Below are 144,179 nucleotides of genomic sequence, written 5' to 3'. Positions count from 1 at the left end.
CGAACTACCAACTAAAACCTTGAGAAACACATCAATACATTTCTTTACGGCTACATGTTTTATATATAACGGTCTTTCTAAATTTAAATGAGATGGGGTATTACCCATTGAATTCCTTTCTGCACGGACGATTTTGGCAGTCAGTATATAAGGAAGATTTGAGGTGTGTTTGACCAATGCGACGCTCGTTATTCTTATCCCAGGCATAGATTACCTTAGCCGTATTTGGCACAACTTTTTGGAATTTTGGATCCTCAATGCTCTTCAACTTTGTACTTGTTTGGCTTTATAAATATTTTGATATGAGCGTCACTGATGAGTCTTATGTAGACGAAACGCGCGTCTGGCGTACTAAATTATAATCCTGGTACCTTTGATAACTATTATCGTTACAAGATAGTAAAGACTAGGTTAGTTTGGTATACTATTCCCAACCCTCCCATCCTTTTTATATGTTACCTTATCGTTTCTATTCGACTATTGTATGATAAATATTGATTCATTTATGTATGACTTTTGTATATATTTATGTTGAACATGTTGAATTAAAAGGCGATCTTGTAGCGAACGCACAACTCTATACTGTGTTTGGTATTTCTTCTACGATATATAGTTAAGACAAAATTAATTTTCGGAGGAGTGAAACGAGGGAGTAAATAAACTTTAAGAGGAACACAACGAATCAACAGAAACACTGAAGTGCAACAAAAAAACGGAAGTTCAACAAAAAAACGAAAGTGCAACAAAAACACTTAGACATTTACTGGCTCGTAATCATATATCTTGAGTGTTTCAAAGCACCAATATTGGGTTTTTTTTGTGTTTCTAATGAATGTTTTAGAAACTTGAGGTATTTGGCACAACTGTTTGGAAATTTGGGTCATCAATGCTCTTCATCTTTATTTATCTTTCTTTAACATTTTGACCTGAGCGTTACTGATGAGTCTTATGTAAACGAAACACGTGTCTTGTGTATTAAATTATAAGCCTGGTACCTTTAATAACTATTAGCTTGTCGTAATGTTCTATTGTATTGTTTATTTGTGTGTTTCTCTATCCTGTATGTTCTTCCTTTTATTTGTATTGTAGTCATGTAATGTTGTCATTCAGTATTATGTTTAACATTCCCATTAAAGCCATTAGAGTTTTGGCTAGCCACAAGACCAAGTTTAACCCACCATTTTTTCTTAAAATGTCCTGTTCCAGGTCAGGAAAATGGCTATTGTTATCTTTTAGTTCGTTTATGTGTTTGTTGCATTTAAGTGTTTCTGTTGTGTCGTTGTTCTCCTCTTATATTCGATGTGTTTCCCTCAGTTTTAGTTTGTAATCTAGATTTTTTTTTCTCTCTATGTTTGGTGGTAATTTTAGAAATCAAGATACAAAAATTGTAATGTATGAACTCTATTGGAAGTTCATGCATAACATAATTTACATCGAATCTTTACTACATCAATTTAAGCATTCCTTTGTTAAAAACACCTGCCATTTCTGTAGACAGTACACTGAAACACAAACACACTTTTTTTTAGAACTATAAAACGATGTATCAACTATTTACTAAAATACAAAATTATATTAGCAAAAGTAAATTAATTTTACAATCAAGAATATGAACCTGGGTGTTTACGCCTGGCCTATCATTAGCCTATAAGAATTAATTCATCAAGAACTGCCAATTTTGGGGACAGTTTTCTGTATGACACTGAAACCCTGTGCTTTTCTGATTGGTAGATAATTTTCGTACTTTACTTTGCCTTTTCAACACGTTTTGATTCGAGCGTTACTGATGAGTCTTTTGTCTGCCGTATATATAAAATTTTAATCCTTGTATCTTTGATGAGTCAATTTGCAACAACTCAGTCGATGCCACTGCTGTTTATGATTTATTTCCCCGAGGGTATCACCAGCCCAGTAGTCAGCAGTTCTGTGTTGACTTGAGTTATCATTGATATTTTCATAATTATAAACGAACTGTTAACAAAACTTTGAATTTTTGAAATACTAAGGCTTTTCTACCTCAGGAATAGATAACCTTAGCATGTTTTTGGCAAAACTTTTAAGAATTTTCGGTCATCAATGCTCTTCAGTTTCGTACTTTATTTGGCCTTTTAATTTTGTTTGATTCGAGTGTCACTGATGAGTCTTTTGGAGACGAAACGCGCGTCTGGCGTATATATAAAATTTTAATCCTGGTATCTATGATGAGTTAATTTTTAGTAATTTATTTACATATTTATTAAAAGATAGATCAAAACTAAAGAATGAAATAAGTGATGAATATTTAATGCACTTTTTTTGATTTACTTCAATATTGAACAGTAATGGGATCTACAGTGTTTGTAAGCAATGCCATTCGAAAGCCTTAAAAGTCACATGACCCTATATTTTTATTGTCGAAAAAGATATGGCTATATTTGTACTTAATGAATGATATATGAAAGCTTCAGATGTCTAAGGATGAATCAGTTAATAATTTAATTAAAGACGTAGATTTGCATTCATGTCAATGAGAGATCTATAACTGATTATATATCCCCTCAAGGAAATTATGCACTCTGTCATTGTACTAGTTCAAGGCCATACAATAATCATTAAGCTCATTTCCTGTAAATATTAATGCAATGGAATCTTTCAGGAACCAGTTTAAAATTGTGTTTTATCCAAATTTAAATGTTTAACTGTGTATGGCAAGGATTCACTGAGTCTTCTGGGGCAGTAAGCATATGGGTATATGACAAACATCAGTTTGGTTTACAGATTGAACAAAAAATAGAAATAACTGTTAAAGCTATAAAAATACATCAGTATTTTCCCTCATTTGCATCCTTTTTCGCATATTTTTTCTAATAATGTGTAAAATCATAATGAAAATCAGAATTACCTTACTTTGACAGAGTTCCCCATGTATTTTTACAGACCAAGTTGTAAAAAGCACATTTTAAGTAATTTAGCACTCGAATACCGTAAACCAACTATTTTTTGCGAATTTCGTGAGTAGAAAATTAACACGAACATAAATCGTCGTGATTATTTAAGACTGAAATTTTTCTTTATAAAACTGCATCAAGTAAATTTTAAAATCGTGAAATTGAATCGTCGCAAAGTGGACTTGAAAGCGCTGAACGCGAAAGAAAATATCCGCGAAATCTGACCGTATTCATTTTTCTTACACAGTTCATTGCGTTTCTTTAAATAAAAAAACCCATACTAAACAACGTTTCATGATTTAATGCTTGTGGTAAACGTTTTGTCGTATTTTCAAGGGAGGTGTCCGTGTTGTTATTCAGTGGTTTACATGTTGTAATTTAGTATTAAGTTATTTATTTATGTATTTCTCTGTCCTGGGTAATTTTGCATTTATTAGTAAGTATTCCTGTCACCTATTGTTGTCATATTAGAGGTATATATTAACATTGACATATCAACGGGAGGTTTCGCGAATAATAAAGCCAGGTTTAACTCCTAATTATTTTCTTAAAATGTCCTGTACATGTACCAAGTCAGATTGTTATCAAATAGTACGTTTCTATGTATGTTGACGTTTGATTTTGTTGAAGTTCAGTGTTTCAGGTATTCCGTTGTTTTCCTCTTATAGTTGATGCGTTTTCCTCGGTTTGAGTTGGTAACCCGTGTTGTTTATCGCTTAATAGATATATGACTACTGAACAACTGTATACCATACTGTTGCCTTTATTTACATACCCGTCATCTATGACACTAGAGTTGAAATGTTTGCATTTGGATAACCATGTTAAATAATTACTATAAACTATTCTAAATTGAAACTTTACTCTTCCAAATGCAAAGTTTGGTCATACCCATTCTTTTTTCTCCTATACTTGACACATTTCATGACTTCAGTTTTGGCTAAGAAACCATCCTGATGTTGGGTTAACAGGAATTTTGGCAGAATGATTGTCATTGTAATTTTTGTTTTTACTTTTGTACGTGTGACTTTTTATGTTTCTTTGGTACATATGACGTGGCTCTGTACTTTTAAAGATCCCGCCATTATGTTATATATAGTTCTATTATAATTTTGAAAATACTTTTGAACGACAAAATTATTTTACTCGCGTAGTGATATATATGAGAGTTTAATGCTATAAAAGCAGGTTCAATCCACCCTTTTATACAATTGAAAATGTCTGTACCAAGTCAGGAATATGACAGTTGTTGTCCATTCGTTTGATGTGTTTTATCATTTGATTGGATACTTTTCGTTTGGAATTTTCTCTGAGTTCAGTATTTTTGTTATTTTACCTTAAATTACAAGTAATAAAAATATTGATTTAGTAACATGCAACATAATTGTTTTTGTTTTGTTTTGTTTATTTTTTTTTAATATTTTCAGGATATATAATCGAACACTTCCATATAAAGCAACGTCTAACTAAAAGTACATACAAAATTGGTTCCTAAATATAATTTTAATACTGGGCATAGCAAACACAGACAACAATTCGTATTGATTGAGCATTTATAGTTTATATAATTCTTTTAATACTTAATATTCTAATACACATTGACCGCAGTTAGGACTGTAGTATGAATTTTAAATCTGTGAAATGCACACATTATATCTTCATTTTTCAAAGTACTTATGAGAATAAAAAAAACTTTTTCAAGCTAACACTTACTCTTATATTTATTCGGAATGTATAAATGACATACATTCTGAAATAATACAATGTTTTCTTGATTTTATGCAAGCAAATTGTGTATGCTGTAAACCATTAATTTAATCTTTTCCATAAAAATCTGTCATTTTATTTGCCGTTTTTTTTTTTTTTTTTTTTTTAAATAAATGCCATGTTGTTGTGTTCTCTATTCGTATAAATAAGGTAAGAGTACTTCCACAAATAACGCACACACCAAGTATCCAAAACCACATACTAGGATTAATGTCTACTAACTGAAGCCATATCGTATTCCATATAATGGCACCAGTGTTGCCCCCAGCACCAACAAGTCCAGCAATAACCCCTACTCGTTGTTTGTTAACATAGGGAACAAGAGAAAATGTTGTTCCTTCGGACGCTTGTACAAACACACTACACATGGTTAATGTGGCAATAGCCGACGGAATTGATGTCATCTGGCTGAAAATTATCAGCATTACTCCTTCTCCCGCTAAACATAATTGGTGGGCTATAAGACGTCCAGGAAGTTTCAGTGTTTTGAATAAGGCATCTGATAAACTCCCGCCTAAAGCGCGGGCAAAAAGATTCATGAGTCCAAACAGTGATGCAATCAAACTTGCTGTATTTTGATTTAAAACACTGCAATGAAAGTCATTTCTAGAAAAAGTTTTTATCTGGGTTGCATTACTGACTACATTGCCGACCCCATTGCTGATTTCAACTTCAGTTTCATTGCATCCTTCAATTTTAAACTTATATAGAAGATACAAGTTTAAAACTGTGTTAGTCGCGATTTCCACTCCAAAACACAGTCCATACTGTACAAATAAAATAAAAACTGTACTGACTGTCCATGCGTTACTCTGTCGCCTGTGTTCGAAATCTAAATTCTTTGATTCTTCTGACTGTAAACTTTCCTCTAAAAATAAGGCGTCATAATGATTATTTTAATTTGATAGTAGTTCTCTGTCATATCATAACAAAATTAGCTTTTACAAAGCATGATACGTGGAAAGCATGATATGTGGAACGTGATATGAAGGCGCTTTACCAATTTTAATGCTAGTGGAAAATAACTATAGACATCGAAATATTTTAGCTTGATAAATGATTTTAAAATAAGTGATAAAAATCTATGGTTTACTTTCACACGAAGACGAACAGATAACATTGTTTCTCAGAGGGTCAATTACTCGTTCAAAATTAATTTTAATTACGGTATAATTGGAAATAACGTTAACGGGGGTATATGTTTTGTTCTGATGTTACATTTATTGTAGATACTCAAAATCAAAATTTTGAAATGTTGTACAAAGGATAAAAAAAAATTATAGATTTTAACACACATGCCGTTCTTATATCTGTATAACTTGGACATCTTCTACCAGAATAGAACACCAATTTGAGTCTTTCTTATTTAAAAATGTACAATGTTTTTATTGCCATGATTTTCAACTAGTTTAATCGTTCATATACGAACATGGATTCTGAATTTATTTGTATATAATATACTTACTTGTTGAGATTCGGGTCAAGGAATACCAATCTATCAATTAATCAATCTTATTGAAATTGTTTGTATCAAAACTGCTTAGATATGTGATTTCCATTTATCAAGGAGACCTAGGGTTTTAATATGTGTATGGAACCTCTAAAATACAATTACCGTTTAATATTTGCAGGACGGGATAATATGTCAGGAAGCATATTTCCTTTTGCTTGATTTCATTTACGACAAGCATTGTGTACGCTATTTTTCTAAGTCTTATTATGCATGCACACCAAATATACCTGCGTTTTTGTACCAGTCTTTTAAACAAATACTTGTGGTCTTTTCCAAACTGGTTTTAATATACCTGATTCTGTGTTTTCCTTTTCATATCTACTCAATAACTAGTTTACATGGAGGGAATAATTCCATTGGCCAATTACTAAAATGATGAACAATAACGAGATAAAGAAACTTGTCAAAGATATCATGTTTTATTATTTACCTTCTCCAATTACAGCAGTATCTTGATTTGTTCTTTCAGGCAAAAGCCGTTTTCTCCATGGACCTTGTGGGCAGTCATCCGAGGTAAACAAAATTGTTACACCTGAAACAGATTATTTGGAGATAAAACTTTTTGAAATCTAACTGTGGCTTATATAAAGACATATTATAGCTTATTTTCCTGATGAATTATTGTCTTGCAGCCTTATACTAAAGGTTGATTTAGTAGGGAATTAAATCCGAGGTCAAATGCATTCCTCTTAATGAAGACACTTAATTCTAGTTATAATGACGTTGAATTAACTACCATTATATTGTTTTTGGTGTTGTTAGCAGATCACTAGGTAAGAACCCAACAGTGATAATAATTAATCAACAACATAGAAAAATAAATTACATATTTTATAAAACAATGTAAGTGTCAAATATGTTAATCGGTCGTCTCACCTACACATTGAAATATTCATATGTTTACAGACAAAATGTCATAAATCTTTAAGACAGATATTATTGCTCTAATTCTTAACCAATATATACATTAAAAATGTGTACTTTTCACCACCGGAAGTTTATTTATTTTCTCTCATTCTTTCTAGTTTATGTACATTTCTCTTAAATTTTCACTTCATTCATACTTTGAGAAAAGAGGCACAGTATATCAAAGGAAGATGCAAACTAGTAGTCGAAAAAAGCAAGGCAAAATAGTAAGAAAAAAAAAGTCAAGAACAGTTCACAAAACAAATCATAGAAACTAAAGAACTCCAGCCAAAACCGATGGTAGTGTGCAATGGTAAGCATATCCTGCTTCAACTGGTACTAATCGTGTTGCTTATACCAGTACAAACTCCTTGATATGTCCAATTCGGCAGGTCAAATTCGGAAGAAGAATTGGGATTGTAGCTACGACAATTGTCACACATCCGTCGTCATATGTGAAGCAGATGTTCCATAACGGTCAACATAATCGTGAAACTTCACCACTTGAAACTCTTGGTGTAAATGCTTCCTTGTTATCAGCAACTCTCTATCAAGAAAATACTGATAGCAAACGCATCAAATACAGTGTTAAACAAGAAATTCAGCAACTTGACTATATCAGTTTAAGAAAATGATTTGTATGAATTAGAGGGATTAACCATCGCTAAGACAAAATACTTGTATCCACGTTGGCCGTTCTATTTTTGAATTAATTTTTTGATTAGAATGGTGAATACACGTGTCAAATGTGGCAAAGTCAGATTTTTATACTATTGCAAGTTGAAAAGTCTTAGATTGTGTGTACTCTGAAAGATATATGAAATTTTTTAGTATCCATATCTGATTAACGTTCGGAGTATTTTTGTGATTTTACTTTTTGGAATAGGTAGTTTCACAAAAAAACTGTAATATCCGACTTTGATTGCTGATAAAATTGATGTTTTTTTTAATTTAGGAAACTTTGCTGAGCTCTTTAAAGACCCTCAATCATTTCATTGTTCGTGAGGACACTTATGTCATTTAGAATATCGGTTGAGTATTTTGTATGCATTTTTTTCCTACTTATGAGTTTGAATATCCCTCTGGTATCTTTCGCCTCTTTTACATTCAAAGTGGCGTTTAATTTAATTTTTCAATTGTCAACATTCTATTACGACGTCAATCTGTCATGCCTTATGCTGAACATGCTATTTTGGTGTCAAGAAAAAGGCAGCAATTAGTAATACAAATATTACAAAAGCGTTTTGTTTTATATTAAAACAAATATATCATTAAGAAATTTCAACGAAATTTTCAAAGGTTTAAAACAAAATAGCAAATTAGTGTAACATGTAATAAATATTAACCTCCATAAAATTTACATTATGGCCATCTCTTTTTTTAATATCATAAAGGCGTTTTATTTTCCATTTGTGCTTCAGATGTTTCTATTTGGAAACATGCTACATATACAAAGGAACAAAGATCAGAAGTAAAATACAAGTTATAAACAAACATGATCTGATTATGCCGCTTTGTCCGACGAATATTATTCTGAGAAATAACATTGACAAAGAACTTCAAGGCAAAATCGCACATTTGTTTAAGTGTTCTTCAATTAATTGGCTTCTTCACTTGTCTTAATCAAATATATATAAAAAAAATATGTTAGATCATGATACTAATTGAATCATAAAAGATGCTTTTCTTTGCGAGTAGCATGAAACCTCACAAGTCATCACATTTAAATCGATTACAAAAATTAAGATACATTTATTTTCAATGCATCTATCTATCCAAAATACATGTAGTTCTATTTACATTTGCCATTATGATATGTCCTGTATTGTGTTAAAAGGTAGTTTATTAATCGAAAATTTGATACATATTGAATCATGAATAGAGTCTAGAAATAATCAAATATATGCATTTTATCTAGTCTTACCTGCAATACAACAGATTAGAGCAGGTATTATAACTGATATTTTCCAAGCAAGAAATTCATCTGCGCCTGCCAACTTGACCAATTGAAATATCGCCGGCATAAACAGGAAAGTAAATCCTCCACCAAGATTTCCCCATCCACCAACAAGAGCGTTGGCGGTGCCAACAATTTTTGAGTTAAACATAATGCTGGTCCAAAACTGACATGGGACAAAGGCCCCTCCCAAAACACCAATAAAAAGACGTAAAACAATAAGTCCTGTCCCATTTTTTATTAGCCCTGCAAGAGCCATGGGAATAGACCCTGTTAATAGTAAAGCAGACATGATTTTTCTTGGTCCAAATTTATCACAAAGAGGTCCAACAATGATTCGTAACCCAATAGTAGCAGCTACGCTTGCTATACCGGAGTTCGCAACATCTGTTTTGGAAAGTTTTAATTCCTTCATAATTGTTGGTATAAGTGGCTGTATACCAAACCATGATGTAAAGGCTAGAAAAAAACAAAACCACGAAGTATGGAAAGCTCGCATGTACGGTCGTCTGATGCTAAAAAGTTGAAACTGTTTAGCCTTTCCATTTTCGTCTTTTTTAATTTCTTTTGCATGTAGTTTTTTCATGAATCGACAAAAGTACGACATCTTTGTCTGAAAAAAACGACCAGTAGAATTCATTAATTCAGTCATTTATACATTAGTTATTTTTCTATTATTTAACTTGTCATCATTGTACGTTAGAGCAGAGACATATATATATGTCTCTGGTTAGAGTGAAACATATATTTTTTTGATAAATATTTAACAGTGTACACACTTGAATGCACAAGACATGAACAAAAGAATGAATAATGATTGGAAAAGTATTTTTCGGGAAAAGTATCTTATACTTAATTAGATCGAATTGTACATGTTTACCACAGAACGAAAATTAGATAGTGGAAAGGATCAAGTATTTGCACATGCTTTCATGTTTATCAAATAATTTTAGTAGACTTCTTTTCTAGAAATTATTATTCCATGAGCGAAAGGAGGGATAAATGTCACTATGTAAAATAAATACGCTCCTTCTTTTGTCTGTTTTCTAATATATTGTATTAGAAACAGTCAAAAGATATGAAATCTATAAGTATACGATGTATCCATAAGTCCCTGATGTATATACATACGTACCATTTGATTTGGTTATAAATTTCAATTTCCCTCGGACTAAGTACCAGATATCAAACCTATTCAATATTACTTTTAAAAGTGATCAAAAACTTAGTAGTAAGCTTCTTTTGTTTAACATCATGTTTTATATAATTAATCTGAATGACATTTACGTCATGTTACACTAGATTCCGAGCAAGCCCGGAAATTAAATATGCATGTAAACAGACAATATCAAATAAATGTATTTCTAGGCATTTAAAACAACATCCACAAACCACAATTGTACGTATATTATGTCATAGGTATAAAAGGTCTTTCATACTATTAGAAGAACAACGTGATTGTTTTGTAGCAAAATTTGTGCAATTATCTAGTTGACCCCTAAAAATAATAACAATTAGCGGTCTTCCAACCTACTAATTCATAGTATATTCATAAATAATTAATCATAAAAACGGAAATATTATTGAAATAAATCCTTTTGTAAAAATAAAAGAGAAAAATATCTTTGTTTGAAAGTGTCGCATAGGTTGGAATACAATAAATTATTCTTGATCCGATTAAAAAGTTTTAAATTTCTGATAGCAAAACATAATTTTTTTTTTATTGTTTTCCGTTATTCTTATCGTAAGTAACAAAAAAGCACCGGTTTCACTTTGGAATATCGTAGAATTAGAAAGACTTATTTCATAATAAATGTACCTTGACTTATTCTTACAAAATATCAAAAATATATCACAAAGTAGATACTTCTGAAGACAAATGAAAAGCATGGTTTCTATATATTTTTAATAGAAATGAAGGAGTTAATTTGCTACATCCTATTTTAAAAATTTAATTCAAGTTTTGTACGAAAGCTTATTTAAAAATTGATGTTTTTTTTTGGTAAATTCATTGGGGTGTAAAAGGGTTAAACGAAGTAAATTTTGTATGAAGCGCGGAATCGTTATTGTGAAATTGCAAAAAGAAAACATTCAATTATAGCTAGCATCATGAAAACACGATTTCTATCATTTTTTTCAACTTACCTGTGCACTTTTTGGTGGAAGCTCGTTTCATCACGAATGTTAAACTCATTGTGTAATGAATGCCAATTTCGAAAGGATGCGAGTTTGCTGTGGTCCAATCAAAATAACGTATCATAATGAAATTTATATGCAATGTAATTATACAGCATTGACTTAAAAAAAATATAGTTTGTAAATAAATTTCTTTTCCCGATTTACACAATGTCGATCTTGATGTTATATTATTAATAAATGTATGCTGATTCCAAAAACAAATGGTTTCTATGAGCATTGCCATTAAATAGATGCAAAATTGCTACTACCAGTATCCAAAATAGCAATACTGATTGACCTGTTTAAGGTCATAGGTCTCTTGTCTTAGTACCACAAAATGACACAAGGGATTTGCCAAATATATATAATTGCTATTAATGTTATCGGATTCGTTTAAACTAAATGTATGACATATTTGACGTTAGGTCACAAAAATGATCTTTTTCCATTTTGTCTATATCTGAAAATTTCAATGTTAAAGCAATAGCAAACAAAGGATTGAAATCTAAAACATCAATTTTCCTTAGACATTGGGTTCAATTTAAAATTCTGAAGTCATGAACTTTAAATCAAAAGACCCCAGTGATTTCATATGTATGTAAGATGTAACCTTACCAAACAGTCTGTTTTAATATTAAAGGTAAGAAAGCTCTTAAAAAAGTAACCATTACAATTTGACTTTTTCCCCCTTTTTTAACATAGATGAATTTTGGTTTACTTTTGTCCATCCCATTAGATTACTAGTATCTAATAATTTGTTTATATGTATTCAAACTGAAGGTAAATCTCAAAAATGCGCCTCGGGAACACGAACTTTATCAAGTGTCTTTTTCATTTCAAACCTTAATATATTGTCTTAAGTTCCAATTTTGTCATGTTCAATTTCAAATTTTATTTCACAGTTAGCATAAATTTTTCACCAAATACTTAGAACTATGCTTTTCGTACATTTTGAGGACCTTAGGTGCAAGCGTACACCAAAACGTTATGTGTGTGGTAATGAATAACATATCCTACTAATATATTTAGTATTTCGAACACTTAGCTTTTGGTTTTAATAAAAAAAAATAATATCAAATTCCAACAAAATTTCATATTTTGGCTTCTTTGGTTTATTTGATAAAATTAGACGAAATCTTTCTATTCCATATCACGTGTCATCATCTAGTAAAATGAAAACTTACATAAAAAACTAGGACTCTATGGTTAAAAGATTGAAAATTTACACCAATGGATTTATTTATTTCAAACAACAAAAAGGGTAATAACTCGGTTAAGATGGTATATAACGGTTTTAGTGAAACAGTATAAACAGTGAATATGAACAGGACTGCCGTAAGGAATCGTGTTCAGTTGAGCATGGGGAATTTCTAGAGCGAATCAACTGTTAAATATCATTTACCAAATAAATTATCGACATGTTCAGAAAAAAACTTTCCTGATATAAAACTGTCATTGTTGGACCTTTGGTAGCTTGCTGTTTGGTGTGATTCAAGGATCCGTGTTGATAGCCTTTTTTTATACTAATAATGGTGTACTTTTTATACATTGTGACCAATGGAGAATGTCTGGTTGGAACTCATTGAATAATGCAATATGTAAACACTAATTGTCGGAAGACATTATAATAATGTACGTAAGATGTTCTAAGTAATGATTGTTTTCATCATTAGGACACACTTAAACATAGTTAAAATGTGACTGTTAATTAAACAGGTCTCAATTAATTCTCAATAAAAAATTATTTTAAATTGTAGTATAAACCTTAATTATTCTTAAACAAAAGCCATGTTGGATGATCGTGAATGGGATCATAAAAAAATGCAGATACGTGAATAAATCTTTGTGTACGTGACATCCTTTATTATAAATATCATGGAAATGTAAAATTGAACTCGACTACGCATTTAATAGATAACATATTGCTTTTTTGTCATAGTTCTTTTGTATGATACAGACTTAAATTGTGTTCTGATAAGTGGTTTCATGTACAATATATCCGGTCATACATTATCACAAATAAGAATTAAAAAAAGAAAAAACACATTAATACTGAAATCCGAGGAAAATTCCAAAAGGAAATCCCCTAGTCTAATGGCAAAACCAAAAGTTCCAACACATCATCGAATGAATAACAACTGCAATAATCCTCACGTGGTACAAGCATTTTCTTCTGTAGAAAATATGGTGGATTAAACCTAGTTTTAAAGCTAGCTAAACCTCTCACGTGATTGACTGTCGCTTTAAATTTCATTATATTGACAACGATGTGTGAACAAAAAGGTAAATAAGGAACATTAACTACGATTTAGACAAAAATCTGAAATACGAATCTTTTCGAATTTGAAATATCATTTCGTTATAAATAGTTAGATTGACACAAATCTGTCAAAATAAGCTCAAACCATCGCCAATGTATTAATAAGCTGAAAGCATATAATTCGGCCTCATGTGAATCCGTGTTTAGGTGAACTTGTGCCTGGAGATGTAATACCCATGTACTAGGCTTGTTCGTCTATTTAAAGAAAAACAATCCACAATAAACAATGATTGACTCTTTTTTAGCTGAAAACATGAAATAAAAAAAACCTAGATAAACCCCACTTGCACATTGTCGCTATTGGTTTATATTTATGTTTATTTCGGTTTATATGAACAGTGACCATCTTCTGAGAGCTTTTATCGATTTTAAAATCTCAGAAATAGATTAAGAAGACACATCATTGTACAAAATCCGAAACAGTGGTGACATCATACTACGCTTCTTTACAAGTAGGTCCAGTGTAATCCTCAGCAAATAACCAAAAAACACTAAAACGACCAATGTCAGGGTTTGTAGAGAAAGGGAAGTAAGACCCTAACGATAACATTGTATGGAATTTGATCGATGTAAGCACTTAAAAAAGGGAATGACATGGACTTAAAAAAATAAACACCCAATAAAAATGTCACAATTGATTAGTTTAATTACAGATGAGACATTATGCAGGTATATAAAAATCTAAGACTGAACAAAGGGTGTAAGTTAGAAACATGCAAATCTTCTGGTCAACCGATTCTTGAGTGACTACTAAAAAGTAAAATCACAAAAATACTGAACTTAGAGGAAAATGAATTCGGAAAGTCCATAATCACATGGCAAAATCAAACAACAAAACGCATCAAAAACGAATGGACAACAACTGTCATATTCCTGACTTGGTACAGGCATTTTCAAATGTAGAAAATGGTGGATTAAACCTGGTTTTATAACTCAGTCCGTATATATATATATAGTGTAAACAAAATCGAGCCAATCTTATCAATAGAGATAAGTTAATGCAATTAAATACTGAAGGTAAATAACTGCTGGGAAAGCTGACAATTGAAAATTTAAAACCATAAGGTTAGTCAAAGAAAATAGTTTTAAGTCGTCCATCTATGTCAATATCGTGGAAATATCAAGATAAGAAGGTTGCCCGTTAGTTTCGATTGTATTCTTAATCTCATTTTCACTGAAATGCTCTTCAACTGCGTACTTTATTTGGCCTTTTCAACAGTTTTTTTTAATTTGAACGTCACTGATGAGTCTTTTGTAGACAAAATGCCTGATGCATATATAAAATTTCAATCCCGGTATCTATAAGTATATTGGTATATGAGATGGAAGCTTTTACTGAAATATCAATGCATGAATTACCATTTTATAAATTGTATTCGACTGAACAAATTTCTTCATTTACCTTCATCAGAAAAGCTATGAACAAAAATATTTGAGATCAGTGATGTATAGCTACGTAGAAACGTTATAATCAAATACGGTCATAAATTCAAAGGAACCTGATCCCAAGTAGTTGTCATTGGGCGATGAGGTCATAAGTGTATCTTTTTTTTTTTCTAAATTAGACCATTGTTTTTTCCGTGTGAATGGTTTTATACTAGTAATTTTTTGGGCACTTTATTAAAGGCTGTTTTGTGTGAGTTAGGCTCCGTTTTAAAGATCGTACTAATTTGTAAAAGTAAACCATTCTAGGGAATAGTTTACTTTTACAAACTGAGACTTGGATGGAAAGTTGTCTCATTGTCACTCATACCACATCTTCTTATATCTAAAAAAGAATACCCTAATTTAAAAAATTTGCCTTGAGGAGTTTGAAACTTATTTTTCATTTTTTTATTAATTTGCTAATTCATCAATGGAGAATTTTTAAAAGATATGTTATAAATCACGTCAGTGAATTGAAAATTCAGAAATTTTTGCGTTGTTTTTATAATTGCGAAAAATGCAACTGGGTTATAATCGCAATACTTTTAATTCGCATTTTGATTTTAATTTTACAGGATTTTACTCAAATCGCAGAAAATTAAAATCGCATTTTAGAGTAAAATGACAAAATCGCAATAATAAATGCACGCCATAATTTCTGAATTTACAGTATTGGATAGTGAACTGATGATACTCTCGGGGAATAACGGTCTACCAGCAGTGGTATCGACCTGAGGTTATTAAATGAGGGTGAGAAAACCCATAGTGCTTTTCGCAGGTTTTATTTTTATTTTCTTGTTATTTACATTATATACATTCATGGCACGAAGTGTTAACTTACAGATGAGTACTCTCGAAGCAAAGATATAAACGCCATATGTGGTATTACATGTGTAGGTTGCGAAGGATTGTCTTGCTATAATAGTTCAACTAATAAATGCAATACTTGTTTTCTTATAGTTGTTTAATTTGTGCAACCTGATAATTAATTTTTTTGACAGACTTTGTAGTAAAAAATGTTGCACCTTATAAGTTCAAAAAAATAAACATCAGGTTCATGTTAGTATCACAAGAAACGTTAACATGTAAATAAAATTAGTATGCATGCATTGTTACTTAACTATGGGTGCAGTGACATTAAGTATTTTTATAGTACAAATATGTTTAGTTATAAACTTGGAAAATATGATCAAGTCACTTTGTTACCTTTTAATAAAAGCGTATAATGTAAAAAAAAACAAAAAACAAAATTTGAATGTTGATGTTACGTTTGTGGAAAGACGTTTATTTATTTTTACATTTAGAACTAACTAATAAATATACAATATTAGGTCAATGAAAGAAAAATATAAATGTTTTGTATCAGGCTAAGAAACTGGGGAAGGGCGAGGTTCTACCGATCCCTTTCACAGTTCTCCACCGAGTACAAAAGAGTTTATATTATTGACATTGACATAATATTGTTTTTATACTGCAACTTAAACTAATACCTTGATAGCTTTTTAATCGGTTATCAAAAGTACCAGGATTATAATTTTATACGCCAGACGCGCGTTTCGTCTACATAAGACTCATCAGTGACGCTCAGATCAAAATATTTCAAAAATAAATACAAAGTTGAAGAGCATTGAGTAATCTTACTTAAAGATACTTAAAGATGTTTTCCGGTACAGGATCCTCACGGCTCCTCTTCACCAGACTCATATATTAGGTCATAATTATTGCTGTTACTGCTGCTTCCAGTTATAACTGCGCGGTAATCAGAATAATATAGTTCCTCGTTTTCCAATGATTGTCAAGTCTGTTTTTAAAGGCATTAACAGACGGTGCCTTAACCACTTTTTCTGGTAGTTTGTTCCAGGTTTTTGCTATCCTCACCGTTAAACTATTTTTCCTAAGATTAGTATTAAACCTTTGATGTATGATTTTACTACTATTTGTTCTTGTACTGTACCTATTCTCTGTGCTCGACATCAGTTTTAGGAAAGTACTAGTTTCCGGGTCATATTTATTGTGTATGATCTTATAAGTTTCAATCATGTCCCCTCTTATTCTTCTGTACGCTAGCGTTGGTAATTTTAATTTCTTTAGCCTTTCTTCGTAGCTTAGGTTTTTAAGTCCCAGTATTTGTTTCGTAGCTCTCTTTTGTACACTTTCAATTTTATCGATATATTTTTTCTTAAAAGGTGCCCATACTGAACTAGCATAATCTAGATGTGTTCTTACAAGTGTTTTATATAATGGAATAAAGATTTCTGCATTTAGATTTTTGAATGATCTTCTTAATGCCGTAAAGATTGAATTTGCTTTATTTACTTTCTCACATATATGCTTTTCAAAGGATAATTCTTCATCAATGATTACCCCTATATCCTTCTCTTCTTTGCATCTGCTTATTTCTTTTCCTAGTAGATTATATTTTTCAATATCTTGTTTTGATTTTTTGGTAATATTTATATGTTTACATTTTTCTGGATGAAACTTGAGTAACCATGTATCATTCCATTTTTCTAGTTTGTCTAAATCCTTTTGTAATGTTTCATGGTCTCTGTCTTCCTTTATTATTTTAAAGATTTTTGTATCATCAGCAAATAAGTAAGCATCTGAGTTAACTCCTTCCGGTAAGTCATTATGTAGAGTACAAATAAGAGTGGTCCTAGTACTGAGCCTTGCGGTATTCCTGAGGTAACTTCCTTCCATTCTGATGCTTCACCATTTATTGAGACTCTTTGTTGTCTATTTGATAGAAAATCTCTTATCCAATCTAGTATTGGGTTTTTTATTCCATAATTTTCAATTTTCTTTAGCAGCCTTTTGTGTGGTACTGTATCAAAAGCTTTCATAAAGTCTGTATATACACAATCTACCTCATATCCATCGTCTATCGCCTCTGTCCATTTGTCAATTACCTCTAGTAATTGCAATGATGTTGATCTCCCCGAGATAAAACCATACTGCTTATTTGAGAATAACCTGTTTAGCTTCATATGCTTTATTATATGTTCTCTTATGATTTTCTCCAATATCTTACAAACAACTGATGTTAGACTCACTGGGCGGTAATTGTTTGCTTGCGATTTGTTTCCTTTTTTAAATATAGCGCTAACAAGTGCATTCTTCCATTCTTTTGGTATTGTCTTTTCATTCAATGATTGGTTAAAGATCAAGTTCAAGGGTTCAGCTATACTTTCCATTGTTTCCCGAAGCAGTCTGGGGTGTAGTTTATCAGGACCTGGTGATTTATCAATCTTTAGCTTTTTTAAGTGTTTCCTTGTCATATCTTTGTTGATTATTAATTTAGTCAATTCATTTTCAATATTTATTGGATTTGGTACAGGGATTTCGTCATCTGGTTCTTGTGTAAATACACTTGAAAAATATTCTGAAAGTATTTTTGCTTTTTCTTTATCGTCATCTGTTTTTAGAGATTTAGTATTGTCGGGATCAGTGTGTAAATCACCAATACCTTCCCTTGTCTTGTACTTTGATTTTACGTAACTCCATATTGCTTTTGGGTTTGCCTTTGCATTTTCTGATAATCCCTTTTCAAATTTCTTCTTAAGTTTATTAACTGATGATTTTGTTTTATTCCTTACTCTGTTATACTCAGCTCTTATTTCCGGTCTTGGTTGGTTACAATTTTCTTTGACAGTATATTTTTCCTCTTAATTAATTCTCTTGGTTTTTTTTTTGTCTACCGGGAAAGCGTTTTTCTTCTTTCCAATTTGTGTCATTTTTTTGTTGTTGGTACGAATCTTTGTTCTAATTCATTTAAAGGGGTTAAAAAGTATTTCCAGTTTGTGTCAACAGAAAAGTCATCTTTAATTTCTTCCTTCCAACTTATCTTATCCAATTCTAGTTTAAAATCATGGTAGTTCCCATGGTCATACAGCTTAGCTATTTTTGGTTTGTTTTTTATGTTTATATAACAGTTGTAGTCAAAGGACAATACACAGTGGTCACTTTTTCCTAGAGGGCTCATGTATTCTAGATTGTTAATCATTTCTTCTTCGTTCGTCAATATCAAATCTAAGGTATGCGGAGTATCTGTACCTCTCCATCTTGTTGGTTTGGTTGTATGTTGGAATAGAAAGTTTTCTTGTATCGATTCTAAAAATCTGTTTTCGATGCTATTTACATTATCTCCTTTTGTGTTCCATATCTCCCAATCAATTGCTGGGTAATTAAAGTCTCCCATAATAAGTATATGCGAAAAAACTTTCTGAGTTGCTTCCGATATTAATTCCGTTAGTTTATCATTATATTCCTTTGTGTTGTTCGATGGTGATCTGTATATTAGGCCTATCAATAGTTTGTCATTCTGGTTAAGTTTGATCTTAATAAATATGTTTTCTTGGAATTGGGCTTCCATATTTACTTCTGTCGATTCAAGATTTGAGTCTATATATAATAGTAGTCCTCTTCCTTCATCCGTTTCTAGATTTTTCTCATACATTTTATAGCTTCCCACCTCTGGTAATGAGTATTCTGCCTTGGATGGTTTGTACCTATTTACCTTTGGTTTAACTTCTGTTATTCCAATTATATTTGGTTTATTATCCCTTGCTCTTACTATTAATTCGGATAATTTGTTGAATAGCTGGTCTGCATTTGTATAAAACAGTTCAATTTGGGTAGAACTGCAAAACTATTTACATTTTCGCCGTTAAAAACATTTTCCCTATTTTTTACAGTTTTATTTACATCCTTTGAACTTTTTTTCACTGCTTCTTTATTCTTATCACTCTTCGGGCCCAGGGTGGCTCTTTTACCTTGTATTGGTATTCCCCCGATATGCATTGTTCTTGTAGCTTTTTTGCTTCTGCCCATAGTACTTTCTCCTGTTCTCTTTTCACTTTGTGTCAGGTCGTTACTAACGTTGACTTTCTCATATTTTGGCATACCTCTGATATAATGCATATTTTGGAATAGAGTGAGTTTTGAGGCTATGCTTTTAAGATTAACCAATAAGGGTCTACCATCTTTCTTACTATCGTACTTCCCTAGCCTTTTGGTTTTCATTATATTTCCTTCCTCCAGGTTTATTTTTGCATCATAAAAAAGTTCATTTATATTCTCTGTATCATGGTCTATTCTTTCTTGTTTAACCTCGGATTTATTTTCTGTAATGCCAAATATGATCAAGTTATTCTCTCTTGCTTTTCTTTCAGACATCTCTTCTATCACTGTTGTAACTGTTGTTTTCTTTTGCGGCCCTGTTCCCTTATTTTCAGCTTCCTCCATTTTTTTATGTACAGCATCTCCTCTTTAAGTAGCTTCATCTTTAGCTATTTCTCTGATCATATCTTTATCACAGCTATTTTTAATTATTGATTCTTCTACTATTTCCCTAACTCTTGTCTCGTCACATTTAGTGTCAACAGCTAATTCTGTAGCTTGTATTCTCTGCCCATAATTTGCCATTATCTCCTTACATCTCGCCTCTATCTTTAGATCAGTAACTATGTGTTCTTCTACTACTTTTCTACATGAGACGCAGAACCACATTGAGTCTGTTTTGCTTAAAAGGTCATATTCTGCTTTTGATTTTTTTAAGGCACTTGACACAAAAGTGATCCTTGCATCTCTGGCATTCCAGAAAGTTAGCATTTAGGTCTTTATATACTGTTAAGCAAATTTTACATTCCCATGGTTCTTCGTTCATTACGTCCACTGATGTACCTCTGTTCCGTCTCGTCATTACGTCTTCTCTTGATAGTTGGCAGAGCTTATTTATCTATTATCTAGTTGAGACAGTGATAATGTGATTCTAGGGCTTCCCTAAAAATCTAATTATACACCTATTTGCTTTCGTTGTATGATAGAGCTTCTCTATCTTACTCTTAAGATTAAAATAACTGTCCTTGTATGTGTAGTAGGGCTTCCCTAGCTATTACTGTTATCTTATGTTATCCTTTATTGATTTACCCTTGAGCTTGTAGTATAGGGCTTCCCTATCCTAAATAAAAATATTTTCCACTCTCATTTGTACTCTTTCCAGTATGGGTCACCTTTGTTTATTTTATAGGGCTTCCCTATAATTTATTTCCTTATATTCTAAATATAGACAAACAGGGCTTCCCTATTTATTCTAAATTGTTACATTTGCGATATATATCTAACTCATTTAGGGCTTCCCTATAAGAGTCATTCGGCTTATAATAAGGCTTCCTTATAATAAGTTCGTCTAACACATATCTTCTGATAGTTCTAGCGCTAGATCAATGAGTTTATAAATCCATAGCTTTGCTATAGTTCGTGTTGGATGTACACCGTCTTGTAGCAGATTATAGTTTTTCCTATATCTTACCCTTCTGTCCTTTTTTGATTTATTTGATATTATTAAATCTTGTGATAGCCTAGGTGTTGCTGTATTTCTGTTGATTAGATTTATCTGACGATTGAAGTAATCAACTTGTTTGCATACTTGATTATCAATTTCTGTAGATAACTGTACTACTCTGTTCTTTTTAAATTTATTTATCACTAGAGATGGTTTTTTATTTGGTTTAGGTCTTTCATTGCCTTCTTTTCTAATTGCATATTTATTGTTTGCTCTAGTTATAGAATAATATGGACAGTCTATAAACAATACTGTGCTGCCTGGTTTTAAATCTTGAATTTTTTTTTTTTTTACTTCTCTATATTTGGTTAGAATGAATTCTATGCTCTGGTATGGGTATTTTCTTGTTTCTATTGTTCTATTTACTTTCCTCATAATTTCACAAGTGCCTAACCATATGTAAACTATTGGGTTATCTGATGATGATGATTTTAGTTTTTGAAGTAGGTCTTCAATATGATGTTTATTTTCTATGGTTGCCCCTCTTTTGTATATCACGTTGAAATTTCTTTTAACGGAATTTGGTGTGTATTCTTGTAATCCAACGCCTTTACTATCGGTGAAAAGGTATGTTTCTCGGTCTAGCGCCGCACCTCTTATTTTTGAGTAAAACTTCTTCCTTTGTTTCAATATTTTTGTCACCGACATATATATATTATATAAACTGTATTAAGTCAACTTGTGGCAATATGGAAAAGTTTAAACAGTAATTTTTTTATTATCAACAGTAGATTTGTTCCGTATAGGGCTTCCCTTTGGCGGACAAGGAGAAAAACGTGGTGGATGACTTTTTTTCGCTACATATTTCTGATGTTATACGTTCAAAGGTCTAAATAATGTGGTATATATGGATAATATGATGGAATGATGTAATTTGATGTATAAATTGGCTTGGATGGACACAAATTTGAATGATTGACACAGATTTACCAAACAAAAATTTCACTAGAAAAATTTAAACTTGCTGTAAACCGGAACCGGAAGCAGTTAATCGTAACACAATTGTCAAACTTATTTTCATTCCTTAATGAAACCTGATAGTGGAGAAAGTGTTCCTTGATGAAATTGACATTATACAAAATATAGCTATGTTACTATATTTAGGAAATAAACACAACTAGTTGCAGTATAAATAATCATACATAACTGATTGACAACGGCAGAAATATTTTGAAAATTAAAAAGTCTTAATTCCACTTTCTCTAAATATGTAACTTCTTTTAGAACTTAAAGTATATGATCTCTTTCGTTTGCTCTAGTGCTTAATTCTTCAATTTACAACATAGAGAATGATTTCTAGACTTAAACCTCCAAATTGACTACATTAGTCAACTCAGTACTAGAATATATGACGAACGAGAGGTGACAGATACCAGTGACAGACACCAACGCATTTATCGAAATAAAACTGACAATGCCTTGGCAAATAATGACAAAAAGACAAACAACATAACACAAACAACAACATGGAAAACGAGAAAATGATCAATACAAACCCCACAAACAACTGCTACTCAGAATTATAATTCATTGTGCATGGCTTTTGTCAAAGACGGTCTCGTAATTTAAAAAAAAGCATATTAGAAATAACCAAGATCTAATAGAAAAACATTCAGTTCCTAGTAGTACTTCACAGAAAAGTCTACCGTTATAGAAGATGGACCAAAGATACCAAAGGGACAGTCAAACTCATAAATCTAAAACAAACTGACAACGCCATGGCTAAAAATGAAAAGGACAAACAACAGCACATACGACACAACATAGAAAACTAAAGAATAAACAACACGAACCCCACCAAAAAACTAGGAGTGATATCAGGTGCTCCGGAAGGGTAAGCAGATCCTGCTCCACATGTGGCACCCGTCGTGTTGCTTATGTGATAACAAATCCGGTAAATAGTCTAATTCGGTAGGTCACATTCATGAAAGGGAAGGGGATTGTAGTTACGACGTAAGGAACATATCCGATATCATTTGTGAAACGGTTATTCCATAACGGTCAACCAACTCGTGATGGCGTCCGTAAAATTTACGAAGGGATGATTTCAACTTCACCATTTGGAACTCTTGGTTTAATAGCTTCCTTATGAGCAGCAACCCTTTATCAAGAAAATCATGATAGGAAATGCAAGCACGGGAATATCGTATCAGTTGGGAGATATATACCCCGTATGCAGGTGCTGTTGGAATGTTGCTACTTAGAAATGGAAAGTTCACAATTGGAAAACTGAAATCATCTCTTTTGTCGTAAAGTTTTGTTTTCAACCGACCCTCATTGTCAATTTCTAGATGTAAGTCAAGATATGAGGCCGACTTAACTGTATCTGTAGTATCCTTTATCTCTAGGTCGATTGGATAGATGCGTTCCACATAGTCACCAAATTTGGAATTATTTAGTGAAAGAACATCATCTATGTAGCGAAAAGTAGAGTTAAAGGATATTTCGAACTTCTTATCTTTCTTCCTAAGAAGTTCCTGCATGAAGTCAGCCTCATAATAATAAAGAAACAAGTCGGCAAGTAGAGGGGCACAGTTTGTTCCCATTGGAATGCCGACAGTCTGTTAAAAAAACACGTCCCCCGAACGTAACAAATATGTTGTCAATCAAGAAATCAAGCATCTGGATAATATCAGTTTCAGATAATTTTTTGTTCGAATCAGAGTGATCCTTTACAAAGTAGGATTTATCCCTCCCTAAGACAAATTACTTGTATCTACGTTGGCCATTCTTTTTTACGAAGCAAAGCAATGCCAACTATTTCAATTTGTCTTTTAGTTTGGAATGTGGAATACTAGTGTAAAGAGTAGAAAAGTCAAATTTTTTAATACTGTTACACGATGAAAGAGAGTTAGATTGTATGTACTCTAAAAGATCTTTGGAATTTTTAAGTATCCACATCTGATTCACGCCCCCTCTAGAATAGGCAGTTTCACAATAACTTTGAAGCCCGTCTTTGAATGCTGATAAAATAGATGTTAATAATTTCGAAAGAGGTTTCGTGGAGCACTTGGAAGACCCAGCAATATACCGTTGTTTGTTAGGACACTTATGCAATTTAGGTATCCAATATAATAGTGATGGCAGATCCAGTTCTTCATCTTTGGTTGAAATTCCAAAGGAACACAGAACAGACCTATGATTATCCAGGATTTCCTCTTTGGTAAGTGACGTGGGGGTATATGTTGAGTTTCCAAGTGAATTGTCAATACTTAATTCATTTATCAAGCAGTTAATGTAATGAGTTTTACACACAAAAACGATGTTGTTTGGGGCTTTATCTGCGGGGACAACAACATATTTGTCATGGAGGTAGGATAGGTGCTTTGCAACATTTGGGTCTTTAAAGATTGACGTAGCATGGGCATTGATAGACCCATTCAGTTTCTTAATTCTGATTTGTATCAACGACCTCACTGCCTTAATCCATCCGGAAAGAGTGTCTACGTCTTCCTTCTCGCGCTTAGCCCATTGCCTGGCATAATCCTCAACTGAGTCCATCAAAATTTAAAGTTGTATTTCCAATTGGTGGATTTAGGCTCACGATATTTCGGACCTTTCGATAACACATTTCGTAGAGAAGTGTTATTAACAATGTTAAGTTCACCGGTAATAACGTGGCCAGCAGGATTATATGTGAATTGGGAACTAGAACAAGTGCAATCAGGAGGTTTAGACTTGAAGTCGTCAATATCGAGATCCTGCTAAACGTGTTTGTAATTGAAAATTTTAGTTGCAATAGGTTTGGTATAGGTATAAGAAATGATTGGTACAGACTGGTCTTTGAAATAAGGAGGTATTTTCGATTGAACTAATTTATGATGAAGGATATTGCCTAAGTTGACGCCATCGAAACCTTTGTTGGCAAAGGAAAGATTAAGGAAAGATCTTTTCTCTTTTTCATCTTTGCCAATGCGGACTGGCTTGAAAAGTCTGTGACTTGCAATATCCGAAATTATAGCTGGATTTAAAACCTTGGTCAATTTACGTCCCGATGATGTAATCGAAAAACAACGTTCAGGAATTACGGGACAAAGGTGTAAACTGAGATTAAAGTTGACCTCTAGTGATTTCTTTCCAAATTAGGAACACGATGTCAAGAGTCAAACGTTTTGAAGCCCATTCTTTAACCTATAATCGCATCCTTGTTACACATTGTTACTTGGATGAAAAGTTGTCTAATTGGCACTAATAATACATCCTCTTATTTATTTGTGCTTTCAAAGAGGTGTTACGTTATTTGCTTTCTTGAATATTACAGGTTTTGTTCCGCCAATTTGATATTGATTACTTTCTACTCGATTTGTTTTATTGTCTGAAAGCTATCGTTTCCTAATTTATTTTACAATTCTATCATTGTGTTTAGTGTCTAATCACCAAATGGTGTTTTTTCCTGTATAATCCATACAGAATGTGTCATTTTGTCACAACCTGTAAGCTTGAGAAAATGCGCGGTGACCTATCATTTTTATTACATTTTGGAACATAGATACTACGTTTTGGCAAAGTATGAACAAATTCTATCATTTTTATTTTAGACTCCTATACCACCTTAAGTAAACTTATTGATTTAAAGGAGGAGATCATTAAGAAACACAAATTTTGATGAAACGTTATAATATTTTTTTAAACATGTTTTTGTTCTGTTAGCGCGTCTATCTAATTCATTACTGGTGTTGCGAAACACACATTATAATTTTAATTTTTAACCTTACTATTCTGATTTTATCAGCATTATATCTAAACGAGTTGGTATAGCAAAGTTAGTCTTGTGTGGATTTGACATTTTTTGGGGTCCCTTTGGTCTATAGCTCTGCAACGTTTTCGATACTTATATATCCTTGACTTTCGAGTATTTCGGCTTTGAGCGTTCCCGATGAAGGTAAATAAAGAAAAGCGCTTCGGACGCATTAAAATTACACTTTTTTCACTGTCAAGTTTTGCCCCTTGAGTGCCGGTTGTTCAGAAAAAACCTCTATTCCGGTTCTATTTATTATAAACGTTGTGATTCTTTCAAGGGACACAAGCTGTGAAATTCATGTTTAATGGTTTAAATCAAAATCTCATATTTCATTTATAACAATGTAAAACATTTCTCAATATTTTAAAAAGTATAAAATAAACAATGTACAGGGCATGAGCTTGAGCATGTGTATCTTCATTTCATGTGTATGTCAGTTTAGATGCCATCTAATGAACTATCCAGTTGACCTTTCAAAGAAGCGATATGAACATAAATATAGTCAATATAATCAGTCAATTAAATGATTTACCTTTATTTCATTTTCAATGTCGATATTCTTTTCCTTTAAATAACTCAACACGCAAACTGCATGCGTTCTCCATCTCTAGCTAGAGGGTTAAATGGGAGTTCACATGAATACGGATTCACTGAGGTCGAATTATTACAAGTGAATAATTCATCTTCAAGGTTTCTTCGCTCATTGTGACAAAATTGAAGAAAACTGGCCCAGAAAAAGCGAATTATTATTTCACAATTTCACTTTCATTAATGACTGAACAAAAAAAATCATACTCTAGATTTGTTTTATATATCTCGTAGTTTATGCCCCTAAAAAATATCAACTACATCGTACAATATAAAATTGATAGAAATTTGTAGTATTTTGTTTCTGTATCTTTAAAAAAAAAATGCGTTCCTCAAACCAGTCTTTGATTTACCTTTCAACTGGTTTCATTCTAGTGTCGCGGACGGAAGGCGCATCTTGAGTAATTAATCTAAATTTTGTATATCTGGTTTATAATGATTAATTCGTTTTGATTAGTGATTATATTACCAAGTGTATAAACTATCTGTACACGTTATCTCTCCAACACAAAATCAATTACCGAAGACTTAAAATAAAACCATTTATTTTAGGGAAAACGGTAGTATTTAATTTTCCCAGCATTAGGTTGGCCTTTTGTGTACCCAAGGCAGGTGAAGGAAGTCAAATTAGGAGCGCTGTGATTGGATGTAAGGGTACAATATATTTTTTATTTATCTATGAATAACTGCAGTGTGTATATTTACAATATAAATTTTAAAACCTATTGAAATATTTTCTAGAGAATTATTCGAAAAGACTTGCAAAATTTCATAAATTTGGTGCAAAATGACGGTGGGCATGGATAACATAAACAAGCTCCGTTGGAAGTTGGTCATGATACTATTTGGCTTTAATTTTTAAAACAGAGTAATAAAGTACTAACACAACATATAACTGTTTTATCCAGGTTTTTATCTTAAAAAGTGGTAAATTTAGAAAATGTTAACATTGTCGCCTATGGCAGAATAAATAGTACCGTTTTCCCTATACTGAAGATAGCAAGGGAAATAAAAGTCACTCAAACTTCAATTCTTTTATACTATTTTGAAGCTTTTGATTAGTACATTTGATTTTTATAACAAAGAATAGAAATTTTTCACTGAGAACAATACTGTGTTGAGAAAAGTGCTGAGTCATCATGATAGGTCAAATTGATTGGTAATGATATAAAACTTTATTCTAGGATGTCAATATTAACTATATTGTGTAAAATGCACCATATTATAGTTCTTTTGTATTTGATTTCACCTTTCGCAATGATTTTTTCAATTGGAAACACCAGAATTCAAGTCGCGACAAATATTTTTTACTGAAATGTTTGCCTTTTTTGCTGCGTAATTCCCTAAATGTATAACTTGGGTATTTCTGTAAACATTATCTATTAAAATGGGAAAGTGCCTGGTTTAGTTTGTACTGTTTATGGAATTAGGCAATATTTGGTCACATTGAAAGCATTTTCAGTGTTAGAATTGTTCATCTAAGAAAAAAAGAGGCCCACTTGAGGCTAAATTTACATAGAATTTATACTCTCCTGTGTAAAGAATTGTTCACATTCTTGATAATGCATGCAGCAAATATTTCAAAAGTGCTTCATTTTGTAGTTTCTTTCTTTTATTATATCAGACATAAATAATTTATCATTTCCTACTGTTTAAAAGGACTTTTGTTGGAAATTAATACTCCAAAGGGACATAATTCAGCTTTTTACATTGATTAATACAGGCAACAAAGGCAACTTTACAGCTGAGTAGTTTGCATATTTAAAGTTTAAAGTGTCTAATATCTTTGTTTTCATCATCTCAAGACAGAATAATAGATTTTATAACAAGCTCTAATATTTTTAACCACAATATGGCATATACTAAAGCATGGAATGGAGATTAGTATGAAAAATCTTGAATTTGTGCATTTCTTGTAAATTTTTGATAAAATGAATACAAATTGAATGGAACTGTCCATTTTATCTGTTTAAATGGAACTATTTATCATTCTTTTTAAATAAGATAAGATATGATTGGATACAGGTTGTTTATTAAGGCTTTTCTGAAAGAAGTAGAGAATGAGGTAAACCAGCATGTAGGGGTGGGGACATAAAATGATCTATGTTTCTTTAAGTACTGGGGACATACAAGTATTTATTATAGCCAAGGTTTTCACAATAGCCCAGTATTGCATTAATAATGTCATAAGAATTCTTTATATCTTTATGTCACAGTATAGGGAAAACGGTAGTATTTAATTTTCCCAGCATTAGGTTGGCCTTTTGTGTACCCAAGGCAGGTGAAGGAAGTCAAATTAGGAGCGCTGTGATTGGATGTAAGGGTACAATATATTTTTTATTTATCAATGAATAACTGCAGTGTGTATATATAACAAAATATATAAAATATAAATATTAAAACCTATTGAAATATTTTCTAGAGAATTATTCGAAAAGACTTGCAAAATTTCATAAATTTGGTGCAAAATGACGGTGGGCATGGATAACATAAACAAGCTCCGTTGGAAGTTGGTCATGATACTATTTGGCTTTAATTTTTAAAACAGAGTAATAAAGTACTAACACAACATATAACTGTTTTATCCAGGTTTTTATCTTAAAAAGTGGTAAATTTAGAAAATGTTAACATTGTCGCCTATGGCAGAATAAATAGTACCGTTTTCCCTTTATAAGGACAATTGATAGAAAAGACATACACATAAAAAATAAATGCAGATAGCATTTAAAGGCATTTCTTTGGATGATTAAGTATTGGAAGATAGTTTCCATCGAACGGTTGATTGTCGTTGTTTGAAATCATATAAGAAAGGAAAGGCAAAATGATAAATTATTCATACTTTCAATATATGATACAAGATAATGACATACACTGTTCGTAAAATGAATTTTAAGTTATTGTATATGTTGAAAGTCGATATTATATTGTTGTTAAATGGTTAATTCTATATTGGCCCTGTCATAGATTGGATGTAAGCTTATTGGCTCTAAGATTCGTATATGCGAGGTCCGATAAAGATAATCGAACTTACATAACTAGCCAGATCATAACAATTTGGTCAAATGATTCTTAGTCTTCGATTAGATTAAAAATACTTATCTCAAAGCAGGTACACCAATTCATATTTGAAATTGTCTTTTCGAATTCTTGATAATATTTTGTCAATGTCGGTGCAATTTCTTATTTCTCGTTCAAGTATTTATTTAGAAAATATGAATTAATTAGACATTTAAACCTTTCAAACTCTTTAATAGTCTACATTGCGATGACTGATCGACGAAATGAAACAGTAATAATTATAGAAAATTTAACCAGGAAGGCTAAAGAATCAAATTTTTTAGTGATTAGGATTAAAACACAATGTTGATTGCTGTTTTTTTTTTTTTTTTTTTTTTTTTTTTTTTTTTACATTTTTACCTATTATATCTGTTTGTTTAGAACACGCATCGTTGTCAATATAATTGAATTTGATATGACTGTCATACAAGTGAGCGGTTTATCTAGCTATAAAACCAGGTTCAATCCACCATTTTCTACATAAGGAAATGTCTGCACCAAGTCAGAAATATGACAGTTGTTATGAATTCTTTTGATGTGTTTGAGCTTTTGATATTACCATTTGATTGGGAACTTTCCGTTATGAGTTTTCCTCGGAGTTCAGTATTTTTGAGATTTTACCTCTTAACTTACCAAACATACAAGGCTTATAGTTTAGTAAGCGAGCCGCACATTTCGTTTACATTCGACTAGTTAGTGACGCCCAAATCAAAAAAAGTAAAAGGACAAATTAAGTAAGAAGTTGGGGAGTATTAAGGAGCTAAACATGTTACATATTCTGATTATAATTGTCACAAAACACAGAACATGATTTCAACTTGTTTGTGGATTTTTTTCAGTTACAAAATATTATAGAAATGTATCTAATGCATAGAGATACGTCCAAAGTTTGGCGAACCGTAAAGAAATGCAATCGAAAGTTACTGTCCTGTACAGCATTTTTCTGTATTGTTCAGGGCCAAAAACAACTGTATATCAATAGGAGATGGAGATGCTGTTATTTTTGATATTTTGCATTATTCGCACATTTATGCATTTTATAAAGTCTGCTTGTCGGCTTACCTTTTACTAACGACATGCTTCCTGTTGATATGACGATAAACAGTGGCTTTCGATACACAATCGTTACGACTTTTTATTAACAGGATTAAATACTATTTGCAATATTCGCACATTTATGCATTTTATTATTCTGCTTGTCGTCTTACCTTTTACTAACGACATGCTTACTGTTGATACGACGATAAACTGTGGCTTTCGATACACAATCGTTACGACTTTTTATTAACAGGATTAAATACTATTTGCAATATTCGCACATTTATGCATTTTATTATTCTGCTTGTCGGCTTACCTTTTACTAACGACATGCTTACTGTTGATAAGACGATAAACAGTGGCTTTCGATACACAATCGTTACGACGTTTTATTAAAAGGATTAAATACATTTGTTTTAGAGGTACATTCAAGCAAGTATTTAAAGGGAATTCCTAGCTTTATATTACAGGGGGGTACTTTAGAATAGCCACGAAAATTTCACCATTTTATTCGTTTCAGTTTTATTTTAAAGAAGTGTATATATCCTATTAGAATTGATGTAGTTCATGCAATCTATAGATACATCTAACATTGCACAACTATATCTCGAGTTGATAAATGGCCATATATTGAAGCTTGTTGTATTAATTCAGTTAGCAAGAGTTGGTAGTTGTTATTTCTGCTGTTGCTACCACCAACGTGTAGAACGCATATCGTTTATCTAGGAAACATACATTTGTCACCACTCACTACATGAATTATTGATCTAGTAGTCTGAAGGTCTTTGATATAGAATATAACAATATTATGAATCCAAAACATATATAATGTGGTATATTATGTTGCTTATAAAATATTTTGTGAAATTCGATATCTATAAAACTGCATCCACAATAGGTTATCTAATACTAACATTTTACCACAAGTGTATTGAATATATTTTGGATTTTGAATCATTTTCATCATGACTAAACTTGACAACTTCATGAACATTTTATTGGAAAATCGAAGAAATTAATTGAGCTTATTTATTTCTTAATGGAATGGATCATGAAATTCTTACCATAAAGTGAGTTGCAATTATTTGTTTTGATATTGTTTGACATGCGTCTATGTCTTTCTTGTCATTTTGATTTATTTATATTACTTTTTATACATATTTATTTTGTACCATAATATTTCACCTGTTAATTTCAAGGAATGTAAATATATTTGTAAGCTTCTTTGTAAAGTGGATGTAAACAAAATACAAATATAAGTGTATTGCAATTAAACACATTTGAAAATATAACCCGGAGATTTCAATACCATAAATACAGAAGGTAGTCAATAAGGACTGTCATCTGCTGTTTGTCCGTTCCAGTTCTACAGTGAATTTCTTTGTTTGTCGGTTTATGGTGACACAATCAACATAAGCGAAACATACATGATCCATGTGATAAGAAATATAACATTACATTGCCAATTTCGTGTTAATAATGTCATATCGATTATTCACTATAAAAAAACAATAGAATATAATGGATTATCGTGCCGTTCCTCTTCCGGAAAAAAATTATTCTTTAATATTTTGATTATTTTGAAACCTTGAAACTTTGGAATCAATAATATGAATTATTGATCATATACTATCAAATTGCAATTTGATCTACCTAAATTGATTGGATTTTAATGTTTGAAAATAAGTTACCTACACATCTGATTTCATTGTAATCAATATTGCAATTTAAACCAAGTGTACAATTATCTTGTGAATTGGAAAAAGTAAGTGTTGGTACTTAAAACCCAATTTCCGTTGGTGACAATAAATTATGGATTATTTCGAATATAAGTCTTACAAATTTCTTTTCCCCTTTAATCATTCGCACTTAAAAGGTAAATAATGTAAATTATATAAAACATACAAACATAGAGTAAATATTTTGGCTTGAAAGAAAAAGTTTCAAATGACATAAAGGTCGACAACTAAATTTTGGGGAGCATTAACAAAATACCGTGGTTGAATTTAGAAATTTCTAAAGGTAATAAAATGTTGTATTCAATTTTTTTTTTAACTCGTTGTTTTCTCTTTCTTTATCATGTCAACTCAACATTAATACATTTATTAAAATGAAACCTGTACAAATAAAAGAACAGAGTTCCAATGTCCACCGCGTGTCATATATTGTAGGAATATGGCCGTTGTTTTCTAATATTTCGTTTCAATTGTCGTTTGTTTTAGTTGCACTTCCAGTCTTTCTGTTGTTAAGTTGTTTTCCTCTTATAGTTGATGTGGTTCACTCGGATTTAGTTTTGTAACCCGGATTTGTTTTCTCTCAATCGATTTACTTTTGAACAGCGGTATACTTCTGTTGCCTTCATTTATTTATCCAGAGGAAATAACTAAAAAAAAATAACTGATTGCTGTTGTTGTTTTTTAAAACAGTTTTCATAAATAAAAAAGCGTGCGCAGGGGACTTTTTTTTTTATTATAGACTCATATAAATATTTTGAACAGATCTTCATGGAAGTAGGCTATACGTTTTATAAAAAGAATTGAACGCTAATAAGGCCATTTTACATCAATCTAATACTTGCTTGTGCCATAACTCTTTTAAAAGAAGTCGACCGTCCGCTGCTATGGTATTTACTCCAGCCTGAAAGATAGTACATGGTTGTCCACTATATTTCTAACGCCAGATCGATACTTTGACTTGTTCAATGATAAATAAAATGGTGTTTTTTTTAAAGATAAATGTTAGATACCAAACTAATCATTTTTGCTATATACATATGTACTTTCATGGATCTGCATTTCGCTATAAAACCAGGTTTAATCTACCATTTTCTACATTTGAAAATGCCTGTACCAAGTCAGTAATGTGACAGTTCTTGTCCATTCGTTTTTTTATGTGTTTTGTCATTTGATTTTGCCATGTGAATAGGGACTTTCCGATTTGATTTTCCTATGAGTTCAGTATTTTTGTGATTTTACTTTTTTCCGTCGACTCCTGTATCTTGGCATTGCACAATGTCATGTCATAGTTTTCTCGTATGAGTTGTATTACGTTTGTTATTTCGGGTCCTTTTTACTATTTTGCTAAGCATTGCTTCGACATGGGATAGTAGAAATATGGAAACACAACTTATTTCTCTTGAACCCTGACCTCTTAAAAATATTACTTAACGCACCGCTGTTATCTGCAATCATCCTTGTTCTTCTTTTTGTGACGAATTGACCAATAAAGTAAGCCTTTGTCAAAAGGAAAATATCCTTTTTTTTTTATAATTTGTGAAAGTTATAGAAATAGGAAGATGTTGTTTGATTTCTAAGGAGAAAACTGTCCCAAGAAACCAAAGAACGAGAATTTAGATAACTATAAATCACCATAAGGTGCTAGAGATAATGTGTTAGAAATGTATATATTTCTAAGTGATTTCCAAAGAAAATTATTTATAAGTTAAATAACAAAACATAAGACGTACGGCATGGAAAAAGGAAAAACAGTAAAATAAAGAAAAAGTTGATTTGGATATTTGGTTGAAAAAAATATGCTTGATCTAAAACCCATTCTGAACGTAAAACAGGCGTTTTACAAAACGGCAAAGGTTCAATGAATTTGCTGTTTAGTGTAGGTTCTAGTGCAGAAAACACAAGTGGACAGTTGGGGTGGTTTTAATCAGACTGGTTCTAGTTGAGCTTTACGTTATATTCTTCTACATGTTTATCCCCTCATAAAAAAACTACTGCTTGGGTAAATTTTAAGTGTTAGGGATCGCCCATTTGATTTTTTTAGGGAAACGGGAGGGTGTAAGAGGATTTCGAAAATAAAGAAACTGGGCTAGTAATAGCTGGAAATTGTTATTGGATAGAAAATTATTATTATGCATCACAAAATGCAGAATATATTTGTGTACATAAATTATTTATTATAAATTAGTAAATATAGAGGAAAATTAATAGTCTATTCGTAAAAAAATATACCATGCCCTTCCTACCTCTCATTGGTTAAATATCTAGCATTAAGGATCAATTCGTGACGAATTCAATCTTAATTCAAACCCGCGTGAATTATTTCTTGAATAGTTTATGTTTCTTATAAAATATTCATCTGTATGGAAATAATTTCTTACTTTAAAATAATAAGCAGTATTTCAAGCATTTGAAATTCTTTTGTTCATATTAGTTCGGATATGACAATGTACTCATTCAATGTTTATCCTTTCCATCACACGTTGTTATAGCTTAAATAGACATTACCTTAACAAAAAAGAATCATTATTCCTGATCAGTGCGTTTCAGATGATTAATATTCTAGGAGTCTTTGAAATAACATTTTTCAGACTTCATTTTACAGATTACAGTATTGGTATTTTATCAAATAGATGGAAAAGATTTTTAAAAAGTTTAAATGAAATATATATATTAATGAAGGAGTTATATTTATATAAAATGTTATATGTGTAGTGTAGTTTTGTTTTGGAATTGTTTGCATGTTACCCAGCACTGTAAACATTGTCAATTGACTAATGATAATTAAGACATACATCCATTGATTTGCCGTTGTGCTTTGGTCAAGACATTATCTTTTGGGACACCAGGACAGCAAAATGTACGATGACATGATTATGTTTTCTATTATCTATTATAGTATTGTGTGTGAAAATAACGATAAAAGATAGAGACAGTCGATTTTAAGAAATCCAACTGTATAAATTGTTGCGGAATTCATGTTATTCATCTGAAATCACAATTCTTGATCTGGAATGCATAGTTTTATAATTAGTTTATGTTTGTTTATATCAGAGTGATGTTTTATTGAAAAGATTGAAAATAATATTGACCATTATTCATCCGAGGTAATATGGACAAAGCACCTTTAAATGCCGGAAAAAGTAAGTATCACGTGAAAACAAATATAAGAAAAAGTAAATCACTTAAAAAACAAATGTATGTATGTACTTGACAGCAATATATTGCCAATATATTAGAATGAAGTTTGTATACTCTACATACATTTAAAATTTCTAAAGATATTTGCAATGCAGCACTCCTTTTTCCGAAAATAAGAAAATAAATCATTTTGCTCTTTTAACTGATAAAACAATTTGAGTTTTAAGAACAGACTAGTATTTCTCCAATTATCATTTCAAACATTTTAACTATAAAACCAGGTTTAATCCACCATTTTCTACTGACGAAAAAAAAAATCCCAAAAATAATAAACTCTGAGGAAAATTCAAAACAGAAAGTCCCGAATCAAATAATAAGACACGTAAAACGAATGGACAAAAACTTTCTATATATAGAATATGATAGTTTTTTCCATTCGTTTGAAACTTTTGAGCTTTTGATTTGTTTTTCTTTTGATAACATACCTTCCGTTTTTGCTATTTAACTTTTAGTTAAGTTTTTGCCCAAGATGATAAGGTGATTACTTTAGTATGATCACATTTTCGACACCCTGTTTTGGAAAAGATCATAGAAGTTTTACTTACAGCTTTTATAAAAGATTAATTATTTAACATATTTAAGATCTTTACAAAACATTTGTCTGCCACTTATCCGTATTTACATTTTTCACCTTATTTTCTTGAAAGATTCACACTCTCAACTTCCTGCATGTAATAATTTTTTTTTATAAAGCATGAAAAGTAATCTTACTTCGAGATTTTATCCTTAAATTTAAGATATGAGTCACAATCTTATCAAATTGGATATTTTGCTACAAGATGTATTATATAAAATTGCTATTGGAGTGGTTCCACGATGGGTGAATTTCGCTTTTTATCATATATTAAGTTAAAATAGTTAACCAATTTCGTATGTAAATATCGTTTTGACACCGAGTGCCATAGCTAATGGTAGAACAAATTGAGTTACTAGTACATATAAAGTTAATTTAGAAGTTGTTTACGCTTTTAATTAAATAAGAGAAATGTCATAAGTGATACAATATTTGATTTACTGATGTTTGTTTGATTATTATAATAAGCTGAATTATAGTTCCAATAACCTTACACCTCTTCTCCATATGGAAGGCTTTATAAATATGTAGAAAAATTAGTTTCCTTACAGAATTATTTCGAAAAGATATTTCTACAATATATTGTCTTCGTTTATCTTTGTACTTTTACTGGACTTTTCATATTCTGATATAAATAAGAATGAAAGATGTGTTTTGTAATTAAAATGTGATGGAGATCAAGTAAAATAACAAAATACTGAACTCCGTGGGAAATTCAAAACGGAAAGTATCTAATCAAATGGCAAAATCAAAAGCCCAAACACATTAAACGATGGATAACAGTTGTCACATTTCTGGCAATCTTTAATGTAGCAAATGGTTGATTAAATCTAGTTTTATGCTTAGGTCAACCTCTCACTTGTATGACAGTCGCATAAAATTCCATTATATAGACATGGATGTGTGAACAAAACGAACAGACATAAAAGGTACATATGTCAAAATAAGGGTACGGCAGTCAAAATTGTGTTAAAATCTCCTATAAAGACAAACAAATATGTCTTCGTATTCTACAATGTAGCAGATATGCTAATTTCCGTAAAACCTACATGAAAAAAAATATAATACGTCTAACTATAAGTGCATTTCGTTCTAACACAAACGATACAAACGGCTAAGCGCGCACATGTTTTGATCATTTATTTCTAACATACGATTGCCAAGTTTACATTAACTTTGACAAACTATGCATTCGCTAAAAATGCGTCTACAGTTTGTCGTTCATCGTTTGTTAGTACAAACGCTACATTTGTTTCTAGCTTCAGCCTGATTAAACGATGTATTTGTTTCAACTTTTGTAATAAGTCTGTTTACCAACAACATGTGCATGCATTATTGAAAGTTTAGACTGGTCATTAAACACTTATTAAAACCTACATTTCTTTCTACTTTTGTAGCGTTCAGCAAACGAAAACAAACGGCAAACAACTTTTATACAAAATTTTGGTTAGAAAGAAATGCACCCATATGATTCACTTGCAAGTAAAATAGTTAGTGAGTGTTGAAAACACAAAACTAAATTGTAACCATTTTCAAATTAATCTGGATAATTGCTCATATTGTTTTACACATCATTAACGAAAATTTGTGAATGTTTTATTTTACACATCATTAACGAAAATTTGTGAATGATTTTTTATATCGATGTGTTTACTCCAACCACCTTCATCCTAATTGCAAAGTAAACGAAAGTCAGACTACAACCAACAAATATACAAATTTGCACAGCATTCAATTCAGTCAAAATATGTGTGTAACGCCACTGTCCAAGCAAGGGGAAATAAGCGATCACAAACAGTTTTAAAAATTTCATCCAATATACATGGCTTATAATTAAGTACGTCACACGCACCAAATTCATTATTGAAAGTAAAAATACGAGTCGGAAGAATAAATTACTTTTAAATGTAAAATTGAATACAATCTAGCATGTGGCTGTCGTGATAATTTAGTGACAGTAACTACTGTCTCTGTGATAAACCTCCAATAAATCAATCAGCAGAAGGTATTTCGGAAACATAATTTTTCATAGAATTCTCACGTTTCATCTTTCCGGAACACCATGATCCGGAATCTATAATCTTTTGCATTAAATCAAGACTCACTTAATGATAAGCCTACAGTCTGTTGGAAAGCTTAAATAAATGGATCAAATCTTCATTTATGAAGTTATATGGAGAAAACAACTCAAAATGCTGCAACTGCAGGTAAGAAATAAGTTTGAAGTGTATAATTTTTTATTTTTATTCTGTATTTTAACTTTTTTTGTAATTACTTTGGTAAGTGAGTAACAGTATACTGTAATTAGGTTTTCAAAACATTATCAACAGCGTGCGTCGCGCTAGTGCATGTGCATCTTGTATGCTTTTTGGTTAAAGCAGCCAAATGACCAGATGACATCTAATAATATATGTACTTGAACTCCAAATATTTCCACTGTAATGTGTCCACTATACAATATATAGTTAGATAGAAATTACATTCGCATGAAACACACACATGCAATAGTATAAAGACAATTTTTCTAGGATGGTTTGATTTCATGTCATGGATAAAACGAAGTAAAATTATGTAAATCTTCTTTTCATCCAAGTGGGGGGTCCGAATCAGTCTTCCTGGAAGCTCTCTAGTTTCAAGTTTTCAGCTGTGACATTCCATATTCAATGACTGATCGCATGCACTCAGTCTCCAACTGATGTCATACCATGGGTTGCGTGCATGCGGACACAAATATGTTCGAACTTTTATCTGAAAATATGAACAAGCTATATTTGTTTAGCTTAATTTGACAAAATAGAACCATCTGTAATAGCCAATGTGAATTTTATTCAATATACCGTTTTTGAAAATGTTTAAAACCAAATAACAAACTTTATGTGTACTAGTATTCAAATTCAAGTCTTGGTTTATGCGTTGCATTTTGAAAAAAAGCATTAAAAAAACACATATATCTACACTTAAGAAATATGAAAGATTGTCCAGGTTGATATAATATTAACCTACTGCTACAAATTATCTTGTGTTTCTTTATTATGAATGTATGCTCTAAATAATAGAAACATATCCAAACACATCAGATTCTATTGTAATTTAAACATTACTGAGCAGTCATTCAGTATGTAAATAGCTAAATTAGTTATTTTCGAGAAACGTACAAACTTAAATTTCAACTGTCTGTGTTTTTCTGGAACATCCCAATTTCCATTATGATTATGCAGCTTTTTCAAACCTTGACGGACACCAAGCGAATCGACGGGGGTGTCGAGATCTGAATTGTAAATCTATAAATTATGACACATTGTCGTCCATTCGTTTGATGTGTTTTGTCATTCGATTTTGCCATGTGATTAGGGACTTTCCGATTTAATTTTCCTCGCAGTTGTGATTTTACTTTTTAACAATTGTGAACGTTCCATTTTATATAGCAACATATAGTAGGTATTATACTGCATACCCAATAGTAAATATATACACTGAAAATATAAATAGTAAATATGGTATTTCTATTAGAATTTGATTTATCTTGATAGAAGCTTTTTTTTAATGTCAATTGATAATACGGTCTTTAATCATAAAGTAGAAAATTGAAAAATCACCTTTAGAATTATGACGTCACCGAACTACTTCATCCCAATTTTTGTTTTTAAGGTTGTACCTAACACTACAGGGAGATAACTCTGTAAAATCAGCTAAACGTTTTAATTACGTTGTGTTGTTTAGGGAATATCAAGCTTCTCGATGATCAAAATAAGTGCTTGTCAAACTGCTATATAACCAGTGTAATTTTTCTGATAAAACGGTTGATTCAAATTTTTTGAAATTTTTATATTTTTGTCAAAGGGTCAAAGTAAATACTTCGTCAAAGTTTTATGAAAATTAAACGAGCCAAATTAATTTTAGTTAAGGTGTTGGGTACCACCTTAATTTGTAATTGCATGGTTATACGAAATGTGCCACTAATTGGGAATATCTAAAGATCCCATATCACGAATTCCTTACAAGTGTTTGATTGGATATTTTTTTACAACTTAGTTTTCTTTGAACACTCGGACACATACCATGCGTGTAACAAGAGGAAAACAAGCCCTATCTTAAGTTTTAGTTTTCTATAGAGGTTTTTTTAGTCTTTCGCTGCTTGTCCCTTTGGGATTCTTTTTCCTTGCCGACTATTTTTCTATTAATATTTTATTGACACCCCACCCACCATTCAATTTCCCCCTCCCCTTGGTATATTGTTTTGAACATCATTGACATTATATCTGATATTTGGATAGATTTAACATCGTTGCATGTGTAAAGTTGGAACTTGAACATGTTTGCAGATAAACTAAGTTTCGCTATAGAGACAAGTTGGAACTTGAACATGTATGCAGACAAACTAGGTTTCGCATGAGAGACATGTATTTTTGTCGGCTGAAAGAAAAAAATCAACGCATATCAAGGGAAAGAAAAAAGGATTACGTTTTGTTTGATATAATCACAATTATCAGTTAAAGAATTATTTGAATGGTATGATAAAACGGTGTTAATTTAAGTCGTGACTTTGGCTAAGGATTCATGGTTATTTGATAATGTACGTACTGGTTTGTTATTTTTTGTGAGTTAACAGGGTGCATCTCCTTCATTTTCATATCCAATTCCACCAGTGACTAACTATCATATTAAATTGAATTAATCATTAATCCCTAAAATTTAAATAAAAATATCAAAGAAAACGTAAGGCTCAAGATATTGATTTGAATTGCAAGATATTTGTCTAGAGTGAAAGTTGTCACGCTTAAACTAAAGGTAGACACTTTATTATATGTTCTAAGTATTTAGTTTTCGCATTATAATCAATATCAACCAAGTTTATTCGCGTCTTAAAATCTCAGAGAACAAAAGACTAACAGCAATTAATTTTGAAATGCAGCTGTGTTATGATATGTAGCAATCTCTTGATTAAAGGGAAAACCATTTTAAAGTTGATTATCAAGTTTAAACATTCATTCATCTTTGACGATAAATCATTTATGGACTTGCTTTTAAAATAATCTGAGCTATTTCATGTCTAAAAACAAATGACAAAATATATTCGAAGTATGAAGCCATTAGTTTGTTTATGATACTTTATTCGTTCGAATAAAATCGCTTCATCTTACATGTCTATCTCGCTCTCAATTGTGTCATTGTACGTACCGTAACCCTTCCCCCCCCCCCCCCACACACACACACACCACCACCACCACCACCACCACACACACTGTCCCAAGTCAAGAACATGTTGTTCAGTGATTGTCGTTGGTTCATGTCTGTCATTCTTGTTTTTCATAGATTGTTTTGTAAAAAGTGGCTGTTACTTTTCTCATTTGAATTGTTTCATATTTGTCAAGTTAGGGCCTTTTATAACGAAATGACAATTTATTTGTTTGTCATTATATTTTAAGAAAGAAAACTGTAATTAACCATTCTGATTGGTTTATATGTATTACGTCTTTTTTAGTGCTCTTGCTTTCTATCTCTAACACAATGCAAAACACATGATAACAAATAAGACTTTAATTAAAACCTTATTTGCTATTATCGACTAAAAAGTCCATGCAATTACATTTAAAGATATTCAAGCAATAAATCTGAACGGAAATAGTATTGTCAATAATAATGTAAAGATAAATTGTTTTTGAAGATCTCTTGGTAAATTATCTGAGGTGGAATTGATCTAAAATATTCATTGGTATGAACAAAAGGCGATATAAAAAGACATAAAATTATTCACCAAAGACACCAGGTTTATTATTTAGTACATCGACGCGCGTATCGTTTTTAAAGTACTCATAAAGTTCTCCAGGTTCAAGATTCAATATTTTATTAAAGTCTCACCACATACAATCGCCAACTTAATATCTTTTGAAAGTCTATCCCTCTTGTTTTACTCATATTACTACGATAAGAATATAAAACATAGCACTTTGCATAATTCAATTGGAGTCAAATTAACTGTCATTAAAAGTCAATACGGAAAAAAACATGGGTCACCCTTTCAGATGAAACAAGAAGTATTCAATCAATTCTGAGGTGTTTTTTTTTTTTTTTTTTTTATCTTAAAAGTATTTTGTTTGTTTAGAAAAAAAGTGTTACAGTATTCTTTTATTGTCTTTAGGAATATGACTTTTACTGTTTAATGTATTTTTGGTGATATCCATTTGACGTGGCTCGGTACTTGTACATCCCGCTATTGTGCTATGACATGTTTTTGTATTCTTGTCTTTCATTTTTGTTTATGTGATATATCTATATGCCCTTTTGTGCTTCTTTGTTACATATTGATAGTTTGTTTTTGTAATGATTAAGATTATGACACAATGTTGACTGTTGTACTCCTTTTTACCATTTTTACCTATTATGCCTGCTTGTTTTGTTCAAACATCGTGCGACTGTCATACAAGTGAGAGGTTTAGATAGCTGTAAAACCAGGTTTAATCCATTGTTTTCTTTTTGAAAATCCCTTTACAAGTCAGGAATGAATATGGCAGGTGTTATCCATTCGTTTTATATGTTTGGGCTTTTTACATTGCCGTTTGATTTTTACTTTTTACTTTCCGTTTTGAATTTTCCTCGGACTTCGGTATATTTGTGGTTTTACTTTTCACAAACAAAATTTGAATCAGTACACATTCATAGGATAAAGTTGGTTGAAAAACAACTAAAAATTCGTTTTAATAACTGAGGATTAATACAAAGTTTTTGTAAAAAGTAAAATAACAAAAATATCGATCTCTAAGGAAAATTCAAAAGTTAGCAGAAGCTAAGAGTGGATGTCTTTCATATACAAACGATGCAAACGGCTTAGCGCGCTCATGTTTTAATCATGTATTTCTTACATACGTTTGCAAAGTTAACATTAACTTTGACAAACTATGCACTCGCTAAAAATGCGTCTACAGTTTGTCATTCATCGTTTGTGTTAGTACAAACGCTACATGTGTGTCTAACTTCAACCTTGAATTTAGTAAAAGTATAAGAAAACATTGAAACAATCTGCAAAAAGACAAACAGTGCAGTGAAATTTTCGCCCTAGTGCCTATCATATCGTATAAATGTAACAAAAAAACATAAAAGATTTACTTGCTAAATCAAGGCAATAGTTGTTAGACTTTGGAAAAAGGATCCATGCTTTAACAGTATGAGCAACAACAAAAAACACGAAACACTGTCAGTAATAATCTTAGTTAGAGGCAACACACTTTCATACATATGAAATAGAAAAAAATGGTGTAAAGTCTTGAGATGTATTTCTATGTTGGTTGAAGGAACCGAATTTAATTATAACCGTGTAATGTGCATGTATTATTGAAAATTCAAACAGGGTCAGTTTTTACTTTTGTAGCGTTTAGCAAAGTTAACGATAACAAACGCCACACAACGTTTACAAAATTTAGGTTATAGAACTGCTAGGTTGGTCCCCTCCGTAAAACATTCAGTATGCCTTCGGAATATACAAATATTAATATTGTCAAGAATTTCAAAAACGGCCGGGAAACAGACTATAGAAATGCACACGATACATGTAAAAAAATCAAACGTCTACACTATCGGGATTTTTGACGCTGCTCTCCTCTCTTAAAACTGATCAAAACTGAAAAGTTTTATCAATCTTTCCGTGAATAGATCAGACAATTGTTATCTAAACATTTTATATTCTTTTAATTTTGTTTAATTTAATGTTTAAGACAGATATATTCGATTTCAAGAACGATGGAACATCAACTTAAATAATCTTCTATAACAATTTATTGCTGAGGATAATGAATGTTCCCTTCAGATTAACATTTGATCTTTTTCCCAATCATTTGGCCAAAGCTCATTTCTTAATGAAACAGGAAAAGAACTTTAAAGAATTATGTAACCCATGAAAAATTGCATCTGTCAGATAAAATCTAACATTTAATTTTCTTTTTTATTTCCAATCATTCACTTTTTACTTAATTTCTCATTTCTTAGTAAAACAGTAAATGAACGTTCAAGAATTACGTAACCCATGAAAAATTGCCTCTATCGGATAAAACAGATAAAATCCGATAATGGTATATTTCTATTGATGTTAAAATTACTCGGTTTGTTAAGATTCGTCTCCAAGGAAGTTACCTGTTGTCTCTTTCAATTATTAGCTGTAAAAATCCAAAGTCTTATTTGTCTATTGAGAAAATTCTATGATAATCAATATCTTTATCAATTACATTGTATATAATAACTACACGAATATAGATTTCCATTTTATAAACCACACGGTTACATAAACTGATATGATTCTTACAAGCTATGCTTTATATAAGGATTTTTCATCTAGTTTTCGTAAATTGTTAGGTCATTTCTTTCTTTTCTGTCTCCCCCCCCCCCCCCCCCACACCCCACCCCCATTATTCTCTATTCTTCATAATTTAATTCCCTCACAATTCTCTATTCATTATATCCTGTATATTTTAGTACAAACTTATTCTCTATTCATTATATTTCAACACCCTTCTTTTCTCTTGTCGAGATTTTTTAAGCCACTTTTAGTCTATATTTCTAATCCTACCCGGTCCATTATTCTCCATTCTGTAAGGCCACTATAGCCAGACTATTTGCTGGGTATTAAAATTAAGATTCAAGTCGGTATAAAGTTTAAACAATTTAATAAACGATCCAACAAGAATATAAACGATGTTACAATATTGAGTCCGGTGTTGACGGTTTAAGAACCTATCCAAAAACTGAATATAAATTATTTTTTTTAAGAAGAATATAAAACAGAATAATTTAGAAATACATGTAACAACGGATTAGGCAATTATTGTCCATTTTTCAGATAATCTGCTAAAACTGTCTTTGACACGTAGATACGAAGTCCATTATCGGATTAGTAGTAACATACATTTTAAACCAAAGATAATTGTGTGGGAATATTTGAGCTAGGAATGACAATTGAAATATATAATAATTAAAGTCAGAAAGATGATAGTACAAATAATTAGCATGCTTTTCGTCCGGTCATACCACACTAAAAAATACTTTGGTTTGTCCCAACTTATCCAGAGACAGAGACAGTGGGTACGTAGGTAGGCCTTTTTTTTCTTAGCAAAGAGAAATTGAAGCGTCAGATATTTTTTTTTAGTCCTAATGCCTATCTGATTAAAAAAAAGAATCTACATCTATGATTTTGAGGAAGGAGTTATTTTCTGGGTAGGTAGTGTTAGGGCAAACATACGTTTTATTTTCTATGGACAAAACTCCATCCAGACCTTTTATACAGTTAGTCTGTGTCATGACACAATAACTAAAAAGTTTTCATTAGGAAGTAGATACTAGTAAGTTAAATGACAATCCTTTGTTTTTCATATCGATAGCCAAAACAAGACGTTTCCTTACATGAACAAATGTTGATGTCTGAGAATGAGTCGTTTTCTATTTTTGAATTCTTTTTCGTGCTTCGTTCTATATTACGAAATACTAGGTATGTTTACTCGAAAAAAATCTGTCTCAAAATGTTTTTAAACTGCCTTTTTTTTTTTGCTAATGTAATGAATAAATTCGGACGCATAGAATTTATTTAACGTGTTGTTTTTTTAACACATTTATTACCAAGACATCTAAGACAATATTCCACTACTAACCTGCTTTAATGTTTTTGGATTACATACTTAATGTCTTTCTCAATTTCTTATTAAAATATTTTATGTTTGTAATTTTTCAGGTAAGATGCACGACCTTCCGCCAGATAAGGCCCTTTTATATTGGATACCGTCCGGTTTAGTTGCCATTGGTATGCTTATCACCCTCCTTTGCTCATTCTGGAAATTCCATAAAAGAAAATTGTTCATACGACAGCTACAACAAGAGTACATGGAAGTAAACCTAGCAATTAAAAGACCTAGAATTGGTGCTATACGATGCAATACACATGGTGCAAGATGGGAAGATTTAATGGCGTCATTAAGTTCTTCCAATTTTCCAAATATTGGGCCTTATTTTAGACATATCAACCAAGTAAAAACATTAAACCCGTGTGGTATGTATTTTAATTACACACAGTTTGTTTATCTAAATTCTTATCAATTAACGATATACTACTTTGCGGCAATAAAAATCACTGCCTGTCTTTATCCAATGTATGATTTCATATACCATTCCAGTTTGTTTCTTCTGCTTTGATTTTTCTTTTTGAATTTATTGTGTTTTTATATTTATTTACTTTTTTGGTTCTATTTTAGAGGGAGGGGTTGTTTGTTTGTTTGTTTGTTTATTTGTTTATGACCGAAAAATCTTCAATTTTGTACCAGAACCGATAGATTATATTTTTTTGGTTTTCGAAATGCAGAATAGTTCTTTTTTAAAGTTCATACTAGGTTATGCGAACTCTACGCTTTAACATTTCCTTAATGTTGTACAAAATTTGACCTTCTGTTAATGATGAATTATAATTTGTGGTTTGTACCATTTTGTTTTGAGTTATGACAATGTACTTTCTACGGACATTCTAACACCTTGCCCTCGTTATGTTTCACATGCTAAACAAAGGTTGCAATTTGCCTGAGGTACAGTTGACCTTGCTAGATTGTTTTAGTTGTTGTCTGGAACCGCAAGAAATTTTAAAACGCTATTAATTATTATCATTGTAATTGTATTTTTGTTTTGTCTAGTGTACTGTTGTAGAATTTGTTTTGAATTTATCTGTATAATTATTATATTTTTTTCTATTTCCTTTGTTTTGTTCCACTGATTGACATTAACAAGATGAATGGTCGAGTTTAAGATCTACTTAAACAAAATTATAGTACATATTTATGAGCATGTCCCAGGTAGTAACCTCTTTAACGATATGGTTCTGTCCTTTGTATGCCCCACCTATGGTTCTGTCCTTTTTATTCCCAACCTATGACAGTAGAGGGGCATTATTGTCTTCCGTCTGTCCTTCCGTTCGTCCGTTCGTTCGTTCGTTCGCTTTTCCGAAAAACTAAGGATTTTCTTATCCCAGGCATAGATTAGAGGTATAGGGGGAGGGTTGATATCTCACAAACATGTTTAACCCCGCCGCATTTTTGCGCCTGTCCCAAGTCAGGAGCCTCTTGCCTTTGTTAGTCTTGTATTATTTTAATTTTAGTTTCTTGTGTACAATTTGGAAATTAGTATGGCGTTCATTATCACTGGACTAGTATATATTTGTTTAGGGGCCAGCTGAAGGACGCCTCCGGGTGCGGGAATTTCTCGCTACATTGAAGACCTGTTGGTGACCCTCTGCTGTTGTTTTTTATTTGGTCGGGTTGTTGTCTCTTTGACACATTCCCCATTTCCATTCTTAATTTTATAGATACCTTAGCCGTATTTGGCACAACTTTTTGGAATTTTGGATCCTCAATGCTCTTCAACTTTGTATTTGTTTGGCTTTATAACTTTTTTGATATGAGCGTCACTGATGAGTCTTATGTATATAGACGAAACGTGCGTCTGATGTACTAAATTATAATCCTGGTACCTTTGATAACTATTAAAGTTTTTGGTCAAGGTAGTTTTTGATGAAACACTGAAGTCCAATCAACTTGAAACTTAGTACACATGCTCCCTATGATATGATCTTTATAATTTTAATCCGAAATTAGAGTTTTTGCCCCAATTTCACGGTCCACTGAATATAGAAAATAATAGTGCGAGTGGGGCATCCGTGTACTATGGACACAATCGCGTTGGGAATTGTATTAAGGTCAGATCTTTCATAGCACATGATAAATCAGATTCACAAATTGTGCAACCTCGTGGAGATATCAAACTTGTCACAATGTATAAACTATTGACCATTGGTATTGACCTCAATTGTTTTTATTGTTTGTGTATTTTCAAATAGCAAACAACAACAAAAAACAAATTGAATAATTAAGTGCGCAAAAAATATTTCTGTTTTGAAGCACGTCATTTATCATTTTTTTTTATTTCTTTTTGCTCAATTATTGGGTTTCTTTTTTCTAAGAATCAAAACGAAATTAAGAACCCAGTTGCAAACAGCTAATAATAAATGTCTCTTAGATTAACTTTATTAATTGGGTTGCAAGCAGCTAAATGTCACTTTTTTTAACTAAGTTAATTGGATTGCTGTCTCCTGCATATACAAAAACACCCCAGCTAAATATACATATGTCTCTGCTACCAGAAACAACTGCATGTATATAGTTTTGAGTTATGTCACTTTGTCCAACGAAAATAACATTTTTTTACTTAACTGATATCAAATAGGAAATCAATAAAGATACAATATGCGTTGGCTCAACCTTTATATACATCAAGAAAACTTCTTTTTGAGAGCTACTTACAATAACTCCAAACAAACAAAAATGACACAAGACATATGGGCATCAGTCAAAATGTTCAAATCGGAAAGCATGTCTATTTCCTCACATTTCATTTTATTCTCATCACTGTTTTTCGACAAAACAAAACAGCTCTGTGTAAGTGTTCATGATTTTTCTTTTTTGCCATTATGGAAATCCTGTATCAGAGATGACCAACGGTAGCCATAGTTTCGTCTTTCCTTCTCGTTGATGACCTTAATGGTTGCATTGTACCGACGTATTCTATTATCCCGATTTAGAGTAATTTCTCGCAATTTGATTGGCTGATATTGTCCTAATAAATTTCAGTACATTTTTTTATCACGTCAATGGGAATTATCTCCCTTATTTATTACGTCAATTGAAATTATCTCCCTTATACCATTGACCTAATAAAAAAAAATGAGTTGCTTTAATCATAATATTTTTTTATTTTTCATAGTTTTAGATTAAATATCTAAAATATATTTTGTTGATGTTGTTCTAAAATTTAATTTCAATATAATAATATGTAATATAACAAAATCAGGATAAATTCGTTACACAGTGTTCAATTGTCCTAACTTACTCATTCGAAACACCTCGGATCATATAGAGTTTTAGTTCGTTTCGCAATACTCACTCTTTAGGTTTTTTGTGTAGTGTTTTATAAACTTTTGTTTGTCTGCTTTTAAATGTGATTATCATTTTTTTGTCTTTCTTTTATTGACTAATTGCTGTCACCTTGTTATATTCTTCATCGTTTGTCTTTGAATTTCGAAAAAATTAACATAATAATTTCATTTTTACTATAGCTACATTATATGAAGAGAAGGAGGACCCACCAGACAGACACTTGTCAGATAAATATAAACATGGAGTATATGAGCACGAAATTAAAACTGGTATAAACGCTTATTATGAACAAACTGGTTATATTGAAACAGAAACAAAACATAGAGAGAAAAAGAAGAAGAAAAAGCGATCAAGATTTAATGTATATGGAGCCACATATCACAACAAAGACTCTAGTAATAGCATTGAAATTGCTACCGCTTCGTCGCCAAGACGACTTCCGGTGATAGAAAATCATTTATGGACAGATTATAAGAGAAACAGTCCACCATCCAACGAACGAAATATACCGTCCATTTATTATGCTCGTAGCTTTATTCATAGTAACGATAATGAAGTATTTTCCCCTCCACATAGTAAGTTTATATTTTATTAGAGAGTTCTTAGAAAGTGACCGGTACACACTATGATACGTATATTTGATACCTATAAATGCTGTGTAGTTGGAGTCCTGGGTCTTAAGCGTATTATCCGCCTCTTATTGAAACCATTTTTGCTACCCCCTTTGAATTGTCATTTCATATCAAATCATATTTATAAATGAAGACTGTCTAGCACAGTCATGTTGATAATTTCGTATTGGTAAGGTCTTTCTTTAACTGGCTCTTGTTAAGTTGATAACATCAACTCGTCTTAAAAACTAAACGAACATATACGTTCATAAAACTTACGAAGTCGTTTTGAAAATTTTATAATCCATTGTCCTACAATAACTTCATATTTAAACTCAATTTTCATTGAAAAGTTTGTGTTTTGGAGGACCAGTTTTACAAATCTATGTTTTAAACATATTTTTGTACTTATATATAATACATAAAGTCTTTAGTTGAAGTAAAACAATAAACTCGAACCTCAGAATCAGCAATATTTGATAAAAGTTATGTGGATAACTCTTCTAGCTACTGAAAATGCAATCGTAAATATATTGTAAAGTTCTATGCACGTGCAGACACCATTCAACACAGAGGATGATCCTTTTTGTCAAAATTCAAAAGTACATCATCGCAGTGATGCATTGAGTTTTTCCATCACGTTTCTCATTTGAAATTAATAAACTATTATTAATGAAAATTACGTGAATTAAAATAATTGAGATGTTTTAATTACATAACATACTACATGTATGTGGTTAACATGTATGTAAACGTGCAACCGCACTGCACTTTTATCGCCGACTCAAAATCTGACGGATACGACTAGATCTCGGTGTTAAATAAAACAAGATTTTTTCACGAAAGCGTCATGCGCACTGAAATCGGTTCCACACGTCTTCATCAACCGCAGTGTTGTGAAGTCTGTCTTTTTATGTTCTCTATGGAAGAATCGTAACCTCATTCAATACATGTTATACATTATATTAGACGTATAATAAATTGTCTAAGTGTGTTAAAACCAAAAGCCTTCAGATAATACAAAAAAAAAAATTACACGGAAATGCAGTTTAAGACAAACAAAATTAAGGGAGACGGATTCGGTGTTAATGATACAAACATTTTTCACTAAAGCGTCATGCGCACTGAAATCGGTTACACACGTCTCCATCCACCGCAGTGTTGTCGCAGTCAATACCACTTTCCTACGGGCTGTCCATATATAACGATAATGACCAGTTTCCTATAACTATTATGTTTATTTCATTGAGAAACCATGTTTTAAAAAGATTCCATTAATTCAAATTGTTGAAAGTAACCTCGAGATAATGTACGATTTCTATAGGAAAGAGTAAAGACCGGTCATAGTTTTAAATGACTATACGTCACTGCCATTCATTTGAGCGTATTTTTTCAGTATATAAAATACAAAATAAAGTTTTCTATAATTTTATAAGTAGCAAAACGGTCTTTATTAGAGGTGTCATACCACCAATTACTCCCTCAAAGTAGGCCTACTCGGACAAAAAATAGTGCATTTGATGGCATTGTTCACCTAAACTAACCAACAAATTTGCAGAAATGAAACTTTTGTTGAAAGAGAAATATATTTAGACCATTTTGAGCCAAATTTTAGCTGTCTAGGAGTTTGCATTTAAAATTGAGGATTAATGCGCTCCATGGTATACTAATTTAAGATTTCCAGAAAACCAGGGGTTATTTTTAGTGGTACCTCCTTTCGGGAGCTCTCTTCTTTCTTATATGATTTTGAATGTATGTTGAAAATTGACATGTAGAAAGGTGACACCTGTACAATTCAGGATATACCTAGTTTCTATGAAGTTAAACTTAAGGTTTATGTACCCTTCTGTAGCCATTTTTGTACGAACTTTTCAAACTTCAATTGTATCAAAACTACAGATATTATGAATAATAGAGATAGGCCATTTTGTACATATTCCAAGGGGAAACTTGATGCAAAGCATTATTTTTTACTGTTCCATTGCATTTAATAGAAAAAGAGGACTTTGTGGCAAATAAATCAAGATTTTTATAGAAAATCCACAGCCTTTATCCTTGTACTCTCATATTTGGCAATTTGATGACTGGTAGATATAGGATTATTGCATGCAGTGCTAGCATTGATTTCCTTAAAACAAGTTTATAAATGGAGTTATTGGTTAAGACAAGTATAAATATGGCCAAAATCAAGTACACCTTTTAGGGTGCGCTCGACTTTAGTGACTCAGCACGAGGTGTTTTGGAATTTACAGGTTACTTAGAACTTTTTGTAAAAAATAAACACTAGCACATCATAGAAAATCAAGTGAGTAATTTATGTTTCAAATTTTATAACAAAAATCTCTTTATTAAAGGCTGTGGAATTTCTATTAAAATCTTGATTTATTTGCCACAAAGTCCTCTTTTTCTATCAAATGCAATGAAACAGTAAAAAATAATGCTTTGCATCAAGTTTCCCCTTGGAACATGTACTAAATGGCCTATCTCTATTATTTATTATATCTGTAGTTTTGATACAATTGAGGTTTGAAAAATTCGTACAAAAATGGCTACAAGTAGGGTACATAATCCGTAAGGTAAAATACTTAGAAAGCTGTGAAAATTGTAAAATTTGGTAGAACATATAGGGACTTTTAATTGGTGGCATGACACCTTAGAGGTGTTTACATTACCAGACGTGATTTCCATTTATCCAGGGGCGGATCCAGAATTTTGGAAAGGCGGGGCGTAGTTAATTATAAATTTGCCGAGCGGAGCGAGGCGAAATTTATTTTGGACCTTTTTTAGGCTAAAAAACATGAAAATAAGTGTACAATGAACTTTTCACACGGTTCCTAAAGTTGGGCATGTTACTTCATAGTTGCTGTAAAGTGTAAGGGTCGGACATTTTTGATGCCGTATTCTCCCCATTAAATGTCTATCATAAAATGATTGGATAGATCGAAAGCTATGTACTAATATATTTGATATGGGAGTTGTCAGTAAGAAATGGACATGGACAATTCTCGTTTGTTTAATTTGTATAACCTCACATTTTTTTTTTGGTTGTAAACAAGATATACGCCGGGCTATCGATGAAATTTACAATACGACAAACACGAGTTAAAAACAAACCATTTTTGTCCAAATGTTTGGTTGAAATGTTTCAGCCAACAAGGGAAGTGAGGGTTCCAAATTAACCAAAGTCTACGAATGAGTCTGAAAGGACAACGAATTAATGAATGACGGTCGACAAATGGAGACATAATGGTCACACCCAGCAGGCAGGTTGCAGCCGGGCCTTGAAAAAGTATTCAATATATCAGTTCGGCGAAACAAATATTCCGGTCAGATATGGGATTTACATGCAAACCCCGGCACCAAAAAATAACACCCGTTTATTATTCACCATGTTAATTTTATGCTAAATAATTATGTTTGAAATTTTTGTTTCTATAGCAAATGAATGGACAAACTTATTGTTTACAATCCAGATATATATACGACCAGAATTTTTTATTAAAGACAAAAATCTGGGTAAGATTTTTTCCCCTCAAACTTCTCAGACTCCCCGCTCAAATCAAATAGTCCGTACCTTAGACTTTAAATATATCTAGAGCTTACTGACTGGGGATCATTATTCAGCTATATGTTATCAATAGGCTGGGCGTTTGGGCTTAAACATGTTTTCGTAGATAAATAATATTGCTGTGGAACTTTCACGAGAGTGTACTAGAATATTACTTTCTGTTTGGTGGAATTGTGAAATAGAAGTCAATACGTTCTTGCTCAATCCTTTGTCGCTTTGAAGGTGTGACGTCATACTTGTCACCCTCAGCATAAGCAAGTGTTACTGTAATCTGAATTTCAAAAAGACTGAATGACGTTTTTTCGACGCACTGGTTAACTCCGCCGTTTTGAATCACATGACTTTGACATAACCAATAGTATATTACAGTAGCTACGAGCGAAAAATATCTTTATAAGTTAAGAATTGTCGCATAAAAACAAAATACACGGGAAATGGCAAATTTCACGAAGTCTTAGTCTGATTAATGATTTTTACAAATTTAAAAAAAAAAAAGTCCAAGCAAAGGGGGAGGCGTACGCCCTCTACGCCCCCCTCTGGATCCGCCACTGTTATCTAACTGTAAACTGTTAACACGCCTGAATCGCGATTGCGTTTTGTTACGGGACGTCACTCAAACAGAGAAACCACGCCCCACCGATCATTATCATGTAAAAGTCTGTTAACGACCGGTTTTCCGGTCCGTTTTGTTCTGTTAATGACCGATGGAATTTATTACTGAAGAATAAAGAATGTCATGTGGGCCATTTTTATCCATAAAGATATTAAGCTTATTTTTAACCGATATGAAATAATCGGAGATATTGTTTCGGAACAATTCATGACAAAGTCATACTTTAATTTGTTGAATTCTTCTTTATGTATGGTTTCACCCTTAAAATTTTATTTTATTTGTGTTCAAAAATAGAGAAAACCCCTGTTTTGACAATTCTCCTACACACACTTAACACAATGCTAACCAAAATAGTATTACTTTGATTGATGATCCTTATCTAAACTTCCATGTATGGCCTTCAACATGGAACAAGTAATCAAAACGCACACGGTCGTGTTACCTCCTTTTCCCATTTTATGGTCGGAATTCTTTGCAAATTTTATATTTCGATGACCTTACATTTATGCAATAATGCAAACACAAAAATAAAGTAAGTAATATCTTTTACAATGCCGACTATAAAGGGTAATAATTTAAACAGAGACCCCACCAAATAGTAAAATACGGACGCAATACATACCAAAGATACAAAGGATAACGGGAAGAACCAAATAAAATAAGACATTGCAACAGCCCACAACAACTGCTAGCAACCGATGGAAAGCAAAACATCAACTGTCAATATTTTTTCAGATAGACTAACTTGGAAGTATACGACGATCAAGAACAAAAAATGTTTTTTTTCTCGTTTTATGAAAATTAATTTGCATAAAATAATAAAAGTAGGCTTATTTCTTTTTATGATTAAAAGTTGGTGTTGCTTCTAATTAGCTTATCCGTGGTCTTTCTTCTGGAATTAAGCTAGTATGTTTGATCATATATTACTTTTATGGTTTGATCAATCTATATGGATTAAAAGTTTTTTTAGACTGAAATTTAAGAACAAATTTCTTTGTAGATAATGAACCCTTTGAACTTTTGCATTAGTCTATTTAAGTATAAGCATTTTAGATTATCAATAAAAAAAATCTTTGATATTTGCTGTACACACTATTTTTTTAAAAATCTTATTCTCTCATAGTTGTGGCCTGTTATTTTCATAGACCTATATTGTATAAGATAAAGATAAAGATAAAGATAAAGATATTTTATTTCCTAATCATAGGGCTCATAACAAGCATGTAATCACATAAAGTAAAAATAAAAAGCCTTTCTCTCCCACTCGCCTACACTCACACATACAACTATCGTTCTGATTAAGGATGATTGATTTTTAAAACAGTACAACATGTAAATGAAAAATAAAATACAGAAAAAAATACAGACACATATGTATTTTTTTTTATGAGGAGAGCATTGAGAGTCAGTTGCCTACATTATATATGTAAAACGAAGGATAACTCTTACTGCCCAGAATAGAAATAGAAAAAAAAACAATTCAAGTATAATGTGACAATGAACTGGTGAAGACTATAAATAAGTTTTATAAGTTTCAGTTAAGCAAATATTTAGTTTCTCAATGTGTAAAATGAGGATAACAATTCACATACTTTAAAGTTAAAATGAAGGCTATCGTTTGACATGAACCAAATAAGCAGATTACTATCGGATATTGTATAGCTGTTATATCTTTCTTGCAAAAAGATATATCCAATTATCACTACTTATGAAACCTACAAATTTCCCGCAAAGACCGTATTAACATGGCAGCGGTATAAATACTATTATATTTGATGCAGCATACATGATTTTGATCTTGCTCAGTAGTGGATTCAAGTATGGGGTACGTGGTGAGCGAGTGCGTATGCTCCCTTTTGATTGTCATATGTATCATTTGTTAACATAAATCGTTCAAAAATGTTTTGTTTTGGCACTTACGCCCTCTTTCCAAAATCCTGACCCATCCCTGTTACTAGCAATAAAATATTTACCGTTGATTATACACCGATTTAAAAAGGATATGTATCGAATTGTAGAGTTAGTATGATCTAGTATTAGTATATATAACTTGTAAATATTGTATTTTTCTGTGTTGTTTCAGAAGTAGAACGAACAGAGTCTAAACGTTCAGTTAAACAATCAAAACATTCAAAAAGAGAGAAGCCAAAGCAGGAAGAACGAGTTTTCTGGGTTTTGGCAGCTGATATACAACAGTCGGCCGTGTAAATGTATAGAACAGGATAGCTTAGCTTACTAGAAGTCTGGTGACATGGTTTTTTTTAAATTATATGAAGGGTATACCAACAGGCTAACAAAGTTATAAAGTAACATGTAGCTGTAAATTTTAGCATCTAATATAAAAAGTGGTATGCATGACTTCACGGACGCAAGGCATGCGGTGACGTTGTTGTCGTTTAATTTAATTTTCAGTTTTGTTTTAGTGTTGTTGGCTGCTACGTTTTATTTACATAATGTTTTCTACCCCAGTTATAGCTTCAAATACGGTATTTATTTATTTTTTACTCATCACTAAAAGCCACATGATGGTCAAACGTTGCTAATATCAACGTGATTTCGTTTTTTGTGAGTAATTGTCTCATTGAAAATCATACTACATCACCTTATTTTATATAAATGGCTTTATTACAGACTATGCCGCTTTGCTCATTGTTGGCGGCCGTACGTTGACCTATAGCTGTTAGTTTTTGTGCCATTTGTTCTCGTGTTGAGAGTTGTCTCAGTGGCAATCATACCACATCTTCTTTTTTTTATATTTAGCACACTTTCTAAATTGACCCAAGCGACGTTTTATCATCAATGTTCTTTGACTTCGCTATTGATTTTTAGCCTCACCGCTGAATAGTATTTAGACACAAGTTTCAAGTAACATGTAAAAAGCTGTCAGCTTTAAACGCTTCTTGTCCATACACAATGTTGAAAGCATTGCTCCATTTGTTGTTTACGTGTGAAATTCGGCCATTGATGTCACGGTTGAATTTAAAAGTAAAATACCTTCTTAGCATTTAATTTTCTATTTTATACCACATACATTATAGTGAAACTTCAGTTGCCTTATTTTTGCATGATTTTTTAAACTCCTTTAGAAGCCTTAATTTTAATATCTTAAGACTATGCTTAATGGACTTGTTATTCAGTAAAATATGGCCTTTATCAAACTTACTCCTTTGTGGTTTTTGAGCGTTTCGAATGAAGGTAAATCCAGAAAGTTTCTATCACTGTTTTATAATTGAGAGTTTTGGAAAAACGGGAGATAACCCGAATTATTATGAAATGCTTTTTAAACATTTACCAGAGATGTGTTGTGGGAAAATATTGAAATATCATTGTGATGAGAAAAACCGGCACCCAATTTCAAAGACCAGAATTAAGTATTAGAATATCTGCCAATTATTTCAAAATTCTAAGCACACAGTGTTTATGTTTCAAGTTTTTAATTCAAAAATTCTTTTTGCATATTTTGTTTATGAAAAACATGATTTTTGAAAATCAATTAATAGCGGATTTTATTTCGATTTTCTGAGTTGTATCAGTATTATTAGCGGCACAGCAATACTCTGTAAGCATTAAACTCATTGAGTAATTTTCATTTTGGTGCCGTGTATACAATTTCAGTATTTAGAGGAAAATGCATTTATTTTGCCTGGTATCATTTCTTTTGATGACAAGTATACTTTAAAGAAGTATTATATTTTCAAAAGAATAAAAAATATAATGATAGTATTATGACCAGAGTTGATTTATTTTCACATATTAGATAAATAAAGATATCCACCTCGGTGATCTCTTGTGAGCGTGTTCGCCTCTAGTGCGGGAGGTCGTAGGTTTGAAACCCCGACCGGATCAAAACATAGAATTTTGAAGAAAAAAAATGGTATTTGTTACTTTTACGCTGAGCACGTAGCATTAAAGAGTAAGCGCAAATACTAGCCGGCTCGGTGTTAGAATAACATCAATAATGTGTCCGGGTAAGGTGATATGTCTTTCTGTGGACAGTTACCATGTGAACTAACACGTTGAAAATCCGGCTTAGCGTGATCTCTTTCATTTTGTTTATATATAAATAAGGCCGTTAGTTTTCTCGTTTGAATTGTTTTACATTGTCATTTCGGGGCCTGTTATAGCTGACTATACGGTATGGGCTTTGCTCATTGTTGAAGATCGTACGGTGACCTATAGTTGTTAATTTCTGTGTCATTTTGTCTCTTGTGAAGAGTTGTCTCATTGGCAATCATATCACATCTTCTTTTTTATATATATCGTGTCAGTCTAGTCCAAAGAAGGTGTGTTTCATTGTGTCAATCATGACAGTTGGCGACATCTACTGAATAAATCTAATCACTATTTCGGAATCTGCGACACTTCACCCGATTGCAATATACTTGAAAAAGTGACGTCTCATTGGCACATTGATAGTTGAGAAATCACCAATTTTTTTTATGTATAGTACAGGGTAAACAAAAGCATGTGTGTCATGATTTTTATCTATACTATTAAACGAGAAGACCTCATTTTGTGTGTCGCTTCTCTTCCTTCCACAATAAATTAATCATCATGCCTCAGTGTTCTTTAGGTAACATGCATAGTCGGATTTGTCCTCCATTCTTATGATTATTCAGATTGAGTTATTTTGGGAGAAAAACAACAAAATAGGTCATGGTTTTTAGATCGCAAGAACCACATCTTTTATACCTCCTAGAGACAATAATGTTTCGCGTGTATCCACCTGTAAACTACGATTATACTACTGTAATATATAGAGACTCTGTATTCTGTCTTCCGTTTTCTGAAATATTTACTATCCAAGGGGTCATACTAGTTGCATATATATTAAAATAAGTAAATCATGTGGAAACAAGAAAGTGTCCATAGTATACGGATGCCACATCGGCACTATCATTTACTATGTTTAGTGGACCGTGAACTGGGGTGAAATCTCTTATTTGGTATAAAAATTAGACAGATCATATCATTGGGAACATATTTGCTAAGTTTCGAGTTGGTTGGACTTCAACTTCATCAAAAACTACCTCGACAAAAACTTTAACCTGAGCGGGACAGACGGACGGACGAACGAACGAACGGACGCACAGACTAGAAAATTTATGCCCATAAATGGGGCATACAAATTTATTGTTGAAAGTGAAAGTAGTAATTTGGCCAAAATGAAAGTAGTGTAGAGATTAGAGGGAGGCAGGACTTATTCGGAACGTCGGGATCGGGTGTTTTTAAGTTCGGGATTCCGGGATTGATCCTTACGGGATGCGGAATTTTTATTTTTTTTTGAATTTCGGGATATCGGGATATGAATTTCATTGTACGCACCTCGGGATTTCATGTTTTTAAGCCCGCGATTTCGGGATCAGGGCCCCTCCGACCACCCCTCAAATGAGCCTTAGTCATTTATACGAGATTCAAATCCTACCATTGGCATGTAAATAGGGCTCTCAAAAGGACGAGCACTGATGGATTGTCCTAGAAGCATATTTTATTAGAATAATAATGTTCTATAAGCAGTTTCATTTATTTCATGTTTGAAGCGCTGCAAATTTTTAATTTAATTTGACTTTTACCAAAAAATTCATTGCAGCAAAGGGAAAGAATAATTGTGGTATTAAGGCCAAAAACACAAAAATAATTGAATTTAACAGAAAGGAAACAAATAACGGACTTTGGAAAAAAAGGTAGAAGGCTTTTGATACCTTATAGGAAATTTTCCAGTCATAATATCTTTTACAAAAATTCATCCTAAAACAGTTTACAAGCTGTATATGACCGCGATTTCACTGGTTTGTTCTAGTTATTTTTAATTTTGAAGATTGTTTTTATGTAAATTATTGCTTTTCTTTAAATTTGAAGGAGTTTATTTTATATATTGTGTATTTTGTTGGTGTAGCACTGACTACATTTATAGAGCGAAAACGATCATGTTGATATGATCATGCATTCAACTACAAAAGTTTTCATTACTTGAAATAAGATGCTGAAAACAATTTTTAAAAATGTAGCGTTAACACTGGTGGTTGAGAACATTTGTATTGTGCTGTCATACCAATTACCAGTGGTTTCAAACATTCTTGTAAGATGCAATAACATCTCAGTTTCACGAACATATGATGTTGCTATATCGAATATTCAAATTTGTAAAATATAACATGTGTACGTAAGGACACTCGTTATAAAAAAAATAAGTAACAAACAGTGTTTGTGTGTGTGTGTCGTTTGAAATTTATGACGTGGAGTTGTTGTTCCATTTGCGTTGACCCGAAATATCCTTTAATGCATATAACATTGAGAATGGAAATGGGGAATGTGTCAAAGAGACAACAACCCGACTACAGAAAAAACAACAGCAGAAGGTCACCAACAGGTCTTCAATGTAGCGAGAAATTCACGCACCCGGAAGCGTCCCTAAGCTGGCCCCTAAACAAATATATATTAGTTCAGTGATAATGTAATTTCCAAATTATACACAAGAAACTAAAATTAAAACAATACAAGACTAACAAAGGCCAGAGGCTCCTGACTTGGAACAGGCGCAAAAATACGGCGGGGTTAAACATGTTTATGAGATCTCCCCCCCCCCCCCCATACCTCTAGAAAATGTAGAAAAGTAAATAGTTGTGAAGACGGTAGTCATACCGAAAGCTTTAGAAAATGTGATTATCCCAGTTTGTTCTGATGGGTATTATAGTTATAATGAAAAGAAATATATATTTTTTTTATTTTTTTTATTCTTTAAAATTTTGAAAATTGTGTGTATGCTTTAACATTTACGGTGTACATTTTTATAATTAACCTGTGTATTGTTTACTTTAATAATCTGATAGTATTAATATGTTGAGTTTGAAATCACAAAACGAATATCGTATAATGTTGAAATGAAATAATTATAAAACGTGTTATGTAAATACTGGTTGTAATAAACATTTGTATTGTGATATTAAAGTTTATTTCTTTGTGTTTTGTTTTTAATCATGAATGCTAGTTCGTTCTAAAAAAAAAAGGGAGGGATACCAAAAGGGCACTAAAAAACTGCACGTTCAGTTAGATTAGACAATAACGTGATCAAAATTAAAAGCAAAATAATTCAAAATACAATTCACATAAAAGTAAAGGTCGGACAACACTTACACCACCAAAAAGCCGAGAGTGAACATTTATAAAAAAAAATCCATGCAAATTATTTACTTTATCTAAATATTTCACCATTAAAAGCTACACATGAAACGTTTTTGAATTTCTATTTGATGGCTACATCAATAAGACAAAATGGTCAAATTGTAAAGTTTTTGGTGTTATGTCTTATGTTTACTTCTAAAAAAAAATGTTACGTTTTTATCTTACTTGAACACAACGGGTGCCATATGTGGATTAGGATCTGCTTACCCTTTTTGTGAAGTTGTCAGCTTTGTGTTTTGTAAACTTGTTTTGCGTTTGGTTATTTTTTGCATTTGGAAATGGCGTTGTCAGTTTATCTTCGACTTGTGTGTTCGAATATCTGTGTGGTATATTTCACAGAACAAGATCACCACTCTCAAATGTTTCTGAGACTATTCATGTAAACAATCTTTTTTTTTAATTTTTTGTTGCTTAAAGTTTGCATCAGATCGAGCTACGGTAGTATTTGCCGAATAAATGTTCTAAGTTCTAAGTTTCATGTAATTTTAGTGTAGACGCCATCTAATTAACTATCGAGTTGACCTCCGAAAACTTCCGATGGTCTTATAATCGGTATAAACATAGATATAGATATAAATAGAAAGTGGACTAGTGCAATTGAATTTTTCTAGGTCTGTTTAATTTCATATAACAGATTAAAAATATATGTTAATCATCGTTTTTACCTGTATAGAAAATATGTTTTGTAGATCGAATCAGTCAATCAAATGCTTTACCTTTGTTTAAAAACACTCACGGAGCTCTGATACTGCGAATTCAAGTCCAGATTTAAAGATTTCTTTTTAAAAGTTGTCGCTATTGTGAAACAGACCTGGGAAATTGACCCTAGCAATCAAATCTACATGTTATCTATGTGTGCGTTTGCAAAGAAATATTAAGACATATAAGCAGGAATCCATTTGTCATTGTATACACTGTTAGGCCTATTGGAATGTGAATTGATTAAATTTATTATCCGGCTTTCCTTGCCCTCTCTTTCAGTTGTCCATTTGATGTCAGCTCGCTGTGCCCAAGAAATATACCAAATGGATAAATTAGTTAATGTAATTATGTTATCATTCTAAAGGTAATTCGAATATTTGATACTACACATAAGAAAACAACTGCAAATGACTTCTATCAATCTGCCAGAAGATTGAGTTAGGTATGATTGTTTATTTGCCAGTCGTCAGATTTTCGTATTATCATAGATATCAGTACGTCAGTGCTTTGATTATCCCAAAATCGTCTATATCATATTAAACATAACTTATATTATACCTATATCATAAAATTGGAACAAAAAGACTGTTTTTATCATTCGTAATAATTTTAGATTCTGTTATCAATACCAATTCACATAATTATTTAAATAAATTTGTATATCTATGATGAAAAAGATTTCTTTATTGTTTCCTCTTTAGAATATATCATTATTAGATAAATCAATATAATAAGAAGAAATCAATTTCTGTGATTGATAGCGTCAATGTATGCATTAAGATATACATTAGAAAATGTCGCAAGAGATTTTAGAAAAGCAGTATCCTGAAATTTCAGAAAATTGAATTAGTTTATTCCATTTTATCAAAATTTTTTTATGAAATAGATTGGTCAGTAGCAATAACACATCAATATATATATATAAATTTGTATGGCATGTTTTAAAGATAGTTTGAATGTGTAATTATCTTCTGTTCTGACTATTTTATCGAACAGTCTACATATTTACACCTCTTAATAACAAATTGTGATATAAATGTATTTTAAGAATATTAAAGTCAAGGGTACACATATAGTATTTTTACAGATTCGAATACAGACCCATGTAGTTTAGTAAAGCCTGGAAAAGACAAGAAAACGACAATGTGAAATCAACTAAAATCTTGAAAATATCCGTTAGCAGAAACATGTAATAAAACATGAAAGGGCACAGAAGACCTTAAAGCGAAGAGATAAAAAAAAATTAAAAGTTAGGTAGAGCCAAATTGTATAAACGTAAACTGATCTGACAAATAAATTAACAAATAAGAGTGTGATTATAACTCAATCACCTTATAATGCATTTAAGATCATTTAAGAAACTGATAATAGTCCTTCGTTAATTTGTGTTGATCATTGTCATTTTGGTCAGTTTCTTCTATTACAAACTTATGCCTCGGACTTTTAAATTGCGTTTTACTGTGCTTTTGATTTGGTCTTTGATTTCTCCTCATGGTCTAGAGGTATAGGAGGAGGGTTGAGCTCTCACAAAACATGTGTTAACTCCGCCGCCTTTTTCGCAAGTTCCAAGTCAGAAACCTGCAGCCTTTTTTTAGTTTTGTGTGCGTTTTGTTTGGTTCATTTAAATGTTTCGGGGTTTGATATGTTGTCCATTTTGCTAAACTACTGAAAGTATACATTATTGTTAAGCGGACATATGAATCGCGCCGGCATCTTATGAATTTCCACAAATCGACACCACCGTTGTAGGAAAAAGTCATTTTGAACTTCAGTTCTATTAAAAATGACAACTAAGGTGGCGAAAAAACTATTTCCCAAGGAAGTTATGTACGATTTGATTTATCACAGGGAAGATAATATAATTGAGATATCATACATTTTATGTAGCTGCAAGTTATTCCTTTACAAAACGTATATAAATGTTATTGATTTATCCGACATATTTGTGTAAATCTGTGCATTAACCAAAATGTATTGCGTCAAGCATTGTCACGGACGACGAGGGACCAAAGGAGTAGGTTCGGTAAGGACCGATTTTGGCCTCAAATTTCAGGTTCATCTGTCGAAAGATTTTGACCACTTTTTAAACACTTAAGTGTCTATTTTATTTGATTCAATTAGTTTATGTGAAAGATTTTAACTGATTTTGTCTTAAAAACGATCCGATTCAAGCTCAAATATGAAAAAAGCTACCAAATATGCCAAAAATGCCATTTTTCAGATGGTTTTTGTCAAAAATGAAAGTGGCCGCATCCGTGTTTATCCTCAACCTTTATATATGTTATGTATTATCATAAAATACAATTTACATTTTAATATTAAGGATGAACACGAATGCGGCCACTTTCGTTTTACACGAAAACCGTCTAAAATTTAACTAAAATGCTAGAATTGTGAAGATTTCAGTGATTTAGCATGACTTAATGTAGCTTGTACCTGATATATGTGCATTGTATTGTCAAAAACAGCCCATATTTATGTAACAGAAGCATTCTACTGTTCAATTAATAAATAAAAGTTTTCATTTTAACAATTTTGTAAAACTGCTATATTTTGGGGCCAAAAAGGGGTCTTACCGGACCTACTCCTTTAGGCATATATTTAGTTAGTTTTAGGTAAAAACATAGATTGCAAGGATATAGACGTACTTTAAACTGTTTGTGTCTCAATTCTTTTGTCTATGTCTTTTTCTCTGAAGTAAAATTCGGTTATTATCTAAACCAAGTTGTTAATCTACATTTTCATTTCGTCAAATTAAACAGGATACAACAACATCTATATGTATATATGACATATGAAAACATCCATTAAAACAAAGACATCTTATTTATCATGTTTATCCAAACAAACTAATTAAAATGCAAGTAAAACATGCATTTCCAGAACGATATATAATATCAATATGATAAGAATATGTTACCTGTAATGTGTTGGACAGGCATGCTGGGCCGGATAAGTTACAGCAAGTCACAGTCTACATGGTGGTGTGCTTTACTCTTCTATATTGTAGCTCGCTTAGTGGATACAGAGCGTTTGCACGTATTAAAGTTTTGGTCTGAAAAGAACAGATACTTGTTTATTGCTAGATATCATAACTTGATCTCTACTGTTGTTTGGTTGCTTGTTTTTTTTCACGTATTATATTAAAAGGTTTCTCTTTACTTTAGTAATTTTCCTTTTAACCAAATGCCCTTTGTTGTTCTCAGTGGAACTTTAAGTAAAGAAAAGACACTTGACTATTGTTGAAGATTGCGTTGACCTTTATATCTTTGTTTTATTGTATTGAGTTGTTTGTTTCTGTCTCGTGTCTACATTGTTCCTGCAGTATAACGTAAGTTCAATTGGTTTAAACAAAGCAGACAACTTCTACGTCTCCCTCTTCGGGGTTGGTCAGAATGATAAACCTGCACTGAATGACATCTGCAAAAGATAGAGCGTGAATTGGGTTTACAGAATAGAGAATAATCGACAAATTATAAAGCATAAAGAAAAAAAAGGAAAATGGCTTAGAATCGAAAAAAATGTGCGCTAAAATGAATAATGGGTGACAGAATAACATGAACAGAAAAATAGCATAAAAATTTGAGAAACAGAAATCAAGCCCTTCACCCACACCTACTATAGTTAACAATATTATCTATTTCCAAAATATGACAAATCAAAGAGTGATTGAATTAATCATTTCAAAGATACTATGATATTTTTAATAATACGCTTCTCTCCAATTAAATTTTTACTTAAATCAAGAGGGTCTTGAATAACTACTACACAATGTAAGGGAACGACCGTATTTCACTTTTTAAAAAAGGGGGGGGGGGGAGGGGGTATTTTCTTAAAAACTTATTCTGATCCCAAATTTGATGGGGAAAATATTCTGGTCAAGCAAATGACAACAAAAATATTTTGAATCCAGATTTTCCCCATACTTTATAGTGTTAAATTCTGAAGAAAAAAATTTGATTAATAGTGTCTAAAAACTAAATAGATATATAAATATGTTCGCGAAAAAAAATTCTGACTCAGAAAAAAAACCACACACACACCCTTTTTCTCTTTTTGAAGTTCAATGGTTGCTCCATAACGAAAGAAGTTAGTACAAACTGATGTTTAAAAAACAATTGAATATGAGAAGTGATAAACATATAGTTTTCTAGTTTTCACAGTGATAACTACAAGATGTGCTCTTAAATAGTCTGAACTGAAACTATAGAAACCTATTAAAAATCTACGACTAAGGCTAAATGTACTTATATATAGGGTTCAATATTTGCAAAACAAGACACACATATTGATGGTCTGGTAAAGGCTCAATTTGTCACCACCAGGAACAACTACACGTCTTTTTCAAAGTGTGAAAATCTGACATGTGACATTTTTAACGGGTATATATAAGTGTTTTGGTTTCTGAACCTTGCTATATCTCCGGACATAAATCACCTAGGTAAGTTTTCAATATCCTGTAGAATTATTTGTGAGATCAGGAACAAGCGTTTTAGAGAAATGTGGTCCAATTAATACTATGTGAGAATGGTTTTTAAATACATTATTTTAAAAACTAAGTGGAAAAAAAATGATACAAAATATTAAGAAGAGGGATGTTTTTAAAGATTTTCCTCATTTTGACTATTAGTATATATAAAACAATTTTTTGCGTACATGTAGTTTGAGATCAGAAGACGTTTTTAAGAAAATAACCCTCCCCCTTTTTTAAAGTGAAATATGGTCGTTCCCTTACATTGTTTAGTATTTATTCAAGACCCTCTTGATTTAAGTTAAATATTAATTGGAGGGAAGCGTATTATTAAAAAGATCGTAGTAATCTTTGAAATGATTTTTTTCTAATCTGCCTATATTTTTTTTAATGTGATCTTACTTCAAGACAATTAAACACTTGACACAGTTTATATGTGTTGCTCTTCCTACGTGTTTTCGGACTGCTTCCCAATGCAAGGGTCATACAATTTTATTTAAAAAAAAATCACTGTTGTAAAATCAGAAGTTAATGCGTGCATTTAGTATTGCGATTTTTGAAAAATGGACAATAATGCGAGTTTAATTATTGCGATTTCATCAAAATTTGTATCCAAGTCTGGTCTCAGAAGGAACATAAAATTAGAATTACTATCGTAACCTATGTCGCATACATTTTGGAATCATATCATGATATATTTAGAATTACTATCGTAACCTATGTCGCATACATTTTGGAATCATATCATGACATATTTAGAAGTACTATCGTAACCTATGTCCGCATACATTTTGGAATCATATCATGACATATTTAGAAGTACTATCGTAACCTTTGTCGCATACATTTTGGAATCATATCATGATATATTTAGAATTACTATCGTTACCTATGTCGCATACATTTTGGAATCATATCATGACATATTTAGAAGTACTATCGTAACCTATGTCCGCATACATTTTGGAATCATATCATGACATATTTAGAATTACTATCGTAACCTATGTCGCATACATTTTGGAATCATATCATGACATATTTAGAATTACTATCGTTACCTATGTCGCATACATTTTGGAGTCATATCATGACATGTTTAGAATTACTATCGTTACCTATGTTTCATACATTTTGGAATCATATCATGACATATTTAGAATTACTATCGTTACCTATGTCGCATACATTTTGGAATCATATCATGACATATTCAGAATTACTATCGTTATCTATGTCGCATACATATGGAATCATATCATGACATATTTAGAATTACTATCGTAAACTATGTCGCATACATTTTGGAATCATATCATGACATATTTAGAAGAAAAGAAAAAAAATCGTTGCAGAATAGAAACTGAAAAAAGTGTATCATTTTGATGTCAAAAGAAGTGAAAGAAAGTAATATGTTAGTCGAATTTGAAAAGTTACTAAATGGCTGGCGAAGTCATATCATAATATTTTGATCTATTGCCCTTTTACTGACCAAATTTTCCTACCTCCACAGTTTAGTATTTATAATTAAGAAATGCATATATCATTTATATCTTTTTTTAAACTTTAAAGATCAATTATCAATAAAACAGTAATACATATTGAAAAGTGTCAATGATATGATTGGATGCCGACTGAGACTTGCTAAGATGATTTCCTTTGACAAGGGTATGAACAAGTGTTAGATAAAAAAACAACAACTGTGGAGTGTTGTTTTTTTTCAAATAAAATTAGAACTTTAATTGATTAATTGCTCGACTGAAATCTTTATGCCTATCGTAAGAATTTTACATGAATATAGCCGAATAATTTATTTGCATTGTTAATTTTGCAGCAATGAAACCTCTTCAAGTTGTATTAGTTCTGTCCTTGTTAGTGGTCGTATATTCTGCTGGATATAGTTCTTATGGTGGCGGCGGCGGTTATGGTGGCGGCCGTGGCAGAGGATATGGCGGTGGGGGTTATGGTGGCGGTCATGGCGGAGGATATGGTGGTAAAGGTTATGGTGGCGGTTATGGCGGAGGATATGGCGGTGGCCGATCAAGCGGTGGACTAGGAAGCCTGCTCCGAGGTTTGGGTAGAGGTATTGGTCGTAGTAGAGGATCATACGGAGGAGGAGGTTATGGAAGCAGCTATGGTGGAAAAGGATACGGAGGAGGTTATGGCGGAGGTTATGGTGGTGGCGGACGTCGTGGAGGTGGATACGGCGGAGGATACGGTGGTGGGCGTGGTGGATATGGCGGCGGAGGTTATGGCGGACACGGTGGTGGATATGGCGGCGGAGGATACGGCGGAGGGCGAAGAAGTGGATATGGCGGCGGAGGTTATGGTGGAGGACGTGGAGTATATGGCGGAGGACGAGGAGGTTATGGCGGAAAAGGATACTCAAGTTATGGAAAATAGTGAAACTGCTCCTATAAACTAATTAATTACAGGTAAGCATTGTCTAATGCAAATACATTAAGATTGTTTTATATCAATTGCTTAATTAAACATATCCCAGTTACTTTTCCGCTTTATAGGAATATTAATGTTCTAATTATACGTTACTGTATTACATAATTAGAAAAAGATATGTCGTGCTCAGTCGTTTTACTCATGTAATATATATATATACAATACGGTAGTGAATGCTGGTTTAAAAGTAAACGATGGCGATTGTTCCTTTTTAGGGAGCTACCATTTGATTTTTATGGGGGGGGGGGGAGCTAGGATGAACTTTGGAATAAATAGGCAGGACAGGAGTTTTGAGTAAAAAAAAAAGGCAGGATGAGACACTTGCAAAAAAAAAAAGTCAGGACGACAATTTAGGTAAAAAAAAGTCAGGATAAACTAAAAAAAAAAAAAAAGCAGGCCCGAACAGAGTGAAAAATAAAAAGGCAGGACAGAGATTACAGCAAAAAAAAAAAAATGCAGGACAAAATTTTTCATCCTAGCCCCCCATAAAAATCAAATGGTAGCTCCCTTATGAAGCAGCACTCAAACAAAATAATTTTTCGAAATGTTTATGATCTTTGGAGACTGCAGAAAATACTGCTGTAAAATAACAAGGAATGGTTAATTGAATTTGAAAAAAAACCAGCACAATTTATAAGCAATTTTATAAAATTGTTTTGCATATACATACAGACAATTTATTCCTAAATGATATCTTCAATTGTTTACTTTCAGATGCGACTAAAGAAATCTGGACGAAAAGAAGAATTTACAATAAAATTGTAAGGTCCATATGAAAACAAAGCTTGCATTTAGTTTTATTAGATCTTTTTATTGTTTTCTCTTGTCTGTCTTTCATCCTTGTTTTAATACAAATCTTTTTGTTAAAAAACCAAGATTTTCGGGTAACAGTCTAAGATTTCTTTGCTTGTTTGGATAATTTTACATATTTGGGGATGCCATGTATGGTTGCAATTGCAACAATCGCGCCAATATGTGTTTGCCGTCGTTGTTTTGGATACACCAGTTAGGACAAGATACTTGTAATCATACCAATCTGTACAAGTATCTGATTTTACCTTAGATTGCAGGGAATAGACAAAGAATATATATGTATGATGTTCTGTTTCATGACACGTAAATATTAATTGCACTTGAAAAAAAAGAGAATCAGAGCTTTGGTTGCTGTTTCTCAGCTCAATGTTGAGGTTAAACATTCGAAACGTTACAAAAGCTCACAAAATAAGGCTGATTCGAGATTGGTCAAGACTAGATTGCAAATGCACTTCAAAATTATTGGTTCAGACTAAAATGGAAAAATAACAAACTGACACTGTACAACAATATTAACAAACATGGGTCATATCAATATAGATGTTAAATAATGTTTTAGTAAGAATAGTAAATAGTATGCATACGGCATGTATGCGAAAAACCCACAAAACGATAAACATATAACCAAACGGCGATTTTTCAACATGTCAGTTAACTGCTAGTAGTCTGATGTTATTTATGTATTATTGTCATTTTGTTCATTTTCTTTGGTTACATCTTCTAACATCAGACTCGGACTTCTCTTGAACTGAATTTTAATGTGCGTATTGTTATGCGTTTACTTTTCTGCATTGGCTATAGGTATAGAGAGAGGGTTGAGATCTCACAAACATGTTTAACCCTGCCGCATTTTTGGCGCCTGTCCCAAGTCAGGAGTCTCTGGCCTTTGTTAGTCTTGTATAGTTTATTGTGTATAATTTGGAGTTTAGTATGGCGTATAACGTTCATTATCACTGAACTAGTATACATTTATTTAGGGGCCAGCCGAAGGACGCCTCCGGGTACGGGAATTTCTCGTTGCATTGAAGACCAGTTGGTGACCTTCTGCTGTTGTCTGCTCTATGGTCTTACACATTCTTGTTGTCTCTATGGCACATTCTCCATTTCCATTCTCAATTTTATTTGTATACGAGAAGAACGTGTGCGAATTAAATTGTAATATTTATTTAAAGTGTCACTGTTCACTCCTTTCATTTTTATTATACTCTAACACACACCCCTAACGATAATGTTTTTTGTTAATCTCAAGTAAACATATGAAAAATGTACTTCGGTTATTGATTGTAGCTTTTGACGAATGGAATGCTTATGAAAGTAAAGTTTGCTAGAGAGATTATTAAGTAGAAAGATAAAGACAATATTGTTTTCCTTTTTAAACTGATTTTCATAGTTTTTTCTTATGTTGTGATGTTGCCCTAATGTCTGCTGTTAAGATAGGAAAGAGCGCTCATAAACATGTTTAACCCTTTAAATCTCTGTCCAAAATCAGGAGTCTGTAATTAAGTTAAGTGGTTGTCGTTGGTTAATGTCTTGACTTGGGTTCTTTTTTGTAAATTGTTTTATTTTGAATTAGGCTGTAAGTTTTGTCAATTGAATTATTTCACAATTTTCATGTCGGGGCTTTGTACAGCCTACTTACTATACGGTAAGTTTTTACATTGTTGAATGCTGTACGGTTGCATATAATGTTTTCCTATGTACCCCTTCTGGAGTATTTTCCCTTCTTAATAATGATAAACAAAAACCCACTCCAGAAACGTTTCATTTCATATATGTAAACGATACACGATGGTACTCCTCTGATAAATGAAAACGTAAATCGTTCCGTTTGTCTTAGATTCTAGTTTGTGGACGACTTTCCTTGTCAATATCAAATAAAGGAGCCAGGTATGTCCAGTAGTAGTCTTCACTTGGACATATGTGCAGGCATTTGCTAAAAAAATCCATTATTAAGTGGAAGAACATCATTTATCTATCTGAACATACAATGAAATAAAATAAATGTAACACTTTATACATATCGTAAGTCCCAAACGCTTTACTGTACCTTTACCTGAACGCTAAAACCAATTAATTATAAACCCGAAATTTATAAATGATTTAGTAACGTTAGGAGTTATATGACCTAAAAGGACATAAAAAGAATAGCTAAGACATTTCTAAATGATATCTTCATACCAAGTCAGGAAGATACAAGTTGTTATCTAATAGTTCGTTTCTATGTATGTTGGCGTTTGTTTTTGTTGCACTTCAGTGTTCCTGTTTTTCCTTTGTTTTCTATTTATAGTTGATGTATTATACACGGTTTTAGTTAGTTATCCGGAATTGTTTTCTCTCTATCGATTTATGACTTTTACACACCTGTATACTACTGTTGCCTTTGTTTACTTTATCAACAGGATATTCTAGAAAATTATGTTATAACTCATGCAAGTACCAAAACACTAATTACTGAGCTGACCATTGGTTAAATGCTTTTTCGATTTGTCTTTGGAGTTTTGTTTGATAGAAATACAAAATAGAGTCGACCAGCAGATATGTAATATTAGACCTAAGCTTCATTTTAAGCTCACCTATCCTAAAGGGTCAAGTGAACTTTTCTCATCACTTGTCGTCCTTCGTCGTCCGTCGTCGGTAACGTTTACACAAATTTTCTTCTCTGAAACTACAGGACCAAATTTAATTAAAATTGACCACAATCATCATAAGGGTATGTAGTTTAAAAAATGTGTCCGATGACCCGACCAAACAACCAAGATTGCCGCCATGGCTAAAAATAGAACATAGGGGTAAAATGTAGATTTTGGCTTATGTCTCTGTGACCAAAGCATTTAGAGCAAATGTTACAGGGTAAAACTGTTTATCAGTTCAAGATCTATCTACCCTGAAAATTTCAGACCAATCAGGTAACCTGTTGTTGGGTTGCTGCCCCGAAATTGGTAATTTTATAAAAATCTAGCAGCTTTAAATTTGGTTATTATCTTGAATATTATTATAGATTGAGATAAACTGTGAACAGCAATAATGTACAGCAAAGTAAGACCTACAAACAAGTCACATGACCAAAATGGTAAACTGATCCCTTAAGGAGTTATTGCCCTTTAAAGTCAATATTTAACAATTTCCATAAGTTTTGTAAGTTTTGGTAAATTTTTACAAAATATTTTCCACTGTAACTACTGGGCCAAGTTTTTTTTAATCATTTAATGAGATTATTGTAAGCAGCATGAACTTTCAGTAAAATAAGATCTACAAAAACATCACCATCACCAAAGCACAATTTTGTCATGAATCCAACTGTGCTCTTTGATATGGACATAGACCAAGGTTAGCGACACAGGCTCTTTAGAGTCTCTAGATTTAATATCCAACCACCAAATCCGACATTAGTGTTGTCAATGGAGCATTGGTTGCGGACTCAAGGTTTTAGCCACATATACGTATTGGACTTTTGACTATCGCCCTAAAATACAGATCGCATTTGTATCTCCTTTTATTAATCTAAAATATAGAATTAAGAAAAGTGTGTGCTAGAAAACAAAATATTTTACTATATTAAATTATTGTGAAATTGTGATTTAACTCTGATTGTACATTATAGGTGCAATTACATTTTCAACAATGAATATGAATCCGTATTCATAAATGTTGTCATGTCATGTAAAGTTTTGTTGCTTATTTATGATGTCTCCTATGAAAGAAAAAAGGCAGAAGGAATAAAATGTAAATTGAAAAGCCAAAGTCAAAGAGAAACTGACAATTTCATGGCAAAAAAAAACAAAACAAAACAACGACAAACAATAGTCATCAAAACACGAAATAAAATAATGTTTACTGACACGTATCTTATCATACGTTTATTAAATTTACATTAAATTTACTTCAGCTACGATATATAATCACAAAAGAATGTTAAAATATAGGAAACACTTTCAATCCAACCGTAAAACTGTCGTTTTAGTCATTGAAGTACAAGAGAGGGACGAAAGATACCAAAGAGACAGTCAAACTCATAAATCTAAAACAAACTGACAACGCCATGGCTAAAAATGAAAAAGACAAACAAACAACAGCACACACGACACAACATAGAAAACTTAAGAATAAACAACACCACTAAAAAAACTAGGGGTGATCTCAGGTGCTCCGGAAGGGTAAGCAGATCCTGCTCTACATGTGGTACCCGTCGTGTTGCTTATGTGATAACAAATCCGGTAAATAGTCTTATTCGGTAGGTCACATTCATGAAAGGGAAGGGGATTGTAGTTACGACGTAAGGAACATATCCGATATCATTTGTGAAACGGTTATTCCATAACGGTCAACCAACTCGTGATGGCGTCAGTAAAATTTACGAAGGGATGATTTCAACTTCACCAGTTGGAACTCTTGGTTTAATAGCTTCCTTGTGAGCAGCAACTCTCTATCAAGAAAATCATGATAGGAAATGCAAGCACAGGAATATCGTATCAATTGGGGGATATATACCCCGTATGCAGGTGCTGCTGGAATGTTGCTACTTAGAACTGGAAAGTTCACAATTGGAAAGCAGAAATCATCTCTTTTGTCGTAAAGTTTTGTTTTCAACCGACCCTCATTGTCAATGTCTAGATATGGCAGATCCAGTTTTTCATCTTTGGTTGAAATTCCAAAGGAACACAGAACAGACCTATGATTATCCAGGATTTCCTCTTTGGTAAGTTGTGTGAGAGTATATGTTGAGTTACAAGTGAATTGTCAATACCTAATTCGTCTTTTTAGTCATTGAAGTACAAATGTATCTCTGTGTGACAAGTTACCACTAATGATTTTTCGTTGTTAATATGATAAACTGTTTCGCGAAGTAACTTAATATCAACATCTTGTTGAAAATCAATCAAACGATTGACTTTGATAAGGACTACAGTACGAAAGAAAATGGGCTAATTCAACTAGGCACTAGAATAGTTACAGATGTTTCAATCAACAATAGAACAGGTATCCACATTTTCACGCCTAAATGTGATATATATGTGTTCCTGTTGTAATTTATCTCTTATAATCATATATATTACAACCCTTATTTGAAAAATGGAAAGCATTTTAGGTAAACGTATACCAACAACCTGGGTTTTGAATACGCAGTGCACAAGCGGTTTATAGCTTCAATCTACACATTTTGAAACACATCGGCAGATGATGTAAGACTATTTATTTGTACAAAGAAAATTAGGTGATTTATTGCATGATTTCCATTGCTTTATCAAATAACTAATATTCAGTTTGTTCAAATCGATTTTACAACTTAGTTATTTAAGGGGCAATAACTCAATAGTAAAAATTCTATAATAAAATGTTTAAGACAATTATTTCTTACTTGAAGCATAAAAACCTGATTGGTGACACCATTTTTTTGTTGTTCTGAAAACATTAAATAAAACCTATATAAATAAAACCTTATCTTCTCTATTCATTTTACAATTGTATCCCATTTTTTTTTTAATTTACAAAACAGTGATTTTATAATTTCTATCTTAAAAGCAGCACGATTAAATTTGGAAAATAGCATGGTTAAATCTACATTTTGACAAAGCATAAAAAGTTATCAAAGGTACCAGGATTATAAAGAAGTTCTATCTGAGGAAATATATACCAATGATCCACATAAATGACTTATCGTTTGTCATGGCTCAAAATACACTTCGTTCCAAATTGAACATTGGAACATTCATCATAAAGAATATCAAAGTAAATAATATTATTCATTTAGAGAGGAAGACTATAGAAACGATCTGTTAAAATGTATAGTCAATAAATGACGAACCTAACCACATCTAGTCTAGCTATTTCATTAAAGCGCATTAGATTTTCTACTTAGAAGTAAACAACCTAAACTGTTTTGGGTTATTTTATATGATTCATGATTACAAAGATCACGATCAACATGTTCAAATATTGTATATAAATACAACTGGGTAAATCTTTCATTGATAGATAAAACTGAACGATTCGATATTTTCAGGTAGGCGAATGGTTGGATTTAATTTGAAAAATGGAGTTTGCGTACATACAAATTACGAGCTTATTACTGTAGATGACCAAGTTATCTTAAGTGTTCAGTGGACTTTACTTTTTAATGAGCTTCAATTGAATTTGTATATTTATAGTACAATATTTCATTTAATTTGTGGTTTGATACAGTGTGTATTGAGTATAATTCATAGGTCAGAATTCATTTTTCAAATTAGTAAATGATACATATACAACACTATCTTAATAAGCTAGGGCTCGTATTCTATTTAATGCAAAGTTGTCTTTAAATTACTTACTTAAATATACATGAATTGCAATGGCACTTTTTAAATTATTGCAGAAATAATATTGAAGTTTTATTCTCAACTAATTACTAAATCAAATTATAAGCATATATCGAATAAATGTATAATTTCCTTCAAAATCATTTCAGATACTGAAACAAGCGCTCGGACATCATGATGCGGATCGTTCTTTTCCTGCATATCGCTATTCTTTTCAACTTTTGTTATGGAGAAGGTTATGGAATCAATAGGAGGATGACTAGAAGGTATCCAGTTCAAAGGGCCATAAACTTCCTCACAAACTATGGAAGTTCGCCTTCTAATTCAAATCACGCATATCGTACATCATCTTTCACAGGATACGGTAACAAATATATTGGAAAAGGCTTTGCTTCCCCATTTGGGTTTGCTCCAAGATACGGAGGTGGCTTCAATAGTAGATCTTATGATATTGGAATGCCTAATAGGAAATATGGAGCTGGTCATGGTCAACTTTATGGCGGGAACGTCTATGGTTATGGTGGTTTAAAACGTTACAATGGATTTAACTTTCATAGTTCCAACAAAAGATATAGAGGATATGGAAAAACATATACAGGATAATGCCACATACCATGCCTTTTAAAAAAGAAATATCGTATAATTCAAGTATCTGGACTTGTATAGACAAATGATGACGTCGTATTTTTCTCTGCAGAAAATAAGAAGGTTAAAAGAGTGGGTGTTTGTTTCAAACGTTAATTTAGAATGAAGAAAATATTATAAAACCATATTCAGGTTTCATGAAATTCTATTGGCCTATATGTGTATGTCGATATTCCATGACCATGTTCAGATAATGTAAAAAGATGCATTTAAGATGTAGTGATTTTCATATTTTTATTAAAAAAACTACCTAATTAGTATTTCTTTTTATGGATAGTTGTTAAATTGTAATTCTAATTTGTGATGCTAGAAGAAAGGACAAAGGTCTTCTTAAAAGGCATCTACTCTCCCGCGAACACGTGTTTTAGATTATGACAGACATGTTCTAATGGTCGTAAACCCTTATATCGTCCTCCATGTCCTCGAATGGTAATTATCCGATTACATTTATCTGTGGGTTTGTACTAACATGAGCAACACGACAGGACACCTGAGAATACCGACGGTTTAGGTTAGGTTTGTGTTGCTCAGTCTTTTATTTTCTGTTGTGTTTTGTATACGGTTGTCTTTTGGTCTTTTTTTGTTTTGTATATATGCGGTTGTCTTTAAATCTTCTTGTTTTCATGGTGTTGTCAGTTAGGTTTTGACTTGTGAGATTAAATGTTCATTTGGTACCTTTCTTCTTTCTTTGTATTATTTATTTAAGTTTTAAAGCATCATGTCTAGAAAAACAAAAGTGGTGCTCGTGCTCATGTCTAACATATATAGAGTGCTTAACACCGCTTCTTCTTGATATGTCTGATAGTCAGTGTTTGTCGTAGATTGCTGTCTGTCATAAATATTTGTCGTGAATTGCTGTCTGTCAGAAATATTTGTCGTTTAACGTTATAGCAAAAGATTAGTTGGTTTTCTGCTTTGAATTCATAATTTTAGGTCACTGTTAATCATATAGCTCTTCAACTGTTCACTTCTTACAATCAATCATTGGCTTTAAATATTTTGATTTTAACCTTCAAGAAAAGCAAAGTTGATTCAAGATTGATCTGGTTTTAATCTTTAGATCTGTTTTAGTCTTTTATATCTTTCAAGATTTCGGTTCATTAACATTCTAGGTTTGAAATCGTCGGGCTATGATCCTTCGGGATTTAGGTAAATTCAGAAAAGCACTCCGATGCATAAAATCAACAAATTATAACTAGAGATGTTGTATGATTGCCAGTGAGACAGCTATTCAACAAAGTTCAAATGAATTGGATGTAAGTCTTTGTAGGCTACCGTATGGACTTTATCAATATGGAGAGCAAAATCATCCCTTTTGTCGTTAATTTTTGGGTACAGTTTCTTGTGTAGGACTGAAATATCTTAATCTAGGATAGGAAATAAAGGCAACATCAGTATACTGCGGTTCAAAAGTCATTAATCTATATAAAAAAAAACAACAATCCGAGTTACAAAGGAATATTTCATGTTTTAAATATCGGGGTCATTATAGTTTATTCATATTCTTCCGACAATGTCTGTACCATGTCAAAATATTACACTTGTTTTCCATTAGTTCTTTCGATCGGTTGATAAAGAGTAACGTTTGATTTTTAACAGTTTTATGTGCCTTTGGCGTAGTAAATTATAATCCGGGTACCTTTGATAACTTTTTATGGACTCCTCTGTTTGAACAACATTGGATTTCGGTCATTTTGTTATACTTTTTTCCTATACTCATTTCTGTGCAGATAATGGATATGTTCCGGACCATATGAGTATTTGGACCATACGCGTATGGTCATGACCATATGGGTATATACTCATATGGTCCGACCATACGCGTATGGTCGGACCATACGCGTATGGTCGGGGTAATTAACACTCTGTTACAGTTTACTTTTAATACTTCTAAACTCTTCATATGGTATGACCGTTCATTCAAAATACGCTATCATATAGGTAATTTTATCGTTATATTATAATAAAAAGATAAGCTAAATAAAAATAAGAAGTTTCACTTGTTAATTTTACTTAATTATCAAATTTAAAGTAAAAACATTTTATACCGATGGTCATTACCGATGGTCATAACCGATTTGTTATTACGAGTAAATGGCAATATGTCGACTAAAAAATTAAATTCCAAAAATTTCTTAATGAACTGTTACATAAGAAGTCACTGGAAAGTAGCATACTATTAGTTTATTTAAGTTGTGTTGTGAAGATGGTGTATTGCAGTCAACCATTTTACGATATTTGAGATCTAGAGCTTCTTAAAAACACTGTAGACATCATAATTGCCAAAGACCTCGGTATCACTGTACGCAGCTGCAAAAAAGGCTTGTTTTTCACTCGCAAACAAAATGTGTAAATGAAAAAGATCGTGCACAAAACTTGCAAATGCAAAAAAGCTATGATACCGTGTGGAAGTGAATGTCATCCAAGCCTACATGCACTAATGTAACTAGCGATGAAAACTAACTATGGCATCAATATTAAATTTTTACGTAGTTTTTTTTATTATAAAATTAAAAAATTGTCATGTTTTAAACCATCACTGTTTTTTTTTAGATAAAGTTCTTGTATTATTGAAACGTTTATAATGTAATTTGGAAAAATAAATATACCTATATGGTCCAAATACTCATATGGTCCGGCCCGTTAATAACCAAACGAGTATTATACTCATATGGTCCGACCATTTCCGGTTGAAATTGACAGGCAACTAAATTTGGTATCGGATCAGTACTAATCATCTAAAATGTCTTACAGATATCAGTTACTTAAATACATTTGTCTCAAACAATGATTTCTCGAAAAGTAATATTTATTAACTAGATTAAAATGCACACCATTATCTACAGTAATGATTGCATAAATTGTTACAAAAAAACTCATAAGAAAGAAAATACAAAATAAATTAATCAAAATGAAAACATTTCTTAGAAAACACGATAGAAATCATCTTATTATTTTTATTTCATTTTCCATTTAATCAATTACACCTCTGCTAGTTCAAAGGAGGGTCGAGCGGTCATACACATGGTAACTTTTATAAATTTAATGTTTGCAAAAGTATGCATTATTCGAAATACAACGGATTTTCTTATCCCAGGCATAGATTACCTTGGCCGTATTTGGTATAACTTTTTTGAATTTCGGGTCCTCAATGCTCTTCAACTTTGTACGTCACTAATGAGTATTATGTAGACGAAACACGCATCTGGCGAATAAAGGCATAAGCCTGGTACCTTTGATAACTATTAACTCCGCCACATTCTTTATGTGCTTGTCCCAATTCAGAAACCGGTAGTTCAGTAGTTGTCGTAAGTGTATGTCCGTCCTATTTTTTACTCGTAATTTGTTTAGTTATATATTAGACCATTTGTTTTCATTATTGTATTGTGTCACATTAATCATATCTGTGTCTTTTATAGTCAACTCTACAGTATGGGTTTTCATATTTTTGTTGAAGGTCATACGGAAATCTATAATAGCTTATATCAATAAAAATTGAATATGATAGTTGTTTTCTATTCACTTGATGTGTTTAGCTTTTGATTTTCTGATCTGTTAGGAGAATTTCCTTTTTCATTTTTCATTGGAGTTCGGTAAATTTGTAATCATATTTGTTGTATTCACTACATTTGAATTTTGATGTAGTTGTCTTATATGCAATCATACAACATATCCTTGTTTTCATAAGGTTCTAATGCGGTAAAAACTAAAATATACTTTTGATAACTGCTGGGTTGATACCACTATTTGTAGTTTAGTTTAGACATATTTAATTATAGAGGATTGGGAAACAAGTTGTGCAACTTATATTAATCCCTTTCCACTTTGCGGGTGTGAGTGCTGCCTTGTAGCGGCATTAGCCTGCTCTTTTTCGAAATCTACAAGGGTGTCTTTAACGTGCAAGAGATATGGCTCTCTCTTAACACGGGCCAGCCATTTATCGTCTCCTTCCGACGGACTATCATCGTTTCCTCAAGACCATACTTGCAAACGGTGTCAAGGGAGCGCCGAAAATTCAGTCCATGAAATTTTCATTCCAGACGGGAATTGAACCAGGGACCTTTGTGTTAGTAGTCCGATGCACAAACCACTACACCACGGCGGCTCATTTGTAATTCTGAGAGGGTGTCACTAGGTCTGAAGCCAGTACGTTTGCATTAAACTACAGTTGGTATTGGTTTTATTAATTTTCGAGCACTTTTGACTTTTCAATATTAATGGAGACACCTATAGTAGAAATGGTCATCTGACGCATTAGAACAGTGGAATCAAATGTTATTTAAGTACATCATTTTCCAACTTCAGTATTACAGTATTTAAAATGATTATGATAATTTTAGAACAATACGTATTATTGTTGATACTCACGCAGATGTCGAGTCTTAAAACATCGACTCACCACGTCTAATGTGGTTTGGATTTCGTGTTTATCCGCCTGTTTTAACATTTATGTTTGGTTGTACTTTGACTTTGGATATTTGAAAAAAAACTGTGTGGAGTATCAACGTCCTTGACTGACGATAACTGTAAAATATACTTCCAATAACAAACACAAATCTACTATAGATTTGCGAAGACAGAAACATACTGATCGAAATTTCCCAAATACGTTATCATATGTGTAATTATTCAGAAACAAACAAACGAAAGACGACACAACCATATGTTTGACCTTTCAAATATTATTAAATATATGCAGGAGTAAGAAGATAATAGAGGGTTGCAAAAAAAACCCACAAAAACAGAAGGCAAGGGTCCAAACGAACAAAGCACTATTCACAAAACTAAATATTGAGAATCAATACCATAAAAAAGAGGAGGGTCATCTAGGGTATTTTGAAATGGTGAAAGTCGATTGAAGAACTTAAGTTACTTCTTTATTGTCTTTTAAACCTCTCACATACACTGATTACTAGTCATGTAGTCATGTAGTCCTGTGGTGTTGAGTTGTCATTTTAATGTTATATTTCACATGGCTATAAAAGGGGAGGTTTGGCATGCCACAAACCCAGGTTCAATCCGCCATTTTGTTCTTTAAAAATGTCCTGTACCAAGTCAGGAATATGGCCATTGTTATATTATAGTTCGTTTCTGTGTGTGTTACAATTTAACGTTGCGTCGTTTGTTTTCTCTTAATTTGAAGTGTAAATTCACATTGCGATAAGACGTGTCTCGGTACTTGTCTATCCCAAATTCATGTATTTGGTTTTGATGTTATATTTGTTTTTCTCGTGGGATTTTGTCTGATGCTTGGTCCGTTTATGTGTGTGCTACATTGTAGTGTTGTGTCGTTGTTCTCCTCTTATATTTAATGCGTTTCCCTCAGTTTTAGTTTGTTACCCCGATTTTATTTTTTGTCCATTGATTTATGAGTTTGAACAGCGGTATACTACTGTTGCCTTTATTTACACAAGTTCCGCTATCGTCTTCCCTTTCAAAGCTGTTGACTACCAATCATTAAAAAAAACCCACACACAGTGACCATATTGTCTTGTTGAACATTTGTGTTGTTGTGTTGCCTTTCCATTGAAGTATATATATATTTTTTTTTTTTGGGGGGGGGGGGGGAGTTTGCGATTACCAATTCACTGGCTCATATACTCATATGGCTATTTATAGAATAAAAAGACAAATCTGGCACAGAGGGTTTTATTATACTGAAAGGTCGTAAATTCAGCTACAGAGGTACAACTCTTTTCCCATCCTAGAAATAAACAACAAAAAGTATAAGTATTGTATTTCATTTGTATTATACAGTAATTCATAAATAAAATATATTGAAATATCTGATTAATTGAGGATTGCGTAAAAATCATCTTTTGACATGCTTAGAATAAAGTTCTAGAAAAGGAGAGTTCCTTTACTTGGGCACATTTTTGCGGCTCGTAGCTAATAGCACTATGATATTTAAACACTCTTCTGTTCAGTAAATCTTTACGTATTGTTATTTTAGTTATGTCCAACAAAACTATCGGCATTTGATCAAGAATAAGAATCTTACAACATTAAAGAGGTAAAAGAAATTATATAAAATGTCACGGAAAGGACTTTTCCTAACTGTTTTGTGACCACCAGTATGTTAATGAATTTTAAGGGTATCAAAAATTTGTTTGGAATATTTAGTTTCTTAAAGAATTTTTAAGAACTCTTGCGAAAAAGAAGTAAAATATCCTTTTATTTAGAATCTTAGAAAGGATTTTTTGAAAAGGTTGGAAATAAACGGTCCTGTTATTTCTAAGAATGATATCCCTTTCAGCAGCTTACTAAAAAAAAACGTTATTTGTATATCTGATTTTCGAAATAAATGATACTGATTGGTGCTTTTTTCTCTTAAATATGAAGACTTAATTACTAAACCGTTAAGTTATCCTTGCTACACGTACACGTATTATAAACATCTATCTAGTAGTCAGTTTTTTCACTATAATAAAGGATTATAATCGCCTATTGATTTTGTTAAAGGAAAGGTGAAACTTACAAAGGGGATATTCAAACACATAAGTCAAAATACACTGACAAAGCCATAGCAAAAAATTAAAAGACCGAAATACAAACAACTGTACACAAAACTAAAGTTGAACATGATATCAATCCAAAAATAAAGGAACACTGTATATACCGTTATGAGCTAACAATACATCATACAAAGACATACTGCTACTTAAAATTAGCCATTTGGTCTCTAAGCTTATGCATCAAACTATTATTAACTTAAATAAAACCTAATTCATTGTCAACTGACTTTTGGTTTCGTTATTTTTACTGAGTTACCCAAAAGGAATCACACTATGGAAAATGGTTCTGGTAAGTTAAAAATTAAAACTGATAGACTAAACGGCGCATATATGAAATTGATTTACTAATCTCATCACATGCATGACTTTATTTTAAAGAAAAAAATAAACTGGCAATCCCATTGAGTAAAAACGAAAAAAAATCAAAACACAAACAGGCTGAAACAGCATAATGCAAAACATAACATAAAAACTAAAACTGACAATCACGAACTTTACAAATGCCAGGGGTGATCAAAATGTGTTCAAAAATGTTTACATTGGAAGAAATGAAGACATCAAGGGACTGAGGTTAAAACTTTTTGAGCATATTCGTCATTAAACAAATATTACATCGATGTCTGATAGATAAACTCATCAAAGATACCTAATTTTTTACACCTTTCATCTAAGAAATACTTGTCAGTAATGCTCGAATAAAACAAGTTAAAAAGGCAAAAAGAAGAACGAGCTGAAGAACATTGGGGAACCGAAGGTGTTTGCCAAATACAGCGAGTTGATCTATAGGATCTATAACATTCAGTTTACGAGGAATTGTTTCAGCCATTGTATTATACATGTGTACTTTAAAGACACTGTAATTCCCTTTTATTCCAACTATTACGATGGTAATCTTTTTAAAGCAACCAATTTTTAATATATGATAATGAACATCGATTACAGCTCCCAGGTTAAAGAGGATATGGTATTTCATTACAGAAAGACTCATAAATGTATCCGTTTTCTAATAATAAACTATTTCATTTACCTTTTATTACGAAATGTATTGCTTAACTCCAACTCTTTATCGGCCGTAACCTTTTCCGCCGTATCCGCCACCACCTCCACCACCATATCCTCCTCCGTATCCTTTACCTCCGCCATATCCACCACCACGACCGCCGCCATATCCACCCCCACGACCACCGCCATATCCTCCTCCATACCCTTTACCTCCACCATAACCGCCTCCTCCATATCCACCACCACCTCTACCACCACCTCTACCACCGTATCCTCCTCCGTATCCTTTACCACCTCCGTAACCACCTCCTCCATATCCACCTCCACGACCACCATATCCTCCTCCGTATCCTTTGCCACCTCCATAGCCGCCTCCTCCATAACCACCACCTCTACCTAATCCACCATAACCTCCTCCGTATCCTTTACCATATCCACCACCTCCCCCTCCGCCATATCCACCGCCACCGCCATATCCACCGGCAAATGCACAGGCGAAAAGTGCGAAAAGGGTAAGGAGAATGTAGGCTTGCATCTTGGTTTTCTAGAATATTTAAGAAATGCATGGAATCATCTCAACCTTATAAACAATATAATCTTGTTACAGGTGTATCAAAATGTTTACAAAATATGTTCTTTTTAAGATATTTTCAGGTTATTTCATTTCAAGCCATTTTGTATGATTGAAAAATACGTTAGATAAAATTTCAGGAGTTTGTGTAAAAGAATCACGCCCTCAAAATTTGAAAATGAGTTGAATACTTGTTTTTCATGTACTAATTGCAATGCGAGATCAAATCAATATTGAGCTTCCCTTGATGAAAAGAATCATAGAAAAGTGACTGAATGTTAAGTATTTGCTATCCATTTACACAGATAATTTCAAATCGTTGATAAATTTCCAGTGAGTACACATATTATACTTTTACATCGTCAAAATCAGTAGTACAGTACCACTTTAAAAAATTTGATGAAAAATGAATAACGTTAATACGTTAGAAATACTAAAATTTTTAAAATAAGGTTTAAAGATGTGATTTCAACTTACCTATTGAAAGCAAGATTCGGTATGCATTTGCTTGTACCTCTCCCCAATATTTATACATGGTGCTACCTTTTTTGTCACAGAATGAGCTATCTGCATGTCAACTGCCTAAAGTGAACATTCTAACCTATACATGTTAAGGAAGTTTGTGTAACACGTCTCTATTAATTTTCTAGGGAAGTTTTAAAAATTGTATATTGACTATAATTGAATAAAACTTTTCCTAGGTAATTAGGTACCTTTTTACATATGCATTTTAAAGTATGAAACATAAATGAACATCATTTCAAACGTATTATTATTATTATTATTATTATTATTATTATTATTATTATTATTATTATTATTATTATTATTATTATTATTATTATATATATTTTTTTTTTTTTATTATTATTATTATTATTATTATTATTATTATTATTATTATTATTATTATTATTATTATTATTATTATTATTATTATTATTATTATTATTATTATATAAGTAATGTGCCTCACCGCTTCAAAAAAGTAACGTAACTTTAATTTAAACAATTACTCTATTTGTGGACTACAAAAAAGGAAGCATTGTTTATCCCCTTAACATTTTAATTAGAATTGTGTAGCTAGAGGTCTGGAAGGATGACGAAGTATTGGTTTAAATGCTTATTTATTTAGTTTTCTTGATTTAGCTAAACACGAGGTACTTTTGGTTTTACCGGTTCTTCACTGTTTCAAATGGTATTTTGATTGTAAACATTTTGGTCTCAATCATCACCGCATTCAGTGTATCATTAAAATAGACTTACAACAAAGACTTTTCTTATAACTTTCCTCTACCATGTCTAGTTCCATAATCCGACTCTTTACGGATATGCTATTTATCTAATAAAGAACGATCAACTCTTCTTTAATTTTCTTTTCATTTATATAATATATATAATATATATGAATCATGCATACACTTCTGATATTCACGTACACGTGCATCACGATCTAGTTGGGTTTTTATTTATAATCTTACCAGACACTTCCTACAAATCTTACAAATCAGGATATGTAATATATGTTTAAAAACTTATATTTTTCCGGCAATTTATAAACCCACAAGTAAATTAAAATAATATATACCGCATAGTTCCATTGCTGTGATTGGTAAGTAGTAAATTATGACGTCATTTTATGAGTACCTGCATCTGAAATTTTGATGTCTTTTGTCACATCATAAAGTTTGTCAAGCGAAAAACTGATAAACAAAGCCAACAGTAGTAAACCACTGTTTTTAGTCATAAATTGATTAAGCGAATTACAAACCCAGGTTATAAACCATATAAAAGATTATATTTCTCAAATTGTTTGACTTGTTGGTGACCTTCTGCTGTTGTCTGCTCTATGATCGGGTTGTTGTCTTTTTGACACATTTCCCATTTCCATTCTCAATTTTATCTATTATGAATATTTCTCCCCTTTTTTGAATCCTCAATGCTCTTCAACTTTGTACTTGTTTCGCTTTAAAAATATTTTGATATGAGCGTCACTGATGAGTCTTATGTAGACGAAACGCGCGTCTGGCGTACTAAATTATAATCCTGGTACTTGATAACTATTTGATACTCAATTTTTGTAACCTGTTCCCAATTGTATCTCCCATTTAAAGGACCTTTAATTTCGGTACTTGAGTGAAGAAATATAATATAATCTTACTACAGAAGGAGATTCTACAAAACAGTTAGTATGCTATCCCCTGTTAGTCCTATGTGGGTTTATTAATGAAGGATGGCAATTATGTTTATTTGTTTACAAAGCGCTTCGAATAATTTAGAATGGCTTCTCAGTAAGATCAGCAGTCAAGTTCAAATTGAGAACTTAATACCGCATAAAATATACAATGTTTGGGGCTTCTCTGACAATAAAAGATTTCTTGTTACACCATATATATCTTTATTTGTAAAGGTAAGATTTGTGACTTTCAATTATCCAAATAGAAGCTAATTGCGTACCTTAAGACCTAAGTATTTACAATTTAGCAATAAAGGACTTCTAGGAAAACAAATTTTAATGAAACGAATCTACAGTTATACCAGTAACAATCTGTATTTTGATTTTGTACTTATGGTTTGTAAAACGAGCTTATCAAACATGCTAAATGCTTTTTATTCAAAGATTGGTTATCCTGATGGGGCTAATGATAAGAGCCAATATTATAATTTTGTCGCATAACAAATCATGTTTGCGTTGCCTCACACATATGTTTTAGTGGATCATATACAGAGCTTCAACATTGAAAAAAATAGGACGTGGTCGTACATGATTTATGTATGTGAAATTTTAACCATTACAAAAATACACATGAACTAATTCAAGAAAATGAAACAGGTTGTGGATATACACGATATATAATGCAACTAGAGGAATAACGTTTCTAGTTGCGTAGTTGAAATTGTTTTAGTTGTAATTCTTTTTAATTTTTTTTGGTTTTTACTATTTTGTTCCAATAACGTTATGTCTCAATTCGAGGCAACAGTAGTTAAGGTAAGGATGTAAATTTAAGTTTATATCAAAACCTGACGGGATGCATTGGTCGTCTAAATAAAGGCAACGGTAGTATACCGCTGTTCAAAAGTCATAAATCGATTGAGAGAAACAAACGCGGGTTACAAACTAAAACCGAGGAAACTATAAGATAAAAAACGAAACAATAGAAAAACCGACGTGCAACAAAAAAATCGACCATAAAAAACACACAGAAACGAACTGCGTTCACTCTCTGATTTTGTTAGATGTATTTCAATTTGTATCCATCTGATGAGTTAAGCCTTTTTCAACTGATGTTCATAGTTCATTCTTATGGTGTACTGTTACACCACTGTCCCAGGTTAGAGGGAGGGTTGGGATCCCCTTAGTTTTCTCGTTTAAATTGTTTAACATTTGTTATTTCGGGGCCTTTTATAGCTGACTATGCGGTATTGGCTTTGTTAATTGTTGAAGACAGTTCGATGACATACATGTATAGTTGTTAATTTCTATATGTTGTCATTTAGTCTCTTGTGGAGAGTTGTCTCATTGAAGACTTTTTGCTTTAACTAAAGGTCTTTGGTGATAAAATAAGCTTTGCTCATTGTTGAAGGCAGTTCGATGACATATAGTTGTTAATTTCTATAAGTTGTCATTTAGTCTCTTGTGGAGAGTTGTCTCATTGGCAATCATACCACATCTTCTATTTTTATATAAAAGATAACAACTGCCATGTTCTTCACTTGGTACAGGACATTAACACGACAAAAGTTTTTTAAGAAAAATGGTGGGTTGAACCTGGTTTTGTGGCTAGCCAAACCTAGCACTTTTATGGCTATGTTAGTTATATCAATAAAATGACAACATTACATTACAGGAATACTGTACAAACTAAGCTACTAGTAAGCTAGTACTGTAAAAAACAAATTGAAACAACACATTATAAATTTCAAACGTCCGATATACTTTTATGAATTTGCCTTCATTTCAAAGCTTATGATGTAGAGAATCGAAAATATTTGCCGAGTTTTTTGGTCCAAATGGTTCTAATATTCTAAGGAACTATATAATTAGATAAAAAAAAAGTATTTTAATTGGAAGTAGTGTAATGTTCTCCCTGAACTAGTGGAGTATTACTGAAATACCAACATTAGTTGAGGATAACAAAGCAAAAATTTACCGGTCGTTTCATTGTGTAGCATTTGTACCAGTTCTGTATTTTAACTTCAGTTTCCGGTGCATAACTGTTTTTCTTGAATCATTTTTTTTCTGTTTGATTTAAATTTTTTTGTTGAACTGAAACTTGTATCCTATTTTTTTTTTTATGGATATCAATTACAGGACTGCAACCTATAGTCCACGTTGAATCTGTTCCAATTGTATTTTACAAGAACAAAACTTAATATATGAATCATGGAAATGTCAAGGATATATTATACTTATTTAAAAAATTAACTGTCAAAAGCAATATATTTAAACGAGTAAAATGCACACCAAAACAAGTTGATTGTTACTGAATAAGTTAGTCATAGCCGTTAAACACCACCAGTTAGTATTTTTACTGAAAAGAGCGGCGTTTAGAAATAAAAAACAAAACATTGTTGCCATTCTAACACCACCACATGACGCTGAGAAGTGGCCTATGTTGTTACCAAAATAAAATTCTGTTTGACATTCGTTTAGAAAAAGAAATAATCAACTACCTATGAAATTGAAGGTTACTTACTAGGCATTGTGAATTCATGAATAGTCAACAATTACCAATTTTACTGAATTCGAAAGAGTTCCGATGTTTCTTTTGTACATGTATTCAAAATGAAATGGCCAATTTCCAAGTATTTCAGGGTAGACATGTAGACATTTGTAATCAGCCAACTTTAAAAACAAGAACAGAGCATCTAGAGTAATTGTAAAACGTTTTCAGAAGTAATAAGTTTTTAAACACTTGCTTTTCATAGCATAAGAAAGATTCGATATACCAATATGTGAACCTCTTAATACTATTTGGTACTAGTTTGTCTTGTTGTGTTATGAAACATCAATATTAACTGCCTCTTGTTATCATCATATATAAACCGAAAGATTACGTAACTTGTCTCGATTGTGTTTTAAGGAAATTATTTAGTTGGCGTATTTAAAGATTGTCTGGCGGTAAAAAAAGAAATTTCCGATTAAAAGTTTAATACTTCTATTATTTCACAGATTTGAAAGGTATATACTAATTTTTCAATAAATCCTTAACTGATTACAGTTTTTGCAAAACTATTTGTAAATCTAAATTTTAATTTTGATTTGCAATGGTTTGACGATAAGAGAAACATACTGCCCAATATATGGTATTTAAAAATAAAATTCTCTTCAATGATAATTGAAGCCAAAATATTTGAAAATCGAAAACCTAATACAAGGACTGAACTACCCAAACAGGAACTTAAGTTTGTTGAGCAATTTATTAAGTAATTCGTCGTTTTAGGAAGTGTAGTAACAGTAATTAATTACACTTTTTCAGAAAACTACAAGGAAGCATGTGTGTCCTGTTGCACATACTGAAATTTGATTATGTAACTGGAGGGCAGGAAAGATGACGTAGTGCATGCAGTATGCATGTGTGATCATACATTTGTATTAGACCACCTTTCTTAGTGTCGCTGGTCGTGGATTGTTAGTTTTCGAGGATATTATTTACCAAGTAGTGTAAGCATATGCAATGGCATTTGTTTGATGTTTTGCTTTGATTGTTTTTATTTTTTGTTGATATTTCAACATCCCTTTTCAAATACTAGGTCTTTAATTCAGAAGTTTAAATGATAAAAAGTCTTTCTATGGCAACAAAATGTGTCTTGCTTGTCCATTACTTTGTTTGCTATTGCAGAATTTTTCAAGTGAGAAACCGATAAAATTCAAATAATATTTTTAAAGTTTCAAATCTGTGGTACCTGTGACCCTGTAAAAATACAGTGGGAGAGGTTATAACTTCCACCCTGTAAAATACAGTTTGTGCTACGTTTATACATATTTGTTTGGTTTTTTTAATGATTATTAAGATTATAACACAATGTTGACTTCTTTACCCTAAATTTTGACATTTTTACCTATATGTCTGTTTGTTTGTTCACACATAGTTGTCAATAAAATGGAATTTTATACGACTGTAATACAAGTGAGAGGTTAAGCTAGCTATAAAACTAGGTTTAGTTCACTATATTCTACATAGGAAAATGCCTGTATCAAATCAGGAATATGACAGTTGTTGTTCATTTAATTTGTTTGATGTGTTTGAGCTTTTGATACAGCCATTTGAGTAGGGATAGTTACCAAAGGTACCAGGATTATAATTTAGTACGCCAGACGCGCGTTTCGTCTACATAAGACTCATCAGTGACGCTCATATCAAAATATTTATAAAGCCAAACAAGTACCAAGTTGAAGGGACTTTCCGTTATAAATATTTTTCGGATTTCGTTATTTTGCGATTTTTCTTTTCGTTACAGTAAGATATATATCATAACAAATACAAACAATCGGCACACATTTTTAAATGTACTATTACCAGAGGAACAACGTTTTGGTTGCAAATTGCTTTACAATGTATGTTTGGGTTTCAGTTTCTTCCCGTCATGTACAAAATAATGTAGTTGTGTCTGAAAATATAATATTGGCCATAAAACTATTATTATTAAGCTGAAGTTCATCGGAATTTATATGTTCAGCTTACTAGTGATTGATAAAGTTGGGGTCATAAACAGTTATTCCAGGATAATGATAACTACTATAACTGTTTAAAGTGTTTATAAAACTTGGTCAGATTTTTAATTCTTAATTCACAAAGTCCATTAAAAACATTTATCACAGGAAAGAAATAGATATATTATAAGATTTGCCCAGTAACAACGGAATTTGGATAATTGGACGATACGAACCAATTATATATTGTCATACCAAGATTAGTCGAGATAAACTGCTGCATTCATTCATTTTGTTAAAAAAAAATTATGGTGGTCAGTGAGTTTGTTAGAAGAATAATGCTCAGTCTTTAGTTTTTTTATGATGTTTTTTTTTGTGTTCTATTATTTGTCATTTTTGTCTATTTCATTTTTAGCCATGGTGTTGTCAGTTTATTTTCGATTTATGAGTTTGACTGTTTCTCTGGTATCTTTCGCCCCTCTTTTAGATATAGTGGTCAAATATGTGCTACAAGCCAATATACAGCGGAATTTATACGGATTTTGTGTAATTCAAATGATTAGTACATTTTCATGACACTCTGATTTTTACTTTCTCATAGAAAGTTCAGTTTCGTCTAATTGGTTGTCTTTTACGTTTTTTATAAGTATATTGATCAACAAAGTGTTTGCCGAAGTAATATTAAAGGCAAATAACCATTATCTTTATAGAGTGTATAAATAATAACATTAACGGTACAAAAATTCCTGCACCAAATACGCATTTCGTAAATTATTGTCTCTTGAGATATGTTCGAGATCAGCATATGTGTATAACGACATGTAATTCCTTCATTAAAGATCGTGTTCTTTGTTTGCCAAAGAATTCCAAATTTTTCTATACTTGATAATCAGCATAAATTTATTTATTTATTAAACTGTGAAGACAATCAGGTCCTTAATGCTGTTGGTAAATTTATTAAAGTGAATATGAGTTAGTAATTGTATTGTAACTGTATGTAAAAAATTGTTTGTATCTATGTATCTATGCAAATCAATATTCTTTTGCCTTATTCATGTATGCTCTGTATGCCCCTTGTGGGACCTTAATTGGAAATAAAATATGTTCTGTTCTGTTCTGTTCTGTTCTTGGTGGCTTTTGGTTTTGAATTATGCATTATACTTTCAGTGACAAAGATACAAATGTTTAACAGTTTGTTTCAGTGGCGGATCCAGAAATTTTCATAAGTGGGGGCCCACTGACTGACCTAAGAGGGGACCCGCTCCAGTCACGCTTCAGTGATTCCCTATATAAGCAACCAAATTTTTTCCCAAAAAGGGGGGGACCGGGCCCCCTGGGCCCCCCCCTAAATCCGCCTTTGTGTTTGCCGAAAAGTAACAAATCTTAATTTGGTAAGATTGTGTACTTCCGACAAAAAAAAACAAAAAAAACAATAAAGGTCAAAAATGTGTAAACTATCTTATAATGTATACAAATTGGAATTTTAAACATTCAGCCAATGTTCGCTCAGTATATTTGTTTTATAAATTGTAAAGGTTCTTCCAAGAATATATCCTTATGAAACGTTATTTTAGATGTCGGAAACATAGTAGCTATGGCTTATATGATTAATTCAATTTTTCCACATCTTGTTTCTAAATCTCTCAATCATGTGAAATGATGCATTTCAAATCATTATGAAACGTTATTTCAGATGTCGGAAACATAGTAGCTATGGCTTATATATGGCATGCCACAAAACCAGGTTCAACCCGCCATTTTTTCCTTTAAAAATGTCCTGTACCAAGTCAGGAATATGGCCATTGTTATATTATAGTTCGTTTCTGTGTATGTTACATTTTAACGTTGCGTCGTTTGTTTTCTCTTATTTTTTAATGTAAATTCACATTGCGATAAGACGTGTCACGGTACTTGTCTATCCCAAATTCATGTATTTGGTTTTGATGTTATATTTGTTATTCTCGTGGCATTTTGTCTGATGCTTGGTCCGTTTCTGTGTGTGTTACATTGTAGTGTTGTGTCGTTGTTCTCCTCTTATATTTAATGCGTTTCCCTCAGTTTTAGTTTGTTACCCCGATTTTGTTTTTTGTCCATGGATTTATGAGTTTCAACAGCGGTATACTACTGTTGCCTTTATTTATATATAATTAATTTCAGTTTTTCCACATCTTGTTTCTAAATCTCTCAATCATGTGAAATGATGCATTTCAAATCAAATCAAATCTTTCTAGACGTCATTCTACATTATAATCAATCAAAATCATATGTCTTTTAGTAACAGATATAGATGCTCTTAAACAACACTCTAGGCGCTATAGAACCAAAACTAGATGGGAAAAAGTATATGTCATGTAGTTATAAATGATTACACTGCACATTCTGCAAGTACTGTAACAGAGATATGAAGTGCTCAAATGTATGGACAGTCATTAAAAGACTTTAAAGTAGAAAATTACTAGTACATCAAAGCAAATGTTGCTAAATGATAAAGACTTAAGTAATGAAATTTGTTTAACATTCTCACACTTTTTAATTGAAGGTCATTAGATGATATTCTTGAATATAATGGTATATTTTACGTCATTACTGGAATATGGAGTTTGCGTCTTCCAGTTAATATGATATTCCTGATCTTGAATATCATATTATGATTCCTTGAGAGACGGTTGGTTCTGAAACATGTTAAAGGGAAACAATAAAACCAAGGGTTCCACGTGGTGAAGTTAAAGTATTCTGTTTGCAAATTTGCCATCTCGAGTTGGTTAATCTTTGTGGATTATTTGTTTCAATATTACTGATAAGTAAGTTCCAACTGTTTTTACAATCCCATCTTCTTTTTCGCGAATGTGATATCAACGAATATGTACTAACATGAGCAACACGGTGGACACCACATTTGGGGTTTATCTGTTTACCCTTCTAGAAAACCTTAGAGCTCAACCCGTTGGTTCGTGTTGGTCAGTCTTTAAGTTTCTATGTTATGCGTTGTAGAATGTTGTATGTCATTTAGTCGTTTTCGATTATTTTTCATATGGTTGTTCGGGTGTCCATTTGCTATCTCTCTTTTGCAGCACCACAAAATATTGTTTGTACCTTTGAGAATTCAGTCAAGTTTTCTTTCATAATGCGTTGTGTCTTCTTTTGTTTTTACTTTTCTTCACTTCATTTTATTTTTTGTGAAACATAATTTACAAATTTGTAAAGCCACTTTCACAAGTAGTTTAACAATATATGACCTAATATATAAATCCTTGGTGTCCTATTGAAATAATAGTACTACAACCTTTCATCTATAATCTACCTCAGGAATTGCTTACCTTACCTTTATTTAATAAAACCTTTCGGAATATTGGGTCCTCAATGCTTCTCAACTTTTATATGGCCTTTTAACTTTTATTAAACTAGCATTACTGGTGAGTCATTGTATGCGTAATGCTCGTTTAGTGTGCAAAATTAAAAATCTGGTATCTTTAATGAGTTTTGTATTAAATGTTAATGTGTTGTCAACAAAGAACTTTCTCTGTATTACGAGAAATAAGAAGATGTGGTATGAGTGCTAATGACACAACTTTCAAACCACAATGTGTAAAAGAAAATTATAGGGCAAAGAACGGTCTTTAACAAAGAAACTCAGCTCACACTAAACAACAAGCTATAAGGGGCCTAAAATGACTAGTCTAAACCATTTTAAACAGGAAAACCGGCGATCGAACCATATAAAAAAACTAGAAACACGTATGAACCAAATCAACAAACTACAACCGTTGACAATCAGGTTCTTTAATTAGAACGGCTGCAAACAAATGTAGCGAGTTTAACGTTTTGGTAAGTTTCATCCTTCACCATCCTTCACCTTAACCTAGAACAGTAGTGTAAAATTACAATAAAGGAACGTAAAACAATTAAGTCTAATCAAGATTTATTTAAATATAAAAAAAACCCTGATTAAGTTAACAATAGATTTCAACATTTTGACAGGACAAATACAAAAAAAATTGAAGTTCTTGTACATACGACAGTAGAATATATAAAAGGAAAAATACCTTTACTACTAATTTCATATGGACAATTGATAGCAGGCATTCCCACCGTATATCTAGATTAAGACGTTTCCTATAACTAGCTGAAATGGTGGAAAATTTTGAATTTAACGACAATCCACATTTAAAATTACAAACAACAAAGTTTTTTCTTTTAAAGCCTTCAAAACACAAATCTGGGCAGACAGGTGCTTATGTTCAAAACACTTATTCTTCCAATCAAATTCCAAAATATTACCTTCTTATTTATCGATTGATGTCTATCTAACGAGCTTCAGGCTGACAAGTTAACATGTGAGCGAACATGAATCGAAGGTCAACATTAACATATGGGAACCCGACAGTTTATCGGATTAATGAGTGCAACACTAAATTATAAGTTTGTAATGCAAAGGACATCACTGTTTATTGATATGGACATAATGAAAAATGCAAACAAGAAGTATAAAATAAGTAAAATGTTAACACAGAAATGTCTCTCCCCAGTCAGCATGAATTTAAGAAATACACAAATTTATGTACAGTAACATTGCACAATAAGATCTATGTATTTACACTTTTGGTATTTAGCTTTTTTATTGTGACGTCAAATTTTTTGAATTGTTTTGTCAATGTTTACGGGAACCTGTGTGATTCTACGTAATGGTGGACAAATTTGCATACAAGTGTAAATACGTCTTATAGACATATTTAAACTTGTATGCTAATTTGTCCGCTGGACCATGATCTAGTTGAAAGTCTGTGGACGGTCTTAAGCAGAAAACTTAACGTTAAAAAATACTAAATAAATTAATTCAAATTCACTGGACCATAACATAGGTGTCAGGGTCTCAAATTGTCTTCAGACTAATATGTACTGAAAGTGGTGCGACATCATACAAAATATCATTGATCTATCACATATAGATCCTATTAAACTTACTATTGCAGAAAAATAACATTAAACAAATAGCTAATTAATTCAAAGTCCCTACATAAAGGACAGGGTCCAAAATAGTCTTCAGACTGATTTGTACTGATAGTAATGCAACCTTTATATTAATTATCAATTATCACAAGTAGTTTCTATCAAAATATATTAAGCTGACAATGTAATAATTGTTGACACTGTCAATGCCGGAAAAGCAATCCCTTTGAGTTTATTTATCTCGCTTTCTTCGACTTTGGTCACAGGAAGGAAGTAACATTCACTAATAACTGGTCATTCGGCAATCCTCGGTAGAATCCGCTACTCTCCTTCTACGTAATCGGCCGAGTTGAGACGAATAATAACTGGCCTCCATAGTAATGATAATATGAATAACCATACAGTTTTTTTATCTTTCTCTTTTGAATGATACAAAGTCTTCATAAAATTTCTGAACCTCCTTCACCAGGTTGCATATTTATCCTGTCCCATGATGTGTAGATTAAACCATGGTTGTGTTTTTATTTTAGTACGGTCTATCAGATATCCAACTTTATAACATATCATTTTCTAAGATCACAAGGTAAAGAAGTAACAGTAGTTTTATAATATCAATGTTCAAATCTCATACATTCACCAGGAAGATGCAAGTCGAGGTCAAGCACATCAACTTGACTAGAAATCAGTAAATTTGATTTCTAGCTATACCCATTTTACCCATTTTACCTGTATAGGTTGGTAATCATTGGAGTGAAATATAACAAGAGGCTCCTAAGATTCTGAATCGCTCACCTGAATGTTTTTTAGTAGACCTTTAAATACGTGTTTAAGTATGTCATTTAAAGTTATATACTAATTTACCAAAAAAAAACTTTTAAAAAAATGTGAATACCGTCATTATGGAGCAAGAACTCGAGTAACTAGTTTACTAACGAATTGAGCCATGTAGTACTTTGCTACCATTTTTGTCATTTAAAGTTTGTTAATTAGTTTCTGAAACAATACATTTTAATAAACATATATATATTTAGTACATCATGGGAATTATGTGGACATATTTTGTCTAAGAGAAACCAACAAAACTATGATGGAAACCGGAAATAAGACTAGACCTTCAATAAAACACTACATATAAGCCTACGACTTTGAGAGAGGAACTAAGTGACAAACTGGGTGTTGTCCCCGGTGCTCTTGAATGGTAAGCAGATCTTGGTACAAAAGAAATCTGCAGTATCTTTAAAATGTCAGAAAACTGAAACCATCAGTTTACTCCTTCTGCTGTGTATTGACATTCTAGACGTTCGGGGTTGTTTCTGATCATCTCTTACAGTTCTCCAGATGTGAACAAAACATATGCTGACCACTCTGCTCAATTTATAGCACCATTTTAGGGACATTCAAGTAAAGTTGATATGGTCAACCTCGTAATTTGAGACAAATATTTTCTGAAAAAAGTTTACCCTGGAAAATTGACTATGCAGAACAACAATAGATGCATATGATGGCAAAGATTACAAGTACCTTGGAGTCCAGGTAAGAGCTTTACAAAAAGTGCTGACTTCTGTAAAAACAAGTTCTATATCATCACATGTTTATATATCTGTCCAAAGTCAGCAACGGCCTATGTGGCTGGATTAGTTTATATCTAAGTGTTTCTTGTCTATTTAAGCATATGGTTTTTGCCGACATATATTATTAGTAGATGTTGAATTAAGTCATGATAACTTGCTTACATTAAAGGGAAACTTCGCAAAAAAATCAAAAATTGATATTATGTCCATTCTGTATAAAAATTCTCAAATTTATAGATATTAAAGTTTTATTCCGCTAGATAAGAGATCACCATCGATTTTAAATTTTGAGTATCAATTCTCTGCGTTCCGCCATTTTGTCATCTTCTACGATCAAAAATCACGATATGTCTATAAACCACAAAGGACCAAAACTACAGTAACCGATGTAGTCGTAATTGCGTGTCGATATCTTGTCAATCGTACGGTTGTTTTATCTGACTAACTAACTTGATACGGAAAATATTCTTATTTTTTTTTAAATAACCATAGTCTGTTATTTTTAAACTGTTAATATTGGAATTAATTAAAAAGTCAAAGTTCAAAAATAAGTGTTCCGTGAAAATTGTTTTCGAAAATGTAATTCGTTCATAATTCTTTAAAGTAATAAACTTTATTCAAATAAATTCGGATCTTCCCTCATCTGATCACCAGCATGGCTTAAGGTATTACTCCCAAAGGTATTGTGAGGGTTGTGAGGTGACACGTCCAGGTATTCAAGCGATTTCATTGTCGGGCTTGCAAGTTCATGCATCGTTTCACTCCTGTAGGTATTGATCGGTGTACACGGCCGATAACTTATAACTTTCCATTTTGAACTATCAGGTTTATAATATACATCTCTGTCTTGCGTGTCCGAAAGTGATATAATAAATTATGCTAGTCATTACTTAACTTAGACGCTTGTTTATAAATAACATTTCTGGTGTAAAGAATAATATTTATAAATATATAAATAATACATAAAATAAAGATTTGAAGAAATAAAAATCTGTTTACATATTTTTTCCAAGGGTTAATTTAGGAAAATGTAATATAAACTCGTTGTCAATAGTAAAGGACAGATTGGAACATACCAGAAATATTGATTTTAAAAAATGTACGCATTTGCCGACGATTCGTTTATACGCCTGGATAGAAAGTTACGGAACTATAGCGCAATTTAAAGTATATACATGTATACATGTACATTGAACATAAGAAAGAAACATACATTTTGTGTAAATTGGGGTAAAAGTTTTGTAAATAGACTAGTCCACGTATGCCAACAGTATGTAATCAACGAATTCGATAGACTATTGTATACCAAAAGAAGAAGAAGAACGAACTATACAAATCAGTTGAAAAAGGCTTTAGTTAACTCATCAGATGGATAATCAAAGAGCTGATAGCTCTGAAGTGGAAGAAGGTGAATAAAAGGTAACTTGAATTACCATAAAAGCAGCCCCACTTACCCAGGCTGCTTTGTTCCATTATCGTTAAAATGTATTTTTTTCTTCAAACAAGAAAAGGTCATAAGTACATGGATTTCCCATCCGTACAATCATTTTCTATGTTCAGTTGACTATGAAAATTAGGTAAAATCTTTAATTTGGCAGTAATTAAGAAGGTCATATCAAGAGGAACACATGTGTACTAAGTTTCAAGTTGATTGGATTTCAACTTCATCAAAAACTACCTCGACCATAAACTTTATAACCAGAAGCAGGACTGACGGACAGACTAGAAAACATATTGCCCATAAATGGAGCATAAAAATAGCAAGACTTGTTACATACCTGCCAACTTTTGAAAGTTCCCATATGGGTTTTTATTGCATAACAACAATTTTAAAGGTTACAATTTTTAGCGACGTATTTTGCAAGATCTGGATTGTCTAGAAAAAGTGTCATATTTGTATGATGAACTTACATGCCTGTTCCTTAAGTCTGGTTGCATGATTCTAGTTATATATTAAATCGGTAGAAAAAATATACATGAAGCTAGCAGACCAGGGTTTATTTTCCAGATTAAGAATATTAGATGCTTGTTGAAATTTCCAATTTTGAATTATGCACAAAGATGGACCTTTAACAGGTTGGGAACAACACTCCAAATGAGGGTAACCTAACTGGATCATCACAACCCACTGTAAAAAATGAGCACAAAAAAAGTCATTTATATTCATATTATTTGATGAAACTTTTCCCCAAGAACTATGCATATATTAAGTACTGAATGGTCAAAACATCAAGTTTTTTTATCGACATAAATTTTGTCGTAAATGTAACCAAATGATGTAGAAATTGTGTTTTTTCTTCAAATTTCCATCAAATTGTAATGTTTATAGTTCCCTTATTGCCTCTCTATTTGAATAAAATAAAATAATAAGAAGAATCTGTTTCTTGTTTTGTTTTGTTTTGTTTTTGACAAATGATTGTTCACTGCTTGCAAATGAATCATTATATTTATATATCTTATCTGTACATTTGCAACATCGTAAATTAATTAAAAAAATAACATACACTAACACTAGTACTGCATGGATTTTAAGCATTATGAAAGTCATATTTGTAGAAAGCTTAAAAAGACTTAAAATCAGTGTAAAATGTCTTGCTATTTCTTAGCTTACACAATAAAATCTAATATATACTAACATTTACAAATTTAAATTTGAAGATTTTACTAGGAATTAATCTAACTACTAGACCTTTTATTAGTCTAGTTGCACATATGGTATGTTCACTTCTAATCAGTTTAAAACAAATTTAGGATATAAACTTCAATTTAATCCTTGAAAGGAGGTCTAGATTGCTAAAATAATTTATAAATTTTAATTTTTTTATTTGTCCAAAATCATTTAAATTCATTTAATCAATTCCTTTTATGATTATTTGATTAGAATATTAATCATTTATAGTCTTTTTACAATTTACATTTTTAAAAGCAAAATAACTGAAAACAGGATAAAACAAAGGGAAGTAACAAAAAAGTATTTCAATATTCCCAATACACATCGTTTTGATAACACAACGGCAGTTAGCCGGAGGTAAACATCGTTGATTACCAGTATGTTTGACACCCAAGCTGTCAAGTGAAGCCATATAATTATACATCTTCTTTGATGTTCAGGTAAAATTTAACACAGGTGTCAATTACACCCGTACAGTAGTAAGAAATGATCAAACATGGCGTCTGAAAAATTTCATACACAGGAGTTTTTTTCTCCTAAACGGGAGGTTCACATGTATGTTACGAAGGGCATCTAATTCACATGACAAAGGAAAACCATGAATAAAGACATCACTTTATATATCCTTTTTATTTATATAAAAACAAAATCTTCTTGTCTGCAGGATTGCAAATTCGTAACTTCAAGGGCGAACTTGTAAACAGGGCGAGTTGTCCCGATACCAAATTCACGCATGCGTAATACAAATATCTACAGGTAAACAAATAACGTTCATGTGGATGAGATGAAATCTAATAATTTACATAAATAAAAGGGTCATATTTACGATAGTGATTGTTTTACAATCATAATTTACAAATTAAATGATTCAGATGCCTAATCATGTGTAAAAATCGGTGTCAGGAATCTAAGTTGTTTTGAAATTGTAATACACGAAATGAATGCGGCATACGGAGACTCAATGCAAATGGTCGGCCCCTTAAGTCTTCAGAAGACTTGACGTCTTCTTCCACTAAAAATACAAATACTATAAATACAATTGGATTTTCGTTTTTGCAATTTGAGAGTAAATGATGTATCAAACGTTCAAGAATACGCATGTAATATGTGTCACTGGATATAAAAAAAATCATCCTCAACACCTACTTCCGTATGGGACTTCCCCTTTCAGTGACCTGCAAATTTAACAGATGATACACTTTTCTAAGATTTATATGTCCAACAACGACCCACTGCTCTACACGTGTTACTAACAGCCTAAGATAGCAATTCTTTGTGCTTTTGCATACCAAACTTTCGCAAAAAGATAAGTCATTTGATTAAATAAGAAGTTGTGGTTTGTTTACTTGGGAGACACTTACCCAAATGAAGTGGACTTAAACAGCTATATAAGTCACGGTGTGGCCTTCAACAGTGAACAAAATTAAAAGTATATTGTATAATTCAACTAAATGTGAACATGGCTGTGAGTTAGTACGTCTGGAGCTCTCCCTCTATGGCGCTTGTACCTCGGAAAACTTATACAGCTTGTTTCAAGAACAACCGGGTTCAGACAAACTGTTCTGAAATCGATATTGTCACTAATGCATTCACCCATTCAATATTACCATCAAAGAGAGTAAATTCGGGGCAACAAAGACATTCCGTCAATAACGGCATAACTATTCATTTAGTACACGAACACCAATCCGGCTGTGTTAAACTGGCGATGGTTGCTAAGGATATCTTGATTTCGGGAACTTTGTGCAGCTTCCATTTTATGGAGCTCTTCTTCGGTATACTCTGGCTCTAGTGCGTACCCAAATTGACCATACTTGTCAAAATCTGCCTCTCTTGACCTTACTGGAACCACTGTTAGTACTATCAACCTTTTTTTTTTACTATCAACCTCCGAACAAGACATTTTTAGTTACGATTTTATATATAATATATACACTGTCCTATAGAAACAAGCACGCACAAATCATGAGAGAAATATATGTGAGTAAAAGTGAATTGAATTAGCAAAGTTAATATCCTTTGGTCTCGAATGTATGTTAACTGATTAATGTGTTTTTATAGGCTAGCTCAAATCCTCATCCAAATAATATAATCTATATGTAATAATCCCTTCCTACCACACCAAGATTTAATGCCGAGCGGTAGACATATTTAAGGGGGTCTCTAAAAACACCGCAAAGGACCTCCTTTGTGCACAAAGGAGCACAAAGGAGCACTAAGGACCCTAAACAAGTTTGATAAGAGCACAAAGGACCCGAAATTCCCTTTAAAGCATAAAAATATTATGATTCCTGAAGAAAAATGTAAAAAAAATAAAATAATTTCAATAAAAATTGCGATTTTTATAATGTACGATTGGATGTTATCACCGATATCGGATTGGAACCGACTTTATATCCGGGAAAGTGATACATGTAGCTCATGTATGTAAAATTTTTAATAGTTGTAATATGATATAAGTGATAAAAACGTCAATTATTATTCTTAATATTTTGTTGTTGTAATATATTTTAAGATAACAGACTTTACCAAAACTACGATAATTACGTAAGGATACCGATGTTTTGCTTTCATATTTCATCATCAGCTAGAGCTTTCTTATGTATGGTAGGGTCGAGGGTCAATACAGATGACCGAGAATCTATACCAGTGCCAATACAGAAACAGCCAGTTCATAACACTTTTATTAAGGGGGTTCGCGGGTCTAAATCATTTATATAGGATTTCTCTATATTTTTCTATAAATGAACTTTATCTTATAGTTAATAGAAAAATAAAATAAAAAAGTGGGGTCACCGTTCATTTGCGCTCACAATCTGCCTTCGAAAGAAGCATACATTTTTGTAAAGGTGGGTTTTTTCTGTTGAAGTAATAGAAGAAATAAAGGTTATATCGAAATGAAAAAAGAAATTTATTACAGAAATCGCTCAAATTTTACAATAATTTAGTTTAATTACAGCTTATATGGAAATTATATTAAAAAATATAGGTCACCGATGAGTTAAAAAAGATATTTCAATTTTAAAGCCAAAAAAATGCATTTTTCCACCAAAGGGAGATAATTTGGAACTTTTTCAAAGATGTATACATTTTAAAACTCATCTGGGGCCAACACCAAATGATTGTTTTGAATGATTTTTTTACCATGTGATAAAGTAACAACTACAAAGGTAACTAATAAAAATTGTAATGAAAAATAAATGTTTAATTTTTTCTGAAATTTTTATACCCTCGAGCCTCCTTAAATGATAATAAGAAAATTAAAAACCGTAATCAATACAGGGCCAATACGGCTTTTTTCCCGGTTTTTTCTGTATTCAACTAATTAAGTATAATTAAATGAACAATAGATAACAATAATTAATCATAAATGTGCAAAGATTAAACATTTTTTTTCTTTATTCGTACAATTATATTCCGCTTCGGTAGAGTTATCTTCAGATAGTTTCAGATATTAATTAATACATGGGTTTCAAAAGTCTAAATGTAAGTGTTCTCGTACATTTTTTTGCCTAATAAAGACAATCAAAATGATTTGGTAAAGCTATTTCTAATTTCTAAGTTCCCCTTTTTTATGAGACTTAAATCAAGGACAAGAGGTGTATATCATTTTATTCTGACACATGAATTAAGTTTCCCGTCTTTAACCGAAAACTGTTTATTTCTTAGTAAATTAATTTATTTGAATTCAAATAAATAATAGCACCAAATATAATTAAATAATTCCACGGCGATATATTTTTATTTGTCACCTGTATTTTTAATGTGTGTATTAAATGCTCCCTTGTTTTATAATCCACTGATCCGAATAGACAGTCACACCTGGCAAGGTGTGCCCTAGAGGCGTGGTTAAATACCGAAGTGCAAATAACAGTTTACCTTTAAACAAGCCATCTACGAGTATTACCACAGAACCGTGAATACACACATCGTATAAACCTAGTCATAGCAGAGATAGTAAAAGGTCAATAAGAGTACACCAACATATTGTCTTTACAGATTATTGTACTTTAATTTGTTCACCTTATCAGTCCGAAAATGCATTAATTAAAAAAAAAATTATAACTTTTTGTGTTGTCTAAAAAAATAATTCGAATATATACGTTTAACATAGAAAATTTATCTCATGAATTTTTACAATTGCACGTCTGTGCGTTTTATCTTCTTATTATCGGCTGGTTATTAGATAAAGCATAAGTCATCGGCGCGCTTACGATTAAGTTAAAATATGATTAAAAACCAAGACTTTTAATGATTGTATTTTGAATCCCGGCATGCAAAAACCAGGAGAAAACGTCACGACCTACAGGAAGTAGTTAATATTTTTTCATTAATTATTGAATTTCTCCTTTATTACTGCACATTTAGCGATAAAACTTTGTGAATATATATATTATGTCATTATGAACATATTTAAACCATAAGAAAAAAATCACGAATTTTCCCTTTAAGGTTAAATTATGGTGTGGACTGTATGCATTGCATATTTGTCCAATGTTTATGACCACATGTTTACCTCCTGAGATTTTATTCTGCTGTTTGGGTGCAGTTCCTTTGATGTATTCATATCTCAGAGATGTTCTTTGAAATTAAAAAGCAAATTATGTGGCAATTTTATTTACAACATTATTGAATATATTCAAGAAATTTTGGCAACTTTTGAATGTTTGCCATGTCCACTACACATTTAGTCAAGATAAAACAACAGGTATCTTACTTCATAGTTGATTTATAGACAACAGACAGACAAGCAAGTCTCATCATCTATCCAGTATTTTAGCAAATAGAAAACTATTGTAATCCATATTAGAGGTCATATAATGCAATATGTACATTTTTTTTAGCTATTTTAATTGAAAACAGAATCAAAACATGCAGATAGATAGGTTATATTTAAAAAAAAAATATATATACAAGATTTCATTTTTTACACTTTTCAACAATAAAGTAAACAAATACACTCCTAAATAACAAAATGGTCAACAAATCTAATCATTAACAAAACATAACTATTTTGACACATTTTGTGTGTAAAAATACTTGATAAAAATATAAAACATGTAAAATTAAAGTGGAAAAAAGGTGCATGAAATATAAATATGTAAATTAATGCCATGTTTCACAACGTATATCGATATAAATCAAATGCAACAATGGAGAATTTAACATGTCTTTCCACAGATCCTTCAAAACAGAAATTATTTAGTAGTAGTCTGAATATTATAAATAAAGAAATATTTTACTTACACAAATTATCCTATCCTCTATTATCTGGTTATTATCTTATATTACAAGGATTATAAACATTCTCTAAATCAACAATTTATAAAGTTGTTACATAATAGTAATTATTTTCTGCAAATTACTAGCACGAGTAAGCTATCATTAAGAGGCCTGAGGGTTTGAAATTACATAAGAGAGCAGTGAGAACATATCAATCTTTATACTCCCAAACTCTTTTTTAATGACTCAAAACTAAACAAGGCTGAAAAGGTAATCAGGTAATAAAACATTGCCAGTTTGCCTGAACCTGCTTAAGAATCACATTTAGTTCCTTAACTAAATTATATGCTTTATGCAGTTATCCAGTTTTTTTAGACTGATAATGTATAATGCTATACTAGGAAATACTAAATATTCATTCTAAATAAACTGCTTATACTTTTAATACTATTAATATATTAATTGATTGATTGATTGATTGATTGATTGATTGGTTAATGTTTAATTTATTGATGGAGGAAGCTTGAGTGCCTGGAGATAACCACCAACCTTGGGTATGAAAATGACAACCCTTGTCAATTAAGATTTTAGTCAAGCGCACCTGCCCCGTGCAGGATTCCAACTAACAACCACAGTGTTGACTAGCTAGTGATACATATATTCGACCTCTTAGACCACTCAGCCACTGAGACCCTCTTTAGATACTAAGAATATAACCTTTCTCATATTCATCCATTATCCATGATTGGTTCATCATTCAATGAAGTTTTCTAGGACGGGTTCATCACACAATGAAATTTTCCATGAATGGTTCATCATTCAATGAAGTTTTCTAAGACAGGTTCATTACACAATGAAATTACCCATTATTGGTTCATCATTCAATGAAGTTTTCTAAGACAGGTTCACCACACAATAAAATTTTCCATGACTGGTTTCCATAAAATGAAGTTTTCAGCACTGGTTCATCATACAATGAAATTTTCTATGACTGGTTCATCATACAATGAAATGTGTTATGACTGGTTCATCATACAATGAAATTTTCCAGGACTGGTTCATCATACAATGGAATTTTCCAGGACTGGTTCATCATACAATGAAATTTTCCAGGACAGGTTCATCATGCATAATTCTGTCAAACCCAAACCTTGTCAAGTCTATGGAAGTGAAGTCATGATCATAGAATAGTTCCGCAATAGCCCTTCCTATAGCAACGGATTGTTGTACACCGTGTCCACTCATACCATTAGCAAACCAAAAATTTCTGAATTTTGGATGAGGTCCAATAATCAGATTCTGATCGACATAATTATAATCATAATATCCAGCCCAGGCACTCTTTAACTGCAAAAAAAAAACATATAAACATGAGAGTAATAAAGCCAGCTTTGTTTTCTTGCCTACCATATTCTCTAAAGTTTCTTTTTCAGAAATATTTTAGTCTTTAGAACAAATTGGGTGTCAATTTTTTACTTATTAAGTAAAGTTTGAAAAAATATTGTCAATGATCAGCTGTTCAGTGTGGTACTTTGACCACTTAAGGCACACAAAGCTATACCAATCAGAATCTGTGGAAATGAATGTAAAGAAGTTGACTAAAAATTATTAAATACGAAATTTCACTAGCTGCCCATCTTGGTGGCATATTTGTTTGTTATTTGCTAGAAATGGTTAATGTAGAATTAGAATTCCTTTACATGAAATAAATCAAGTTTGTTCTTTTTTTTTCAATTGATAATAAAGGGTTTGACATAAAGATATACCTATAAAGTACATTTGTCAGGAACTACTATCAGGACTACCATAAGTTTATCAAGTCTCTTTAACACTAATGTGAAAAATAACTCTGATAATTTTAAGGGCTTACCTTAATTTTCTCAAACTGTGGATATCTATATGCTAATTTTGGCCAGATTTTTTCTTCAAAGAAATTGTAATCTACATCCAAGTTACTAATATCGGGTTCTTTATCCTGCAAACAGATACAAAAGACAATTGAAAGTCAAATTTACTACAAATACAATATATAAGCAGTCTGCAAACAAAGATCTTGAAAAGTGTCCAAAGGTTTTGATCACCAAAATTTTGAAAAGGACCATCACATTTTTATACAAGAAATAACAGTGAAAACCATCATGACCATGATGACCTGCAGCTTTTTATCAAAGACCATAGAATTTTTCGTAAAACTATTTCATTAAAATTCATAAAAACAAGTAATGCTCTTATAGTATTTGTTACAAAAATGCTATTTAAAAAAATTAATTCATTCTCACCTAATTTAGACTCATGGCTGTACCATTAAAACTATCATGGTACTTATAGAAGGCACTTTGAAAATTAATTAATTATCTATGGAAGCAATTTTAGAATTACAAATACAATTTAACTGTAAAAAGGTCTTTACACCCCATACATAGTTCAGAATTTGAAGGGCCTTTTCTGTGTATCCTGTAAAGTTTTTTCCCGGAACCCCTTTAAGAATGATATAGATGACATATGGAGTTAGATACTAATATTTTTGACCCATTCATACAATAAATACAAATTAATCTGTGCAAACAAGAAATATTTTAATATTTGTTTTAAAAAGCAGTATCTACAAGTTTTCCCAAAAAAAAATTGTTGCCAATTTTGTTCAAAGAATATATAATATATTTTGTATAAAAAAAATATACATATAATAGCTATTTTGGTGCAAATTTTACTGGTTTTTTTTGGATAATTTACTTTTTATCAAGAAATTGAAATTTTATCTGTAGAACAAATCTAATATGATAATCTGCCAAATATTCATATAATCCTGCATCAACCATATAAATATTCTGGTATACGACGTCCAATTGGAAATAAATGTTGTAGAAATTAAGAGAACTCAGCTAATAAAAGAATTTGAACATTTTTCTAGAAGTTATCACAATAAATATAGGCAAACAGTACCTGTAGACCAGTTTTAAAGGCTTCAATGAACTTAAAAAGGTAATGAACTTTGCAAAAACCTCACCAAAATGAAAGCAATGGCTTAATGAGTACTTTGAATACCATGCAAATCATGATTTAATTTGTGATATGATAAAATAAATGAGGTTGTGATTTCAGCAAATTTGTGATTAAAAAAATAAAAGTGGTGCAGAAATTATATTTACAAACAGGAAAAGAATTCACTGTTAACACTTGGTCCAATTAAACATGTCAAAAGAAACACAACAGAATTAAACATACATAAAAATGAAAACAAATTGATATAAAAATAACATACCAAATGGCTAAAACTGACATTCAGTGGTTGTCGTTTGTTGATGTGTTACATATTTGTTTTTTGTTCATTTATTTGGACATAAATTAGGCTGTGTAATAATTAACAGTGACCATATATTTCTAATAAAAAAGTAAGCAAAATAGAAGCAACAAGCTAAAATTAAATTAGAATTTTTGAGGGTTTCATAAATCATAGAAAGTAGCATTGATTAACCTGTGAACATTTTTCCTTTTTCTAAAGACAAGAAAGGCTTTATCAAAAACGTTTACATGCAATAAAACATTTGAAATGATAAAAAAAATCATACCAACAAAGGGATTTTCATCATAAACAGCTTTTTAAGAATTATTGGACAAACAGTAAGTCAAAATTTTAAGAATAACATAAATTTGTTCAATTTGTGTACCTCTAACATGAGAATCATGTGATTAAATAACATTGCATTGATAACTAATTTGTAATGCTGTTGCTAAAAATGATATAAAACTACATCAGAAACTATTCTTCTCTTAACAATTTTTTTGGCAAGTGGTCAATTATGGTTATAATGTTACAAAATCTTTAAGTCATAGTGTTGACATATATATATAAATTGCTCAGGCATAGCTCAGGTAACCATTGTAACTATAAAGTCGATTCAACACACAGTTATAACATCAACATCTACCAAAAAAATCAAGTTGGCATCATGTAAAAAATTTGGTAAGAGATAAATTGTTTCTGAATTAACATTTTTTTAATGACACATGTATGCATGATACATAGGCCTTAACCATAAATAAAAGCAAATGTGTCAAAAAATATTAAATAACTGGAACAGTTGAACTATGTGTTACCTCTGACTTGAAACCCTAGAAAAATTCAACAATTTGTTACATTTGTTACTTTAGTGTGTGTGATATACATGGATTATTAATTCATTAATAAATTACAAACATCATTACATATGGCAAACTTTTCTCACAAATTTTTAGATATTTTGTATAAACCCAATACCTTCAAAACATTACCTAGAAATCATTTTCATAACACTTTCATGAAAATTTGGTTGAAGGCAAATTAATTAATATATTTTAAGATGAAGCACTAAATCTTTAGATATTACTAATTTTCAAACAAATTAAACTTGTACATGTGTGTCCATTTGATATATATATATATTGTGTACAAGTTGTAATGTTGTACAAATTTTTGGTACAAGTTATCAGTGTTTTATGAATTGCTAAGCATAAATGGATGATGCAAGCTTACAGTCTTTTGCTTCACATATTTCTGTCATATTTTCACAACTACATGGCACAATCTAATACCGAGCATTGATACAAAAAACATTATTAGACCACAAAAAGACTTTTTATGGATATGAATATGATACCAGGAGAAAAATAAAATTAGAACTTCAACCATTCAAGTATCCTCATTTCCATTTTGATGACAAGGATAACAGCACTAAATGTAAGGTTGAAGTATATACATTTGAATCTAAAACATTGAACTAGTACATATTAGAAGATAAATCTGTATCACCTGGTGCAAGAAGGAGTGTGTCAAAAAACTTATAACTTGTACAAAAACCCTGTACAAATTATAATTTGTACAAATTTACATCTTGTACACAACATATACATGTGAAAGAAAGTTTGCTGAAAGTGGGGGGATTTTATAAATAAATTTCTATCCAGCATCCATTTAATAGAGACATTTAGGTTTTATGTCCACATCCACTTAAACTATCAATTGGTGCCAGAGTATATTCAAAGCTCTTGTAAGCACTGGAGGGTAAAGATTGCTTTAATTTATGAGTGAGAATTAAAATCAAATATGGCATTGTATAAAAAAAACATTGGTTGTAGTTGATTCAACTATAATTCTGGACAAAGGGAGATAACTCGAATTTTTAAAGATGACTTAAACAATGACATTATTGATATTTTCAGAATGGATATCAGATTCCTGCACCTTGCAAAAGTTAATGCTATTTTCTTTACAAGTACAAAATTATTTTGTAATTTTAATATGTGAGCATATACAATGATATATTTCATTAATAAATTTCTGAAAAGGCTGTATAGAATTTTATGATCAACGCACTAAAGTGTGTGTATCTCAAAAGTAGTGATAAGCCTTTAAATATCATGTCAGAACCATTGGGTTTGATTGCATTTTGATGCAATCTTTACCCAAAAATTATTCTTATAGTTACCTCTTCAGGGGACAAACCACATATATAACATCCACCTAGCCCTTCTCTTCTGAAATATACTCCATTTGTATCGACAGTCAAAGGTGCTTCTAAACCTGGACCATTTGGACAGTGAATAACATAAACAAATCTTTTTCTATAAATAAAGTTTTTGAATTAGAATACTACCTTAGTCTTTAGCTAGATAGAAAGATTTTATAACATGTCAATCTATTAAAAATATACATATAGGTCATTTATTTTAAAAATCAATCAATGTACACTTATTACATGTATTATAAATTCTAAATGCATTTCTTTAAAAGTATGGTGTAAGCTTTGAGGTTTAATTACCCTCCAAAATCATAAACATTACTGGTAATACCAAACAAATTATGATATATCCATAATCTATGCTCAATAAAAATGGGTTCAAAAAGGAATCAGTGGCTTAAAAGATAAGGAAAAAAATTATATGTGACTTTTAAAAGACAAGGGAAAAAAATTGTGGTCAAAAGAAAGGAAAATTTTAAACGTAGCTGAAACGACAAAGAAAATATAATGAAATCATATAGTGTAATAAGAATTTAATAACAAGTCTCAATCATTTGAAAATTATAAGAAACTTATAGTTAACTACTAGGGACTATTCATTTGCAAAAAAAATATGCTTCCTGTTCATCTATAAAAATTGTTCAGACCAAAGAAAGGAAAAAGCAAGTTTTCAGAAACAGTATGACACTTGAATTTTTCATTATTTTGCCATTATATAAGTCTGATTTGTTTGTTGTTTTAAAACTATATTTTTTTTCCATTTTGGTTTAAAATCTTAAGGTGGTACCCAACACTTTCACTAAAATCAATTTTCATAAAATTTTGTCAAAGTATTTACTTTAACCCTTTAACAAAACTATAAAAATTTCAAATATTTTGAACCAACCGTTTTGTCAGAAAAATTACACTGGTTATATAGCAATTTGAAAAACACCAATTTTGGTCATTGAGAAGCTGAATATTCCTTTTACAACACAACGTAATTAAAATGTTTAGGTTAGCTGACTTTACAGAGTTATCTCCCTGTAGTGTTAGGTACCACCTTTAATGAGAGAAAAAAAAGTTCATATTTTGATGACATGTTATTCCCTTTGCTAAAAAATAAGTGAAAATCCTAAATTTGAACTTTGAAAATGCTGACCATAATAGTTAATGACCTACACATTCAGACACTTGAATTTAAATTTGATTATAATATGATAATGATTCTGACGAGGTAAAATAACACAGATATAAATGTAATGTTATATGTGTCTATAATATGAATCAAAATATCATTTATTGATGCTTAAGGTAACTTCAACATTTACAAACTGATTTGTTAATCATCCATGTAATATGCAAGTAATAATGTTAAAAAGATGTAAAGGAAATTCTAGAATTGTTTTGAAAATTGAGTAAAGTTCAAACTTTCGAAAGAGCACTTCAATATCATTTAGTGAAGCAGAACAGATAAAAAGACAACCAGACAAAAATATGCCAAACACAAAACTACATAACTGAGCTAAACAAACACTCATAAAGACCTTGACTCGAACTTTGATCCTTCATAATAAAGAGACAGTATTTCTAATTTCAATAGTGGCACCCAAACATCTTGGTCATTTACCCAAAACACAATACTAACCTTGGTTCCACAGGTAGAGGAACAGATAAGCCACCTTGCCCTGTTCCAATTCCTGCCATTTCTGCTATCTCTCCAGCCCATGGTCCAGCACAGTTGATTACCAATGAAAAGTGCATCTGATGAAGATTTCCCTCCTCGTCTTTTATCTAGAGCAAAAAATAAATCTTACAAGAGGTACAGAGTGAGTCAACACTGGAGATTGTCCTCTTTCAAAATGTGAGATCTTCTAGTTCACCTCTTAAGGCTTTAAAGCAACATTTATGATGTAGAACAGCAACAGAAGAATGTTTCTTTTGACACATTGGCTCTTTTCTAATAGTTCATGAAAATTTTGATTTCTAAACAACATCCATACAATATCCTCTACTTTCTTACATATTTTGTTCCTTTTCATTTCACATATGTCAAATATGTCATAATGTACGTTCAACTTGAATTTTATCACCATGGTAACTACTATTCTTTGACTTATAAATGAAACAGTTTTTTCTAGTGTTTGCCTTTATCAAAGATATATTGATGGATTGTTGGTTGCGTAAAGTCCAGTGGCAAATATTTTATGTATGTTCAAGATGATATTATTTGTTAAATACCTACATCAATATTATTGAGAGTTTGGAAATCAGTTTCAGATCCAACATGGCTGCCAGGGTTACTAGTCTGTTGGAAGCCAACTACTTCCCCTTTCACATAGGTAACCTCATTATTGACATTATTCTGTCTGAATGCTTTCAATAGCAGCCATGGATCAAACCAACCTTCTCCCTGTGTTCCTAAAAATGTTAAAGTATGTATGATTTAGATCTATTTTGTTACATTAGGTGATCTGTTTATTTGCAATTGTCATGGCAGTCAGCAGTGTTTCAGAACATCTGTTGTTTGACCAGCTAGTCAGATTTGTTTTTTGGTTAAGATATACTTTTTGAATTTTGGAGAAAAAAAATTGTGCTGTATTTAGATCCTCTACCAAGAAACTTGTTTTGCGTGCACACATATAAAAATTGTGTTTTTTTTGTCCAACACAATCAGGTCTGAGACCACAGTTATCGTCCCTTGATTTTCTTGAACACAAATTTATATAGTCCCTAGTGTGGACAGTGTGTTACTTGCCAATTCTTTTTATACCCCTTCCAAATTTATTTCTCCACGTTTTATGCTTGAAATAGCAAGTAGGGGGTGAAATTATACTGTTATTTTTTTTTTAAAGTAAAGTAGTGATTTGGTCCAGCTGAAAATGGTTACAAATAAGCACTTCGGAAGCTGTCAAAAGATTTCAAGACCCCCTTATCATAAAATTGTCCATATTGAGTTAGAGCTGATGGTCTTTTCTATAATTTTGATAGAATTTGTCCAAAAAGTACTAGTACATGTACAACACACTGTAAAAATATTATTGAAAAAGTGGGATTTTTTTAATTTTCATTCATTGTCTAATTTTTTTAATTTTCATTTATTGTCAAATTTTAGTCAGCAGTAAACATAATAATTCAAACCTTTATTATGCACTACGAAATAACTGTGGTCTTAGATCATCATAGGTTTGAACTTTGTTTTCAAACGCTTAACATGCTTAATAAGACGAACAATTTTTCAAACCTTTATTATCATCACAATTTTAGTCAGCATAATAATTTCAAAATGGACAGGATGACGAAATATTTTTTATTTACAATAAAAATAAATAATACATACCATATGATGCCATTTCTATACCCTCTAAGTTAACCCAGGGAAATTTTTGTGATATTTTCTCTCTTGACAATAATTCTATTTTGGCACCTAGTTCTCTGTAAGAAAACAAGAAATATGCATCTCTACTTATAAAAGATGTTTGAATGAACAAAATTCTATATTCTTTGTTAGTCTTGTATTATTTTTAATCTAAGCTCATTATAAATATGCTTTAGAGTTTAGTGTGACATCCATTTTCACAGAACTACTACTTATTTAGGGGTCAGCTGAAGCCTGACTCTGGGTGCTGATTTTCTTGCTGTGTTGGAGACCCATTGTTGGCCGTTTTTCTGCTCTTTGGTCAGGTTGATGACTCTTTAAAACATTCCCCATTTCCATTCTCTATTTTATACTTATTACTCAATCAGTAATTCTCATGATGTTTTTTTTTATTATTCAAAATTATCAGTCAAAAAGTGTTCTACAATGATCATCAGTCATTTAGATTTTCTGATTGAGCCCCAAAATTGTGGTTTTACACCTGAAGTACAAATGAACCATAAGTATCAGTTTTGAGACCTATAAACATGATAAGGTTTTATTATTTATTAAAATTACCTCTGAAATTTAACACATGTTTCCAGATTTTCTGCTTGTTCTTTATTAGCTAGGAACATATAACCCTGGTGATTGAACTGGACATCAGGAGGATCATGGTCTAGAACATATAACAAAATGTATGAACAAATGAATTTGATGATTAAAATGGACATCAGGAGGTTCATGGTCTAGAACAGATAACAAAATGTATGAACACATGAATTTGATGATTAAACTGGACATTAGGATCTTGGTCTAGAACAGATAACAAAATGTATGAACACATGAATTTGATGATTAAACTGGACAGCAGGAGGTTCATGGTCTAGAACAGATAACAAAATGTATGAACAAATGAATTTGATGATTAAACTGGACATCAGGAGGATCATGGTCTAGAACAGATAACAAAATGTATGAACACATGAATTTGATGATTAAACTGGACAGCAGGAGGTTCATGGTCTAGAACAGATAACAAAATATATGAACATATGAATTTGATGATTAAACTGGACATCAGGAGGATCATGGTCTAGAACAGATAACCAAATGTATGAACACATGAATTTGATGATTAAACTAGACAGCAGGAGGTTCATGATTTAAAACAGATAACAAAAGCCATGAACAAATAAACTTGATGATTAAACTGGACATCAGGAGGTTCATGGTCTAGAACAGATAACAAAATGTATGAACAAATGAATTTGATGATTAAACTAGACAGCAGGAGGTTCATGATTTAAAACAGATAACAAAAGCCATGAACAAATAAACTTGATGATTAAAGTGGACATCAGAAGGTTCATGATCTAGAACAGATAACAAATAAACTCCATAAATAAGGCCGTTAGTTTTCTCATTTGAATTGTTTCAGATATGTCATTTCAGGGCCTTTTAAAGCTGACTATGTGGTATGTGCTTTGCTCATTGTTGAAGGCTGTACGGTGACCTATAGTTAGTTATTTCTGTATCAATTGGTCTCTTGTAGAGATTTGTCTCATTGGCAATCATACCACATCCTCTTTTTTATATTGATGATTACACTTGAATACATGTACATGTGTTAACCTAATAAGAACACCAGTAAAGACTAGTACATGTAGTAAGAAATATTATCCCAAATTTATATTTTTTGGCAAGATTGTGGATTGTGAAATTATATATCTACATAACACTTTAAAGTAAGTCATATAAGTATTAAAACAAAATAAAACAGCATATTTTTTAGTCTATTTAGCTTTCAGTAAACATGGTAAATAAGAAAAAAAAGGTGTATGTACTGCTAACATTTTTATAAATAAATAATTTGCACATTGCAATTGACATGTCTTGCATTTGAGTTTTAGCAATTTTGATAATAAAATGTAAATGTTGAAATCAAAATAGCAATACTAAAAGCATGTTTAGCATACAGTACTGTCATGACTGTAAGATATCAAACTAATAAAGTCAATGAACTATGACTGAAGGTACAGACCTGTACAAATAACTTCCCTGTAAACAAGATATGTCAATCATTGTCAATGCTAATACAACTGCATATCAAATATCATTTACTTATAAGTGGTTCCCTTGTCATAAATTTTTTAATGAAACTATGCAAAAGCATGACTGGAGCGCCCCCCCCCCCCCCCCCTTAGGTCAGTCAGCAACCCCCCCCTCCCTAAGGAAAAGTGCTGGATCCGCCACTGCGCCCTAAACTAATCTAATCTCAAACTTGAACATTCAACCTAGGCAATTGTTTAAAAGTAAACAGTAAAGTCAACTACGCATAATGGCAAACAATCTTACCAAATATGAAAGATTTCTTGCAAAAAGATTTATAGCTGCTTTCACAATGCAAAGTGTCATTGTGTTGCAAAAGGAGTTGGAACCCCCCTTTTTTTTGGGCAATCAATGCATTTGAATTGATTGGGACATGTAGTTGGAACCCCCCCCCCCCCCCCCCCCCCCTCCCTCTTTTGAAAATGGCTGGATCCGCCCCTGAAGGCTTCTGTCAATAGTTTCACTGAATAGAGTCTACACTATTATTGTGCTTTACTAGAAAAATATTGGTAAAAGTTCCATAACTCCAACATGAATTATTAAATGAAAATAACATGATTAAGGTGTAAATTACAAATATCATTTAAATGTCAGTTGGTGAGTTTTAAGATTAACTTCATATTAAATCTTTTTGATTGATGTAATTGTGTTACAAGATTAAATAAATGGAGAATCTGTCCATGGGACACAGACGTTGCCCACTTTTGCATAAAACGTAAAACATGTAAAAAAGGGACATAACCAGAGAACTGTAAAAGTGAAGCTTACCAAATTCGAACCTGATCTGTGTTTTATGGTCATAAGCATTGTGTATAAGGTTAAAGAGACTTATTTTGGGACAGACAGATGAAAGAATGGACAGACGGCCTGACTCCAGTAACACTTAATGCCCCCTTCTTTGTGTCATTCATGTGGCAAAGGGAAATAACCTTACATTTTACCAAATACCATGAATACACTGAGGTGTGACCTGATGTTCATCAATTTTAGTGCAAGAATCATATATAATGTTGAATTATAAAATGCGATGTTCCATAATAATAACCAATTTCAGTACAATGAACTTATTTTTTACAAAGATGTTCCCTGATGTTCATCAACACCAGTCTAATGAACTTAATTTTTTACCTAATACACTAAGATGTTCCCTGATGTTTCTTATGAAATCTGTCGTGAACATAGACATCTCAATATTTTCTCGAAGACTAAATTGGTGACGTATTCCCCCTGCTGACAACATACTTGAAGCTCTTGTGTACTGAAAAATAAGGAACAGAACATTGAATTTTATATTTCATTTCTAAAATGTTGAAGCTATTATAAAAGATTTATAATTCTATAATTCTGGTTAAAAATTTTGCGAAAACTAAGGCAATAACATATGAACATGTATCATGATTATTTACAAATGAACATAATTTGTTGAACTTGATTATATCTTTTATATCAAACTTAATTTATTGTCTCATTTTGGATTGTCCCATTTTATTTATAAGACAAAGTGAAGTTGCATTTTTTGTGTTCCCTGTTAAGCTAACCCTGTTTACAATGGTTTACCCTAAATTTGCATACCTACCTGTACCCTAACGCATTTTAAGAATATTTTTGGCTTTAGCATTATCAAGAGTTGTGAATGTCGCCCTATATCATGTACACGTACTAATAGTCATGATTGTCTATCTGAAATATTTTAAGAGTACAATCATTTCACATATATAGTTACCAGGTGGAAGAAAATAAATTTAAATAACTTCTACTTTTTTTTTGCCTATAGCATGTATAGCTAAAGTAAAAATTAGCTTTCACTTACACCATAATCTCTTTCCACTATTGTAACATTGACACCTTTAGGATTTCTTTTCTTTAACCAGTAAGCCACTGAATTTCCAACCAGTCCTCCCCCTATGATCAATATATCTGCTTCTCTAGGAACTACGTTCCTTGCTTGAGTCACACGACCTGTAGTAAAAGCTCCAGTTATGCTCTTCACCTCTTCTTTTAAAATAATCCATGGGGAATGGTAGGTACCAGCAGCAGGTGTTTTATACTCTTTCTCAGCCACCACTTTGTTTTCTTTCTCTGGATCATTTGGATCAGAACCTTTGTCACTCAAGCATCTTATAGATACAGATTTGTTTAGTGAGTTACATCTACATCTCAGCCTGGGTGCATATTTACTAAACATTTCAAAACAGGAAATGTAAATCTAAAATAAGATTAAATAAATAAGTCAAATAAATTACTGACATGACTGAAATGAAACTAGCTTTGAACATTTATCATGTTTATATCAAAGTTCTGTATTTTTGACAATTAAAAGACCATAGCCATGCAATGCGGTTTGTGTATCAGATTTACCAAAAGGAAAAGGCATGATGGGGGTGGCCATAGGGTTAAAGGTGATTGAAAAAATGTGATCAGTTTTTTTACACAACTTGCTTGCAAATTTACTTTAATATATATATAGGAAACATAAAAATTGAATGTAAAAATTATGTACATAGCTGTCTAAGAATAGAACAAATAACAAAGTTGATAAAAAAAAAATCAATAGTGAAATTTGATTTATGGCATTTTAAAGATGCTGAATTGTACAAATGTTGTATATGATATATACTTGTTATTTAAAAATGAAAATAAACACAGTTACCATGCAGCATGGTTAACTTATAAGGATTTTTCATATTTTATTTACAGAAATAATGTTTACCTCACACAAGCTGCATGTCTATCATGTCTATAATACATGTAATATATTTTATGTAACATATATCTACTAACATGATTAAATTATTGTATTCATTCATATTAAACATCTCTCATATTTTGATCTGACATGTAACAATTAGTTCATATGGTTTGACACCTTCATGACCTTTTAGATTTAGTCTTCTTTAAAAGTATATCATGTATATAGAATATTGAAAGAAGTGCAACTCAAAATCAAACTGGATCTGTATTTGTTGTTAATTAATATTGTGTTTAATAAGTGGATACATGTATGTCTTTTAATACACATTATCAGTATTTGGAAATCTGTCCCAGTTGACCTGAGAATCTGCCATGCAGGCCGCTTGAACTATTGACATCAACAATCACTTTTCCATTGTGGTGTCCGGTATTTTGTATTGTGACATCAAACTTTTACTGGAATTTTTGTAAATGGCGGACAAAAATCGACAAGGTCTATAAGTTACTATAACCTTCTGTGTGGTTTATAAAGGAAGGGACCCTTATCAGGACTCTGCAGCTGGGATCAGGTGTTTTTAAGGTTCATCATAACAAATAGACAAATATGGCCGTATTTTCACCTAAAAAAACACACTGTGTACAGACTGACCTGTGCTGTTTGGAAAGTTTTAATGCCTAGCATCCACTAGATATATAAAAGTTAAATGCATTTTGTATTTAACAAACATAAAATATTTCTTGGTTTTTGATGGGCATTTTTTTCCCTTTCTGCAGAAGGTGCAAAAATAAACAAACACCTGAATTACTTTGATACTGTCCACTCGCAGCTGACTCAGATAAACTCTTTAACTCACCTATAGTTGTGAAGATACCTCTTGTCCATGTCAATTAAGAACAATCAAAACAATACAAACTGGTTTTTTACCTGAGGGTGCATCTCATAGTTATACCACAACTTAGTTAATTTTCACATCTTTTGCATGAAGGAAAAAAAATGCCCGTCAAAATCCAAAAGAGATTTTATCTTTCTGAAACAGAAAATGCATTTAACTTTATTATATCTAGTGGATGCCAGGCATTAAAACTTTTCCAAGTTCACAGGTACATTTAAGTCTGTACTCATAGTAATTTTTGGCATGTAAATCCAGCCATATTTGTCCGTTTGTTATGATGGACCTTAAGCTCAGGATTTCGGGATGAAGGAATTCTTTTTTTTTAATTTCGTGATGTCAGGATTTAAATTACTTTTGATTCAGGAGCTCAGGATTTCATGTTTTAAGCCTGGGATTTCGGAATCAGGACCCCTCTGAACCCCCATTTTAAAATTAAGAAGAACACTTAAAAAAATTAAATACCATCCAAAGAAAGGGTTTATCTATTTGTCTAGGAGTTTCTGCAACAGCCAGTTTGGAAGTATTACAAGTTATGGCAGGAGTTTTGCCATTAGATCTTAGAAGAGAAGAAATGGCTATTAGAGATATTGCAAGACTAAATTCTTATTCAACCAAAATCCCTATCAGAAACAAAATAGATGAATGGAAAAACAAAGAAACAGTGGACAAGTTCATATCACCTTTAGGCTTAATGTTACAACAAGCAAAAAACATGAAAGAAGAAACAGATATCAGTATTGATGACATAGAGCCAGAATATCAATTTCAAGGTCTACAAGCATCAAAATCTCCAACAGAATATTGGCGTACTCTTGGTTTCTCAAAAAACAGAACTAAAGAACAAGAAATCACAGGAAAAAATTTAATATTAAACAAACTTAACACAGTATCTCCATCAACAGTTGTTGCTTTTACAGACGGTTCTTGCCAATCCAACCCAAGACCTTGTGGAGCAGGTGCAATTGTAATCTTCAACAATAAAGAAATAGAACTTAAACAACCAGTTTCAAAAAGGGGTTCAATTCTTTTGGCAGAGCTTGTTGCAATAAAATTTATATTAGATTATGTAAGCAGAATTAAAAATAAAACATTAATAGAAGAAGTAAAAATATTTTCGGACAGTCAATCAGCAATTGGAATTTTAACATTAAACTGGAAAATTGAAAATCATAGATCCACTTCACATGAAATTATTTCCCTTATTAAATCTATCCAAAAACACCATGGAATAAAAATTAATTTTGATTGGACCCCAGGACATGCAGATGTTAAAGGAAATGAAATAGCTGATAAACTAGCTAAAGAGGCAGCTAAAGAGGCAAATCAAATTCAAAAAGAAGCTCATATTACAGTAACTAAACAAGATATTGAAACAGCAGCAAGAATTTTAGTAAATAAAAAGTGGCAACATAGATGGGATAATAGTGATACAGGAAGATTTTATTATAACTTTCATCAGACTGTCAGCAAAAAATCGACATTTGATTATCCAGATCATAAAACAGCAAAAATTATTAGAAATTTAAGATCCGGATACTACCTAAAAATTACCAAAACAAAATCAATCAAAATATAGACCCCAAGTGTGAATGTGGTCAATTAGAAACTGTGGAACATTATTTATTATTTTGTGAAAATTATGAAGAGGCAAGACAGAAACTTATACATGAGATATACTTTAACACAGGATCGTTGCATATTGATTTGGAACTTTTATTGTCAATGGAAAAAAACGACAATGTCTCCGTCTCTAATAAAACACTAATGCGATTGTTGAATGACTTTATTTGCGAGTCGCACCGGTTTGATTAATGTAATGTTAATTTTTTTTTTAATCTTTTATTTTTTTCCTTTAAATTTTCATGTTAATTAATAAATGTATATATATTTTTAATTTTTGTAAAAATATGTTAAGCACAGTTGCCACCTAATAGTTTATATTTTAAAGTACAAGTGAGTTGTTTACCAGAGTGAAATATATACACGCAAGACTTGAAAAATTACAAGGGAGACAATCCAGTGTCAACAGCAACACCTACAGAATACAGAATAAAATTATATATTTAATTTAATGATTTTTTTTCATTTAGACGCAATTGGCAAAATTATGCATTCTAGTACAAATGTGTTTATTTTCAAACGAGCTAATAGCTAAGGCGTATCAGTAAAAAAAAGACGGCATTTGTAAATTTGACGACTGACCTGTCAGCAGGTCATAATTTTTGTCATGTCGACTGCGGCCAATGGCAAATCTGTAAAAAAAAGTTCTAAAAAACAAAATTATATGATACAGTTCGAAAAATAATAGTCTGAATCCCGTTAAAGGTTGAAAGCTTGGATCATAAGGTAAATTAAATGTACTATTATCTGATAATTTACCAGAATAATACAATACAGGTTTTAAAACAAAAATATTTACATGCTGCACTTCAACTGGCCTTGAAAAATAAACATTTGCTTTAGTCTTTCAGTGTTGAGCTAACGGATAATTGTTGACCAGATACCAGTAAAGAAATTGTAAATCCTGCTCAACTTCGGATAGAAATTGTACAGAATACGTATTTATAAGTGTATGGTACGCGGGAAAAACAATATAAACAATAATTTCAAATTAAAATAAAGCACCTGCTTTTTTCTAACGCAAAAAAAAAATTTTTTTACAGTGTCATCATCTGAGATCATCATCGAGTGTCTGAGTCACAAGGACTTGGTTAACAGATTAAAATTTTGTTAATCATTTTTTTCATTTTTTTTAGTATTTCCTGTCTATTTGTATTACTTTATTAACGTATTTGACGTTAACATCACTATTTCTTTGTTTTCTAGTATTGAAAAAATCCTATTCAGTATTTAAGAATTGAATGCTTCTTTTTGTAAATTTATTGGGGTGTAAAAGCGTTGACCGAAGTACATTTTGTATGAAGCGCGGAAGCACTTCATTCTAAAAATGTACGCACGGTCAACGCTTTTACAACCCTATAAAGTTACAAAAAGAAGCATTCAATACTTATAATTACATTTTTTTAGCTATGATCAAGAAAAAACGAATTTTATATTGTTTTTATTTAATTCATCTGTGCACTTTATTGTGGTACCACGTGTTATCATGAATGAAAAGTTTTATTGAGTGATACAATTGCTTACGGAATAACACGTGATGTGCTGTTAGCTAATTAGAATAAAGTATTATAATGAAACATACATCTAATGTAATTATTCGGATATGGATAGTAAGCTGCCCATTGCTAGAAAACAAAGATCTCTTAATTTGTGTTATCGTAGTCTCAGTTTTCAGTATCATACCCATATGGATTGGTCCAAATACTCATATGTTCCTGAAAGTCCGAGAAATCTATAGTCCGACAGTTTAATAGTCCGACAGTTCTATAGTCCATTGGTGGATCCAGGGGGGGGGGGGGGTGTTCCGGGGGTTGGACCCCCTTTTTTTTTGGCCGATCAATGCATTTGAATGGGAACATATAGTTGGACCCCCCCCCCCCCCCCCTTTTGTCCTGGGTTGAACCCCCCCCCCCTTTTTTTTAAATGGCTGGATCCGCCACTGTAGTCCGACATATACAAATACAATATTAAGTCAATGTCAGGAAAATATAAACTAGGCTGAGAAACTGGAGAAGGACTGGTTCTTCCGAACCTTCATCGACACCAGTATTCAGTTGGGTACAAAAAAAGTTTATGTTTTTATGACGTTGACCTAATATTGTTTTTATACTGCAACTTGAATTAATACATTGATATAGCGTTTTAAATCGCAACACAAATGTCAAACTTATTTTCATCCTTTAATGGATCCCTGATTGTGGAGAAAGTGTTCCGTCATGAAATTGACATTATACAAAATATATATAGCTTTGTTACTATATTTAAGACTAATCACAGGCCGATGCACAAGGCGTTCTACCTGGCTTTCGAGACGCGACAGACCTAACATTTCCAAAACTTAATCCCCGTTATTGTTTTTAACTTATTTCCCAGCCCCCCCCCCCCCCCCCCCACCTCAAATCGATTCCACCTTTGGTCGGTTTTAAACTCAATGCTTATATCAAAATGCGTTTAATAACTTAAAAAAAAACTTGTTGGTAGATACATATTAATTTAAAGTTATCATGAAATCGAAACAGTCGCAGACACGTATGCCGCAGATTACCGGACCCTCTTTCTTTTATCTATTCTTTTTGTTTAATTTTCATAATAAAATATTCTTTCATATTTCAACCTTTATTTTAAGCTATTTAAACTACTTAAGAATTTCACACTTTTCACGTGAAATACTTGAACGGTGCATGGTGTGCATTACCAAGTTGATGATGCAAGCAAAGGAAGTGTCAACAATGTCACTTTTGTTTTAAAATTGACATCTTTGTGTATGTTGAAAGTTCCCATGAAAAGTTGTTATATAAAGGACTCTGCTGCCCTTTTCTGTCATTTCTCTAAAATGGCTGCTAGGGTCATTGCTGCCAGAAATCGCGGAGGCAGAGTTTTAATATACAACGGTTTCAATTACCAGAAAAGTCGAGAGTTCATGCTGTATACTGGCAATGTTGGAGGCCAATCTACAAACAAGTTTTTCAACAAATTAAAGATAATCAAGCAACTCATATATAGCTATTTTGCAGGCTTGTCCACATACACATGAAGAAGACGATCTGGTTATAGGACATGATACAACATTAGCGACTTTGCGGAGTGCAATTCAACAAGACTCAAACGTCCCAATAAAGTGGTTCAGTTTTCACAATTTGTTGTATTTTCTGTAAATATAGTGTAAAATTAAAAGTGCACTTTTTAATAAAAATCATTTAATTTCATGAATACTGTTGAATTTTGGCTGCATGTTTATCTGCGATATTTTTTATAGATAGATAATTATAATTTGATCATAGTGTTTTGTATGAAACTATAAGTGTTTGATAAATTTATGCATTGCCAAAAACAAACTAAGAAAAATATTTATATCCGTTAATTCATAATGTACTTATACCAATAAAAGAACTATCCCCCCCCTAATAAAGAACCCAAAAAAGCAAAGAAGTAAATAATTGTCGTCTTGTGGTAAAGCAATACCACATACACCGTACACTGCATGAAATGATGCATTTAACCAAGTCTAATTATTGATTAAATTTGATTAAACTTACAGTGTTAAATTTAAGTTAAATTTAATTGATATTTTATGAATGATTTAATCAATTTTAAGTTTTCAGTTAAACGTTTCGTATAAATAGATTTAGTATACGTTTAATACAAAATAAATCTAAAATTTAAGAAAGTATAATTGTTCAATTAAACTTCTTGTAGAAGTAGATTTATGATATGTTTAATAAAAAATAAATCTAAAATTTAAGGAAATATAATTGTGCAATTAAACCACCCATAAAAGTAGATTTATCATATGTATAATACAAAATAAATACAAAATTTAAGAAAGTATAATTATTCAATTAAACTTCTTGTAGAAGTAGATTTATGATATGTTTAATAAAAAATAAATCTAAAATTTAAGGAAATATAATTGTGCAATTAAACCACCCATAAAAGTAGATTTATCATATGTATAATACAAAATAAATACAAAATTTAAACTAATATAAATGTATAATTAAACCATTGGTAAAACTAGATTTATTACATGTTTAATAACTGAATAAATCTAAAATTTAACCAAATATATATGTTTAATTAAACCAATCTTAAAACTAAATTTATTGCTAATTTAATGCAAAAATAAATTAATAATTTATACAATAATTGTTTTTCCATTAAATCTTTCATAAAGGTAGCTATAGAGTTATTGTATTTTCAATCCACTTATAAATCTCTAATGTAAACAAATATAATAACCCATCTTGATGAGGGCGTATGACATTTGCGCCGATTTTGAAATTTTTCATTCTTTCATTTGCGCCGATTTCATTTTTTCATTTGCGCCGATTTTATATTTTTTTCTAATTGGATTTACAGGTAAGTTCATACTTTTACATTGGCTGAGCACATAGTATAAAGACAAATCAAGTGACATTGCAATTGGTAAATGGCTATCCCAATGTTTCGGGTTACCATTCCTTTCCCTAAATGAAATCGTTGACTGCTTCACGTTTGACATTGTCTGACGCTCCGCTCCTTCTGATGAAAAATGTCATACATTCTTAGACAATGTACAAGTACACATTCCATAATGGACAACCAATAAGTGCTGGCGTCCATAAAATTAACGAAGGGATGCATTCAACTTCACCATTTGGAACTCTTGGTTTAATAGCTTCCTTGTGAGAAAATGCGAACTCTAGAAATGCCCCCACCAGTACGTGTGCCAGACAAAAAAAAAAGATGGCATTCGTTATCGACAATTACGCCAAATATAGAAGAGACGAAATCATAAGAAAGGAATATATTAGATGTATTGCCTAAACATACTCGGAAAGAACAGATTTATGATTTGAATGTATTCCGTTTTTATGGATTTGAATGCTGTACATATATTTTTAATTCGTCATTTTAGTATAAACAAACTAAGTGCTTTTATCATACTAGGTTTTTACTTGTTGATTTTAAGCAGAAGACAACAGTTATATACATGTTATAATTGACAATTCATAACATATGTACAACTGGCTAACGGAAGAGATCTTTAATGATAAATGAAAATTACATTACTGGGATGGAGAGTTGTCTCATTGGCACTCATACCACATCTTCTTATATCATTTCACCAGTAATTTACCTGTTATTTACCTGTAAAAAATCGGCGCAAATGAAAAAAAAATCGACGCAAACGAAATGCAGATCGGCGCAAATGCAAAACGCCGCTTGATGATAGATTTATTGTCAGTGTTAACAGAACAAAAAATAAAAAAAGTAACAAATTTTAACTTTTCAATTCAATCTATCTATAAAGTAAATTCATAAAAAGTGAGAGTGTGATACTCAATATCTCGCATTTAACCGAATGTATTTTTTTCTTTCAAATTAATCCATTGAAAAATAGATTAAAACAATTGTTCTACAAATATATTTTAAACTGAAGCAACATATAACTGTTTAATTAAATAATCGTCCGGCTTAATATATTCAAACTTTAGCTTCTTATCTTAAAATACTAGAACTGCCTTTTTTTTTTTAAGCTAATCCGTAAATTAGATAACAATATGTTTTTGTGTGTGTGTTTTGTGAAACTTCAGCTATAGAATTTTGCATTCTTAGTTAAACCCTAGCTAAAGAAGGGCGAGTAACTACACTGACACTTAATTTGTTTTCGACTCGAGTTAGCTCCCTTTCTTCGGTTAATAAGATACGCGTCGGCTAAATTGGATAGACTCCCTTTCAACAAGAGGCAAACAATTTTAGAATATCGCTTATACGCACATTGACATGTTATGCAAAATTTATCATTAAAAACCAGTCCTACAATAACATAACCATGATAACGTAACACTTTGATATCGTAACTACATGCATGATTATAATTTATATTGCCAGCGTTAACTGAAAAAAAAGATTCTTTCATAACTTTTGATTCAATTTTATTTATTTATTAAACTCAATTCGAAATTGTTCAAAATAATTCATGTAAAAAATGGCAATATGAAAACAGCCTTAAACATAGAGTAGTACTAGATTCTAATTTACCTTAACATGTACCCGTTTTAATATAAAATTTCCTTGAAATTAATTACCTGTAGATATACAAATATTTAAGAAATAATGACCAATACTTTTATACAAATCAGAGGACAAATGTCCGGGATTCGTTTGGGAACTTATTTGAAAGATGAACTTTCAAATGAATTAGTTTAATTTAATGATACATTAACCATTAATAATTTAAGATTCCGAATAGCTCATTTATATAATATGAAGATCACACATACCCCGAATCAATATACATGCATTTAAATAGAGTATGTTAAAAAAGGAGAGCAACTTTATATATAATCTCGCAAAAATACCCATATTTCAAGGGGCACATTGCATGTGCGCCAATTTTTGAAAAATCCAATATTTCATTTGCGCCACAAGGTTAAATTTTATTTGCCCCAAAGAACAAAAAAAAAACGTCACTTGCGCCATTTTACAGGTAAAACAGATAATAGTAAGAGAAATACAGCAAAGGATCCCCTTATAGGTGCACTAAGAACAAAACAAGTGCACTAAGGACCTGATGGAATGATAGAATTGACACAATGGACATGGCATATAGAAGTAGATGTGAAAGTTATTAGCTTCTGTTTGCCCTGGGGCCTGTTTATCCTAAGAACTGAACTCAGGACATATCTTAGTCATAAGTGGGTTTATCAAACATGTCGCAAATTAGGAAAATACTAGGAATTGTCCTAACTTTCGGATACCATTTTAGGTGTCTTAAGATGGTCTTATGATGGTCCTAACTTTAGGATATATTAAGGTTGGTTATTTTATAAACAATTTAATATGGCATGTAAAGGTTCCATTTCATCATTTTTATGGCCGGGTGGGGTGGGGGCTAGGATAAAACATATTTTCATGCTTTCTTTTGATTGTAATCTCTGTCCTTCCTTTTAATTTTTCACCGTATTTGGTCCTGCTGTTTTATTAATTATTTTTATCCTGATTTTCTTTTTTTGCAAACTCCTGTCTCCTGTCTTGTCTTTTTTCAAATTTCATCCTAGCCCCCATTTCCGCATAATCATTAAAAAAAATAATCACAGTTATTGGTTAAATTAGATACAATATTTTTTTTTTTTAATTTGCTATTTTATTTATCTCCATTACTTAGGACAGCGGTTAGGACATTCTAGCTAAGGCTTCGATGTGCATCTTAAGATGTGTCGTAGGTCGGTCCTAACTTTATCCTTACGTCTGTGTTAAGAAATTCTTAGGACCGATCTTTAAGGACAGTTTCGATAAAAAGGTTCGATTGCGATATGTGTCAACTCTACATTAGATCCCACAGAATATGCGTTTTGTCTTTTTTCAATAACATATCCTTCTTTGTTGGCGTGTTAAACAATTTTCTGTTGTGTTTTTATTTTCATAATATGTATACAGGTATATTTGTTGACGACGGTGTCTATTTTTATCATAGTTGTTAGATTGGTTTAAAGATCATGACTTGACTTCGTAATATTATGAAACATGTACTTATCTACATGTCAGTATCAAATTCAGATCTATAAGTTTGTGTAACACAGCAGCATATGTTATGCATGCCATGTTAAAACATGCAACCTATTAGCATGATTAGAGAGTTTTAATTTAAGAAGATAAGACTAATATTAAACACATGTAGATAAGTTATTTAAGTACCCACTTTTTAATCACCAATCATAATTATACTAAAATTCCAGAATATCAGTCATTGAAAGAGAAAAGTGTCTATAGTGCCGAGTCTGTGAACTAAAATTTTGATCGATATCACCAACTACAATCAACGCCTATACATGTTGGTAAGTTAACCTTGAAAGTGTTACAATTAAGTACTACAATGACAATGTCATTTTTAAGTACAACTGGTGTATCAGTTTTATAGGGCTGTATACACGTTTACCAAGAGAATGGGCACATTTTTAGTATGAATTAACCGATCTCGCACTTATATATCTTTCATTCTCAATACACAATATACATAGTTATAGAGAAGACAAATGAATTATGTACAATATTTACAATAGTAAACAGTTGCTAAGACAATATATAAAGTACACTTTAGCCAGGAGCACATATACCTGTGCCAATAATCTTTATAAATTTACAAACAGTTTAATCGATTTGGGTTTTTTTTGAAGACATTATCTCTTTGTATTTGACAATATTTGCATTTTTAAAATAATGATGTGACATACAATCATTTCATCACCAATATCGTTTTTATTACATAGAAGACAGATTCTATTATTTCTAACTATATCAATCCATCTACCCTGTTCAATAGGGAGCTTGTGATTTGTGGTCCTAAATCTTTATAAATCAATAGACAGTTTGTTCCCGAGAATTTCAAAATAACATTCTTTTCCAAAAGAATCTTTAAAAAGTTTGAAATTTAGTGCTTTTGCTGAGTTTTCCAGTAGAGAAGGCCAGACTTGTACATACTGATCCTTAAGTCTGAGTTTGATGAACGAAACTAACCACTTGCAATTCATAAAAGGCTTCTTACAAACTGTGCTTTCATCAACGTTAAAACATCCCTGTAATATTTAAAAAATATGCTTATAATTTGACCAATAAAGATGGCAGTAATTGTAGAGTTGAAGTCGCAATCGCTATTGCAAAAGAATAATGACTTATAAAAAATAACATATAAAGATAAAGACCCCAAAAAATAAAGGAAAATAAAATCACACTAAAAATCTTTCATTTCATTCTATATATGTTATTATAAAATTTCGTTAACAATTCTATCAAATGGTTTTGTCATTAATAGATGTTTTATCAAAAAATTAATTTAAAGATTTAAAATATCGCCTTAGATATTTTAGGACCTGCTAACATAAGATGCATCTGAGATAGCTTCGCGACACAACTTAACAGTGTCCTAAGATAAACTTCAGTCCATCCTAAAATTGGTCTAAGATGTGTCTTAGGACGAATTTTAGGACACTTTCGAGAACACCCCCCCCCCCCTGGTTTTATTTCTATTTTCGGTTATGTTGTGTTACATGCATAAATATATGTTGAATTTGGCAATAAAAAATTGCATTGAATTGAAAGGATTTGAATTGATAATATTTTTCAATCTTTATATATTATTATAACCGTTATTCAAAAGTCTCACAAGTGACAAAAAAGTAAAATGCAGAAATCAATTGCTGCAAAATACACAAATATAAAGATAAATTTTACGTATATATGGCTTTTCGTATTAATTATTTAAAGTCATATGCAATGCTTCTAAAACAATGCCTTTATAAATGAGGTTTGTGGACTTAATTACCAAAAGTTATACCCAGCATGGAGGTATATCTTTAAAGTACTTCTCTGTTTAACCAGAAATATAATCATACATAGGGAGCGAGCATCCCCGGGATATCAATTTTATCAAGGGAAATTGTAACCAACTTGGTTATACCACACTTGGTATGATTCTTTGATGTTTGTATGTTACATTCGTAATTAGGTCAACCGCAAGAGTTATCAAATTTATTTCTAACCGAATCTGCAAATAACAAATAACACAAGGATCGATAAATCAAAACTCGTCAAATACGTGTCCCATCTGTTTACAAATAAAAATGAACAGAGTGTACATATAATAAACTAAAGTGTCAGCATAGTCCGTATCAGGATTTTAAAAACTTCTCTTTATTCTATGATTTCATTTATCATCAATTTGACAAAAGTTTGAAATATGTAACTCTACGAACATCCGTTTATCTGGCAAAGTATATGAAATTATATTGGGTTCAATGTTATTCCGTGATATTATGATTTTTCATTATAATAATTAAACTAATAAGATATAAAAAGGAGATGTCGTATGATCGCCAATGAAAAGTTCTATACAAGAGACTAAGACCCCGTTTACACTGGCAACGAAATTGATTCGATCTTTATTTGAATCGATCTTAAAAGTACAAGGATTGAGTTCAATATAGTAGCAGTTACTTAATGTTTTAAAATTTACCACAAGCATCAATCTGACTTTCAGAATATAATATACATTTCTTCTGCCGAGATTCTTTTTATCATTTTTTTTTCAATCACCATCAAAAGAGAATTGATAAAATTTACCGGTACTTTGTTTAAAAAAATGAAAGAAGACTGAACTGCAACAAAATAATGACGAAATTCATCAGGTGTAGGAGCTTTATAACAGTCACCAGATGCTCCACAGGGCGCAGCTTTCTACGACCGTAGAGGTCGAACGCTGAACAGTTTGGGCAAGTATGACCACAACATTCAAGCTTGATACAGCTCTGAAATTGGATTGTGATTAAATAGTTGACACAGCATAGGTTTCCGACACAGAATGAATGTGGTCCGTCTAACAAACTTAAAATATTTTTCTTTACCTATATTATGGTACAATATCCAATATCTAAATGCATGGCCATGGATTGATTCAGCATATCAAAGAATACCAAAAATTCAATTTTTGATGAAATCAAAAAAAGTTTGATTTTGGACCCTTTTGCCCTCAATGTGGACCAATTTGATAACAGGGCCCAAAAATCAAAGATCTAAATACATGGTAAGATTAAGCATACCAATGAACTCCATACATTATTTTTTTGTTGAAATCAAACAAAGGTTGAAATCAAACAAAGTTAAATTTTGGACCCCAATTTGGACCCACTTGAAAACTAGGCCCAAAATCTTAAATGTTTAGATTCAGCATATCAATGAACCCAAAAAATTCAATTTTTGTTAAAATCAAACTCAGTTTTATTTTGGACCCCTGTGACCATAATGTTGAGCAATTTTAAAATTCTAAGTACACGGTTAGATTCGACATATCAAAGATCGAACCTCTATAATTCAATTTTTGATGAAACCAAATAAAGTTTAATTTTGGACCCTTTGGACCTCATGTTAACCAATTTAAAAACGGAGACCAAGTTCTTAAAACTTAATACACGGTTTGATTCAGCATATGTGGTCCCTAATTCCTAGACAGTTTTGGCCGTAACCACAAAAATCAATCCCAAACTTCTTTTTTTTTTGGAATGGAACCTTGGGGTACAATTTCAGAAAGATCCATACTCTTGCATAAAAGTTATTGTCTGGAATGTAGAAAAATACTTATATATGACCCGTTTCGGATCCTTGTTCCTAAACTGTGACCAGGTGACCAAAACCCCCAATATCAATCCCAACCGGCCTTTAGTGGTTATAACCATTATGTTAAAATTTTATTGATTTCCATTTACTTACACTCAAGTTATTATCCGGAAACCATCCGTCTTCGGACGACGACAACGACCAATATAAATACGACCAAAAAATGATTGCGGTCGTATAAAAAGTTTTAAAACGTCGTGACAAAAGTCAAGCTTTTAAATCAATATTTTACTCTGTTGTCGTGGCTGAATCCCATCTGCAAATAGGGAGAAAATAATATTCATGCACATTTATCCATGATGATACAATGTGCCTTATGAGAAATGCGACATTTCTTTTTAATTTGATTTGCCTGTATTAGTACGCTGCCGTCACTGTTTTATACACATCTTCTTTCATTTATATAACATGGTTAGGAAATATGCATGCAATTGTCTCAGAAGTCCAGAACTGAGTTTAATATAAATAACACAATATGTTCAGCCACCCTTTTTATGCTTTAAGTTAAAGATATGGACTTAAAGTTATAGTCAATAGATTTAAACAGTTTCGGTATACTTTATCCATGTACGTATAGTAATATCAGTAGGTAGTGAGTCGCACAAAGGAGTAGAATGAATCCGCTGTTTCACTGGCATATATACGATGCAAGTAAATTTTTAATATGAAATCTATTAATAAAAAAAAGTAAGGACGAATTCATCTAAATATATTTCGCACCAAGGCCATCTTTAAAACGCTTTCCAATCTTTATGAACAGAATATAACTAAAATGCATAGTATGACATGTTACATGTATTTAAACTCCAATCTTAATTGACTAGGATTGCCTGTTTTACTATCGAAGGTTTGTGGCAGTGGCGGATATTTTCATAAGTGGGGGCCCACTGACTGACCTAAGAGGGAGCCCGCTCCAGTCACGCTTCAGTGATTCCCTATATAAGCAACCATTTTTTTTTCCAAAAAAGTGGGGCCGGGGCCCTCTGACCCCCCCCCCCTCCTAAATCCGCCTATGTGTGGTTTTCTCCTGGAACTCCGGCTTCCTCCACCAAAAAAACTGGCCGCCACGAAATAGCCTAAATACGGTGCATAAAAGAAGCGTTAAAACACCAAAATATCAAAATCAAATACATGTATACAATGAATTATTATTTCACATGTTACCACATTATGGATGTAACCTGGATATTTAAAGTTATAAGACAAACGCCTAATTTCATTCTAAAATTTAGGAGATATCAAATTGCACAATTTATTGATGTAAATTAATTTCATTCAACATAAATACGACTCACTGCTGGTAGTGATTAGAAAGTAAGATGAATGAGTATGAAACTTTTATGTGTGACCATGGTAATCACACCACTGACCATAGAGACGAATAGATGACATTGGAACCAATAAATAAGGGTATATTTCAGAATCTGTAGAAGAACTCTATCTTATAGGACCTTATATATAAAAGATGTCTTTATATAATAATTGTATATTTGAAAAAAAATGAGTTACAGTAATGAATTACTAAATTTATAGTGACAAAAGTATGTCAATTGCCTACTTGCACACCTTCAATATATGAACAAAATCATTAAATGTACAAACAGTCAGCAAAGAGAAAACTGCATATAGCATTCAAAATGTAAGGGAAGTTATCAAGAAACTGTGTGCACCTCTTATCCAAGTAAATCTCCAATAAGTTACAAAGTAAAACCATATCCCAAAAGTGGAAATACCAATGAAAATTTGCCATAGTTGTTCCGTTGCAAGGCAAAACTTCTGTCCCTATCCAATGTACCCTCATTTTCCAGTGGCAGTTCAAATTTCCCTGACCTTCATCCCGGATGACCTGTATTATATTACAAGAGCTTCATATAATATATAATATCCATGCAATATTTGCTACTGGACGTTAAGTAACCAACAATCAATCAATCTTATGCAAGTAAATACTAGTACACCCAAAATGACAAAGTTCAACTATGCTCTATAAAAGGAAACATAATCAAATTTAAAAATCCTGACCGCATAGACACATCCAATATATGTATACTAACAGCCAGCAAAGTGACAACTTCCTAGCACTCAAACCGCAGGAGAATTTATCTGGAATAACTTTATACCCATAATGGAACTGATGAAAAGAACGACATACCAGCAGTGGTGTGGGGGGGGGGGGGGGGGGTTGAGTGGCTGGGGTCTGGGGTTTTGGACGGTTAATTTATTTGAATTGGGACCTTTAGTTGGATGCCCTCCCTTTGTCCTTGGTTGGGAACCCCTGCATACTGACGAATAGGGGTAAAACAATATGTTCCATTTCAATAATGAAGTGGCGGGGAATTAAACAAACTTTTTTTATTTAAGTTGCCATTTTTTTTGTCATGATAAAAATGTGTTCCTGTTCATAAAATTCCATAAAGTTATTGATATTTGAAATATTTTTTCAACTCCAAAAAAGCCTTTTATCTGTAAGGTACTTACCATGGCAAATGGTAAGGCAAATTGATACAATTTTTTGAAGGGTGTTTGACGCATGTTTGGTCTACATAAGACTCATCAGTAACGCTCGAATAAAACAAAATTTGTAAGGCCAAAATACAGTAAGAAGCAGAAGTGTATCGGCGACCCACATTCCAAAAAGGTTTGTAAAATCTGACTATGGTAAATAATCTTTTCATGAAATTGAAAATCCTAAGTATTTAGAAAAAATCAAAAGTAACATAAGTGCAAAAAATAATTATAACACTAACAGTTAGATATTGAAAAAAAGATAATAAAAAAATTCTCAGGATACTGTCATTGTATAAATGATATGAATGTCAGTTAAATAAATCCTGGATGCTGACATTGAAAAAAGAAAAAAAAAGAAAATACCCCCCCCCCCCCCCCCACCAAAAAAAAATAAATAAAATAAAATAATCAAAATGTTGATGACATGACTAGAGGATGAGTTTAGTTTCAAAAACATATTTTACTTTTCAAAAGCCGTGCAAATAGAAATACATGGATTTGGAAACAATAAGAACTCATATAAATATCATGCGTTCCCCATAGAAGGATAGTAATGTCTAGATTTAGTTGCAGGCGACAGATAGCCAATTGTAAAACTGCATGTACAGGAAATATTAAAAAAGTTTTGTTTTGGGAAAGTCACATTTGTATTGGATTGTGAACTACTTTATATGTTTTAAAACTTGTGTAGAATTCTTGACATCATTATTTAGAGAACACATTTTCAAAGTGTGCATGTGGTACGAGAACATTAATGTTAATAACTTCTTAAGTTTCATTCATGTGTACAATTTTTTTTTATACAAAATCAGTCATTTCTTATTCATATTTTTTTAATTGAATATTTTATTATATAAATATAAAGATTAAATACTAAACACAAATATTCTGTTTTTAAATGTTTACATTGCAAAAATCTTTATAAAAAGGGGGGGGGGGGTGTCTTGTGCATATAAAATTCAGAAGTCAGAAGATTTTGCAACTAGCTAATTTTGATGACTTCATGTGGAACAATGCATAGTACACATGTGGTTTTCTGGTCAGTCATCTAAGATATTGTGGTGCATGCATGTTAACAGAAGATTTCCTGCTGTGATGACAAATAAATTAGTGTTTGAATAAATGATTTATCAATAAGCTGTTAATTGGTTAATGTTCTGGCTATTTTGCCGACGAAACTCAAAATCTGCCTGTATTAATTGCCAATAAAAGATAAAAATAGATATCCCTACAACAACCAAATCTTTTTGGAAAGTAAAGCTCTTTTCATACAAATTATTGTTTTTATATTAGTTATGAATATATTTTGAATACAAATGTCTACATGTATGTCAACAATGTTTAGCTCTAAAAACAGTTTGAACTCATGAATATGTGGATAAAGTTAGTTTTTAATATTTATCGTGTATAATTTAGACTCTTATTATAAAATACTCAAATTAAAGTAGGTTTTTAAAACTTTCAGATGTTTAACCCTGGCAGTAAAAATAGTGTATAAAAAAGGGTTCAAACATATTTTCAATCTTTTTTATCGAAATGTTACAAAATTAAAATAAAACAAAATAAACAAAATGAATTGAAAAAGCGTAACCATGGTCCTTCACATAAGGAAGGAAAACAAGCGGAGAAACACTTTTTATCTTTCCAATCATCTTTGTATGTTAGAATATATTAAACATACATCAACTATATAAATCAATTAAGTATTGATATCTTAACAGTCTGATCATAGATATAATACATCTATTGTCTGAGATTATTGAATCAGCTTTTGTTGGATTTCTTTTGTTCAGTGACAAGTAGTTCATGAATATTCAAATAACAAATTATACATAGGTTCATTAATCGACCGTAATTTAACATGATAAAACGGAATTTTGGTTAGGGTTAACAATTTTGTCTGTCAAGTCCAGTCATTTATTGTGTTTTTGTTTGTCAGTTTATAATTATAAGCGTAATACCAAATAGTTGTCTATGTATGCAGCGTTTAATTTTCGTGTCAATATGTATCAAACGATTTTGTATCCGGTACAAGTTTGAATATCTACTAAATACCAAAATTAAAAGGACATATATACTATCATATTCTGCAAGTATCACCCGGATACTAGTTTTCTGTGTGTGTGTATACTAGAATTTGGTTTGTTTTTCCCTTTCATTCGTCTCATATTTTCGAATAACATGTAGACATAATTCGTTATTTCCTCGGCAATTACAATTTTTGTACATACATACATTATGATATAAGATGTTTTATGATTTTAAATGACACATTTATCCACAAAAAAAGAAAACAACTCATTGTAAATACTTATTGGTTTAAAGATATTTTACCAACTATCACTCAACATACATTCATGTGCAAATACACAGTTATTTCTTATTGCATTTCTTTCAGACAATAAATTCAAATAAAAAGAAATCGCACCTGCTCTATCTCAAAAAGAATTTTACAGTGTAGTGTACTACCATAGATGTAATATTACATCTATGGTACTACTATTTGGACAAATAATATTAAAATTATAGAAACTTCTACTAGCTCTAACTCAAAATATTAACAATGTGTAAAGGGGTTCTAAAATTCAGATTGAAAGCTTCGGACGTACTATTTTGTTTTACCTTTTTAAACTGGACCAAAGCACAACTTAACAAAATGATTCAGCACCCAAATTTTTTAACATGTAATTTCACCCCTTCTTTATATGTCATGCATTATAGATAAGGAAATAACTGATTGGGAAAGTGTGTAAAAAAGTTATACACTGTTCACACTAGGGACTATCAATGAAAAAAAAACAAAACAAAAAAACAACCCGATAACTGTGTGCTTGGACCATATTTATATTATCTTTAAATTTCAAGTTCTAATATTTATGAAAGCTTATTTGGGTCATTCTATGCTGTAGAAAATTACTTATTCGTGGCCACGATTTTCTAATTAATGGCCACGACTTACTTGTCCGTTGCCAAGACTTAGTTGTCCGTGGCCACAACTTATTTGTCCGTGGCCACGAATTACTTGTCCTTGGTCACGACTTACTTGTCCGTACTTACTTGTCAATGGCAACGAATCTAATTTAAATTACATATTTTATCTTCTTTTTTTTTCATTATAGGACGATGTCATCAACAAAACGACAGCTGTCTGTTCCCCATCAAAGCTACAGAAATCAACAAAAAAGGAAACTATGCCCAGGTTGTGGAGAATCATTTGTGCCGAGATATTTTGAAACTCATAAACTGAAAAATTTTCAGGAAAACAAGTGGCTATGTGGAAAATCAAGCAAAAATGATTCTAGAGACACTGCATCTGCACTTATTTCAGATGACTTAGAATCACCAGTTAGCAATGAACCGCTAGGACTGGAAATAAAACGCCACTTACGTACAGAATTAAAAAGACATCGGATTGAACACAACCAAACGGAATCTGATAACGAAGAGGACGAGGATGAAGAATTGTGGTCCGGTATCAGTTTATCAGACATCGACGGCGATTTTACTCTTGCAGAAGAAAGAGGTGACCAATTGCAACCAGTCGAAGACGACTCACCCACTGATGATTTGATGATGAAATCTACGTTACTTTTTCAATGGTTGTGTTTGTTTCTATGTTCTTGGCAATCGATAAATGTTTTACCAGACTCCGTTTTAGCGAACCTGCTATCATTTCTGTACGATTTTTTCTGTCTTTTAACGGCAGAAAACGTCTTCCTTGTAAGCACTACTACACTATTCCCACCTACTATTTACAAACTTTACAAAAACCTAGGACTAAAAAAAGATAACTTTTCGAAGTATGTCATTTGTAGAAAATGTTTTGCTCTCTACAAATATGATGACTGCGTAAAAATCATTGAAGGCGAAAAGCAATCGGCGACATGTACTAACATATTATTTCCAAATCATACTCAAATAGCAAGACGAAGGCCATGCGGAGAACTTCTTCTTAAGGTTGTGAAATTATCGGACGGATCAAAATGTTTGTATCCGTTTAAAACCTACTGTTACAAATCGATTGAGCAATCATTGGAACAACTATTGAGAGTACCTGATTTTCAACGTAAATGTGAAAAATGGAGAGAACGAAGACAGGATATGGGTATAATGACAGATGTCTTTGATGGGAAAATTTGGAAAGAATTTCATTTATCTGACAAAAACAATTTTCTTAAAAGTGAAAAAAACTACGGTATAATGTTAAACCTTGACTGGTTTCAACCCTATGAACATGTCAGATACTCTGTTGGTGTAATGTATGCTGTTGTTTTAAATTTGCCAAGAGAAGAACGATTTAAACTAAAAAACGTTATTTTGTTGGGAATCATTCCGGATATTGGCGGTGAACCACCAGTCCAGTCTTTTATAGCTCCTCTGGTGGACGAATTAAAAGTTGCATGGGAGAGAGGTTTCGAACTATGTTCATATGAAAGTCCAGAAATCAAACTCACATACAAATTTGCACTTATGTGTGTAGGCTGTGACATTCCAGCAACACGAAAACTTTGCGGCTTCCTCGGACATACTGCAAAACTGGGCTGCTCTAAATGCACAAAGATTTTTTCGGGGGATTTTGGAGCAAGAAACTACTCTGGATTTGATACAGAAAACTGGATAGCAAGGGACGTTCAAGAACATAGAAGGAATATGTTACAAATTCAGGCGGCAAAAACCAAGACCGAGAGGGAGAGACTTGAAAGTATATATGGAATACGTTACTCTCCATTGTGCGATCTCGATTATTTTGATCCAATACGAATGTCAACCATAGATCCCATGCACAATTTTTATCAAGGTACAGCTAAAATGATGATCAAAGTATGGTTAGAATTAGATATAATAAATGCTGAGAAGCTAAGGAAAATACAGGAGAAAGTTGATTCTGTTGACGCAGCCAGCAACATTGGAGCCATTCCAAAAAAAATTGCCTCGTCATTTGGTGGTTTTACCGCAGACCAGTGGAAAAATTGGACGAATATATTTTCTATATTTGCTCTTGTCAACGTAATTCCTACCAGGCATATTGATATCTGGCGACATTTCGTACTGGCAAGTAAATTGATTTCAACAAAGATCATCAATGAAGCTGATATTAGAAAATTTCAATCTTTAATTCAAAAATTTTGTACTGAATTCGAAAAAGAATATGGAGAAGAAAGAGTAACACCTAATATGCACCTTCATTGTCATGTAGCCGACTGTATTCGTGATTATGGTCCTGTCTATTCATTTTGGCTGTTCAGTTTCGAGAGGTATAATGGCCATCTAGGTTCTCTTCCGAACAATAACAGGTCTATAGAATTGCAGATAATGCGGAGGTTCAACAGAGACGCATTCGTCAATTCAACTGAATTGCCTTTATTATATAAAGATACATTAAGTAAACATTTTGTAATTCGTAGTCAAGACAGTACTGAAAGAATCCATTCGAGTAATGACATTTTACGTATGATATACTTGAGTAAAAGAAGTGCTCCGGTTGAAAATCAAGATTGGACAAATATATCAGCTTATCATTACACCAAAGCTGTGGTTGATGTACTGTCAGATGAGGAACAGAATGTTTTGAAAGACATGTACAGAACAATTTACCCAGAGCTACAAAACGCGTCAGTTCCATCGTCATGCTGGCGTTGTTCTGTTGTTTCCTTGAGTGGTGAGGTATTTGGGTCAGAAAAATCGAGACATAAGCGTTCATCGTATGTTATGGCTTACTGGAATAAACCAGGTGGAAACATTCTAAATGAAGTCGGAGAGGGAGAGCTAACGCCAGGAATCATTGAAAAGTTCATTGTTCACAATTTGATTGTCGGCGACGAGAATAATATTCATTTGCTCGCCAAAATACGATGGATGATACCTGATGCAAACCGTCCTAGGCACTACTGTGGAGAACCTGTCGAGGTTTGGAGTTCCAACATGCATGAAACGAATGGGCCATCTGCTTACATGCCTGTCCAGAGAATTTTCTGTAGATACGTACGGGCAAATGGGAATATTTCAGGCAAACCTGTGGCTTTTGTGTGTCCTCTGAATAGGGGTATGAATGTTTAATCCAAACTATTTTGTTTTTGTGTTATATACAAAGTAAACATAAATCGTCAGAGGAATCTTTTGCAACTACGTACATGAGCTCGTGTTTATTTTAAGACTTATCTTTGAACGAATAGATACTTAGTTTTTAAGGTCTGTTTTCTGAATTTACATGTAGGATTTGGGGTTTGCAAATTTTGAAATAGTTTACATTTTTTGTTGTGTGTATTTCCAGAATGAAATGACGTCCTACATATAGTTAAAAAGGTTAAGTCGTGTTGTATCAATTATTTCATTACATGGCAATTGTTACAAAGCTAACTTATTTCTTCCAGTCTGAAATTATAGTTGTGTCACAGTCAAACATAATTATTATAAGAATGCCCTAACTAAAGTGTGTTGTTTTATTTACACTAGTGCAGTTATTGCTAACAGTTAAAATCAAGGAGATGTTTTTTTTATACTTTGTGACAAATAAACGACCAATTGTCAGATACATATAGATGTATAAAGCCAATCAGAAATTAGAAATGAAATAAATGACTTTTTTAAAGATTTATATAAAAGTAAAAATAGAAACAAATGACGAATGTAGAAAACATTTTCTGTATACAAAATTAAAACCTTCATTTGAAATAAATTTTTACTCATTGTTCAATGATTTTTTATCAGGAATGTAGTTACTAAACATTGTATAAAGTGACCATCGTCTTGAGATGAATTTCATTTTATTTTTAATTGCAAGGTAAACGAAAATATCAGACAAAATCAAAATAATGCATGACATACAACTAGGTGATGACAATTTCATATTGTAAATTTATCACCTTTGTTTTCTTTTTGTATACTGTTTTGTTTTATTTGTTTTATTTATTATTTGCATTGTTGAAACTTGTATTGCCACAAGGACTGTGCATGTTTTATGACAATAACATAGTATTGATATGAATCATATTAATGTTTATGAAGGTAAGAAATGCGTTTAAAAGTTTTAAGTGTGTATTTTAATTTTTGCGAAGATTGAAGACAGAATATCAACTTTCTGTTTAAACACCATCCCTATAGAGCTTAATGAGAATAAGATAATCGAGCAAGGGTACGCTTGGGACATTCATTCTAGAAGATGGTCTTAAATCATATCGGTGTACCAGATGGTCAATGATTCTACTAAATTCCCTTGTTTATTTAAAACAGCGTTACAATTTGTACAAAGGCTACAAAGGAAACTGTAAAACTCTGTATTCTATTGATGTTTAAAACTGTGAACATTCCCAGGCTAACATGAGCTTTGTGGTTCTGTAAATGATTGTGTTTGTGGATCATATAATCGTTTGTCATATTGACGGTTCACTTATTTTATTTTTTCCTAAAAACGTGTTGAAAAATAAATTGGTAAATTAAGATTTTAAACACAAATATCAACTAATAAAATCACGTTGATAATTTGTCATTTTAAACAATTATCTTTCAATAGAGACTTATACTAGTAAATGAGATAAATCACTCTTTATCTATCTATATTTTTGTCATTTATAGTCGCCTGGACATGTTTGGTTTTACACATTTTTTATAGACGGAGGTACAGTTTTGTTTCTGTTTTCCTCATGTTTACCCCACACCTTCTTTTATTCACACACATACACACCCATAAGAAATTTAATAAAAGATTTTAAGATTTATTTTATCGTTGCTGTTAAATCTATATACAATTTTTATAGAAATTAGTTACTATTTAGATAAATTGATATATTGTGTAGACATCTACATGTATCTATTGTTACAATACTATACATTCTCATTCTTAGTTCGCCTACAGTTTTAGTTCCGTTTGATGTTCTTTTAAATCGGTGTATCAAAATCATAACTTATAACATGCATAAGGTTAATGAGCAGAGAATAATTGCCTTTTTTTCTCTATAATGTGTTCAGTATTAGAATGTATCATTTAGTCATGTAAATATGGTATAAATCCACAAAACAAAAGACTGTGTGTTTGTATCATTCACTTGTATAAAGTGGTTTACAAACTTATAAAATTTTGTTCAAATTATAATTTGTACACTACACAAGAACCTTACTTGTTTTAAAAAATAATGATAGTGCTGTTAACATGTTTTTACAAATACTACAATAGTTGAGGAATGTGCATTTTGGTGCATGCCTCCTATGTGCATGTGCATAGAGTCTGAATGTTGTTTATGTTATATTATGAGAAAGGTTTAATAGGTTTATTTGAACGAATGCATCCTTTATTAGATAAACAGCTAACCATTAATGTTATGACCTATATATCTTATAAGTGGGTTGTCTATTAATCATTTTTTCTTCTTCATTATTCTGTTGTTTGTAAAAAAAAGAAGTCTATGATGCATGTAAAGTGTTGAGTATCAATAAAATGTTATTAATTCATTGTTTTTTCTCATGTTTTACAACTTTATATATATTTATTGCAAAAAACATGAAACCGTGACGGGTTAAAATGCAAACATAGTACATTGTATACACAAGTGACAAGAAACATAATACATGATAAGTGTTTTAAAAAAGTGAAGTTGATATTAATAACATATATCTATATATATAATAATTGACCAATGTG

At 31.8% G+C, this 144,179-nt stretch overlaps 6 protein-coding genes across 9 annotated transcripts; 3 read left to right on the top strand and 3 right to left on the bottom strand.

Moving 5' to 3' along the window:
* Positions 1-4,479: 4,479 nt before the first annotated feature.
* Positions 4,480-9,678, bottom strand: LOC139510583 (uncharacterized). The gene is made up of 3 exons (XM_071297145.1): positions 9,038-9,678; positions 6,638-6,739; positions 4,480-5,562 (listed from the first exon to the last, which is right to left on the bottom strand). Exons 1-3 carry the CDS (start codon positions 9,675-9,677, stop codon positions 4,742-4,744), a joined length of 1,563 nt encoding a protein of 520 aa, XP_071153246.1. The 5' UTR covers position 9,678; the 3' UTR covers positions 4,480-4,741.
* A 22,024-nt stretch (positions 9,679-31,702) lies between these two features.
* On the top strand, positions 31,703-57,314 carry LOC139512323 (uncharacterized). 2 transcript variants are annotated; one of them, XM_071299840.1, is made up of 4 exons: positions 31,703-31,830; positions 45,981-46,295; positions 49,401-49,796; positions 56,097-57,314. In XM_071299840.1, the coding sequence occupies exons 2-4, from the start codon at positions 45,986-45,988 to the stop codon at positions 56,219-56,221; spliced, it is 831 nt and encodes a 276-aa protein (XP_071155941.1). In that variant the 5' UTR covers positions 31,703-31,830; positions 45,981-45,985; the 3' UTR covers positions 56,222-57,314. The 2 variants fall into 2 exon arrangements, with proteins under 2 accessions (XP_071155941.1, XP_071155939.1); XM_071299838.1 differs by lacking the exon at positions 31,703-31,830 and adding an exon at positions 35,204-35,636.
* An 8,906-nt stretch (positions 57,315-66,220) lies between these two features.
* On the top strand, positions 66,221-69,608 carry LOC139510582 (acanthoscurrin-2-like). The gene is made up of 3 exons (XM_071297144.1): positions 66,221-66,338; positions 68,203-68,803; positions 69,540-69,608. The coding sequence occupies exon 2, from the start codon at positions 68,205-68,207 to the stop codon at positions 68,769-68,771; it is 567 nt and encodes a 188-aa protein (XP_071153245.1). The 5' UTR covers positions 66,221-66,338; positions 68,203-68,204; the 3' UTR covers positions 68,772-68,803; positions 69,540-69,608.
* Positions 69,609-82,212: 12,604 nt separating this feature from the next.
* On the bottom strand, positions 82,213-86,039 carry LOC139512322 (acanthoscurrin-1-like). Of its 2 annotated transcripts, none has more exons than XM_071299837.1 (3): positions 85,934-86,039; positions 84,122-84,640; positions 82,213-82,283 (listed from the first exon to the last, which is right to left on the bottom strand). In XM_071299837.1, exon 2 carries the CDS (start codon positions 84,629-84,631, stop codon positions 84,158-84,160), a length of 474 nt encoding a protein of 157 aa, XP_071155938.1. In that variant the 5' UTR covers positions 84,632-84,640; positions 85,934-86,039; the 3' UTR covers positions 82,213-82,283; positions 84,122-84,157. The 2 variants fall into 2 exon arrangements, with proteins under 2 accessions (XP_071155938.1, XP_071155937.1); XM_071299836.1 differs by lacking the exon at positions 85,934-86,039 and adding an exon at positions 85,145-85,241.
* A 19,481-nt stretch (positions 86,040-105,520) lies between these two features.
* On the bottom strand, positions 105,521-122,766 carry LOC139512321 (FAD-dependent oxidoreductase domain-containing protein 1-like). Of its 2 annotated transcripts, XM_071299834.1 has the most exons (11): positions 122,685-122,766; positions 118,492-118,887; positions 117,810-117,939; positions 115,149-115,248; positions 114,552-114,646; positions 113,457-113,632; positions 112,860-113,005; positions 111,200-111,335; positions 109,833-109,847; positions 107,605-107,709; positions 105,523-107,081 (listed from the first exon to the last, which is right to left on the bottom strand). In XM_071299834.1, the coding sequence occupies exons 2-11, from the start codon at positions 118,864-118,866 to the stop codon at positions 106,827-106,829; spliced, it is 1,533 nt and encodes a 510-aa protein (XP_071155935.1). In that variant the 5' UTR covers positions 118,867-118,887; positions 122,685-122,766; the 3' UTR covers positions 105,523-106,826. The 2 variants fall into 2 exon arrangements, with proteins under 2 accessions (XP_071155936.1, XP_071155935.1); XM_071299835.1 differs by lacking the exon at positions 109,833-109,847 and having other exon boundaries at positions 105,521-107,081.
* LOC139510884 (uncharacterized) lies at positions 120,798-121,841 on the top strand. The gene has a single exon (XM_071297427.1). The coding sequence runs from the start codon at positions 120,798-120,800 to the stop codon at positions 121,839-121,841; it is 1,044 nt and encodes a 347-aa protein (XP_071153528.1).
* Positions 122,767-144,179: the final 21,413 nt, after the last annotated feature.

Source organism: Mytilus edulis, chromosome 2 (genome assembly GCF_963676685.1).
Source record: "Mytilus edulis chromosome 2, xbMytEdul2.2, whole genome shotgun sequence".
In the NCBI taxonomy this organism is placed as follows: Eukaryota; Metazoa; Mollusca; class Bivalvia; order Mytilida; family Mytilidae; genus Mytilus; species Mytilus edulis.
Note: the sequence above shows the minus strand (reverse complement) of the source record. Positions and strands in the feature narration are given on the sequence as shown.

What these genes read in the sequence shown, in the direction of transcription:
- LOC139510583 (XM_071297145.1), bottom strand. Translation starts at nt 9,677, where the DNA reads ATGTCGTACTTTTGTCGATTCATGAAAAAACTACATGCAAAAGAAATT. An exon ending in TCTAATCTGTTGTATTGCAG is followed by an intron (nt 6,740 to 9,037) that starts GTAAGACTAGAT and finishes AATCTGTTTCAG; the next exon opens with GTGTAACAATTTTGTTTACC. An exon ending in TACTGCTGTAATTGGAGAAG is followed by an intron (nt 5,563 to 6,637) that starts GTAAATAATAAA and finishes CCTTATTTTTAG; the next exon opens with AGGAAAGTTTACAGTCAGAA.
- LOC139512321 (XM_071299834.1), bottom strand. Translation starts at nt 118,866, where the DNA reads ATGTTTAGTAAATATGCACCCAGGCTGAGATGTAGATGTAACTCACTA. An exon ending in TATAGAAATGGCATCATATG is followed by an intron (nt 113,633 to 114,551) that starts GTATGTATTATT and finishes TAACATTTTTAG; the next exon opens with GAACACAGGGAGAAGGTTGG. An exon ending in AAACTCTCAATAATATTGAT is followed by an intron (nt 113,006 to 113,456) that starts GTAGGTATTTAA and finishes TTTTTGCTCTAG; the next exon opens with ATAAAAGACGAGGAGGGAAA.
- LOC139512322 (XM_071299837.1), bottom strand. Translation starts at nt 84,631, where the DNA reads ATGCAAGCCTACATTCTCCTTACCCTTTTCGCACTTTTCGCCTGTGCA.
- LOC139510884 (XM_071297427.1), top strand. Translation starts at nt 120,798, where the DNA reads ATGGCAGGAGTTTTGCCATTAGATCTTAGAAGAGAAGAAATGGCTATT.
- LOC139512323 (XM_071299838.1), top strand. Translation starts at nt 35,606, where the DNA reads ATGGACAAAGCACCTTTAAATGCCGGAAAAA. An exon ending in AAAAACATTAAACCCGTGTG is followed by an intron (nt 46,296 to 49,400) that starts GTATGTATTTTA and finishes TTTTTACTATAG; the next exon opens with CTACATTATATGAAGAGAAG. An exon ending in AGTATTTTCCCCTCCACATA is followed by an intron (nt 49,797 to 56,096) that starts GTAAGTTTATAT and finishes GTGTTGTTTCAG; the next exon opens with AAGTAGAACGAACAGAGTCT.
- LOC139510582 (XM_071297144.1), top strand. Translation starts at nt 68,205, where the DNA reads ATGAAACCTCTTCAAGTTGTATTAGTTCTGTCCTTGTTAGTGGTCGTA.